Source organism: Panthera leo, chromosome A3, assembly GCF_018350215.1.
Source record: "Panthera leo isolate Ple1 chromosome A3, P.leo_Ple1_pat1.1, whole genome shotgun sequence".
Classification (NCBI taxonomy): domain Eukaryota; kingdom Metazoa; phylum Chordata; class Mammalia; order Carnivora; family Felidae; genus Panthera; species Panthera leo.
This window is the reverse complement of record NC_056681.1, coordinates 78,333,611-78,477,789: the sequence shown is the minus strand read 5'-3', so window position 1 is coordinate 78,477,789 and position 144,179 is coordinate 78,333,611. Positions and strand designations below refer to the sequence as shown.

At 44.2% G+C, this 144,179-nt stretch overlaps 1 protein-coding gene across 10 annotated transcripts; it reads left to right on the top strand.

Moving 5' to 3' along the window:
• Window positions 1–24,144: 24,144 nt before the first annotated feature.
• Window positions 24,145–125,302, top strand: BCL11A (BAF chromatin remodeling complex subunit BCL11A). 10 transcript variants are annotated; one of them, XM_042932337.1, is made up of 5 exons: window positions 24,145–24,157; window positions 24,650–24,831; window positions 31,782–32,111; window positions 109,264–109,365; window positions 114,915–119,356. In XM_042932337.1, the coding sequence occupies exons 2-5, from the start codon at window positions 24,777–24,779 to the stop codon at window positions 116,933–116,935; spliced, it is 2,508 nt and encodes an 835-aa protein (XP_042788271.1). In that variant the 5' UTR covers window positions 24,145–24,157; window positions 24,650–24,776; the 3' UTR covers window positions 116,936–119,356. The 10 variants fall into 10 exon arrangements, with proteins under 10 accessions (XP_042788271.1, XP_042788279.1, XP_042788274.1 ...); XM_042932345.1 differs by lacking the exon at window positions 24,145–24,157 and adding an exon at window positions 124,793–125,302 and having other exon boundaries at window positions 24,399–24,831; window positions 114,915–115,057; XM_042932340.1 differs by lacking the exon at window positions 24,145–24,157 and adding an exon at window positions 124,793–125,302 and having other exon boundaries at window positions 24,399–24,831; window positions 114,915–116,657.
• Window positions 125,303–144,179: the final 18,877 nt, after the last annotated feature.

Here is a 144,179-nt window from a genome sequence, read left to right as displayed (position 1 = left end):
GTGCACAGGTGAAAACTGGCAATGTTCTGTTCTTTTGGGTACATAAATGAATGTTGACTTCAAAGTCCTGACAGTTCTTTTATTAGCAAATATTAATTTCAACTGAAAAAAAACCCCAGAAGACCTTCCTGGAACAGCATGTCTAAATAGACATTGAGATAATTTTAAAAACACCTATTGGTATGTAAAGCAACCTTCCTCATGAAAAGAAGTCCCTGCACAAGTGGCAGAAGCCAGTTTACACAGCTAAATATTTTGATTATTTAATTTATTGCCACTATTTTACAAAATGTAAAAAAGCCATTGAATTGCAATTTTGTTCCCATTCCTGGCCAGCTTTGTGATTCTATTTTATGAGAATGCTGCTTTTGGAAAGAGATGAGGAATGAGAGAGCAAATGGCTTTCTGTAGAGAGAGGTGAGTCCTCTTGGCTACTTAGGCTTCTGTTGATACAGGACTGGTAGAGGTGAGTTAGGGTCCTAGTGTCCTAGACTCGGTCGCTGGGTGTTCATCAGAAGGCATTGTGAAATAGCGGTGGTCCTCTGCTTCTGTCCTGCCTGTGGCGATTCTGCAGATAGTTCTCTGACTCCTTCATGGACAGTATTAGATGGGAGGCATGTGGGCAGGGAGAGGGGGATGGCTCTCTCTCTGTTTCCTCCGCTCACTGATGCCAAAGATTGGGACAAGTTGTTCTAATGGCACTCAGAAGGCAGAAATCAGCGCTTTTAAAACTGAAGGTGAATCAGAAGGCCTATTTCTGCCTCAAGTGTTTCTGTTCAACCATTTAAAACAACCAAAATTAACTTATGAACACACCCATTCTTTGCACAAATAATAGTGGGAGGTAGACCAAATCAGTGTGCAAAAGAGAAACCCCCCCGGAAAGTTTGTTTCCAGTGTATATGTTTTCAAATGATCAAAATTCAGGTTATTATGGTGTTTGAAAGAATTCACCTGCAGGATCAGACCCCAACATTTCAAGCTTAGCTTTGAGCAAATTTTTATGACTGGCTTAGAGACCTTTGAAAAATACACTTAATTATAACAAGGCAGCATTGTGCAAACATGCTAGGGTGATGTTTACACTACTCCATTCTTATCAGTTAGAAGAAACACAACAAAAAATATTAAAGAGCAAATAAGCCAAAATCAATGTGAGAAGAGATGAAAGTATACTTAATTGAAAAAGAGAGTATATGTGAAAATACTGTAAAAATTGTAAAGTATCACCACACATAAGGTAATATCCTATTATAATTATCTCTAAGCCTTAAGAGAGAGCACAGTGTCGGCACAATGTGTTTCCTCGTGTGCTGGGGCTGTCTGCTGTTTTGTGTATTTATGTATTTAAGCTGCAAGGGCAGTGAGCCATTTTAAACCCCTTTGTAAACCAGTTTGGACCTTCGTTTTATGCTGTGCCTTCTCAAAGGACTTTCTTGAAACCTGTAAGCGTGTCAGATGCCCCTCATGAGAATTCTGGATGGGAAAGCCCAAACGGAACCATGAGTGGTTCTAACGAAATATTCCTTTTTAGGGATATGTAGCATGTCTTGAGATGAGAGGGTCAATTTGAAAAGCATTATGAAGATTTACTAAAGGTGCATTATGTCTGATGTCATTCAACACCCTCCCTCACCCCCAGGCCAGTTTATTTGATTTCCTCTGTAGAGGTCACCTACAGAGGTACAGTGCTAACCCTTAACCATAGCACACCCAACATCCTGAAGCCAAAGCTGAAGATGCAAAATTCAAATGCCCCGGAAGACTCAGGTTTTCAAAATATTTGCTTGTAGTTCCAACTCTGGTTGGAACAGAACCCAACCAAGGGCCTCTGAACTGACACCCTAGGGATTCCAGGGGCTCCCCCCTCCGGCACAGAGCTGCTGGTATGTTCTTATAAACACAAATGAAAAGAAATCTCTTTGGTGTCTAATCTAACAGCATCTGAAACCAAGTTTTCTTTTGCATGAATAAATTGAGGGGTAAAAACTTTGGAAAAAACCTACTTCCTCCCAAATCAGAAAAACAGACATGAAACAGATTTCTTCTATTCTTCATTGCCTAGGACCCTGACATTTTTAATTGGCTAGCAGAAAGTTATTTAAATATAATGGGCAGGGCAAAACAAATACATAATTTGATGGTCTGTTAGCAGCTCCTTTTACTTATCACATGCAGAAGAACACTTTCTAATTTTCCCTTTGATTGTAACTAGAAATCTAGTTTATTAAGCAGAAACATAGATTATTAATAAATAAACCACTTGATGCCTGTAAAGCACTTTGAGGGTGAAAAACCCCTACTGAATGGCAAATATTATTATTTTTATTGCAAGCTAACGGGAGGAAACTAAGCTAATGAATGCTTACAGAGCCCAGAAGTAGTCATCACACGTAAATTGCCACATACTGTAAACTATTAAACTTGTTTCTTAGATAGAGATGCATTTAGATTTTAAGTTGATACTTTTAAATTTTTGCCAAGGATGAAAAGCAACCCTTATGGGCCTGTAACTTAAATAAGAATAACTCAAGGGATTAATCAGTTTTCACATTTAAACAGAAATTGCCTAAAACATATAACACTTTTGAAAGTACAGCTAGCAGAAAAAGAAAAAAGAAAAGACCACGGTTAATTTTCTGAGTTAAATTGTTACCGAGGGATATAGCTTTTTATAAGTATCACTTCTTTTGAATAATATCATATCCATACACCAACCTGCATTAAAATAATACCCTAAACAGATAAAGTGAAACCTGATGTTTTAGGGTTCAGGCTCAATGGTTTCTCATGCTATACTCTTTTGCATTTGGCCTTGACACTATGGTATATATGATATGTAAGATGAATGAAATCTTTTACTATCTGATATTTGAAGTAGGGAACCATATAAAAATAATACCAAGTCACAACGGAATAGTTCAAAATGGAATTATGGATGTAAGTCTGATTTTCCTCTTAGCATTTTTCAAAAGTCAGATCATAATTATTCACTTTTGATGTTAGTGAAAGTGGACATACTGTATGTTTTAATGTATTATGTTAAATTTGCTAATACATACACAAATATGTGTTTACATAAATGGAATCCACACTTTCTGCTCATTCTTCTTGACAGTAGATTTAATTTAAACCAAAACACATAATTTAACAGAGAAACCGATAATAATTGTAAAGTTTCCAATAGAAACGACTTTGTTTAAATCTCATATAAATATATATTTTGGCTAAATCCTGCAGGAGAAATCCATATGGGTTACTTGAGATTTTCCTCACTGAAAATGTCAAAGCAAGTCTTCATTCTCAAGAGAACTAGGTTCTGATCTGGGATCACAGCGAAGGTGCGCTGAAAGGAAAGCATTTAAAGACAATTTTCTTGTCTCTCCCCCACCTCCACACACACACACACATTCCAGGCATTTTAAAAATGACACCATTATGCTCCATGTCCAGGACTGGAAAACAAAGTCTCCTCCTGTTTGACAAGATTCAGCCTGCAGTGATTTTAGCAGCCAAGATACAAGATTTTTAAATTAGGGCCTTCAGAATGGAATATTAGCAGACCCATATTAAAACAATGCTGGCAGCCCTTATGATGAGACAGGGTAATTTTCTAATTAGCAGAAGGCTATTTGAAATGCAGCATGGTGTCCCATTTTTCATACTGTTATTTTCTACTGGGTAGAGCTAGAGAAGTAAAACAAAAGCCACAAAACCTCACAGTCAAAGTTCTATAAATTGGTCTCTCCAGCCCTGTAAAGACAGAATCTAATTTTAAAGGGTTTTTAATTCACAGAACTTAGCTTTGCTGCACTAGGAGTGTTGCGCTACTCGGAGCACCATCCAAACAGTTAACAGATCACAATAGCTACTCATCGGTTGTTTGATTTTATGGTTTAAAAAGACCATAATATAATATAATATAATATAATATAATATAATGGCCTGTCTTATTCATCCTTGTTACCTTATTATCTGTGTTTGGGTTCATTTTTTTTAAGAGGGTTTAGCAAAGGGTTGTGTGTACAGTGAACGCCAAATAAATATGATTGGGTGGTTAGAAGGCTTAGATACGTTCCGGCATTTATTCTTCAGAGGTGGAAAAGAAGGGTTTCCTCCATGAGTTTGGGTCGTACTTTTTGGCAAACTGGGTCAGGGGAAGGAGTGAGGGTTGGAGGTAAAAACTTTCGGGACTCACACGGGAAAAGGCAAATTAGATTCTTGACATTAAGATTTCAAATATAGAAGCATTCAAAGAACAGATTTTTATATGTGAAGATTTCGAAAGTCAGTCATCCTGTGCATGTAAATAGAAATCACTGTGGAGAGCATCATCTTCAATTATGAAGGAGAAAGCAACGGTAATGTTCCATCCAAGTTGTGTCATTTGCATATGGACCTCTTCTGCAGATTGGCGAACAGGAAAATAGGTTCAATGGCAGAGAACAACTTGCTTCAAGCCATCCTCCAAATTGCCTCCAGGTTTTATTTTTCCAAAGAACATGTCACCCCCACCCTTCTCAAAAGCCTTAAATGGTTTTCCACTGCTTATAGAATTTGCTCAAGATTGTGAAGCCTGACATTCGAGGCCCCTCCCAAACTTGCCCCAGCATCTCTTTCCGGACATCTTGCTGCCATGCCAGTCTATGCTGTAGCTACACCAGGTGAACTGCAGCCCCAAACTCATCACCCCTGTTGGCTCAGGCCAATGCTTCCACTCTGAATTCTCTCCCTGCGTCTTCCCACCAACCAAAGCCTTACTCATCCTTCCTCAGCAGCTGAGAAATCCCCTGCTTTGGGGTGTTTCCTTGATCTCTTCTTTATTTCCTATCCTCAGCCTGACTGGTTTTGTAGCCAGATGGGTGTAAATTTCTCCCCCAGACTATGAACCACTTGAGGACATGGGGACATGAAACTTTTTTTTTCTTAACTTGTCTTCAGCCCCCTCCACACCTGGTACAGGAGCCTGGGTGTGGTAGACAAAACACCTGGTATTCCATTGACCCTAAAGAAGGGGCCTGCCTACTTCACATTATACACAGCATTCGATATTCTATACATTAGAGAGATCAGTTATGAATTAAAAGCAAAACAAAACAAAAGCAACAGCTGCTGTATTCCGGGAATCACACTTGAAGCAGAGAGAGAGAGAAAGAGAGAGAGACAGAGACAGAGACAGAGAGAGAGAGATTGAGAAAGCAGCTGATGTTTAGGGTTCTCTGGAGCCATTTCTTCGTTCCCTTCTACCTCATTCCAACGTGATGAAAGCAACTTCCACATCCTTCCCAGGGCCCAGGGATTCATGGCCTGGCTTTTACCTGCATTGAAACTGGACAGTTTTGGCCCACTCTCCCCTCTTCCTGGCACAGCCTGATAAATGCAGACACACCTTATAAAGTTTTGGCTTTTTGATCATGGTGCAAATGTTTCTCTACATTTGGGGGCACTTCCCCTCCCACCCCCTGCCCCAGAACAGTCAAGGTTTAAAAAAGAAAACACAAAGGAAAGAAAAAAATATATTGTTCTATGATTAACTGAATAGAATTGGAAGTCTTTATTTTTAGGGTGATTAAAAATCAATGTGCTTCTCTGTCATGTCTGAGACTGGGATATGGTTTAAAGAGCAGTATGTTCAACTCTGTATCAGATCTCCTGTTCCAACTCCTTGCCCTGATGATTCCTGCTTGTCTTGTTCCTTGCCTGAATGCCAACAACTTGGTCCATCCTAGATGATTTTTCACTGTTGGTGCTGGTGGAATCGTAAATTCCATTGGCTCCTGTTTGCTGGGCCATCAACGATTTTCAATAGCCTCAGATGGCAGATGTCTCTACCTGCTTTGTTTCCCACAAGTAATCAGCTAAATTGTTTATCATACTTGTTTGCGTGTCTATCTCTACTCAATGGGTTATGCTTTTTCCTCTGGGTCTGGGTTCATGGAATTAAAAAAAAAATTCTCTGTACCCTCAGAGGATACTGTCAGTGTTCTCACGGGTCTCTGACATGGTTGACATCTCTGACCACGGTGGGGTCACTGACTGCACTGCACGTTGCAGTCTACCATATCCACCCAGGGGCTTGCTTAGAATCTCCTAGATAGGGCTAAACAGATTTTCACAATATGCAGGAAAAGCATAGATGTAGAACCTGCATCTTCTGATAGAACATATGTAAGTAATTAAGAAAAAAAATAATTGCACGTTTGAGAAGGTGGACTCACCAAGCAGTTGTTGAACTATAAAAATGCATTAAGTGTAGTCAGTTTCTTTTTTTAATTATTCAGGAATGTTGTTTATGTTATCATGAAAAAAAGAGGTGAGAAAATATATTCGGCAATTTTTGGTTTTCCCCCATTTGAGCAGATGGCGATTTGTAGTTCAAAATTTGTAACTCAAATTATTTCACATTTTTATTAATCAGTACAATATGTTTTTAAAACAACAAACTGCACTTAGAAATATCAGTGTAAGTTCCCCAATTTGCCTAGTTCCAACAGAGAGCAGTTTAAGAATTTGAGATTTTGTTAGCAATATTGGGAAACAGGACATTCTAGTTCAGTATTTCAATTGTAATTATTTGTATTCCAGTGTTCAGAGTATCTCATATGGGGGAGGGGGCAGTTGAAAATAGTACAGAAAATTGCAATGGGGAGCTGTAAAAAGCTGGGAGAATCTGTTTCAAGATGTTTGCTGTTTTGGTAGAACAAAAAGTGCATTTTGTTAGAGACAAATATTTTTGTGATAAAAAAACATTTTATGTGAAGTGTAGATTGGACTTTTAATATAAAAAAGAAATGTTAAGCCATTCTATTTTAGGAAGGTTTGCCATCTTAGAATGAAAGCTGTTAGAACCGCATAGATTGGAATGTTCTCACAACTGTTGTCATCCTATGTTCCTCTGCAAACCTGTTAAATTACATGAGTGTAGGAATAAGGGATCTTTTTTATTATTATTAATTGACACTCATTTTTAGCTGGCATGTGCTGGCAGGTCTTTCCAGACAAACCTCAGACCGTATAAGACAGAGCTTCAATCTGAAAGTTTGGGAGTATTCTAAAGCTCTGTAATATGGAAGCTAGGAAGTGTAATATTAAAGTGATAAACATCTTATATTCAGTGTAATTCACAGTTTCTTTCATTCTTTTTACTATCTATAGATCTAAATCAAAACAAATTCCATAAAAGAGGGGGTTATTTTCAAGCACATTTTCCTTCAGAGAGCTCTTGAATATTTTATCATATCTATTTCTATACATATGCTATACATTTCTAGATCCCTGTTGAACAAAATCCAAGGTGATGATTAAAAAAAAAAAACTATGACATTAGAATTCCCAGGAGACATAAAGTTAGCCTTTGTAAATGAAATAAACTTTTGTTTGGGCAATTAAGGAATACACAGGGATATTAAGTCAAAGAACAATATGTCTGAACTATTAAATTGTGTTTTTTTTCCAGGAGGTTATTAAAAATGTATTTCAAATTACCAGAGTGGCAGGAAAAAATAAAAAATAACAACTTAAAACGGTTACATTTTCCTTTGCTGTTGAGAAGGCATATTGGATTTCATACGATTTGATTTCCAAGTACAATATTTCCAAATATCCACTTTAGGACGCGGTGAGAGGTTCACCCCCCACATTCCCAACAGTGAGACCTTTTGAGCTGTCACTGCAGCGAACTGTGAATGGGTGGGCACTTCAACTGTCATCTGGCAATGGGAATATATGGATTTTCTGGGCGTCCCTGGAATTGTGCAGAATCCCGGGATTTAGACAAGCTCTTCACAAGGTCAGACAAAAAACCAGACCCGGATCACGGTGCCGCCCAGCATCAAATGGGGCAGGAAGTATAAGCTTATGATGTGAGGAGGGAATCTGTGGTGTCTGAACAGCGTCTGCGTCCTCAAATGGTTAATTCCCCCAGGCTGTCATATTGCATAAACAGATCCTCCTTTAATAAAATTAATTAGGTTCTGAGCTTTATAGGGTGATGCCCACTGACCCTTTACATGCCTATTGTTCCCAGATCCAAGCGAAAGAAAAAACAGAGGCTGCCCAGTCGACAAGAGAGAGTCCCAAGTTGAAAGATTAGAAATCTCAAGTAGGAGCTGCGAGAGGGGGTGGAGGAAGCTAGGTAATGTTTGCTTCTGCACCGAACTTAAAAAAACAAAACAAAACAACGCAAAACCCAGCGTTGTGATGGGGTTTTGTTAATTTCGCTTTTTTGCAAGCGCCACGAAATTCAGGCTGTGTTGAGCTCCTGAGAAACATCCAGAGTCATTGCAGATTGCCGGGATGCGCAGCTTTAGTTCAAAAAAGACCCGAGGCATAGGGGCAGGGTTAGGTGGAGGGCACCACAGGATCTGCAAAAGAAAAGCAGTAACCTGCAAACCCACTTAGATTCCCACTACATCCCTCCCTTTTCTTCTGGCTACCCCCCAGCGCTATCCCGGGCATTTCACCGCACAAGTTGCTTCTGATATTCTTTTAAGTTTGCTAAGGGAACTCCTCGAGGGTGGGAGCGGGCGCTGGGATGGGGAAAGGTGAAATGAGGACCGTGGTCTTTTCTTTTCTTCTTCATCACAAGGGGCTTGAGGTCCCCGTCCTGAGGATCAAGTGAGCGCATCCCGGGCGCCTGTGGTCGAAGAAAATCTGAGGCACGACAGCAAACACTGCCCGATGTTGTTAGAAAAAAAAATTTTTTTTTTTTTAAGGGAGGGAAAACAATCGCCGTCGACCGGATGTTTCCAATTACAAGGGAGCCAGAGAACAGAAAGTGTTTGGGGGAGGTGGGGGTGGGGGGACGTTTAGAGAGGATGGGCCAATATTTGGAGAGGATGGGGGAGGGTTGGAGGTGAGAAGAGACGCAGCGGGGTAAAATCCAAGCAATGAGGCTTCTGCGAGAAGAAGAGGAAAATAGGAAAATGAAGCAGAACTAGAAAAATGACAAAGTGTTGAGTGCTGATTTATTGCAGAAGCCTCTGGTCATTTCCATATATTGAAATGCGCCCAAGCGGCCAGTCAGTCAATTTCTTTTGAGCTGCTGCCGCCGCTGCCCACGGGCTGCCCACGTGACTCCCCCTCAGTCAGCCTCTTTACCACCCAGCCCCTGAAACAGACAGAAGAAGAGGAAAGAAAGAGAGTGTGAGGCAGAGGAAGCATCTGTGTACTGTAGTGGGTGATTTGAGAAGGAGCCATTTGGGTGGGTTTGGGGAAAGGAGGAATGTGGCCTGGGGAGGGGAGAGGTAGGTTTCAAGCTCCATTCAGGTGTTACATCCAGTGACTTCTCTGTTTGGCATCTTTCCATCTCTCTCTCTCTCTCTCTTTACTCTCCTCTTTTTTCCTCAGTCTCTTCTTTTCCTCTTTATGTCTACCCTCTTAAGCAGTTAAAGGGGACAGAATACACCGATAGAAAAAAAATCTATCTACAAATACATAATGGGGATGGGTGTGGGTGGGGATGTAGGATATTCAAGTCAGATTTGATTTTGGTGTCTTTGATACTGTCCGTTGCTTTCGTAGATTTTCCTTAAGGAAAGGCGTGCACGCGCGCGCGCGTGCGCGCGTGTGTATACACACACACGCACATACACACACGCACATACACACACAAATCCTAGATAAAAGCCAGTGAGTTGTTAAAAATGAATTTGCAGCATTAGAGCTGTTAGCATCATTCAGCAAGCAGCAAGCTTGATAATTTCCAGGTGTTGGGGAACGCCGTTGTCCGGGAGCTCTTACAGAGCTTATAAATCCCTGTTGGGAGGGAGAAAAAAAATCTTTAGAGGTGAATGAAATATCAAATCACAAGACTCCTATGTAGATTTATGATTGCATAAGAAGCTTGATCATTTCCATATACTGAAATGTGCTGTCCTCCTGAGCCTGCCCAGCCCTTCCAGGAGACGAGGCGCTCCGTTCTGCCTTGATCAATGTTGACTATGAAGCAAGAAAGGAAGGGGGGGTGGTGGAAAGCAGGCTGGCACCAGATGGAGCGGGGTCTCGGGAAAGGTCAAGGTTAGCCCAGGCTGCTATTGAGTCGGTAGCAGCCTCACAGATAGATCTCTGCCTCGAAGGCACCCACTGGGGCTTCTCAAAATCAAATCTAATAGAAAAGGCAGTCACAGAATGAAATCGCTTCATCTGAATGCTAAAATTGTTATTAGGCTACATTAGAGAGATATCAGGCACGTGGTTACCAAAAAAGGGAGCATGCCTAGCAGTTTGTGTCTGAAAGAAAAGCTATGAATATGTTGATAACATCAGTAATGGGCAAGTAGAAGAGATGGTTATCTTTTTTTTTTTTTTTTTTTTTTTGGTCTGAAGACCAGATTAACATATTAAATGAACATTTTCCCCCCCTCTTTTCTGCAGAACTGCCTTATATTTTGAATTGCTTGGAATTCTTCTTTGGGAGGGGAGTTGTGAAAAAAAGTCATTCAATCCAGAAATAGGTGATCCTTACTGACCAAGAAGTTTGACTCACTTAAGGAATTTTGTTAGCATCTTTCACCAGGTGTGTGCCTTTGGAAATTTATTCCTCAGGCATTACATCAGGGGTTGACACTACCATGGAAATAAGTCTTTCTGGCTTTGGACCACTGGAAATCTGTCAGAGGCCTTCCTCCTCTCCCACTTCTTCCTCACCCTCTTTTTCTGTTTGTATTCTTTTTAGAGACAGAACTGCTTCTGGAGAAAATTTCATCTCCCAGGCAAACCCAGCCTAGGAGAGCGCTTGAGACCAGACACACATAGCCTGTTAGGGTAGCCGCACTAGCATTTTTCAGTCTCTCCCCCCAATTATCATAATGAAACCCACATTAGCTGTTTTTAACCTACAGCACAGCCATATCTTAAAGAAGGATTTAGTCTTGTAAAATAAATGTGGGCTACACTAGATTAAACACGATGACTGCACTCCAAGGGTTAATAAATTTAGAATTAACAGATCATCCCAGCTTGATACAGCTACTATAGATGATTTAATATGCAGCCTAAGTAGGTTGACAGTCAGCTCACAGATGCAGATAAGATCAAACAGTCTCTTGATTCAATAGATTGAATGGTTGTACTGAGTGTCTAGAAGGTGAGTGACAGAACATATATGGCAGGGGTTCTGGTAAAGAGGAGCTTCGATTCCCAACTGCTGTTTTGTGCACTGGTTTTCTTTCTTTCTTTCTTTCTTTCTTTCTTTCTTTCTTTCTTTCTTTCTTTCTTTCTTTTTTCTTTCTTTCTTTCTTTCACAGTTAACCTGTAGCAATAAAACCCAGAGCAGGGAACAGGGGTTTAAAAATTCTCCTCCTCATATAGAATAATGGGAGCTTGTTTAAGTTTTGAGTAAAGAAAAGATGGATACCTTTAATATCAAGATCTATTTCTAATTAGTTCTGCCTGGTAACTAATATCCACTGGTTCCTGTCCTTCTCTCTCCTTACAGGCTCTCAGGTCAGGGCTCCACAGACAGGATGCAAGATTCCTGGATGATGCAGATAAAGGCAGGCTCATTGCTAAAATTATATAGGTAATTTCCTCAGCCCTCTACTGTGCTCTAGCTGTGAAGATCTGAATATGGAAATGAAGTGCAAAGCTAAGGTGAAATTCAAACTCTAGTACATAGCCACTGCAAGATGTTTACACTAGGAGAGAGCTTCCCTGTCTGAAATTGGTGGTAAAAAATAGCAAAACTGGGGGGGGGTGGGGGGCTGGGGAAGCTTGGGGAGTGTCCAACAGAAAAAGTTACGAGTATCTGTGCATCAAGGCTTGCCTTGGTGGCTCTATCTAGAGTTTCTAATACCTAACTGAGCTTTTTTTTTTCCAGTTTAATTTCCTTTATGTATTCTGACTGTACTATTTAAACAAGACAAAAACAGTTTTAAAAGAAGTGTGTGTGACCTGATGTGATAGACAAGTTTATAACAGTTTTATGATTTGATCAAGAGCAAGGGCTTCTCCTAAACCCATTATATTCTGTCATGTGAATATATATTCAGGCAATTTAAAAATGCATATTATGTATTCAATAGACCGGCACAGGTCTGAATTGTATCATGTTATTTTGTTCTATCCGCCCCCCCTCAAGTCTTAATATGAAAATCTCTAATAGAGTGACTATAGAGCTACGGCAATCAGTTTTCCAATGTTCCTAACTTGGTTGTTTCATTTATTTATTTTATTTCATTTTATTTTTGAATATCAAAATGTCCAGTCCACCACTATGAGGTAATGGCCCACAAGTTTTTCTTCAATAAATAAAGCCATTTGAAACTGAATAATAGCTCTACACACAGTTAACACCTTAACTTTTCCCTCTCTACTCAAATGTCCTGGTGGGTAGCATGATATTCTTCTAATTCAGAATTTATTATCATTAGGTAACCTCTAGAAAATTCTTAAAATACTTCATTCTTTTAAAAATGCGGTTTCAGGTCTTGGTGTGTTTTGTTTGTTTGTTTGTTTTGTTTTTTGGGTTGTTTTTTTTTTTTTTTTTTGAGAAAACCTATTTTGTTGTAACCTGCATATTTAAAGGTTTTGAGATAAAATCAGATCTTCCCATTTTAGGCCAGGGAAAGTGTTTAAAGTGTATTTGTGATGGGCAGAAGGAACTCTGAACGTGGGAATGGCTGTTTCTGGAGCAGGGATGGTAGGCATTTATTTCACATATTAACCAAATGCCTCCGAATTTTATTTTCCCTTTCTTGGACAACCTGTGATTGCAGCAGGGGGCACTACCAACATACGAATTACTTGGAAGTAGGGAACTCCAGCTCTCCTGTTTCCCCGACTACTTAGAGGCATAGCCACTGAAAACAGTTATCTCTCAGAAATTTGCATATTTATGGTGCCTCCTGCAGGTTCCTGTGATTGCTTTACAGTCAGGAAAGGTAACAGAAAAATATATATCCTCCTTTAAAACATGAAAAAGGATCATATAGGAACAGTGACTCTAATAGGAGACTAATCCTTGCAAAGCCTGTAGCATGAAATTTGTTTCTGGAACATTTTTGTTTTGGTTTTGTTTTAGGATTTGAAGGGAATATTTTGGAAGTTATTGGACGAAGTCCCTGATTCCTTGAAAATAGATATAGGAAAATACTTAACATCTTGAGAAAAAAATTAGCATAGACTTACTTATTCATTGAATGAATACCTCTAAAGAACAGAAAATTCCTTACAGACACAGAAAAGCCACCCAATAGATCATTTAAAAGCCTGGTTCCATGGCATATCTATTTTTTTAGTCCTAGTCATAAGCAACGAACAAATGTGCAGCACAGCTTTGGATATAAAAGTTAATTAGGTCTCAGAAGAGAATAGTTTCATTTTTATTGGCTCTGAGTTCCAAGGATACCTTTGATACACCTTTTCTTTCAGCCCTTTTTGACCTTCTTTGTGGAAACTGTACATGGGCCACTCAGGCGTGTTTCGTTCTGGATGCCAGATTTCGGTGACTCCGCTCACCTCTGAAAAGCACTGCACCAATGTGAGCAACACAACTGAAATTACACCCAGAAAAATCTAATGTTATGTTCACCTCAGGACCAAGATGCAGTTCACGTGATCTTTTATTAGGGGTTTTAGTTCAGGAAGAGATTTCCTGCACTCCTCAGCTGGCAATACCTGAACACAGGAATATGGAGGCTGAGACTTTAATTCTGAGTTGTTCAGTTTCCATGTATCTTCATCAGGGCCTCATCCTTATTTTATCATGAGTGTATTCTGCTTAATTTCCTTCCCTCTTAAAAGGCCAGTGTACAGGGCTCCTAAACCATTTCTGCAGTCCTTAGCAAACCTCCTTCGTGATGGCAGAACTCCACCATCCACAGCCTCCTCTGTAGCCCGTCTTTTCCTATGGAAGTGCCTATCAAAATCTAGGGGATGAAAATAATTTTTCCTGCAATTAGACTTTACATAATAAAGACACCATGTAGTAAAAATAATATGTGCTATCAATAATACGTGGTGACATAAATGTCCAAACTGTGAGAAGGATTCTCTTATCACACATTAGTCACCACAGCAGTACGTCTACTTATGTACTACCTTTCAGTGCCACATTAGGCGATATATCTGTTTGTTATTCTGGGTAGGGAAATTCTCATTAAAATAATTACCGCCATCATCTTATTATTTCAGTGCAAGTGTATCCACAATGTTTAAGCATTTGGTATTATGCTGAAAAAAATATAGATCTCAGGATTCATATTTATTTACTTGCTGCTGGTCAATCCCTTGTCTCTAAAAAATGAAGAAAAGCTACCACCTGAAAATCATGGTTCTTTTGCCCCTCTCGGCTCCCACAGTGGAAAGTGTCTTCCTTCTACAATGTTTAAAAATTGGAAGTAATGAATCACAACTTCTTAGTGTTGTCAGAAGTGTATTCACTTTGAACGTTTCTATGAATGAGATATCATGTCAGTCTTACTGAGGGTAAACTAGCTGAAAACACAAGCCTGGACTCAGCTTAAAAGTGTTCTCTTTGTCACGTTAATTTTAAAGAAATTGAAACACTTCAATGTGAAGACCAGTGGAAATAAAACAATCCAGCTTGGAATTCTAAAGACGTTAGTAAAACTGAAGTTATACCAATTTTTTAAAAAAGTAGTTCCTCTTTGGTTTGCAGCTGCTTTTCAGTTTGATTTATTTATGCTAAAATAAAAGAAAAAATTGAAACTTGCAAGTTCCCATGAAGAAGAGTTGACTTCCTGTAAAACATATGCTTTAAAATGAGCATATTTTAAAGGTTCTAGAATCTTCAAATCAACACATGCAAAAGAGCTATAATCTTTAGCAAACTCATTTATGGGCTTAATATCCAAATAATTAATATTCAAATAACTAATAATATATATGCTTTCCCCCCTCGTGCTCAGAGTCCGAGAGGGAGTTTATTTTGAAAATCCACTAATCTTGTGTTTTCTCCTACTAATTAAGCTTGGAGTTCAAGATTCAATATGTCGAGGAGAGGGCCATGATTCTTTTTCCATCTTCTGTTAAGAGCACATGCTGATATTTCCCTTGCTCCCTGAGCAAGGCCACAGAAATCACTGTTTGTAAGAAGTAGTAGGGCGGATGCCAGTATAAGTCTCTATGAGCCTTGCCTCCTTCAAATAAGAACCAGCTAGAACAGGTCTTGATATTTGAAGAAGGTAGTATTTGAGAATCAGGCTCCAGAATTAATCTTTCAGAGTTACTCTGTGTTATAATGCACTTGGATTTGAGCTGTTAGAATATTTTATTGCATTTCAAAATCTGAGAACTGAGAATGATAAAGAAGACATTTGAATTTATGGTAGATGAGATTTTGAAGTTCCTGAAAATCTAAGCAGTCTACTTTGTAAGTCTTTGTTCCTGGACCAGACATTTTCCTAACGTCCTACTCTGTGCTAAGGGCTGGAGGGTGGGGGGAGAGGGGGAATGATGAAAATGACAGAAGTTCTGCCCTCTAAGCACTGAGTCAGGTAGTGGTGGTGGTTTTTATGACATAAGTTATTAAATGAAATATACACAGAGAGACATGCAATTGTTTCCACCTGATACAAATGGGCTCGCGGTTTATAATGTGTCAGATAGTAGTGCAAATGGCCTGTACTTCTTAACTATTTAATAAGTGAAATAATATGATTTTCCACTGTATGCATACTTATTAGTGAGCAGACACAAATACTTGAATCTTTTTCTTCTGCAGCAGCAACTGAAAGTGCATCTGTGGAATTCACTCCTTGGTTCAACAAATGTATTAAATGTCCACTATGCATTAAGGAAGTGAAATAGCATCATTTTAAAAAGGCTACATTCACAAATGCATGCTAGAAATAGTCTATAATATTGCCTACAAAACCAATGTAGTACAGAAAACTCATTTCTCAAAAGTAACTATTTAATAACATCATAAAACTGAAAACAATAGATTATCACAGATGTTCATGACCAAACCTTATTATTTACCATTCTTATTTATGGGAAACCAAGTTTCTTTTTCTAGAAAGTAAAAATTCTTGTGTCAGAAGTGACCAGAGCAGTGTTCCCCGAAACCAGGTCCTTGCTAAAGGCTTAGAATTATTCAAATCAGAAATGTGAAGCCAGGGCTATACAAAGCAAGGATAATAGTGTGCATCAGGATGGCTCTGGCACGTGTGACTTGTGAACTTTATGCGATATGCTTGTGCCTGTGGACATGCATCCTAGTGCCTTAAAAATAAAAGCCATCTAAGAGCAGGAATCATGTCTCATGACTGCTCAGTGCGGTGCTCCATAAACAAAGAAAGAATAACAATTCTTGGGACCAGATTCTTCCTTTTATAGGAACCTGGAGGTTTAGATAACTGACCTTGTGCAAAGGATTTGTTTTAAGAGAAAGAGAGAGAAAGCAGGCAAACTGTGTACAAGCAGGAATGGGAGACTAGAGAGATTTGTTTATCCTCCACCAAGCTGCCAAAGAAAGATGAAATAAGAATAGGCATTTTCTACCAGAAAGTTCCCTTTGCTGAATTTGGCAGCAAAAACAAATACTTATGATTAACTATCAGAAGAAGAAGGTGTCTTCATTTCTGGAAAAAGGACCAGAATAGTCCCAGCTATTTGGTGATCTCTGGGAATGGTTGGCACACATCCGGAGAGGTCGTGGGGCTAGGCGTTTGTGGGGTTTATGAGAGATTGGCAGAAAAGGAACTTGAGCCTGGTGACATGTCTTGATGACTACTTCTCTTTTGTCACCCAACTAATGCCAGAGAAGACCACGTAAAACTATTGTGAAGTGAGAATTGTCAAGGCCACAATGGTATATGATGGGCTGGTTTGGTGATCTGATTTCCGTAAGAGAGAACAGAGAAAATGAACTGCTGCTCTTCTTCTGGAAGAGAAAAGGTTTCTAAATGGAGATATGGTGGCTGCACAGTGCTTCGTGGGTCTTCCTGTATGAAGTCAGTGATCTTCCTGTCTCCAACAACACCCAGCCATGGCCACATCTTGGTATGTGTGTGGGAAGGGCACAGGGGAGCATGCATTTGAAAACTCCACTTGAACTCATCTACCACCTGTTTTTTATGGAATGGCAAAAACAAGAAGAATTGGAGAAGCAAGGGTTTGAGCTTTCCACCTTCATCTTTCATCCTGTTTTTCCTGCCCTCTCATGGACATATTCACCCCTATATCCCACTCCTGTGTTTATCACTACCATCTCAACCCCCCTAACCTCCACCCCACTACCATTGCCTCTGTTACCGCCACCGTCCTTGTTTTCCTTATCAGCCACATCCTCACCAACAAACATTAATTACATATTATATTGGTGGCATATCAGGTTAATAAAACATATTGCAAAACTCTGGTCCATTAGATAATCCAAGGTACATTCTTCATCTATCTGTGAACAACGTCAGGCAGAGGAATATTTAGTGATTTGTGTGTATGTAGTCCTTGGGTAGTTCAATGCTGACTGTACCACGCTTACTGTGACTTTCTGAGCAAACCAAGCGATAGCAGGAAGACTACAACTTTCTGAAATAAGATGTTAATACCTCTTTTATTTTTTACCACAGAGTAGATAGACTAGGTAAAGATAGAGGTGCTTTATTTCTTTTTGGTAAATTTATACTTTTTATCAGAATGTGACTTAGAAATATACATCTGTGTATGTATATGAGGCTGCAACATTCCTTGACATATAGTCTGAATTTTGTTTCTTTCCATTTCTCTCTTCCTCCCTCCCCCTCTCTCTTTGTATGCATATTCTAGGATAATAAAATAATAAAAACTTATTAGAACAACAAAGACTACTTGTCCAAATAAAGGACTAACTACCTATAAAATTTCCTTTTAGATAGTGAACTCATAGCTAGAAGTTGGCAATAAGACCGTCTGAAACCACTAAAAATCATTTCTGTGATGTTCTGTAAGGAAGACAGGGAGGATAAGAGGAAAGGAGTGGGGATGGGGGGAAGGAAGGGGAGGGAAGAGAGAGAGAGAGAGAGAGAGAGAGAGTTTGTTCTCCAAAAGCTTTCTCAGCTGAGTTATTCTGTCTTTTATAAAACAACTTCACATCTGGACTGATAAGTTGAATTCCACCCAGTGCCATTTAAATAGCCCAAGTTATAAACCTCTTAAACTTGAGGTTTATAATAGAAACACTGACAGACCCTTAACTATAGTGCCTCTATAGTAATGAAAGCACAACTATTTCATTATAGCAGTGTCTGGCAGGGCCGCTATAATTAAGAGTCTGTCAGCGTTTCCATTATAAACCCAAATTTTAAGAGGTTTTTAACTCACATTGTTTTAAATCACATTGGGCTGAAACTTGCTGTACAAAATGTCAGACCAGATGTGGCGTGTGTGTGTGTGTGTGTGTGTGTGTGTGTGTGTGTGTGCGTGTGTGTGTGTGTGTGTGTGTGTGTGTGATATGTTGCTTTTCCTCTTATTTACCCCTCCCCCTGCCAAAAGAAGCCAATAGGTGAAGCTTGTTTTTGTGATTGGGTGTGAAAAACATGTACTGAAAAAAATTATTCCCTTGTTAAAAGCAGAAGATTCAGAGGGTGGCAGAGAATTAAGTTTGAGATACTTTTAATTTTTGGTCGTTTTGATTGTATTTTTTTCCTTTAGAAGTGCTCTCATTTGGGAAACCGGATATGTTCATATCCAAAAAGCAATGTTAAAAAGTGAATCTTTTGATATTGGATTCCTGACATTCGTTTATTTGGAAGATATCTGATAATGTAGGCGGCTGGAGATGATGGGAATATCTTGCGTTAGTACTCTTAATTTTTCGGTTGCTCTAACATTTGGGATAATCTTTTTGAACTCACCATCTTTGGTGGGAATCACGTTTAGGCTAAAATTAGCTCTTACAATAGGGTTGCCTGATGAAAGCCTTACTGGTCTCTGGGGGAAACTAGTAGAATTTGAATGGTTATGTTGGTTTCATTTACGTGGTAATAGGATTTATTCACTTATTCGCTCAAAAACCATTAATGGAGCATCTACTGTGCACTGGGTACTGAAATACTGTGTATTCACATACTGTGGAACTAGTATGCTTCCATTGCAGTACATTGGACTGGCTTTATTGCCCAACACCTATGTGTCTTCGATGCCAACGTTTGGGAGCTAAACTGAGTATTTTACCTAGCAGTGTTCTAACCAGAACTTGTTGTCTTCCAAAGGGTTTCTTGCTTAAATGGTGAGACTGCTTCCCCCTACCCATACATTATTGACTCAGCACACAGCAACCCAGTCTGGAGGCAAGTATAGACTTATTTAGAGCAGATTCAGCCTTTTCCTTCTTTTCTTCCCTTTCTCCATTCCTTCATTAGTCCCTCTTTCCCCTCTTCTTTCTTCCTTCCTTCCTTCCTTTTTCTTTCTTTCTCTCTCTTTCTTTTTTTCTTTCTTTCTTTCTTTCTTTCTTTCTTTCTTTCTTTCTTTCTTTCTTTTTCTTTTTTTGGACAGAAACATACAGGTATATGAAGTAGCCTGCCTGCCAGCCAGCTAAAGGCCCAGGGAGCCTCTGGAGAAATACCAGACTAACTGCTCCCCCAGGAACCTCCCTGGGGAATGTTTGCTTTTGCATAAGGTATAGACACAGTCCTGGGGTGGGGTGGGGGGCCTCCTTAGGTCCTAGGCTCTGGATCACACTGGCAGTAGAGGAGGAAGAAATGTTATAGGGAGGTGGGGGCTGAGGGAGGCTGGGGAGAGGAGGGATCAGTGGTCCTTCTTCTCACCTTTCAATTTAGGGGGCCCACTTAAGGCCCACCCTCTTTCTCACACACAACTCCCTTCATTTTTTTAAAATTAATTTTTCCTTTGTCTTAAGGACACCCTAGCACTCCCACCCTCAAGAACCCCAAATGTAAAACCTATGCCAAATATTGAATCTAAGCCCAAGTTTTATTTTTATGAAGATGACTGCCCATTCTCTATTTTCTGAATGGCTATTAGGCCAAAAAAAAAAAAAAAAGAAAAGAAAAGAAAAGAAAGAAAGAAAGAAAGAAAAGAAAAAAGAAAAAAAAAGAAAAGAAAAGGAAGAAAGAAAGAAAAAAAAGAAAAAAGTAAGATCAAAAGCAAGGTGGAACTGATTGTAACAATTTTTTAACCATTCATTCAGTCATTCATTTATTTATCTTTAAGCCTGTAAAGGTGTTTCCCCCTAAAGGCAGAGAGTGAATATTTTATTTTAATCTTGTAGTTTCCAATGAGACAGACCTTTTAACCCTTCATTCTCCAGCTCAGCCCGAGTTCCCCGCGCCAGGCGATCCTCGGCACGAGGGCTGGGACTGTATTAAGTCTCTCTCTTGGAGCTGTTTGTTGACCACATTCACGTTCTGAGCCCTGAAGCTAAAAGCACTTTACACCATAAAATAAAAGCACTGTCTTTTTTTCTAAAAGGTTACGTCTGGAGGCCACGCGGCTCATACTTCATACCGAAAACTACTGAAAGGACTATGAAATCCTCTATGATTTACACTCTCTCACTGCATTAGGGTATAGATCTACTCGACTCTAAAAATACGGTGGGTTTCTAACCGACGTGAATATATGTGCATTATTTCAGAAAGTCTGTTAGAAAACTTGTCAACACATTATAAAGCATAAACCAGGACTTGGCTATTAAGTACGGAGATCAGAGGCAGAATATATACTGCAGGAAGTCCTGGGGAGTCTCCTCCGCGGGCAAGATAAAAAGGGGGAGGAGGGGAGAGGAGGGGTCGTCTGTTGCCCTGGAGTTTACATTCAGTGTCGTCACCAAAGGTTTGGGAAAGAGCTCACGGAGCATAATTAGCAAAGATTCCACAGCTCCAAATGAAGTTAACTGAACGGCCAGAAAATAATTTTAACGTTGTCATAATTTATTACTTTCTTAAAGCCACTTTGGTAAAGGTAAATATACTTATTGTGTATCCAAGTGTGCGCGTTTAAAGTGAACTTTCACCCCTCTACAAAACCACCTGCATCATTAATCAATACTTATGTAATATTTTTAAACCTCTTAAAACAACACATTTTTCTTTCTTTAAACACGCATACAAACCCTTCCCCACCCCACCCCCCACTTTTGGGCTCTTTAGCGAGTATCCAACAACAAAGAGGGAGGGGGCATCACTCGTAGGGGGGAGCACAAGGGACCAGCAGTGGGGGTGCGCGACGAGGAGGGATCAAATGCCAATACACAGCCCAGGTTTTCTGGACTGGGTGAAATCAGGCTGGGGGAGGGGCGGGAGCGGAGGGCAGTTCCTATTTCACTCTGGGCATTTTATGATGGTGGAATTAAATATATGTTAATGGTGGAAACGTCGCTGCTTACCTCTCCACTGGCACCCAGAGAAAGCAGCTGCAAAACTGGGTTTTTAATGTATGTTTTAAGATGTGGTTTCGGAAGGAACCCCCTGGAATCTGAAACAAGTGCAATAACATAGCAGACCCACTTGTAACTAAGTGCTTAATTTCCTATGATTTTTTTAAAAAAGAAAATCAATAAAATGTTGCCAGTTATTTATTGGAAATAACCACAGATAGCGGCCCTGATGGGGTGCCGGTTTTAGAGAGCACACAATGGTGTAATGAATTGTAATTCAGAAGACTGTTAAATGTGAACCACAGAACCTTTCAGAGGTAATAAAGTCATTACTTTTTACACTACAGCCAACCCTGAAAAGCTTTATACACACCATTATATATAAATCATACATATATATTTCCACAACACACATTCGCCCATTTATATACCTTCTCTATATATAGACTTTCATGGATGGATGGATGGATGGGGGAAATATTTAAATGTGAAAACTCGGTTCCGAAAGAATCTGACTCACTATTGTTACCTGATGAGGCTTTTATCTTATTTATTTATTTTTCAAAGACCTCCCAGTTGCACTTTCTTCTTCCCTCTCTTCGCCTTCCCTCCAACCATTCATTTCTACGCACCCCATGTCTCTTGCAATGACACTCTTTTGGTCGCTCTAAAGCTAGTTTAAAAAGATTAAAAAAAAAAAAAAAAAAAAGACAGTAGTGGGAGATGCCGACCTGCTCTGAAGAACTCATGAAAAAGGGGAAATGGTGTAACGCACACACTACAGAGCTTTACTGCAAGTGAATCTTCCTGCTTCTTAAACAGGATTTGAATGCCTCCCCCCTACCCCTAAGCTGGAGGGGAACAATAACAACAAAACACATTTACGCAAACCCCGTTCAGCACACATCTCTCCTAATGTTGAACATCAAACCCTCCCTTTCTTCCTTAGTGGGGCCCGAAGCTTCCCCGAGCCAGGCAAGCCAGTCATTTTCCAATAGGTTTGAAACTTTACTAAGACAACACGAGAATAAACAGCCGTTTGCCTGCGCGGCAGGGAGGTGGGTGCGCGCTTGCAAGCCGGGGGCTTTAGCTTAAAACAATAAAGCCCCCAGCCGGGTGGGTGAATTTACAGAAACAACGTCTCTTAGACTGAGGAGGGGGAAAGAGAAAACGCGAGGGGTTGTGGAGCCGCTGGGAGGAGAGGGAAGGAAGGCTCCTTGCTCTGCAGACACACACTCACACACGTCCACCTGCAGCTCCGAGTCTCGCGGGCCACAGCGACCCGCCTCCACCCTACACCCCCCACGCCTTCCTTGGACTTGAGTCCATTTGCTTCTCCCACCCCCCTCCCCCCCCAGCCCCCCCTGCCCTTCCGGATTTGGAATCGCAGCTCTGGCTCCTCGGCGGCGGCGGCGGCGGCGGCTGAGGCTACAGGGTGGCGCAGGCAGGCGGGGAGGCTGGGAGGCGGGAGACGCCGGGGGACTTTGCAGACACGTTTCTGAATAAACTTTCCAATCGCAGGGGGTGCTGTTGCTGTACATTTTACGTAAAACTGAAAGTATCCCACGCCAGAGTGAAGCCCGCTTTTTGACAGCGGCAGCACGCGCGCGCGCTCGCGCGCGCGCGTGTGTGTGCGCGAGAGCGCGTGTGTGCATTAAAGAGACAGGGGTTTATTTCCAACAGGTCTTCCTTAATTTCCCGGGAACGTCTGTGGAAAGGCCAGAGGGACCTGCAGACTCTAGGGTGTATGCCTTGGCTCTGGGCGCCTGAGCAGCACGGCGTTGACCCAGGGTAGTCACCCCACCACCGTGGTCTCCCCGCTGCTCCTGCGAACCAGTGGCTGTCTCTCCAATCCCCATTTTCTTCCCCCGGGTAACAGCACAGGAATAGTTGTGTCCTGCCTGTAAGAAACATTTTTCTTTCCATTCCTCTATGCTCTAGCAGTTGCTCTGGAGTGGGAGGGGGTGTGTCCATCCCTGGGACCCGGCTCGAGGACCTCCCGCGGCGCCGGGAGCACGTTCCCAGGGACTGGAACTCTCGGGACTGCCCATGCTTTGTCCTCTGGCCCGCGGCCGCTCGGTGAGGTGGACGCCTCGGCGCCTTCCTCGCCCCGGGCCCCGGTACTCCCCTCTGGGGACTGGAACGTCCCCGAGTCTGGCTCCTCGTTCTTTACTCCTTGGCCTCTGTCTCCGCCACCCTGGGGGGCCTAGACTCCGTGCTTCCAGTTGGCAATCACTTGCCAGGGTGCTCAGATCCCAGCACCCCACCCCACCCCCCCCGCTCGGCCTTAGGGGTGCCCTCTGGCCGGGGCCTCTTCCCTCGCCCTTGCTCCCTCTCTCCAGGCTACCCCGGCCGCGGGAGGCCCCAGAGCTGCCTTTCCGGACCCGTAACCCTCCAAACTTGGGCTGGACTCCGTTTTGCCGCGCGGTCCCTCCCGCCTCCCCTCGCCGGCTGAGGAGCTGTAACTTGGAGGCTCAGCTCTCAACTTCGGGTGATTTTTCTTTGCTATCTTCTCCTCAGGCAAAGTTTCCCGAGCGCAGCCGCGGGCTCAGGGCTTTCACTACGGCCCCGGGCATCCGCACGCGGAGAGCGAGCGCGGCCGTGGCGCGGCGGTGAGGGGAAGTGGGTGTGCGCACGGAGGAGGGTGTCCGGGAGCAACTCTACCTGGCTTCCCTCCGCCCGCGCTTCCCCGGACCCGAGCTGCAGTCTTGCTGTACACTCTTGGCTTTTTTTTTTTTTTTTTAAGTAATCTTTCATTTTAGGGTCCGCGTCCGGGGGGGAGCAGGGCGCACGTCTTGCTCCCCCCCACCCCCCCCGCCACCCCTTTCTTCTCTCCCGGCCACGCTGCCGCCACGGCGCTGGCTGCGGCCACTGGTGAGCCTGCGGCCCCAGCGCCCCCTCCCCTCCGCCCGCCCCTCCCCCGGGGGCCGCGTCTGGCGTCTGCGGAGCCCCCCGCCCCGCACCTCCCCCGCCCCGCACTGGCCATTGGCTTGTCCTGGTCTCTTTTTCATGTCCAGCCCCTGATGTGTGTCCATTGGTGTGAGCTTCCCCTTCCCTCCTCCCCTTCTCTCCTGCTCGCCCTGCCCATGTTTTGTGTGTCTCTGTCCATCCAGACTCCTGACGTTCAAGTTCGCAGGGACGTCACGTCCGCACTTGAACTTGCAGCTCAGGGGGGCTTTTGCCATTTTTTTCATCTCTCTCTCTCTCTCTCTCTCTCTCTCTCCCCCTCTATCTCTCTCTCCTCTCTCTCTCTCTCTCTCTTTTTTTTTTTTTTGCTTAAAAAAAAAAAGCCATGACGGCTCTCCCACAATTCATCTTCCCTGCGCCATCTTTGTATTATTTCTAATTTATTTTGGATGTCAAAAGGCACTGATGAAGATATTTTCTCTGGAGTCTCCTTCTTTCTAACCCGGCTCTCCCGATGTGAACCGAGCCGTCGTCCGCCCGCCGCCGCCGCCGCCGCCGCCGCCGCCCGCCCGCCCCGCAGCCCACCATGTCTCGCCGTAAGCAAGGCAAACCCCAGCACTTAAGCAAACGGGAATTCTCGCGTAAGTAACCCAATAATAGTAATAATAATTATTAATAATCACGAGAGCGCGCAGGACGAGAAGTAAGAGCGAGGGGGAGAGAGGGGTGTGTGCATGCATTTTTTAATTTTTTCACGAGATGAACCTCCGAGAGTCGGGAGAAAAGAGCTTAAAGGGAGAAAAAACAAACAAACAAACAAAAAACAAACCTCATCCTATCCCGAACCACAGGCGTACGTACACTTTTGGGATAGCACGCACCTTTTATTTTTATTTAATTTACAAAAATTTGACTCCTCCTCTTTCATGCTTTCCGCTGCTTTATTTCGCTTTTAGAAAAGGAACGCAATGATTTCCCCTCCAATTTTGCAAAATAATGAACAATGCTATGGATGCGAACAACTCTCTTGCAAACCTAGGGGAGGGAACTGGAGGGGAAAAGGGGGGGTTGCTTCCACTCACCGAAGGAAGGAAAACGGGGCGGGAGGAGGGAGCCCAAGCCAAAAAAACAATTCCCAGGGAAAAAAGAGGTGAGAATGGCCCTCGGACAGCGGCGCGCTCACGGTCAAGTGTGCACTAGGAAGAAAGTAGTCATCTCCACAATAGTGAGAAAGTGGGATTGTGGGAGGGGGCCCCCCGGCGCTCTGGAGTCTGCAGAGTGTGGAGAGGGGCCGCGGCGCCTGGGAGAGCCTGGCGACCGCGAAGGACCAGAGCCTCCGCCGGCGCTGCCGCCTTTTGTTCCGGCCCGAGGTGGGTGTTTGTCCCGCTGCCTTTTGTGCCGGCTCCTCGCGCTTGCCCTTCCGCGCCGCCGCCGCCGAAGGGCAGGAGCAAGGGCCCGGGGCGAGCGGGAGATGGAGGGAGGGCGCTCGGGCCGCCGTCGCCTGGGTTCCCGCTGCCCGCCCCTCCCAGCCGAACCTCAAGTGGCGGCGAGAAGACGTGAAAAATAAAATAAAATAAAAAATAAAAATAAAACAAGGCAAGAGGATGTAAAAATTTTCTTGCCCCAAAACAGAAGCCGAACGCTCGGCCAGCCGTTTTCTGCAACGCTCTCCTCTTTGACTCCCCCACCCCCCCTGCAAAAATCTCAATCTCTATTAGAGGAGGAAAAATACAATTACCCCCTTCCCCAAAACCTCTTTAGTTGCAAACTTAGAGCGCCGGCGGCATGGAGAGGGAGCGAGGAACTCCCTCCTCTTACTATTTTTTGGAAGATTTTCAAAAAAAGTGGAAGTGGATTTTGATTGGGAAAAATCTCGTGTCTGAATGTTTACAAGCACCGCGTGTGCGGGAGCCTCCTGCCAACAAACAGACAGAGGACCGAGCGCGGCGCGGCAGCCCGGGAGCGGGCGGCGGCGGCGGCCGGGCCTCGCCGGGGCCTCGCCGGGCCTCGCCGCGCCCCCGCCCTGCCCAGGATCGCCCACCCCGCGCCAGCCGCCTGCCCGCCGGCACAGCGGCAGGCCGTGCCGCGACTCCGCGCCAGCCGGGTCCACAGTCCATTTTCGCCCCCAGCACAATACCCAGACCTCCTCCCAGCCCACCAGACTTCGAAATCGGCTGGGGAGAAACTCAGCTTTGCGAAGCATTTTTATTTTGTAAAGCAACTGAAAAAGCGCGTCTGTTTCCCCCTCCCCCACCCCCACCCCCCGACATTCTTGTCCACCGCGCCGGACCTTGGGGAGGTCACCACGTGCTTTCCTTGACCCCCTCCCACCCGGTCTGGCCACTATCCCCCGCCTCCCGAGCCTTGCCAGGCCAGGTGGGGGGTGAATTGGGAGGGGTGGGGGTGCGGTGGGGAGGTGAGCAAGGGAGCAGTATGTGCGACTGTGTGTTTTGGGAGTGCTGGATCCTGGTACTCCTTGCACCCCACCTTTGAGTTTCTGCCCTCTAACCCGGGTCTGGCTCGGTCGGGGGTCGGTGGGGGGGGGGCGGTGGTCCTTTTGAATCTTTATGAGGTGGTGGGTGGGTTACTGTGTCCTGGCTAACCGAGTGCGTCTGGGAAGGCGGGCGGTGGGCACTTAGGAAAGTTTGGCAGCAAGGGAAAGAAAGGCGTGAGAGGGCCCACATCCCTTCCCCTCCTCATTCGTGACCCTTATTTTAAATTTTGATGTAATTTTAAAACACCGTCTATACCCAGTTCTGTATTTATTAAAGGGTTGGGGGGGTGCGCATAAGGAGTTGAATTTTTCACTGGGCTCTGGAACTTGTCACACACTTCGGAAGCTCCCCCCGCCCCGGCACGTTGCGGGGCCCTCCCTCTCCCCACCCCCGCGGATCCCTCCCTCGCCGCTCTCCCCCGCCCCCCACTCCCCCGGCCGCGCCGGATGCGGAGCAGACGCGGCGTGCGGCGGTGTGAAGTTACAGCCCGGCCAGGTACCGGCGGGAAGGAAGGGCAGTGTTCGCAGGACTCGGGAAAGCCGGAACCTTCTTCGGAAGGATGCAGTGGGGGCTCAAAGGACGGACTGAGGCGTGCAGTCCAGGCTGCTCCCCTATCCCCCACCCACCCCGGGTCCACCTCGGGACGTTCCAGGCTGGGTGGGTTTAGCTGGCCTCTATCCCTGTCTCAGTGCGGGCTTTGGGTTAAGGGAGTAGTATGGAGGGGTTTCAAGGGCCAGTTCTTTCTCATTTTCTGGGTGCGCAGAGGGGGCGGGAGCCATTCCGGTGTTCAGGACCCCCCCTCCCCCCCAATCCTCCGCTTCTTAGGCTGAATGAGCCATTCGGTCGCTAGGAGGCAGAACAAGATCAAGAAAGCTCAGCGAACTTGAACCTGTACCAGAGCCTCCCCCACTCCCTGCTTTGCGTTTCTCGGCCGGGGAGGGACGAGCTTTGCGAGGGTGGGGGTGGGGGAAACGGACGGTTAGGCAGAATTCCCTTTCTCCCCCCATCACCCCTTATGTCTTTGTTCTTCATTTTGACTTTAAAAATGCTTCTGGCCGGGGCTGCGGAGAAGCGCTCGGGAGCGCGGACGACAATCCCGTGCGCCGGGCGCGGAGTGGGGTGCAGTTTTCGCTTTCTTTCGGGGCGGGCATTTTTGGTAGGGGGAAAAGGGGGGTACGCACTCTCCGCCTTCGAGGCAAGGCCAAAGGGCGGGATCCAGCAAGTTTGCACTTGGTCTTCGGGTTCACTTCTTCCACCCCCACACCCCAGCGCAAAGCACGGACAACGGCGGCTACGTTGGGCTTGCACAGCGGCTCTACAGCCCGACCCCTGGCTCCCCCGCCTCCCGCAGCTCTCGCCTCGGAGCCCGAAATCACAACAATAGTAATAGTTATCATCATAATGATGCGGGCTAGCAGCGTCATTAATAATGAATAACCGCAGCCGCCGCGGCGCTGCGCACACTCGTGCCCGGAATTGCGGGGGAAACGCATTTGCAGAGATCCCCCAAAGTAAAAAGTGTGAGCCTGGGGACACAGAATGAATTTCAGGGCCCGCGCTTGAGGTGTGTGTGAGGATACCGAGACTGCACCAGGTTAACCAACCGAGTTTTCCCAGCCTCACTTCCCATTTCTCCAACTGGCGGGGCCAGGGAACGGTTGTCACCTTGAGGCCGGGCTGGACCGCAGGTGGAGGCGGCAGTCGGGGCCCCTGGCTGCCCGTTGCCTCCCGGCCTGGCCCGGGCCCCACGGCCCGGCAGTCGCCGCTGCACGTGTTTGCAGCAAGCGCGGCCGGAGGCTGCAGCCAGCGAGCTGCTCGCTTTGTGCCTGAGTCCCGGCGCCCAACTTCACTTTCTGCAAAGCCCGCCCCCACCGGGCCCCGGGCCCCGGGCCTCTAGCCTTAGCCTTCGCTTTTGTTTCTTTGCTTTTCCTCTCTGCGTTTCTGACTCGGTTTGCTTCCTTACCCTGTTAAGACAATCAAAAGGAAGGACTTGGAAAGCAAAGTTGAAGGCATAGCTCCTTTTCCCCTCCCCCTCCCCCAACAGCCTTCCTTTCCCTCGCTTCTTCCCTACATTTCTTCTTGAGCTTTTTTTTTTCTTCTTTAAATTTATTCCTTTGCAACTGCAGAGAGGAAGGAGATCTCAGTCAGCCGCTGGGGCATTGAGACGTTCCAGTCTGTCTTGCTGTTTGAACGCAGAAGCATTTTATTTTCTATTTTTCTCCTCTTGTAGAGAATTCGTGGCTAATTATTATGATTATTTGCCCACTCCCTTCCACTTCAATCCTGGACTCCCCGCTTTGTAGCGGGAGGTTTAGGCCGGAGCTTAGAAACGTTGGTATTGTGGGGGCGAAGGAGGATGGAGTTGAATTGAGGGAGGGGGTAAAATGGCTGAGGTTAGGAATGTTTTTAGGGAAAGAGGAATTTGCATTAAAATACAGAGAAATTAACAGATGCCCAGAAAGGAAATGTTGATTACCACTGAGAAAAGATGTCAATGCAAATCAGTAGACTACACCAAGAGAATTGTATTTTCATATTTTCTTTGTGCCCCACTTCGTCTTATTTTTAATAATATAGCAGCAATAATAAACACGTTTTGGTATTTCTCTGAACATTACTAGCCAAATGTTTTGCAAGAAGCCCGATGTTAGACGTATTTCATACATTAGGATATAATTCTTGTTAATTAGCAATAATTTACGTTAAGAGCATAGAAAATGTTGAGGTTACAGGTTTTATATCTGTACATTTGATCATCTTGTTATTTTCAAGAACTTTGCCTCCTATAAAATTAATTAGGTGAAATGTGGAGGTGTAATCAGCAACCTCTGAATTACCACTTCATTTCCTGGTTTTGATTGTAAATCAGTTCAGTCACTACATTTAGAAGACTTTAACCAAGTCTGTTTTGTACCGCATTACCTTTAACTATTTGCTACCTAGGAGAATATTTCCTTTTGCTCCTAAATAATATTTCCACTTTCAGAATATGTCAGGCCTTGGGGATAAAAAAACAAACAAACAAAAAAACGAATCTTAATGGTGGAGTTTAAAAAATGTTTTTTGGTTTTTTTTTTTTTTTTTTTTGCAAAGGTTCTACGTAGTACTAACTTTAATGAAACAAAATATTATTCCTGAATCTTTCTTTAATCTGTAACCCTCAGAACTTGGTTAATGCTGAACAACAACAAAAAGCCACATTTGTCAATGTATACTTAAAAATCCTTAATTCAAGTAGCAGGGATCTTGGAGAATGACTTCCCTATTCAGTGCCTCACTTGGTCAAAATGAAAGCAAATGTAGAAGAAAAATGACACAGAGGCATAATGCAAAAGCACTTCCATTTGTGTCATTTTATTTGAAAAGCATGCATGTGTTTTTTGTATTTATCTTTTGGTCAGTATGTTGGGCAAAGAAACATAAGTGCTTACCTTGCTGTCTTTATTAGTGGGAATATAACCTTCATATTCCTGTGGTGACCTTATGTTAAATTAGGAGGAGTACCAGAGGCTAGAAATTATGACATGTCCTACTTGAGCACAGGTGCAGCTAGGCAGGGCTCTCTCAATATTATTTCACCCAGCACATCTGGGAGTTACTCCAGATCTTCCCCCTCAATATTCAGCCTGGGTAGGGTTGAAATAAATTTAACCTGAGTTCACTGGATTTTTGCACTTTATCAAAATCGGTTCCAATATTCTACACTCAAATTAAAATCTATTTTTTGATTCTCTGTGGCTTTAAGTTCATTAAATGTGAAATTGGCAGCTTGCTAAAGAAGGTCAGACTGATTAACTGTTTAAGACTTGTACATTTTCTGCTTCAGTTTTATTAACTGGCAGCATCCTGGATGTGTTTTGTATTTTGTGATTTTTTTTTTTTTTGATAGGGTAAGCATACAGTTTCAGGAGCAGATACTTACCAACTCTTTTTTCCCCTTTGGAAGGTTAAAAAATCATAGAAGCTATTCAAATGAGACGCTAGAGTATTTTGGTGCAAAGTTAAAAAAAAAAAGGAAACGGGAATGAAAGACATATCTACCTTGTTATACCATCCGCTGGTGATTATGTGTGTAGAAATAGTCCCATAATGAAGCGTTTTGGAGCTCATTCAGAAAATTAGTCAACTTTGACAACATTAGGCGAAGTATTTCAAGTCTAAAGAAAGGACTTCTCAGCCTTGTTCTGAGATGTGGCATTTGCTTGACCATTCTGATTTTTATGTGATGGGAGCCACCAAGTGCAAACATGTTTAGAATATTTTAGGCATTCCTTTCTTCAGAATGAAAAAATGACTAATTGGCTTATTTTCTTAAGTACTCAAAAGTATCCCATTTAGCTAATGTGTCTGGGAAGAATTGCCAGTGAATTTGGTATTTCTTTGATTTTGTGGCACTACTGAGAGTGAGATCAGAAAGGTTTTTGGCAGTATGAATTATGCTACGTTATGATTATTATTTAGATCCGTTTCACAGGTGAATGCAGTCGTTTGCTTATTATGGCGGTGTAAATGTGGCACATTTTGTGTGTGATATAGTAGCTTTCTAATTTACAAAGCTAAGTCTCTGTATACTTCGAAGTATATACACTGACACAAAGGGTGTGTGTGTTTATTTACCTCTTCTTTTATTCTTTGGCACAACAGACAACTTTGTAGGAAAAAAGAAAGAAATTTGGTTTCAATCCATGTTTTTACCAGTTTTGGGGGTAGTTATTATTTAAGCTTTCTTTATGTCACCTGTGTTAACTATTTACTTAACAGTCAACATTGTTTCTAAACTCGAAAAACAGACAGAATTTATAGTGTGTGTGTGTGTGTGTGTGTGTGTGTGTGTGTGTGTGTGGTTTCTCAGGAGTTATGCGAGTCAGATAGTTTTCCTTAAATATATGATGATTTGCCTCATTGATAAATTTGCTTTCTTGTTGATAACCTCCATATCCTTACATGTTTTAGGTGCTCACATTTTCTGGGTATTATATGAAGGAGGCTAGAAACACTTTATATAATGTGGTGGGATGGGGTGGGGTTGAGAATGTATTTCCCCTTTCTCTCTCTTTGGTGCTCTAATAATTGTGCTTTTGTTTCTCCAACCACAGCCGAACCTCTTGAAGCCATTCTTACAGATGATGAACCAGACCACGGCCCTTTGGGAGCTCCAGAAGGGGACCATGACCTCCTCACGTGTGGGCAGTGCCAGATGAACTTCCCATTGGGGGACATTCTTATTTTTATCGAGCACAAACGGAAACAATGCAATGGCAGCCTCTGCTTAGAAAAAGCTGTGGATAAGCCACCTTCCCCTTCACCAATCGAGATGAAAAAAGCATCCAATCCCGTGGAGGTTGGCATCCAGGTCACGCCAGAGGATGACGATTGTTTATCAACGTCATCTAGAGGAATTTGCCCCAAACAGGAACACATAGCAGGTAAATGAGAAGCAAGGAGAAAAGCTGTTTGCATGTTTTCTTTTCATTTTCAGAGGTGCTGTAGCCAAGCACTCAGGAGTGGTGAAGAGCTTTCTGTATTTCTCCATGTGACTGTCCATGACAGCCCTGTAACGTTAAAACAATCATTCCTATTGCTTACGTCCAGAACACAAAAAAAATAAATATTTTCCACTTCACTGAGTCAGATATAGGTGGAATAGGTACACACACCTGATACCCTGTCTCTGGATCTGTTGATGCTGAATTTCTTTCCTTTTTTTCTCCCCTTCTCATTTTTAAGTGTTGAACCTTAGTATACCTGGCCCTGTTTCCAATGTCCATTTCCAGCCATGGTGACAAGTCAGAGGCGAAGTGGCCATACAGGCATTTTGTAGTTTGGCCAATGACCTGTTTGAGTCAGAATACCTGGTCAGACCTCCCTAGGGGTGCTGTTAGTTCTCAAGGCTTCTGCGAAGGAGGGTGGGCTGACAGGGCGTTTGGGACTGGGTAGAAAGAGTTAACTGAGCTTCAGGGCTCGCCTTGGATCCATATTGGCTGTCAGCCCGTATGGGGCTGTAATTAAACACAGCCCCGTGGTGGGATGACACCGTGACCTTGACTTTAAGATGCCATTTTCGACTGGCCAGGCCAGAGTAGAGAGGGCAGTTGCTGAAGCGCACAGACATGCTTACTCGAAAAGTTTAAGGGCATGTTGGAAATTTCAAAAGGTTGGTTTGACAGGAACGGCTGCTCCCTGCAGCCTGCCTCCTCAGCTAAATGATAAATGCTTCTCTGTGCTCTCTCTTGTCTCTGATGTGGTTTTGACAGATGTATCTTGATTTTGTTTGTGGTTTACACAACCACATGTCACCCTTACAAATGTCCAGTCCAGACTTCCACTGTTTCAGCTATAACACAATGTAAAAATTCTCTTGGAAAAATACATACACATATTCAACAGCTCTCCTTCCTTTGGTTAATTTTAGCAGAGAGGTAGTTAGGTGTGTGGGTTTCTCAGCAGCTCATGGGAAAAGGAATTAACGGCTAGCAGAGGGACTTAAATCCTTACCCTAAGTGATAAGCAGCAACATTATATAGTGACCCTTAAGACATTTTTTTGTGAAACCAGAGTGATTTAACACACAAGACAAAGTGAATGCAGAGTCTATGGTGACAAAAATGCTAAGCCTGCTGGTGGTTCCCTTTCTTCTATTTCCCCCTGCCCCCTCCCCCAAAACGCAGAAGGTTTATTCAGTTTTAGGAAAGATAGTGCGTATAATCAATTGATTCACTGGAACTTGTCTTTCTGACCTCGTTTGACCACAAAGTTGAACTGTAGTAGGTCAGTGGTCCAGAGGGAATTAAATGTCGTATTATTTCTTCTTCCCGCCCCCTCTGGAATTTGATCATTAAAATCAAACGTGGCATTTTCTTTCTTTCTTCCTTTTTTTTCCCCCATGCTTCCTGCAATAACACTCAGATACTTTTCCTTTAGTGAAAAGAGAAATCTGTACCAGGGAAGCTGCATTTACAAAATATTTTTCTAGAATTCACCGCATTTAGCTTATGTGACATGTAGGTTAACATTTTATCCCCCCCACCACACACACAAGTAGGCAATGGCAGTGACCATTTCCATGTGCTGTCTTGTGACTGGAAGGAAAATGTAAGGCATGATTAATGAAGCAAGAGCAAGCGGAAGGGGATTTGTCGTCTTCGGAGATCCAAAGCCTTTCTAAATCACCAAATATGGAGTAACACTTGCGTGATGTAACATCGTATTTACATATCGGGCCGCTCGTTTAAAAGACAAAACACAGTGTCTGTCAAGCAGGAATTAAAACCACACTTCTTACTGAGGTCCCAAATAGGTTATTCACTCTCGGATTAACCAGCTCCAAAATTCTGTGCTTCTGTACTTAGAAGAGGAATCTAAAAGCTGGGGGTGGGGGGGAAGGCACTATAGTGATAGCTTTTTACTATTATAGTTGTGAATGTACATAGAGAAAGAAAAGATATTTTCCTTACCTTCTGGTTGTCATAAAGGTTTTTTGTTTCTAAGACCCAGTATAATAGCAGAGCCCAGAGAAGCACCCCCTCCCTGCCCTGCCAAAAACAAAACACAAAAGAAAGAAAAAAGAAAAGAAAGCAAATTTAAAAGATGTTTTAGAAGGCTAATACTAAATAATTTCACTGAGATGAAAAGCGTTATAAGGTATCTAAGATATTCAATGGGTGCACAAATGTAGCAACCCAGGTGAGGTAAACCTTTCATGCACAAATAATTACAAAGCCTTGATTCATTTCATTGTGTTTAATCACCTGTTCCCACCCTGGAATTGGCTGGACATAAATAGCGTGGTCACATCTCAAAGCGAGATGTCAGTAACTAGAATCATGACTTCTCATAATTCACAGTAATGAATTAAGAGTTTCCTATGGTGAAATTAACATTCTACCATCGCACATAAATTAAGATGCCCTGGCCCTCAGGTGTCTCTGAAGGGAAGTTCTGGAAGACGGCTGTGCACACTACCAGCCCATTTCTCTCAAGCACGCCTTTACAATTCCAAGTCTGCTTTTCTTTTTATGGCAAGGAAGGAAACAAAAAGAATAATCATCCAGTAGATATTTGAATTGTGTCACAAAAAGAAAGGAGAAGCAATGCTCCATATTAGTAGAGAGATCTATTGATGAATCTCTAGAAGAATATGTTTGGCAACCACATAAAAGGTAGTCATTTAAGTGCACTGTGTAGGAAAGGCTTTATTAAAGTGATGTAAGTTGGATTTGAGCTCCCTGTGTGTTCTGTGCCATTTTATAGGCAGGAAGCAGGAATAAAACAGTGACAGATTTTCTTGAGATAAATAAAGCTTAGCATTGGGGCCTTTCAAATAGGAGAATAAGGTAGCGTTCTTTAAGTCTTCAGTAAAGTGATCTGCATTTTGACTGGACATAGGCCGCCCGAAGAGGAGTGTGTTTTGGAAAGGGTGATTCTTTTTACCTGGCGTATAGATGGCTACGAGCTTCAGCACTTCACCCATGTACATGTGTGTGTTGTTCAGGTTGCTTTTTTCATTTCATTCACATATTCAAAATACTGTGTGGCTGTGATCCAGTGAAACCATTGACATAGTACTAATTTAACTGGAAATGAGCAGGTCATATTGTGTGGGGCCCAGTTCATCTATTTCTATGTCAGATACTCACCATCAGATGTCAGCAGCCTGTGACTGGCAGTCAGGGCTTTTAACAGGGCTGTTGCTGTGTTTTGTAGTCTCATCTTTTATGATGGGGGAAATACTCATCAGAGATTAGTGAATGTGAAACTGCTGTTCACTTACAGAAAAGGCCAAAAATATTATCCCACAATGTCAGATTTGAGATTTTGGCTTATGACACATGGAAATCTTTAAATTAGGGTTGGGCTGTCGTGAAGTTAGCTTTTTAAGAGAATGGGGGAGAATAGGACCAGTCTTATCAAATGTACTCAGATATACTACTATTGATATATAATATTTTTTCTCCTTAAAATCATGAACATAGACGTCTATATCAGGATATTTAAAAATGAATTTGCTTAGGCAATATACTTCGTAACTAGATAAAAATATATTAGACAGTTACTCTAATGGAGGGGGAAATACTAATTCAAAAACAAACATGTCAGCATGTTACTTAAAGGTAAATCAAGTATAATATACTTAACGCTTTTCGGAACTTAGCAAAGCAACTTGCCTTTTCTTTTTGTACCCATTCTAATTCTTTCCTAACTCAGCATGAATTGGGGATGTATTTGTGTACTTCATGGTATAATTGTAAATGAGACTATAAATTATAGTATCCTAATATGACTACTTATTTTTAATTTCTCTTTATTTGTGTGATTCTGAATAAAAACCACTGACTTCTGAAGTGAATTTTTAGCATGGCAGCTGAAAAAGAAAACAACAAACAAACAAACAAAACCCCAATATACTGGTGAACATTTTATTTACCTTCAGTATGCAGAGAATAGAGAATACTGTTTCCTTATATATATCTAGGATTTTCACTGGGAGCCTGTGTTTGTGAGGCCACTACCCAAAGTCTCATGTTCATGAGTCTGGGAGTCCTATATACAAGCTGTATTTGTAAATAAGACCAAGAAAGGTTGTGAACTGGCAGCTTGGATGTTTTGTCAAAGTACAATGTCAGAGAAACTCTCTCTAAGACAAATTGTAAATAGAACTGTCACAGTGATTGCATGATTGAGCCACAGAAGTGTCTTACAATTGTTGGCATTGTCAGAGGACTTTTGAAAGCTTAATTAAACACAGTGGCCCGCATGGCTGCTAAATTTACTTCGGAAAGCCAAAAAGGAAAAAAAAAAGTCTAAAATGTGGAAGATTCCCAAAGATCTCAAAGTTCTTCAGACATTACCCTTCCGGTGACACAGAAAAGATGCATTGTGCATTTTCCTAGTTGTCTTTTATAAATAATAGTTTTGAGAATAGGGCCACGTGATATGAAGATCATCCTGTGTGTGATGTGGAGATTGTGTTAGTTTTTCTGTCTCCTGCTGTTACAGACAGTTAATGTAAAAATGGCCTTTTATTGGAAACACAAATATGTATTCACTTCAAGAACAGGAGCAGAGGGGGAAAGTTTCCCTCCCATTCTCTGTGTTCATTCTGTGAGATCTTAAAAAAAACAGTGCTGTAATTTCTTAAATCACTCCATCCTTGTATTGCAAGTTGTGCCTTTTACGTTAAAGGATCTGAAATCTGTTTTGCACACCTTTCTCCTCGTGCATGTGGCATTTAATTGTGGAGCTGCCCATGGGCTGGAAAATGCAACTGGGTGTAGAAACGTGCAGGCAATGTCAGGACAGCGAACCTTAAGCTCAGGGAAGAGGAGAGTTGGATGCATATTAATGGCACATTTTCAAGTCCTGGAAAATCATTAATTTCACACCACAGCCCCCATGTAGTTTGGCTAATGTGGGAGGACTAAATTGGAGCATATAACTAACGTGCAAATCCTAGGGAAGCATTTTTCACAATTTTGTGATTTCTTAAGTGAAAGTGTTTAATAAAGGAGAATGGATGAATGGTGGCTTTTCAACACTAGTCAGTGAGAAAGGAAGAAAGTTTGGCTTTCCTTGGGGGAAAACATGAAATTGAACCAAAGTAGCACAGCTAGGGAGATGCACCGAGATCACGGCATTCAGTGTTAATTTAATGGACTTTGGTTGGTCTGTTCACACCCTTTACTGCACAAAGGAATCATTTGACAAAATTTACCCCTAGCCCAAGTCTGTTTTTACATACCGTAGTACCAGCTTTATGCAGTAAAAAGCACTTAGCATCATCAAACTGGACCCAGCCTGGCACCTTGCCACTTTTTTAGCAAGAGATTTAATCACCAAGGATCTTTAGTACCTTTCTGCTTGTTCAGATTTCATTTGGGTCATGGTTATGTCAGCAGTGTTGTTATTACAAGGATTAAAAAAGAAAAAAGATTTTAACTTAGTGCCCATTTTTAACATTGTCTCAAATCAAGCAGGTTTTTATTTTATGTGTCAATTTGGAGGACATTAATAAAGTTCATAAATATGTTCAGACTATATAATTTAATGGATAATAACCAGTATTGTTATTTGTAATACAAATAGAAAATTGGCCATTGTATCCCTCCCTCCTCTGTCCTTTCCTCCTCCCCTGGTAAATAAGCATCCTTAAACTGCTTCTCTCCTTTACTTCCAGGGTATAGAGGCTCTGGCCAATATCAGTAAATTTACCTTTGTAATTTGCCATGTAGTTTTTACAACAATGACCTAATTAATTTGAGCACGAACCATATTATTGCTACTAGAGTCATTTTCTGTCACAAACTTAATTTCCAGGAAATGTAACCTGACGAATAAGAATGCTTTAGCTCTCCTAGAATGCTTTAGGTCTCCTAGAGACCAAAGGCAGATTTAAAATAATAATAATAATAATAATAATAATAATAATAATAATAATAAATGCCAGCATTATTAAAGCCAGTATGCTTGATGCCAAACTCACTTTGAAGCCAGTAAACATCAGACTGTATTTCTAATCAGTTTTAGAATGTAACGTATTCCATATTGGGTTCACTGGAATCTGCCTTTCTGCTTTTTACTGGCCAGCTGCACTCCCTATGCATTTTTAAAACATTTCAGCAAAGGCTTTTGCTGTTCTTAGCAGGGTTAGTAACTTGGGGTCTATTTCTGAGCTCATTCGTCATTCTGCGATGGCATTGAGTTAGGTTGGCAAGGGAAGGATTTGAAGCATGGGGGGTGGTGAGGTCACTTCTGACCCCAGCAGGGAATAGGTGAGCTTCATTTGCCTTTACAATAGACGCACAGTTACTGCACCTTGGAGGAGCTCTCAGGTGCCGCTCAGATGGGCGCATGTAAATGCCCTGTCAGATGCGGAGCCGGAATATTAATGCCTCTTCCACCACCGCACCATAATAAAGCTGTACACAGCAAGCTTAATATGCAGCTAGTCTGGGGAATTGTGTAAACTTAGGTAGCCCAGTGTGAAAGACAGCGATGTAAAAATGCTCGATATGCTACAGTTTCCATTCTTGTTCTCCTTTGATCTATGGCAAAATGAAAACATCATCCTTTCCTCCTCTTGGAGTTGTCTCCCCAACTCTGCCACCTCCCAATCCACCACCAGAATTTTTTGCATGTGTGGTATGGAGAAATGCGACATAATTTGTTTCGTATGGTTAATTACAGGCGTTTGAATATTTAAAATTTTAAATAGCCGCTGTTCCAGCTTTTCCTGTTAAAAGTATGTGATTTGAACAAAGGGAATACAGTGTAAATATTTGTGGTGATTTGCAACACCCCTCTTTCCCCATTAAACACACACACACACACACACACACACACGTGCACACACACACACACGTGCACACACACACACAGACATTCAGTTTAGATGTAGTGCTGACTTAAAAGGCTTCTGTACCTTCATTTGTACTTAAAAAAAAAATCAACTCTCAACTGGAACTCCATTAAAACATTTTGCCATTATTTTTGAGTCCACTGTTGCTTGAGGTTTTAAAGAGGATTTTTATAATGTGTTCATTTAACAGAATCAACAGCTGTCAGAACCAGTTGTGGTAAATCCACAAAACGTACAAAGAAAATACACACGTTTCCTGAAACAAAACACTTGGAAAAACAAGCTGCCAAGAACTGGCGAATGAGAAGTCTGCAGACAGGGAGCCGGAGTGTTTCATCTCTTGGTTCACCCTGGAGACTGATGTGAGCGGATCTGATGCAATGCCCTGGAAGGTTTACCTGACCAGGTGCCTGCTTTGAGGCAATGCACCGGGCAGGAGGGCTGGACGGGGCTGCGAGTTGCTCCCTATTCTGCCCTCCTTTTTTCTTTTTGATCTCTCCACATAGATAAAATACCAAGTTCATAGAGTGCTACACAACAAATTATATCCACTAAAGGTGAGATGATCAGATTTAAACTTCCTGTAAAAGAAGCAAGAAGGCGCCCAACACACACTTTTCCAGATAGGGTTGGCAGCGTGTTATGCAGAATTGAATCGGCCCCGCCAGGAAATTCCCAGTGGGACCCTGGAGCAGGCATGTTGATGAAGGGGATACCTGGGGACCTCTGGTCACTCACAATGAGTTTCTGTTTGTATCTTCACTCTTGTTAGCCTTGGCGATGAACAATTACACCTACAATTTGATCTTAGTTTTAGATACAGGTGAGTCCGCTGATTAAAAACTCCCATTAAAATGAAGAATGGAATAATTGTGAAGCCCACGAAGGTGCTTTCAAAACAAACACAGGTGCTGTTGTGTCCCCCTCCCCCCCCCACAATGCTCTCTGGTTTCTGTTTTCTTTTTGAATTTTCTAAAAAAAAAACCAAAAAAACCAAATAACACAAGGAAGCCCCATGCTAACCATCAGGGCATTTAAATTTATATTCATCAGTTGTTCATTTTCTTGATATGTAATGATGTATAAAAAAAGCTGCAAAGAAATCACATCTGTTAATTTTTGGAGAAATAAGGTGTAGCTTGGGTTCTTCTTAACTTAGCTGGAGTACAAGGCTCTACATGCCACGTCTGATCTCTTACGTTTTAAATATGGAGTTTCTCTTTTTGGGCCAAAAAAAAAAAAAAAAAAAACAAACCTGAAGCATTTCCCTTTACCGACTCAGGGGATACCGTGATTTCATGATTTATTTACATTTAGGGGGCAGCTCACAATGAGCCATTTACTGCTCATCTTAGCCCTCTCCTCCACAAGTCTTCGAGTTCACAGTTAAAACAATACATTAACCAATGTTAAATTTTAAATCTCATGAGTTTCTCTCTCCTACTCCATCCCATCCTAAGATTTAAAAAAAAAACAACACAACAACACAACTATTCTTTTACATTTAAAAGTGAACATTGGCTACTGAAGAATGATTTAAAGACTGAGAAAATTTTTAATAATAAATCGTAACCTTCTCATGTTATGTTTTTGTTATGTTAAGGGGAAAAAATCAATAAGGAAAAATTTAATTCTGATAAAGATACTCTTGGATCTTTGAAAACAACTGCTGTCCTTTTAACTAAAACATTTGAGCAGCTTCAAAGACTATGTATTTCTTCTGATCTTGGAGCTGTGTGACTGGTAGCAAGAAAGAAAAAAAAATCTTATTCTACATACAAGTGGATTGCTTAACAAGTCTGCACAGACACGTACTTGTTTGTACAATAGAGATAAAAATTCCTGTATAAAAATAATTCAGCTGCTGACAGCAGGCATTGTTGTTGGACCTGTCTTTTGTGCCTGTCCCAGCTCTGGGCCCCCTCTCCCCCTCTATCTGCTTGGGACAGCTTGCTGCCTATAGACTCCTGACCAGAAGTTAATTGCTATACATTAAATATATAGGTATTGTATCTAAAGAGGAATATCTTGAGCCTTCCTATATGCATTCCACTCTACTTTCTGATGTGATTGCAGTACCGCCAGCAAGAGGGTGGCAGGCAAACGCTCTAATAGGGAAAATGACTTGAAGGCAGTTAAGGGAAATTTGGCCTTCAGGTCCCATTTGCTCTGCAGTGTAGCATCAGTTTCTAAACTTTTGTTTTTAATCTAATTCTGATTTACTCTGTCACATCCCATATCAACCCTCATTGAACTCTACTCATGTAGAGTAACATTAGTGTCAAAGGGAATTGGTCAGGACTGTGGACCTGTGGCTCATACAGATGGTTGTGGATGTGAGTTACACACAGCTCTGCGTTGTTTTCTTTCTAATAAACGTCAAAATGGGGCACATTTCTGAGCACGGGCCGTGGATAAGAGAGCCAAGGAATGAGGGATAGTACCTGGATTTTTTTTTTTACCCCCTTCTCCCTTCTCTTTCCCACTCCCTTGGGATACCTGCATTTCAGGTAGTAAGATCGACTTTAGGAAAACGTCTGAGGCTGGGGGTTGTGGGGTGGGGATGGGGGGAGAGTGGCAGAAAGAAGTTACTCGCATATTTTCAGTACGGGTTCAAACACAGTCACCAAAGCAGAGTCTTCTGGGTCCAGGAGCGGAGCAGTATGCACGGGCACGTGGGCTTTTCAGAGCTGTTTGTTCCCAGTCAGACTTGTACGCCAGCCGAGCTGGGACTTAACATGGGCTTTTCCCGGGGCTGGGTGTATGGGATGGGGCCCTAGGAGGCATTCACTGGGAATTCTCTCACAAGAATTTCTTAAATACCATGAGGTGAATAAGGTGTGAGTTAGCATTCAAGGTGTGAGATAGATTCTCCTCCATACTTGTCACTGGGAAGCATGAGAATCCAAATTCCCACTAGGCTCTGTAGTAACTCGGGTGGGGGGGGGGTGGCGGTGGGTGGACATCACAACTTTCTGAATGTCAGCTGATGTCTGCATGACCTGTTCCTCCTGAATTAAATGCTGCCAGTGCAGGATCGGAGGGGGGGACCCCCAGGAAGAGAACTCCCCAATGACAGGCTTTTCACTCCCCAGAAGTAAAGCAGATCTCACTCCCCTGCCTCATATCCTCTCCTTTCTTGTTCTTTCCCTTTTGGAAGCAGAAACTTCTAAAATGAATGCCACTCCAAGGCGACGAAAAAGCTGTTTTTATACCACAGTGGATGTTTACACAGGAGACTCAACTTGAGGGGAAAAAGGCTTTTTGGGAGGGTGGTGGGACTCGTGTTAATCTGTTTTGTTGGAGGACTGTGCAGTATATTGCCTGTGAGCAACTCTGGGCTGTTTTTGATAAATTACCATGTTTAGAGATAGGTTTGGCTCTTAAGGGCTTAGTTTTATGAACAAAGTCCGTAACGATGTTTGCATCCTCTGTTTGTCTCTTAGCCCCCTTTGGCTTCACTAGAAGCTCAATGTTTAGTTTAAGCTCAGTCTGGAAGATATAACAATTTTGCATTAAAAAAATGAGGAAATCATAGGAAGAAAAACCCTTTGCTTTTTGGATGAATCTTACTGATAATTTGCTAAAGCTCATTTGAATTTTAAGCACTTCTTTAATCTTCAAAGGCTAAATTGCTTTATGAATATGCATGGTGTGGGCAGACTTCAGTTCATTACCTAGTTGTAAATTCTAATGACCATTAGGTCCTTCCAGTAATTGCGAATTGTTTTGCATTTTTGATTGGCCTATTAACATGTACATTCGGTGCACATCAGGCTGGCCTGTCAGCCTGCTGAAGGAGAAAAAAAAGGTGAAAATTGTTTATAGCACCAAGATTCTTAGATTTTCAATCTTGCAAAATTGATGATGTAAAAAAATTAAAGCAGTGTTTTTTCTTCTCAAGATTGAAAGTTCACCAAGAGATTTGACATATTTAATTTACATGATGACTTTGCACTCCTTCATTAATGCAATTTGCATATGAAGCTGTTGTTAATCACTTTTGATCATGTTTTGTGTATTAGCTGCCTCAGTGGCTCTCCTCCTCGGATGCCCCAGTAGAAAGGAGCAAAATGATGCATCTTCTTGCCAAGTTTCCTTTAGTGAATTGAGGAATTAGAAGTCTAACCTTGAGTAATTACATATGTTTTATCCGTTTTCTTTTAACGTTAAGTACAGTTTGTGGAAGTGTTGGCTGGAAGTCGTTCTCATTTGGGGAGAAGGCTGTAAAATTTAAGTGTGTGATTGAGGCACATCCCGATCTGTACAGAAATATGCACTGCCTGTCCCTGTTCCCCCCACGAAAATTGTCGGGCAGTTGCATTGTTAAGCGGCTTGGTGGCCGGGAGACTTGAATTTTCCAGCGTATTAAGACATCAGGCTTCTCCTTTGGAAGAGAGAGGGCTACAAAGTACAGACCTGTGCTACAATGCTTTGGGTTTCTTCTTTAAATATGTGCCTAGCACCTCTGCGTCTTGGGCCTGGGCTTGGCTGACTTATTTACCTTTGAGCTCGAGGAAGTCTTCCTGTGGCCTCGTCCAGCTTCTGTTCTCAGCTGCTCGGTCTGTGTCCTCCCCTAGTCACGAAAGTCAGTCATGGTCTCTGGGCCCCTGGGTGCCTCCCTCAAGGTACACAAGTGCCCTGGTTGTGAAAACAAGGTGCTAACCTAACGGTTTCCGATTTTTGAGAGCCTGTGATTTTGGTATTTGCCTTTGCTGTTGAATAGCCTGTGCTGTATTATTGATGCTCATCTTTGGTCTATGAGTTTATCACTGGTTAACAAGCAGACTCAGAACACTGAAACTGATATTCTGATTAAAAGGAATGTTTAATGAAAGAAAATAAATTGTGATGGAAAATGAACAGTGTGTAAGAAACGTAACTACAATTTTAACCTCCGAGGGACCCTAGCACTGCCCTACCGTGACTTCCATCCATACCATGCTAAAAGCATGCTTCAGTTCAAAGTTGTTAATATTCAGCTGGGAAACAGTATCCAGAACACAAATAAATTATTAAGTGCATGAACTTTTTAGGCAGTAAGATGAACTGATGGGGTCCATCTGTGAGATCCAGGGGCTTTTTATTTGTGTGTGTCGAGCGATTCTGCCCTCTCCGACTTCACAGCCTTTGGTCTCCGGCCAACTGCATGCATAATTGATTCCACACGCACTATCATTTTCTTGATGTAATTGCTTTACTAAGATATGATGAAATCTAATGGATAATTTGCTATTTGAAAATGGGCAAAAAAATGTTCATACTTTTTATTGGGGGGAGGGCAAGAGAGAAGGGGGAATTCGGATGACCTGGTATTTAAGAATACAAAACAAAACGAAACCGGCAAAACGAACTTAGGCACTCTGCTTCAGTCACGTTGGTTTGGGTAGGAAGGTCTTTGTGACATATGGAAGCCAGTGTGTAAATCTCTTTCTATCTCATATCACCCTCCTTCATTCCTTCTTTCTCTGTCTCTCCCCCAAACTTTACAAGCAAGGGATCCTAACAAGGTAAAAAGTAAACAATTTAGTCATCACAAGCCTTATTATTCAGTCTATCCAGGAGTTTTGCCATGTCGGTTTATTTAACTTCCAGGAATGTAAACACTGACACAGCCCTAGAAGCAGCAAGAAAGATTACAGTATTAGAGTTAAAAACCGTGAGCATGGAGGAGCTGTGCTTTATACTCAGCTATAATAACACTTTACATTGAAACATAGTGTTAAGTCAAAACCGACTGGAAACTTGTGCTTATATGGAGTACAAATTTCATTCTAATAGATTGGCATAATCTCATGTACCCAGAGTAGATTGTTATATAATGGAGAAAACTGTATAAATGTCAAGTACACAAATAATTCTACAGGAAGTAAATGAGAAGTATTAGAATTTCTTAAATCACCATTAAATTTTGTTGGTGGGACAGTCTCATTGGGTGCCTCAAAATCATGTGTGGCTTTGCATAAGTCTTTTAAAAATGTATTTTGAGGGGATTTACGGACATTGAAACATTGTTTTAATCCAAACCAGTTCATGCTTTAAATGTACCTTAAAAAAATTGTACTGTTTTTTTTTCAAAGTACTTAAAGGGAATGGAAGGGTAGTAAGCATATAAAGTGAATCCATCTCACTGTGGCAAACTGTTTTTCAAGTAAAGTCATAATAATGAACAACACATGATCTGAAATTTGATCAGCAAACATGTACTTATGCCAAGGAATTTTCTTTCTTTCTTTCTTTCTTTCTTTCTTTCTTTCTTTCTTTCTTTTTCTTTCTTTCTTTCCTTCTTTCTTTTCTTCCCTTTCCTCCCTTCCCTTCTTCCTTCCTTCCTTCCTTCCTTCCTTCCTTCCTTCCTTCCTTCCTTCCACCATTCACATACCAAGGTTCTGTAAATCAGTAAAGTAGGGGGAGATCATATCTTAATACACGTAATGTACAGAATGGCATAGCTAAGCTGTCTTTTGGAAGAAACATTAAATTCACCACCACTAACAACAACAAAAAAACCTTTTTACAAAACTGGAAATGACAGAATAGTTTTAAAAAAGAAAAAAAAAAACCCACCCTACCTTCTGATGCTCAAAACTTCAAACTATTAATAGACCACCAGTGAGATAGACTGTCTTTGTGCCTTGAAATGCAAAATGAGGGAAATAATTAGCAGAGGAACAAAATTCTCAAAATTTGAAGAACTTCTGTGATTACTGGGGGTACAGTGAAAAGAAAATGCAAATTTCTTCCTGATCTTAATTAGATTCGATTGTGCGGTGGGTGTGTTGGATTTGGGGGGAGAGGCGGGGGCAGAGAGCGGGGGAGGCTGTGGTGGGGGTTGAGGCGAGGGGCTGTGTGATGTGGAGACAGGTTAACAGGGGCCTGGTGGTGTGGCAGGAGGAAAGGTGGCTTCCGACGCTCGTGCAGTAAACCAGTAAACGGTGTGCTGATGGGGCTAGAATCCTGAGCCCTTAATTTAGCTGGGCTCATTTCCCTTGGGTCTAGGGGATTCATTGGAGGGGAGGGGTGGGTACTGAAATAACAGCTAGGCTGCCTTAGGAAGGGGAAGCAGCCTGTGGGTTACTTTCCCCGACCACAAGGGAAAGCTGTGTGAGACGTTATGGGCTCTGCCTTGGGCTCTGTGGCCATCACTCAGCCTCTTAACGGGGCATCTGCACAGAACCCCCAACACCAGAGCACCCCTGACCGGCCGCCCTCCAAACGCACTCTTTAGAGTCCACTGGTGGTGGTTGGCCAGAGTCCCGCCAAAGTATGTGCAGCAAGTTTCACTGGCTGGATTTCCCCTTGCGTGAAATAATAAAAGCCCTGGCCAAGGCTTATGAATCTATTTTTGTTTCATTAATATTATTTATTATGTATTTTATTAATATTTTTAGGAGGGACTGTGCTCTCATTTGACCATTTGTAGTTATAATTAATACATTCCGTACTGGTTGTAAAAAGTGTATTTGCATTTAATTGCAAGTCAGGCTAAATTAATGGATATGATTTGAAACAAAACTCACTTAAAATATTCTTGCAGGGAGCAAAAGAAGGGACAGTCCTTGCATTAAATTTGTTTCTGGGTGTCTGTGGTAAGAGGCTTGAAAGGATTGTGTGGGTCTAACAGGAATCGGGTGTGTGTGTCCGAGAGACAGGGGGGCCACGCAAGGGGGAGGAGTAAAACCTGGGCAGGGGGAGGGGCAGCCGGGAGCTCCCATCTTTTCTTTAATTTCTGAGGTTACCAGGAGGGGCTTAAGCAAAGTGGTCAAGTCCATCTGCTCCAGGGAAGGTGGTAAAGAAAGGAGGTTAGTGGCAAGAGGGAAGAAGCACAAAGGGAAAATTGTACATTGGGAACGTTGCTCTCGCGGCCGTGGTGTAGACAGACTGGTTTAACAGACAGAATGATAGATTGTTTTGTCAAGGGTCCCAGGGTGTGCCCTGAACTTGAAGCACTTTGTTTATCTTGAATAGAAAGGGAAAAGAACAGACATAATCGATGTCTAGTTTTTAGGAGCTCGAAAGAGGTAGGAGAACAGAGAGGAGTCGGGGAGGTGGGGGGAGGTGCAGCCCTTGGTTGTGGCTGTCCATTAACAGATGAACTTGGCCGAGGGCCAAGCTTTAGATGAGAGCATGTCAGGGCCCCAGTGCAGCCAAGCCTTTTCAGTGTTTTTTTTTTTTTTTCCTTCCTTTTTCTTTCTTTCTTTCTTTCTTTCTTTCTTTCTTTCTTTCTTTCTTTCTTAAAAAAAAAAAAAAAAAGAAAGAAAGAAAATACCTGCTGACTGTACATCAAATGCTCCCAGGTCTTTGGCTAAAGGCAAGAAAAAAAAAAAAAAAGACACAGCTCAATTTTTTCCCCTCTGAACCAGTTGAGGCCAGTCTTTTGGCTACACACACAGGTTCTATCATCTTTCCTGGCTTGCCATTGGGAAAAGAAGAGTTGTGATAACGCCAGTAACCCGAGGGCCTGGGACAGGAAGGGTTCGGTGTGTTCAAGAGACCAGCGTGTGTGAGCGCGTGCGCTGCGGCTAACGTGTGTGCGGAGCTGGGGCGGGGCGTGTGGGCCGGCGTACAGGTAGGAAGTCGGTGCCAACTAATTCCTTTTATTTTTAAATTTTTTCTAATGTGTATTTATTTTTGACAGACAGAGACAGAGAGTGAGTGGGGGAGGGGTAGAGAGAGGGAGACACCATATCCGTAGGAGGCTCCAGGCTCTGAACTGTCAGCACGGAGCTTGATTGGGGGCTGGAACTCACCAGAAGGGAGATCTGGGCCTGAGCCAGAGTCCTTCGCTTAACCGACTGACTGAGCCACTCAGGCGTCCCCAGTCTCCTGCGTACCCACCACCCCCACACCCGCCGCGCCCCGACCTTTTTTTTTTTTTTTTTTTTAAAGAAGTTAAACTCCTTGCTGGGAAAGACCTGTGAACTAGTCTGTTGGTGGCTGGGAAAGAAAATAACACCCAAGCAAGACCCAGGAAAGGCCAGGGATGGGGGAAAAAAGCGCCCCCATCGGAAGCACAGCACTTGCCGTGAAGGGCTGGTGGCAAACCCATGCGTCTGGGGCTTGTTTTATTCTCAATTATCGTATCTCTTTGGTCTGTTTCTGTGTTTTTTAGTTTATTATGACATTATGCATTCACTTATGAGTGTTGGCAAGCAAGAGTCATCAGCCCAATAACTTCCTGACATTTTTAGCTCTTTTAATGTGCAATCTTTGCCCTCCTGCCACAAGTGGCAAGGTAATTGAATTTCCCTGTTACTTACTGGCGGGAGGCATGTTCTGGTTCCCACCAGAGGAGCTGCTGGCACTAAAGCTGGGTTCATAGAATTTTGCCTAGGGGATACGGGGCCTTCCGAGTGGTTTGGGGGCCTGTCCGAAATGCAGTCCACACAAGAATAGATGTGTTTTTCCATCACAGACTTGAAAAGCCCCCAGGGTGAACGGCCATATAAAATAGGATAAAATCGTGTTTACTTCCCCAGGCTGAAGCCTCAGCAGGGAGATGGGCTTTTCTTCTCCTTCTCCTGTAGCAAATAGAAACTGGGAAACTTTGGAGGCCTCTGGGCTCATCTCACAGATAACCCCAAACATTCAACAAAGCCCTTAGATGCTTTTTTCACTCCCACCTATGTGTCTTTGTAACCTGCAGGCTGAAAGAGGGGAAATAAGCCCTTAAAAATACATTTATCTCCTTTCATCTCCTTTTCCCCCCATCTTCAGCCTCTGTGAGTACATGAACTAAAATGGTGAAGAAGCGCTGCCATTTCTAGGTGTGTGAGCTTGGGCAGATTTCTTCATCCTCTAAGCTTCCATTTCCTCATCTGTAACATGGGGGGAGCCGCAGGACCCACCACACTGGGGACCCCGTTAGCATTGCAGGAAAACACTTGCCTGGTACCAGGTAAGCACTTGAGAAAAGCCAGTTACTATTATGATTCTGACTCATGGCTGAGCACTTTTTCTCCTATAAGAACTGATAAGAACTGGGGTCTCAACCTAGTTCCTCACAGTGTGGGGGTAGCAGGTTGGGAAGAGAGGTGAGCCGGGCAGGGAGAGTTCTAATGGGCTCAGAGCCTCTTTCTGCCTCAGGGTGGGCTCCTGTGGGAACCTGTGGGAAAGGGGCTGTTGGGTGGAAACAGCTGAGAGTAGCCCTTGTGGGACTGGTGAGGGGGGGGCGATTGGAGGGGCTTCTCCCCACTGGCAGCTCCCTCAGTGCTTGGCCTCTCTCCCTACAGAGAGGGATGGCGTGTGCTGCATTGCCAAGGGAGGGTACCTGGGTATGTGACATAGTCACTCTGGGTTCCAGTTCCTGCTTCACCACTGACTGGCTGGGAGCGTTCAGGCAAAATGTTTAACCTCTGGGAAATGGAGATAACCCAGGGCACCTCCCTTATATAGGGTCCATGCAACGAGTAAATGAGAGAAAGCACATACATTACTTGCCACCCAGGACACACTGGCAGAGTTGCCGTTGCTATACTATGTATCTGACGCCTTGTTATTCCATCCACAGAAGCCCCAGAAAGGAGATCTTATTAGCCCCATTTGGTAGATGAGGAAATTGGGGCTAACCAAGGGCTAGATAACTTCCCTGAGGGTTCACAGTTATGAAGGGTTTAATCCTTTGGCTTCTAGTCATCATCCTCTGTCACCTCCTCAAAATATTTGCAGCTTTCCGTAGTGGAGCTGGGCACCAGTTGGGTGGGAAGCGCTGGTGTTGGACGGCTGGCCCTCCTGTGGGTTCTGTGGTCAAGTTTTTTAGTCTTCTGGGAAAGAGAAGAATGTTCTCATCCAGTTCCTGGGCGGCTGTCCTGGGCGTATTGGCGGAGCCTTGGAGCTGTTGGAAAGAGTTGTAATGTGAGGAATTCTGCTTTGCAAGTAGTCACTTCTCCATCTGTCCAGAGTAAGCCAGAAATGGGGCGAGGGTCCTGTGAAGAACAGGAAGAAGGTTTCCTATTTGTGTGTGACTTGGTTAGGAGATGGCAGTAGGCTGACCAAGAAACCAAGCTAGGACTTTTAAGGGCTGGTGAACCCCCTGGCTTTCAGCATTTCTGTTCTCTTGTCTCTCTGACGTTCGCTTCACTGACCACACCTTAAAGGGGGGAGGGGGATAATCAGAATTATACTCTGAGGGGGAGAGTGTGGGAGTGTGTGTGTGTGAATATGTGTATGTAGGGAGTGCTGGGGGGGTAATAATCTGCTTCTATGAGGTTTTCATTTCTAGCTGAGCAAGTGCTGTGGTAAGGCAAGTCTGGAAAGCATGCTAGGGGACCTGAGAAAATTTTTGAATGGAAACTACAGTCAACAACTCCATATGATCCACATGTGGCTTTCCCTGAGGCAAGTTTTCAAGTGCATGGTGGCCTCCCCCAGTCACTCCGCAGGCTGCTCTGACACCATTAATATTTGCTGAAGCAAGACCTGAGGTTCATTGCAGAGGGATTACATAATGTATTCCGAAACCAAATGTCAGGGTTTTCCTTTAATTACCCATCCTTTTGAATTGGCTGGGCCACCATCAACCACCATTTATATAGTTTCAGAGTCCATTGGGTAGTTTGGAGGTGCCTACTGTGTGCAGAGGTCCCATGGGGGAACTGAAGAGTTGGGCTTCAGCAGTGACAAGGGTTGGCTGGGAGTTCTGCTCACCTGGTATGCTCTTCTATTCTGTTTGAACTGAGGGAAGTTGTTCAACCGAGGGGTTGTCATCGGCATGGATTCAGGCCGTCTTCTGAGTTGGGGGTAGGGATGGAGGTGGCTGCTGAGAATACATGTGGGTAAAGAACTCCGAGCCTTAAGTTTCAATTCTCATGCTGCCCTGGGACTACTGGATCCTTGCTTCCTTGCCCCTTGCCTTTTCCCCTGGTTCTCCACATTGTCTCTACCTGCCCCAGGTTCAGGACCGTAGTGGTATTCCTGATCACCCCAAAAGAGAAGTTCTGAATTTTGTTCCTGGGACTCCTAGATTGAAAAGCAGAAACGATAAAAGGAGTACCATTGCTTTAGAGGTCCTATTTTTCCCCTCTAGTTTTCTCCCCATTCTCTTGAAAATCAGGCCAGCTCTCTGATGGTGGCCTTTCATTTCGTTTTCTTTTTTGGTTCTGCCTTCATTAAGGTAAGCATGAATTTAATGCCCCAAGAGGCAGGCCGGCGACCCTTCAGGCCAAGTGCCTGGATGTGGCAACGCTATAATAAATATTGAATGGTGAGAGCAATGGAAATTTAACAAAGCCATAACTGAGGAGACCGCAGAGGGGCAGCGGACTGGTTAAGAGGCTGTCGGATGAGCTGGGTAGTATTTCTACTTCAACCTGATTGAAATGTCGACTAAAAATCAATGCTGTTGACTAGTGATAATTTACAACGTTCCCGGTGCTAAGTAGTTCCCCGCTTAAGAATGCGTTGGCTGGGCAGAGATTAGTGCAGGGAGTTGTGTGTGTCACAATGAATCAGACGCATTATAGGTCAGCCCTTTATTTGTTTCATCATGACTTTTACACAGTTGTCATGTAATTTATGGCTGCTTTCACGTTGTCAAACATTTTCATTGCATCTTCTTCTTTAACACACTCCTGACACCGACGCGCTGTCTTGGAAGGCTTGGTATTATTTCATAATCCGAGAGGAGGCCTATAAACCATCAAATTACACTATCTTCAGGCTAATCTAAATGCGCTGCAGATTAAAATCAGAGCTCATTTGTCCCTGATGCAAATTATTAAGTTCTAATTATAAATATCCATTTAATTACCCCATACATTTTTATTTTGCGGACGCTTTTGAGCACTGCTGTCTGCTGGGGGGGGGGGGGGGAGGGGAGAGATGCATAGGAGACAATCTGCAGTAATTAATGTACACGTCCCAAATGTAAAGGATAAACATATGCTGCTTTGTTTGGTGTATTTATTGATTGATTAGATGTATAGAGACTTTGGCATGGGCACAATCCAAAGTTGAAATCTTTTTAAAAGTGAAAACTATTGAAAAATCTTTTGGGGAAGAAAAAACGAAATAGAGCCAACCAAGAGCTTTCTGCTAGAATACATCATCCTAAACTATGGGATTTTACCAAATTCTGAATTTGAATCAATCTAGATTTTGTAGAAGTTAAGGGTGAGAGAAATCCTAACTGTTTTGCACCTAGAATATGAAATTGTTATAGAAAAAACTGTAACGTTAAAAAAAAAAAAGTCATCCTTCTTTCCATCCCTGTTGCCATTTTCTGCTAGGAAATAACATTATCTGCCTGTAATAGGATGACAGTCCATTTGAGAGCATTATGATAAACTATTTTTGATTACCAAACAATAAAGTAAAAGAAGAAGAGAGATAAAATAAAAATTTGTAAAGGCCTTATAACTAGATGCTTACCCTTCCATGAAGGCAGTGGGGAAATTACCAAAACAGGTTTGAGGGAGTAAGGATTGAGGTCTTTTGGGATTTTTCATTTTTCTAGAGCTAAATTTTGACTTAAAAAATTATTTATTTTTGAGAGAGAGAGAGAGAGAGAGAGAGAGCATACACATGAGAGTGGGGGAGGGGCAGAGAGAGAGGGAGACAGAGGATCCAAAGTGGGCTTGAACTCACGACCCATGAGATCCTGGCCTGAGCTGAAGTCGGACGCTTAACCAACTGAGCCATCCAGGCATCCCACCAAATTTTGACTTTTAATGATAATGGAAAGACACTGGTCTGGGAACCAGTATGCCTGGATTCTAACTCTGAACTGTGAAACTTTGGGTTCCCTTCCCCCTTCATTGGGTTCCTTTCATTGTAGTTTCCTTGTCTGTAGAATGAGTAGTTTGGAACTGGTGGGCCTCTAAGCCCCTGTCCTGTACTAGCATCCTCTAAACACCATAGGCAGATTCCCTGCTTCCTCTTCTAGCAGCTCTTTTTGGAATCTAGTTGGTGAAGGGGGCTCGCCTGCAGATAGGGCAGAATATTTTCTTTATTTGCCTCAAAGATAGGAGCTATGGTGGAGATTAAGTCTTGGGCTCGTGATCCCTTCACAGAAAGCTTAAGAGTAACTTTCAAATTGCTGGAAGCAAAATTGAAGCCTGGTATAATGGAATGGTGATAATTCACAGAAGTTTCCAGCCTTACAAGATTTCTCTGTCTTTTAATTGTTGCAAGCTGTTTTTTTTTTTTTTTTTTTTTTTTTTTTTTTTTTTTTTTTTTTTTTTTTAATATAAACTCTAAGGAGTGTAATGTGTATTTTCTCCAAGCTTGCTTTTTTGGGCAACTGTAGCTGTGTCAAAATAGAAATACGTTTGACAAAGAAATCAGTTGAATTTAAACAACCAGGTATTTTAAATTCAATTAACCGACTGAATTCAGTGATATTTTGCTTCTTCCTCCCCCAAAAGCTGGTTTCTCTGTATGGACATAGCCTACATATGCTGAGTTCTTGGAGTTACAAATTCTTGCTTGTTAAAGGCATCCGATGCAACATGTTTAGAAGAACTCTCCCTCTGTTAGTGTTGAAGACAGCATAAATTGAGGGAAAATGTTCTTTTTTTATTCATCATGTAGGTAAAAGCATATGGCCTGTTCTGGGACATGTGATCTTTGCAATCCATTTTCTAAACTTGGTGTTTACCACTGACTTTTAGCACGGATGTTTCTGTTTTCCAACTGTCCAGCAAATACCATTTATGCATGGCATTAAATTAGGTATAGAATGATGTTTTCAGAAGCATGCTGATAAACAACATTCAGACTTACCCTTTGGATAATGATTATTTAAAACTTTCTTTTATTATCCCACATGCTAAGAATAAGGGGGAAATGAACCAGTTGTGAAATAACGTGTAGGACACAGGCACTCTTGAGATCTATAGCTTCAATAAAAAAGCAATTTATTTAAATTACTGCCTCTTTAATTTATAATGTTTTGGGGATTTTTATTAGGAGTGCTCTATTAGGGCATTGATAATCAGCTGTTTCAAATTTTGCATACTCTTCTGTCTCAGGCAGAAAAACAAAATAAAACCAAATGCTAAAAAAAACAAACAGGGAAAAGGAAAAAGTTTAGCCCTGACTCAACCCAAAGGAAGATAATGGGCAGACTGAGTGAATGGTGGCCACCCAGAAGCATTACTTTCCCCCCTTCGGTTATTACCTGAAGAGAAAGCACGATAGCATTCACATGCCAAAGAGATAGGCGACAAAATATGTATTCAGATATGATGTTTAGGATTTCATAGCCCGATAGTCTCTCTTCTCCCCCTGCTCTGCATTGTATTGTGCAAATGTATCAGTGGTGTATTGTTAATGTGTGATAGGATGCTACTGCTAGGACAGTCTGGGCTCACTAATGGGGTCAGCTGTGTCACAATGTGATATATGGATTATGTTTACCATGGCATATTTTGTTTGTGAGCTGGGCTGTGAGATGGGAGCAGATGATAAATGAAGATACCTACAGTTTTCACACTAGGTCCTGTGGTCCCAAGTCTCCAAAACAATCAAGCACTGCTGATAATGGAGAGGTATTTGTGGGGACATAATTGACTTCAAAGTTTTAGATCTCTGGCTGAAGTTTAGGATGTGATAGTCCATTAAGTTAATGTCTTTACTTAAAGCTCCTATTTGACTTAAATAAATTATTTAGGGTTTATTGCCAGCACCTTGGTAAACTCATGAAGCTTCAGGCTAGTTAAATAACTTTCCAGTGGCTTTTCTGTGCCTTCACGATTCATTTGCTTGGGCTCCTTCCTGTGTGTTTATATGACTTCTAAATTTCTTTCTCAAGTTTCAGTGGCAACGAATGATTTTTCTTACTGGTGAGGTACACCTATAAAAGACTTTTCTCTTTTGGAAAAAAAACCCCAAATACAGTGAAACTATCATCATAAGATATCCCCCCCCACACACACACACATGCTTATATGTATGTACCATACATATGTGCATATATACATACACACATATAATGTGTGTGTGTGTAAATATATCTAGTGCTTGTATACATAGTGTGTGTGTGTGAATATATATTTGCGTACTCTCTCTGTCTCTATACATAGAGAGAGATTGAAAGAGAGTAGGAAGATCTTCAGATTTACCATGATTCCATTAAGTTAATATAAAAGTTTTAAAAAGTCATCCATATGAATACTTCTTTTCATCAAATTCTGACTTAGGCAAATCCGTTTCACACTGTTTGTCTCTGAGGGTCTGCTGTTCACATAGCCCTGGATTGAGGGGCAGAGTTTCAAGTTTAGGGACAACAGTTTCAAGCTGAAATCATGGATGGCAGCCTGCACCCTTGGCCTTCACTGAGTTTAGGAGGCTAGTCTTTCTCTTGGTGGCAGTAACACTTGTTGCCTTGAAGTCCTCTTCTTCACAGTTCTGCCGCAAGTATATTTCCTGACCCGCCTCTGCATCTGGTTAAATGGACTTCAGTAATCTGTGCAGTTACTTCTTACTTATTTTATATCCTGAAAGATATTAAGTCCAACAAGCTTTTACCCACTGAGTCTACAGAGAAAACGGCCAGGCAATTTTTGTTTCAATCTCCGTGTCTCTCTGGAGCACTAGTTCCAGAGGCTGATCAATAGGTTTTATTGTAGACCTCACTGCCTCTAAAAGCATTGTGACCTTATCCTGTCTAAAAATAGTATTTGCTCTTGCCTGCAGAACCTTGACCTGTGAAAACCCATTTGGAACATAACTGACATATCTAGTCAGCTGTATATCCAAGACATGCTCTGTGAATGAATTCTGTGCAGAACTGTCCGGGAGAACACTTTCTTTGAAGAAAAATAAATACCAGTTCTGAACACTGGGAGTGTACCTGCTTGCCTAGAGAGGTGATGGGCCACACAGTGGGGAGTGAGGAAGACTCAGGAACTAGGGAGCTGTTGAGAGGGGTGAGAACCTTCACAGAGGACTCTCAGAGGGTGCATCTGGTCCCCAATAGGGCAGGGGACTGCAAAGGAACAGGAGGAGTGTGAGCTGAAGTGCCAGGTGGCTTTGAACAAGGTTTGTGACCCTTTTTATAGAGAGTGATTCCCTGAATGCTTTCCTCGGCACCTTTTGTCTTGAACCACGGTAGAAGGGATCCTCCAAAGCAGGACCTAGATGCAAAGAAGTATTTCGGAGTTTAAAGTAACTCCCCTATTTAATGATAAGGAATTATTTTCACTTTAATTTTTTTGGGTGTGATAATGGTTTTGTGGTTAAAAAAGAGGTCTTTATCTTTTAAAAATACATACTGAAGTATTTGGTGATGAAATGATAGGATGTCTGGAATCAATGTAAATAATCCAGTGGGTAGGGTTGGCAATAGGGTTATAGATAAAACAAGTTTGGCCATGAGTTGCTAGTGATTGAAGTCGAATGACGCACACTTGGGAGATGATTTATACCGTTCTCTGTACGTCTGTATGTATGTGAGATCTTCCTGAAAATAAAGGTGCTGCCTGACTGGTCAAGAGCAAAATGGCCTTGCCCAATGGATGTTGTTTCTTCACTAAGGATTCAGCTCAGAGGTAGTGATGGAGGCAGGTATCCTTTAGGGAAGAAAGTGCTTGTGAGCTCAAGTCTTGTATCTGGAAAGTTCATCGTTAAGGGGATCCTCTTAGAGTCTTTGCTGTGCACCGTGCTTCATTCTTCTGGAAGCAAAGGACTGCCCAAATTTGTTTTGGCACGTGAAGAGGAGTTGGAGCTGGAGTTGAATTGAATTCTGGCACCAGTGCCTCCTTTCTTGGTGGGTGTTGGGAAGAGCAGGTGGGAAGTGCCCACTTACCTGGTAGTGTCGAGGAAGATAAGGCTCTTGGGCCTTCCTGTGGCCATCAAGCTCTGGCTATTTGAGAAAGATGGTTTGCCTGAGAGGAGGCTGGCCGTGCTCTAAGGGAGAAGGGGACCGAAGCCCAGTGGAGAGAGTGCTGAGGCACAGCCTCTGGAAGATGGGAGGGCGCAGGGCAATGGTGGAACCGCTGTTCAGGGGCATTTGTTCTGTTTAGCAAAAGCCAGGGCTGTCTCAGCTCAGCTTGAAAGCGAGGTCACTGGTGGGCTTCGTGCGGCTAGACACACATTAGAGCCGGGGTGGGCCCGGTCTCTGGCGCGTCTGCCGCCTGGAAGCTGAGAGCAGCCTCACAGAGCCATTCTCAGACACAGGCCCCTCTGCTTTCACAAAATGTCTGCTCCTGCTCACTTCATGCAGAGGCTATTATTAGCAAGTGTCACTCGGTTATCTGAGAGTGGCGCTTTTAGCTGCCATCGAAGTGCCTGACACTTGGGTTTACAGCAGATTAAATTAAATTTTAGGCTGGTTTGGCTTCACTGGCAGTAGACAATAGGACCAGCTGTTGTAGAAATGTAACCTGGCACCCTCAAGAAACTATGTGAGTGCGCAGGCGCTCAACAAATGCACCTGTGGGAGTTCTGAGCATGCAGGTGGCTCTTGGGCAATTAAGGACCTGACAAGCCACCATTGTGGGAATGGGGAGAGGGCCATTGTCTGGGGTTGACCACCGGCTACACCTCCATTTCCTCTTCTCCGCATTTCATCCCTTCCCAAAAAACTGTTTGTTCAGACAGATTGTTTCTCCATCTTGGTTTCATTGTGCTTGTTGACAGAAGGGAGTGTATGAAGCTGGAATAATCTTTCTGCTGTTTGCACATCCATGTCACTGTTTTTCTGCAAAGGGGTTAAGTTTGCATGAAAACACCAATGGGAACCAACGGAAGGGTGTAGGTGATTTTGGGCTCATTCCAACATGGTGACCGAGTTGACGTGATGGCTGGTATAGGCAGAAAGTCTGGCTGCTCCCCTGGCTTGCCTTATACCTCAGACTCCTGTAGGTCCAGCAGGTTGCGGGGAAGTCTTCTCTTCCAGAGGCAAATGTCTTTGCTTTCCTTGGCACTTGGTGTGCTTGTGCCTGTGAATTTGGGACCTTTGTGCTTCTACTATTGAGTCAGAGCAAAATCGTGTACGTCAACATCACTTACTTAAGATTCTTCAGAAAACTGTGTGGATAATTTCTCCTTATAAACAGAACACAAATGTGTACGTTGTTGCACCGAAGGGCGATGCTCTTTATTTTTATAATCTGGATTTTAAAAAATTCTGCAGCACTCGATTTCCTCAGACTCCAGAATTTATACTCACTGATTAGAAATGCATTATGCAAATAATTCAGTTTACATATCCAAATACTGTTTTGCATCATTCACACCTCATGTCTTGAAAAAAAAAGTGAAATTTTCCTCAAAATAAACAAAACCTGCAGAAGAGTTTATTGTACGGGTGAAAATTAGAGAGGCACCCATTTGCCTGGGAACTTTGGAGGTAGATTCTAATACTTGTGCATACGTAATCTTGCAAAGTTTTTTTTTTTCCTTCTTTTTTGGCTTCTATGCATAGGACGTGCCGTTCAAGGTATATGATGTTATCTTTGGCTTCCTGAATTTTTCAATGTTCAGAAAAAAGAAGCAGTGGCTACATCAGATCCATATTTGTGCATATGTACATACAGCCATAAGTGAAAAGTTAAGTGGAGGAAATTGAAGGAGATACAAAAATTGCTTACCAGTGACATGGTTTTGCTGCTAGAGAAAGGGGAAAGGAGGGAGATGAAAACTTTTGATAACTCTTGTCAAGAGAGAGTTAACTAAGCATAGCCATGAATGCTTCAGTTCCAGATTGGCAAATGGCAAGGCCCTGCAAAAGTATCTCTGCTTTCAGTGGGTTTTTATTGTCATTGGAGTAATTCAGGGGAATACAGGATGTGACCTTGAGGCCTTGTCTTTAGAAGCACATTCCCAATGCCCACGTGAATGTCTAAACCAGTGGCTTTGACCTCATGTGTCAGAACAGAATTGGCGTCAGAAATCTGCCCAGGATTCCAGTGGTTCCAGCCTCACTCTCTGGGGCGGTTAACCTACTGCTGTTGCAAAGCCTGTCAGATTTCAGGAGGAATTTCCCTCAGAAGGAAGGAAGGATGGCAGGAAGGGAAGCAGGCAGGCGGGAGGGGACCTTGCCTTTTCTCTGTGGTCTGAGTGCCGTCATCTTTCTCAAACGATGCTCCACACCCATCTCCCCTAACAGGTTACAGACACATTTTTGGCACCGCATAAAGTAAGCGTTCCAACATGTTTTTAATCTTTAACTTTCACGTCGTTAAAAGTCTGATGTACTGACTTTCAGCTGCCTGCAGATAGTTCAGGGCACAGCACCTGACAGGTGTAATGTTTTGTTTTATGTCTCTCAATATGGAGGTTATAGAATCAAAAACTCTGCGAAATGCTTTAAAGATGTTGATATCCGTATGCCAAACTCTCATGGTCCTTAGGTTCTTTCTTGCCCCACTTTCACACCTACATTTTTTTTTGTAGCCTGTATTTGAAAGGGGCTCTTGGTGTACGTGGGAGACAAGAAATTTCTTGGTTTCGTGTTATCTACCAGAGGGTCAGGACTGAGAAATCCCACTTCTCCTCATTTTTTCTCAAGGGTTGAGAGATATGTCCTGTAGCTCTTTCAAAGAACGAACTCTCCTTTTGTTGTGGGTCATAGGGAGACAGATTTGGTGGTACTGTGGCTGCGGGTCTGAACTCAAATGATGGAAGGCCAGGGACAAGTAACCCCGTGAGCTACCGCCGTGAACAACCGCATCCTGATCTTTGCCCATCAAGCAGCGGCATGTTGATGGGTCCGTCCAGCTTGACTGGAGCATGAATAGTAACTGCTGGGTCCTCGGCATGCCCCATGGCACCTCCTTTTACATTCTGGTTCTGGAGGGACTTTTAAAGGAACTTGGTAATGATAAGTGGGCTCTTAAAATCTCCTCAGCGTTCTCTGATGGGTTTCTGTGTCGTCTCTCACCCGCCCCTGGTGGGTGGTGATTCTCAGATTGAGTGTGATGCTTCTCGCCTTGTCCCCCTCCCCCCCCACCCCATGTCTGTGTGTGTGAGAAACTGACATTCTCATGTGCGATGGCCTCCCATGTGCTGTTTCTGGCTGGCCCCACCTCCTAGTCTCCACTTGAGTAAGCATACTGAAATTCAGGTGAATCAGGATGTCGTTTTACAGGAATAATCTGGAGTCTACTCTAACGCAGACACTTTACAACATAAATTACAACATAAATTTTATTAATACTAAGTAATAACAAAATTATTGGGACTCACTTCATGCTGGGCTGCAGCACACCCATGTGGAAGTAAAGGTCTGATCCACTGCCTTCCTTATACAGTTGGGGAGCTCGGTGGACCTTGATGGAGGGAACCAGACAAGAGTTGAGGCCCAGGCTTTTTGGAGGAAGTCTGGAGAGAGAAAACCTAGGCCTAATTTTGCTTTTTCACATTAAGATAGCTAATATTTTTAAAGTGTTTTTTAAAAAATGCCTCCCTTTCCCTAAAATTGAGTCTTAGGGCAAAAGCTCTTGTTCCTTGCTGACCAGAGTATCTGAGCAATCAGAGAATAAAGTACAGGTTTTTGAGTCTAATTTCCTTCATGAAAGAGGGAAGTAAATATTTACTGAGCATCTTCTTTGTAGACATAGAGTCATGAAGTCCTAGCATCTACCCTCTCATTATACAGACGAAGAAGGTTGAGGCTGAGGAGGGGCGATGATGGGCCTGAGGCCACTCACTAGGCAGTGATAGAATTGGCACAGAGCCCAGGCCTCACACCCTCACCCTGGCTCGCTCTACCAACTCATACAGCCTCTCCTCACCCAGCAGGACCCAGGGTGACCCTCCTGTGCTTCTGCCGAGAGACTCGTGCTGCTTCTGGTGCTTTTATGTGTGATGGCTAGAATGCTTTCCAGAACTGGAGCTTTGCTGAGAAAGACTCCAGAGAACGGTCCTGTGCTTTGCCCTTTCCTCACGGCCTCCTTCTTTCCCTGCCCTGTTTTGGGCAGGCTTGCCTTCCATGTTTCCTGATGGGGCTCACACAGTGTGGTAGTTCTGAGGTTTGCACAGTGTGCAAATGGGGCAGCTTGGCATTTTTATCCAGATCACTGGACATGGGGTGGGAGGGTGGAACTAGGGTGGTGGGGGAACCTGTACCTTGTCAGTGTTAGACGGGTCTCGAGAATTGACCAGCTCAACCTCTTCCTCCTCCACATGTGTTCTATTTTTAAAGACATCTCTCAATAGCAGGAAATCCTTCCTTTTGTCTACCTTAAATCTCTTATGCTTCAGTTTAAACCCATTTCCTCTTCATTCCAAAGAAGACAGAGTATCTCATCACCAGCTTTGGGCTGAAACCCCTCATGTTTTACAGTTCTTTGCTCTGTTCCTTGCCACTTCTCCTTCCTGAATATTCCTGAATAACCTCTGTTACCTGAACTTGAATTCATGGATCTGTTGTCTTTTAACCCATTTATCATTTTTGTACTTCTCTTTTAGAACCTCCTGGTTCTAACCTTCCTGGATCTTTTACTCAAACACTGGTCTGATTACTGTGCAGTGCACTGGCCAGATATTTTAGTGTTTTCCACATTCCTTACTCTGAGACCTGCACTCCGGTATCTCGCTTACTTTTTAAAAAAGAGCGAGCATTCATGTTCAGCCTGGTGTCCAGGAGGAGTTCTAGATCTTCTTCAGCCATCTTTGAGTGCAGTTAAACTTTCACTCCCAACTGTATTGAAGCCACATCTCTCCTTTTCCAGACTCTCCTCTCTGTCCTTGTCCATACTGAACTTAGTTCTCCCCTGGTGTCCCAAGCCCTGTGGCCACCTCTCTGCTTCACCTGGTGACAGGGGGTTATGATCCTGCCTCTTGGCTCCTCTCCCAGTGACAACTTCATGGAGGCTGAGAAATACAGTGAGTGGCCTTTCTTGCCTCACTTACTGCTGGTGAGAGAGCTGTTCATAACTTTCCGCTGACATCTGGAGAACGTAGGCTTTGGGGAGCAGAGCCCAGATTCCCTGGGAGCCAGCAAAGCCAAGTCTTTTTTGAGTTTCCAGCACAATCCGTGTTACAGTAATAGGAATTGGTCATTGTGTTTAATAGTAAAACAAAACCTAAGTGCACACGAAAAGCACATCCCTTCTGTGTGCTGGGGTGAGGAGAGGTGACAGCGAGTGTGTAGGATGATATGAAAAGCATTACGGGCATGGGAAAGCATTTCAGAGCACACAAACATGGCATGAGTAATGGCAGGCTTATAGCCACGAGGCTAGATTTTCAGCCCTGCCTCCCTTTTATGTACCCTAGTTCAATCTGGACGTATATGGAGTGGTGAGAAGAGGGGTCGCCTGCCCTTCAGACTACAGGGCATTTGTAGTACAGGACCGTTTCGTGGGTGTAGGCCTGGCAGAGCCCAGAGAACAGCCTCTGTCTGGATCTTTCTCGGACTGACTTGTTCACTTCCCGCTCTGCCTAGCCCAGAGGTGATTCGGTAATCCCCACGGTATGACCTCACAGTGGGTTAAGTGGCTTGGGAACTTTAGCCTTCAGTCTCAAGTCAGGAGCACAAATAAGGAAGCTGGGAAGTTGAGTGATCAAGAGTCGGTCGGCAAGTCCTGCATCCATTTCAGACCCTGCTCCCAGGTGCCCCTCTCTTCACCGCCACATTCTCCTTGCCTGAAAGCACTGGGCTGTGCTTCGAGGAATAAAGAGGTAGCCTGGTCCCACACACATGCCGAGTGCTTGCTGCTGTGTTTGCCTTTCCCTGAGCTGGGTGGCTCCAAGGCCACTTCCCCAGCTAACTAAGAATGTGTGAGTGGGGACCCAGCAAAGGCCTGACCCCCATCAGGAAGTGGCTGCAGCCCCTCTGCTCCCTTTGGTGGAGGTATCGCCCTGGGATTAGTGAGAGGGCATCGGTAGTATTCATATGGCCTCCTGGGGGTTGGTATTTTCTACTGCCAAAACCATAACCGTTTCAAAGGCAGGGATCGGGTTTTATTTTTTGTATTTTCATGTCTCATATAATGCTGGTCTATAGGTGGCGTTTAGTTCGTACTTTGTTCTGGCTGATTAATTGAAAATTGAAAGGCCAGCATTTCGATTGGATTCCTTGGCTCCCTGTTGAGGAAAGGTGCAGAGGCTAGATGAGTTTACCTTCTTCTTTCTCTCTGTGGACAAGCTGAGAAGGGGTTGGGATGGGTACGATGCCTTCGCGGCCTTCACCTGCAGGCGCATTTTCTCTTGAGGGAGCAACGAGCTCTTTGTAGCTCTGCCCCTTCTTACCTGGACTTCGGTGTGGGGGAGGCTCCTCAGGGCTGGGCCAACCCTGAGGAGGGCAGCTAGGGCTACCCTGGGAGTGTGTGTAGCTGGGAGCATAGCCTGTGTTCAGAAGGGAGTGAGTCCTGCTTTTCTTCTGGTAGCTCTGGCTGGTGCTGGGTTGGGTTTAAATGGTGATACTCTTTCTTTCTTTTTGTGTATGTGTATGCAAGACCTTTGATATTTGAGTAGGGAAATCCTCTCTAATGCATGGAATTCACAGACTCTGGCAGTGTTACCCTTTTCAGTGTGTTGTGAAGAGAGTCATCCAGACCAACTAGATTTATTTGTACAACTTTGATTTCTTTCATAAGAAAAAATTCCAATTTATGTTTATGTTTAGATGGCCTGTTCTCTGAGTCTCAGGGCTGTCCAGAAGTGGACTGCTCAGCAGGGCCAGGCTCAGCACCACTGTCCCATCAGTGGCCAGGGTGCCTGTGACCTCTCATGGTACTGGAGGTGGTCCAGCATGAGAGCACTCCTCTTGAGAACCTTCGGGAGCACTGCTGGCTGGAAGTGCTCTTGGGGAAGTCTAGGAGGAAATGGCTTGTGTGGCCAGGAGTCCCTGTGCTCTGCCTCTGCCCACCTGCCTGCCTGTCTTTCTCAGGCCAGGCTGCCTTCCTAACTCTCTTCTCCCCACCCACCCTCCTCGCCTCCTGCTCCTTCCCCTCCCCTGATCTTTCTTTGGGCATTTAGGAGAATTCAAGATAGTGGATCTAGAATCCAAGTCTTCACCACAGGCCAGAAATCTTTTCCATAAAGGTGCCTGTCTGTGGAAGGCATTGAGTCTCTGGCCTGTTGAGATAATGGGTCTCCTGCTCATTGAACTCCAAGGTGTTTATAACACAGGACCCCTTTGTCAGTGTTGACCCAGCTGTGCTCTCTTCTAAAGCTGGGTCTTACTTCTGTTTCCCAGATACTGGTATGATGGGATTATTAGTTGTGGCAGGAGGCTTTTTCTTTTTGTTTTCCTCCGCAGTGGCCAGGGATGAGTTGGTTCCATCGTGGATGGGAGCAGGCAGCCAGCCCTTAGAGGGAGGTGGGATCTAGAAGGGAGAAGGCAGGATAGGGAAGGTCCTGGCAGAAATTGAAGGTAAGCTCCAACAAGAGAGAAGAAGCAGGAGTTCTTGCTAGAGACAGAGCCAGCACCCATCTCTGGTGAAGGTGCCCCTATGGGTGCTTGGCCTTAGGGCACCTGGACTGTGGCTTCTTCAGTGTAGCCTCAAGGGGGGCATGGAAGCAGCATGTCCCTTACCACCTGGCCTTGAACGCTCCTGGGGACTGAGCCCAGGGGGGCAGGAACTCCATTTAGTGCCACCCCTAGCATGAAATTCCTTGTCCCACATTCCACCATCTTGTCGTGGTGTCGACTGCATAGACTGGGGACTGGAGCATGATAGGGGGTGCCTCAAACCTAATTAGCTTGTGAGTCCCTTACTCTTGTCATCCTCCTTCCAGGGGAGAGCGTTTCAAAGTGTTGTGTTGGGTGGGAAAGACAAATTCACCACCCCTCAAGGCTTGGAGGCCCGTGGAGTTTGGTGCTGGTGGGGCAGGTCCTCGCTATCCCTGAAACTCTTCTTAAAAGGTGACTGTCCGGTGGGCCGCCCATACGTTGCCTCTCTCAGGGGTAACTAGAGGTGGTGGTGTGGTCAGATATGACTTGTGAGCTGTGCCCTGAGGTGTCTGTTTTTGGGTAAAATTCATCTCTGCGGTGGCTAAGTGGTAAAACGCCTTCCTCCTGTGTCATCCGAAAGGACATCATGTGGGTGGGCAATGTGGTCAAGTGTACTCCTTCACTTTAGATGTGTGTTGCAGTAAAACCTGCCTGTTCTCCTACCCCTCCTTCAAGGTGACTCATAGTTGAGAAGCTGAAAGAAAATAAGCCATCTTCACCAGACTGTGAACCTCTCCAGGCACTGAACCAATCTCAAGTGATGGGGATGCCCTGATGCCTACCTCACTGAAGCCTCTTAAATTAGATAAACAACATGGAGTTCTTCAGGGCTTTTGTTTTCACAGGGCCAAAGAATTAGAGCTGAGGGGAGAGGCAGATACCATCTAATCTCATTTTGTAATTCAACATGTGTTTATTGAACACTTGCTCTGTGCCCAGCACTGTATCAGGTGCTAGACCTGCAGAGGTGAGCAAGACTAGGCAAGTTTCCTCTCGTGAAGGGTTCTCATTTGGAAGATGACTGTGTGTGTAGGCATGGGGGACAAATTCTGTCTGCCTGAGGGTCAGACACAGACATGCAGCCCAAAAATGGAAAGCCCGCAGGCCAGGAGAGGACAAGGGACTGGTCCGGGCCACCTAACTACTTAGCACAGCTTAGCCACCATCCAGATTAGGTTTTCCTGAGTCCCCAACCCATACTTTTTCTAGCACGTCAAGGGGCTGCCTTTGGCTACTCAACATTTATAGGCGGGGATCTAGGTGCCTCTGAATTGCCCCCTTTAAAGCACCCTGCGTAAGTAGGCTTCCTCTTCTCACAGCTCCCCAGGAAAGGTTGAGCATAAAGCTTGCTTTGCAGCTCCCACTTCAAGTGTTTCTTAGCCTTCCAAGTTGTCTGGATAAAGTTGTGGCCCCAGGTCGCTGCACACATATTCATTTGTAAGTCCCTGAGACACTTGTGTATCCTGGGAAGACTTACTGTATCTTTGGCCCAGTTAGTACTAAGCACTGAGCCATATCCTTTCTAAGGCATTTGAATGCCTGTCCCAGTTACTGGCAGGCCAGCTTGGTGAGTTGGGGGCAGTGAGTGAAGCACCTCATATTCTTATTTATTTGTTTGTTTTGAAAGAAAATTCTCACTCCCTTTACCGTTCTTCCTGTTCTTTTGCCTCCATGGAAACAAAGTGCACAAAGCTTGGAAGAGAATTAGTGACACTCCTCCCCACCAGTGTCTTATATTACGAGCTTCTTCTGTGCCTACTGCATTTTCAACTTATTACAGCTTTTCTGTGGCTTGGAAAATTCGTTGACTGAGTGATGATTGTTTTCATGAAACAGTGCAACTTGTAAAGCAATGGTTGTCATTAATAGTGCAGTTATGTAGAGAGTAGCTCTTTAAGCCTTCAGTTTCAAATCAGATTAGCGCTCTGTTAACTTAAAATAGCCCCAAAAAAGAAGAAAGAAGAAAAAAAGAACTGTCGGAAATCAGAGGGAAATATTAGCATTATGAAACATGTTAACAAGTGGCCATTAGCACTTTATGTCTGCATGAATAGCATCTTTAAGTGTTTTATTGGTAACAGAATGGAGTGGAGTCACATAGAATGGCATTACTTTTCAAATTGGCAAGTTCTTTTAATTCAGACTTCTCCTTGTTATTGCCTACTGGGGAGCATTTATTCACCTGTCAAAATGTACACCAGGGTGGGAAAAGGTACTTTAGCTGTTCTGGCTGATCCCGGGCTCTCAGGTGTAAGGGATTTGTCCCTTTACCATGCCTCCCCCCACTCCAGCAACCCTCCCCACCAGCAGGAGGGTGAGTCAGAAAGCGCAAAAGGTGATGAGTGATGCTATGGAGGAAGTGGTCCAGTGCTATGTAAGTATGTGGCCATATGCATCTCAGTGTGCCCAGGCAAGTGGCTGGCTGCCACGAGGTGTGTGTGCGGATCACTGAGCTGGGGGCGCTCAGAAGAGCTGCTGGTGGTGGGCTCTTAGCTTCTCCTTCCGGAGGCTCCTTCTAAGCCTTAGGGAAAAGACTCCACTTTGGCCTTGACTGGCCTCTCTCAAGAGCCCCCTCTTCCCCATTCTGTTCCCTTTCCCAAACCAGCTGGACCCCTCTATTGTTATAATGCAAAATGCTGTTCCCTCTGAGCCTCAGGGCCTGTGGGGAAAATGGAATTTGGCAGAAACTCAAACTCCAAAGCCCAAGTGACCCCAGGTCTGGCTGCCTGATGGTTTTATAGATATGGCGTTGAGTGGCCTCCTGGCAGTTAGGGATTCTGGAGGTTCCCTCCTTCATTTTTCAACACATTTTTTTGCAAACTTGCCATGTGCCAGGAACTGTTCTTGGTGTTGAGCGCATAGCAATGATCAAAGCATTCAAAAATCCCTGACCTTGGGGTGCCCCCATTTTAGTTGGGGAGACAGATAGTAAATGAATACAAATGTGAATTATATAGTGTGTCAGAATGTGATCAAACTGCTTTGGAGGAAAGTAAGGCGGGGATGAGGGATGGGGAATGTGTGGTGGGCACACTTTAAATAGGATGGTTAGGGATGGCCCCACCGAGAAGAAAGGCTCCAAGGAATGAGACAATCGGCCATGTGGATTTCTGGGGGAAGAGAGTTCCGAGCCAAACAAATAACAAATGCAAAGACCTTGTGCATAGTCTGCCTGGTTGTTGGAGGAGGAGCAAGGGGCCCTTGCGGTCTGAGTGGAAGGTGTAAAGGAGGTGGGTGGGAGCTGAAGTCCAAGGGACAAGAGACCAGTGCCTTGTTGGCCATTGTGAGGAGTTTGGCTTTGACTCCAAGGGAGATGGAAGCCACTGGAGGAGTGGCATCATGTGGCTTAGGTTTCTAGAAGGTCACTTTGGCTGCCTTTTGAGACTTGTGTAGGGGGAGGTGAGGCAAAAGCATTCAGGAGGCTGTTGCCCAAATCCTGGCCATATGATGGCAGTTTGGGCCATGGGGATGGGCATGTGAGAGGGGGCTGGATTCTGGACACATTTTGAAGGTGAAACTAACAGGATTCACTGACAGATTGGACGTGGGGTGTGAGGGTTAGAGGAGTCAAGGTGGACCCTAAGATGTTTGGCTTGGTGACTGGAAGGATGGAATTGCTGTTTACTGGGATAGGGGAGGCACTGGGAGGTGTCTGAGAGGATGGAGGTGCTTGGTCCAAACTGTGGGGCTCCCCTTCCTCTTCCACTTAGGGCCACAGGTGGCTGTTAGACTGTCGTGCTCAGGAAGCGTTGGGAGGGAAGGGAGTGTGGCCCTCATGGGGCAGTTGGGAGACCTCCAGTAGATCGCTTGTAGCTGAGATGACTTAGGCCAAGCTCTGACTTGTAGTTGTTTAGAAAAGGTGCTTTTTTTGAACTGTTTTATTCAGTTTCTTTCTCTATTGTTCATTAGCTACCAGAGACAACTTGATCTTTTGACTCAGAAATATGTGCTTGGTGTCTTGCATTTCTTTCCTGAAGCTTGTTTTCTCAGAGCTCAGGTCAATCACCAGGGGCTGCTGGTGAACCATGGCATTTGGAAATGGGTATATAAGCTGCATCTTTCCCTGGACTTCACCCTCTCCAGGTGCTGGAGGATTATCAGCACCTCTAAAGAGTCCTTTTCTGAAGATGTCTCCGTGGCTCTGCTGTGCCCAGATCTGCCATTCCGCCCTGGGTTTGGAATTTCTTATGGAAATCTGTTGTCCTCCTTTCCATAGGTCCTCCTCCTCCCTTTCCCCATTCCTGGAAAGAAGTTGGCTGGCAGATAGAGTGTTTTTCCTTGAAAGGAGAGAGGAGAGCCCTCTAATGGAAAAGTAAAATAATTCTTGGAATTCTTATTACACCCAAGCTAGCCAAAGCTGAGACCAAGTAAATTATTTGGAGGTAATTTGCAAGGGCCTGAATCAAACAAATTGCTTTCTTGCACTGACCTCAGCTTGATTCTTTAGAGCAAAAGCTGGCAACGTTAAGAGTTCGGTGAGAAACAAGAGAGAACGTTTTTTTCTGAGTCACTTTTGTGTTGAGGGCATCTTCTAGGCTTTAGGGCTCAGAGGTGAACATCTTTTTCCAGCAATAGGTTCCTTATCATAGGTGGTGCTCCTTTGCCCTCAAGTATCAAAAGGCCTCAAGTAGCAGCATTTTGAGCAATGAATTTAACATCTATCAAGTTAGCCTTAGTTTTCTCTTTATCTCTTCCAAGGTGCTGGCTTTGCTACATGTAGCACAAATCATTCTGGAATACTAGGTAGCTCAAGGGAGAACCCACAGAAGAGTCTAGTCTGCCAACTTAAAGGTCCAGCCTGTTGTCAGAGAGGCTCTAGGGGAAATCCAAAGGTCTCCAGCCTTTCCCATGGTCCTAGATATGGAAGCACCAGCCTCTTCCTGAATCAAGTGGAGATGGGTTCCTGACATCCCCTCCTCATAGCTATGCCCCTTCTTGACCAGTTTGCTTGAAGTGCTTGAGATCCTTTCCCTACCGAATATATCCTTCCCATCCTGGAGGAAAACAATGTCCCCTTTAGAAAGGGAAAAGTGCAACACAGTTCCACATTCGCTGTTCCATAAACTTACAACTGCATTCCTTTACAAATGTGTCTTGGGGATGTTTGTCTTGCAGCCACTGGTAACTGCCTCGTTTTTGACAATGTCAGACTCAGTGGCTAGGCTGCCCTGTTGGCCCCTTTTGCTACTGCAGGGAGAATGGCCTGAGGCATAATTCTGTGTCCCCCAAGAAGCTTCTCTCTGGCTTCTCTTTCGCATCAAGCCTTGTCTGCCACATTCTCAAACAAGTGTGGCTGAGTTTGAGTTTCATCCTATTTTTTATTTATGTAATTTTTGGTAGTCGTTGTTTGGATGGGGGGTTGGTAGATGACCCTAGGGGTAGTTAGCATGTTAGGTTGGCTCTTTGAGATGAATAACTACTTAGCTGTTGCTCAACTACTTTTGTTTGTGAAATAAAGGGCAGCAAGCACCACGACCTGAGAGAATCTTAGGTTTATTGTGATTTCTTTTTTGTGTTTGTATATGCCCTGCTCAGTTAGGGTATTACCCGTAACCCCATAGGAACTAACACCGAAGGCCATATGATTTTATTTGATTTTAAAGCTTTAGAAATCTGCGTGTGTAATATGTCTTTTGCGATTTTTTTTTTGTTCTTTTGCTTTAGAAAGTGTAATAATAATCCATAATAATTATCCCATAGTATGCTGTCCTTTGTTACAGGAGCACTGGATTAGTGTGAAAACGTGTCCTGTATACAGTTTCAACAGCTTGATTTTGCTTCTTCCTTCCCCCTTCCACCCCCCCTCCCTTTTCTGTCTTGTGCTATTTGGAAGACAATTTCCACATTTCTGCCATATGTCTTAGAAAAGCTAAGGACTAAGAGGCAGTAGCAGACTTAGGACAGCGAGCTAGTTCAGGTGGGGAGGCAGCCCTGTATAGCAGAGACTGTTATGCAGACAGAGAGCTTTTCAAACAGCTGCATTTGGAAATATTGCTTCCCCTTCCCTGCCCTCTTTCTTGAGAGACTCCCAAACATCTGAAAATGCAAAAGCACTTCACCAGGTTTTAACTTTTCTGGCTCAAACAGAAGCAGCTTCAAATCAACAAGAGCATAGCAGTCTTTGTATATTTTGTAGACATTTTTTGAGCTTCTTAAGCAAAACAGGCCCTCTCTTTTCTTCCTTTCTTTGCATCCTCCTTTCTTTCCCTTCCTTTCTGCCTTTCTACTTTCCCTTCCCTTCCCTCCCTCCCTTCTCTCCTCTCCTCTCCTCTCCTCTCCTCTCCTCTCCTCTCCTCTCCTCTCCTCTCCTTTTTCTTGGTGCCTTGTTTTGCATTCTGCTGAACTGGAAGAGTGTTTAATCCTTGGCCTCCTGTCTGTTGAGATATTATGTTTTTTTAATAGTGCTTGTTTATGACTAAGGTCAAAGACAGTATTTCAGAACAAAAATTAGAGTTAGTTCATAATTGAGTACATATGTATGTAACTGTTTATTTTTATAGTTTGCTAATTTATTTTTAAACCGCTCAGTTATGCCAACATGTTTATTGCTCTGTTCATCACATGCCTTACCAGTCAGGGTGTTAAAAGGCACATGCTTTTCAATAGTTTGGATCCCAAGTTAAATTAGATAATGCTATCAGGTAGCAATTTAATTACATTAATTGAATGTTTAGGCGGAAAGGTAGTTTTGCAGAGGCTATAATGAAATAACATTTATAAGTACCCATGTATAAATCTCAGCATTATAGACATGATTTGAGGTTGCTGACAGAAAAATGGATATATATCGGACGTTTAGGAGGAAACGTGAGGGGGCTCTATCAGCGGTGGTGAATGCTGCCTTCGCAATTTCGGAGGCTGCTGGGCACGGCCATTTCCTTCGTTTCCTTCGTGAGCTGCCTTTATCATTAGTCTTCTGAGCAGAGACACACAAAGGCACTTGGGTGTGTTTGTATAGCCAGGGCTTTCCTGGGAGGCAGCATGCCGGCTTGGGCTGGCTCACTGAGCCTGAAAAGACAAGACACAGTCTAGTGAGGTCTTTGTCACCTTGGAGGGTCGAGGCTTGGCACATTTGGCTTTATCTCTGTGGCACTCCCAGCCGGCTCCGTCCGGGATCTGAGGAAGGCTGTCTGAGGGTTCCAGGGGATTTTAACAGACTAGAATGGAAGCCACTGACAGAGAGAGCCCTGGGGCATGAGATGTGGCAAGTCAGCCCACAGCTCTTGCCCGTGAGGGTGGCTTCCTATGATGCAAAGGGAGTTAATTAAATGAGGGGGCCAGAGCCCCAGTCCGTGGTCAGCTGCCTTCCCTCCATGCCCTTGGACAGAATGGGAGCGTTGGCATTTGGGTAATATGACAAGCTGTTTGGGGGCCCAGGTGTCCCCTCCCACCTCTCTGATTTCGTGTGGTAGATGTCAAATGGTGGCTAGCAAAAAGGGATTTTGAGGTGTGCTAACAACAGATTCTTTGCCTCTGAGTAATTCATTGTCCTCTGACACCATCTGCTTTTACCCCAGCTGCAGAGACTAGTGTGGTGGCCCGTATGCCCCGCAGCACCCTTTGTGGGTTATATTTACCGAATGCCACCCTGCCTCCCTCACAGTGTCTGGCAGATAAATCAGGTGGGCCTGGCATTGCTCCCGGGTGTTCTCTGGATGTGAACTTTCTCTGCTCACCGTTGTTTTGGGGGACACCGGCCCCCTCCCTCAGGTGGAATTGTTCCTGGCCGTATCTGTAGCCTGCCCTTCCCCTTGGGAGGCAGCCACGAATGACTTCATCTAAAATTAAAGACCCAGATGGAGGATTACCCTCCTCATCACAGACTGGCCATGTTGGGGCCTTGCCTCTGGGAGGGAGGGGTGGATGGGACAGGTTGTAGTTTCAAAATACTCTTGCTTTGGTGGCCGGAAGGTCTCAGTCCACTGAAAGAGAGCTGAGGGAGCTGGGAGGAAGGGTGGGCAGGTGTGCCTTTGAGGAGAAGGAGGCCTGCTGGTTGGGACAAGAAGGTAAAGGAGGGTTGATCTGGCCCCCAAGGGAAGGACAGAAAAGCTCTCATTCCTGGTTGCAGATGCGGTGTTTGTCCAGCTGAAAGCAGCCCCACTTGGTTGACTACCCGATGAGTGATTTTCCCCAAGTTGACAGCTGCTCCAACACATTTCACCTGCAAGTCCTGACAAAGTGGTGTGCTCTTTTGGGGCTGTTATTACTGCAGTAGGCATTTGGAAGAATCTGGAAGAATGGGGTTCCAAGGGATGACCTTGAAGCAGTTTCTGAGTATCTGTTCCTTCCCTTCTTGCCAACCCTGTAGCTTTTTTGTTTGATTTATGAAAAACCGGACCCATCCCTTTTAAACATCCACTGTGCTATTAATAATGTGAATAGAAATTAAATCACAGTATGTTTTTATGGTTCTGGAAAAGCCCTTTGAGGAGCATTGTCAGATATGAGCCTAACCTCATGAGTAACCTTGTGAAGAGGCAGGAGAGGTGGTATGTGAAGCCCAGAGAGGTTAAAGAGCATGTCTGATCTCACACAGCTACAGGATGGACTCAGGGTTCAGACCCAGGCGTCCCCCCTCCCGGCTCTCCATCCGTTCCACAGCCCGCCCACAGGGCAGACGGTCGGGGCTTGCAGAAGGCTGCTCTTTAGTGGAAGATCTGTTGGAACAGTTGGGAGCAGGGACGTCAGTGGGAGTGCTCACTGCTCGGGGAGGCAGGTGATGGGAATTAGTATGATATTTGAGGGTTTGCAGGGGCAGAAATGTGCCTGACATTCAGCCTTTCTATATACTTTCAAGAATTTATTGCCATAGCCCCTAAGCACCAGGGGAAATGTTAACTTGGAGGAGCTTCTCAGCAAATACCTCTGGTACAGTTCCTGGTGAGCAGCAGTACCTGTTTCTTGGGCTCACACCTGCCTCTCTGCAATGGCGAGAGAAGGCTCTGAAGAGGAGGGTTTGGGGAAGATAGACATGAACCTGGTCTTTTTAGCAGACTTGGTCTTCCATTTGCATTTTCTATTGACTTGACTTTTCCTGGGTTCCAGGATGCTGAGCTCCCGTTGCAAGGAGAACATTAGTGTAAATATGAAAACCACAGGTAGTTAGAGGTTGACTTGTTTGTTTTATTGTACTTTCCTCTTTGGGAAAGTGGGCTGGCAAGGTGGAAGGTTCAAGTGTGTGTAATACTCTGGCATTCAGATCGGTGGCCTCGTCTCCCTTTGCAGTGGGTGGCTGGGTTGGGTGAACCCTGAAGCAACTTAGGAAGGGAAGGGTGGGCCAGACAAATCTCTGGAAGGCTGTGTGCGTTCATCATCACTCCTGCATGTGTGCCAGCCGGTAGCTGTGCGTGATGTCGGGGAAGCTGCTGTGCGGTGTGAGCCCTGGGTCCTGTTTGCTTGTGTGAAGGTTCAGTGGGCATGTCTGTCTTGTCCTGCTAAGCAAGTGTAAGTCAAAAAGGAGACCGGAGCCCTGTGGTACAGGGGTGGTGTAGGCTGAATGATGCTTTTTCAGAGTTTTAGAATGTGCCACCTAAAGCCGTGAATGCTTCCAGTAGGCAGTGGCAAATGTGGGGTTTTGGTCTGGTTGGGCCTTTCATTCAGTGTCTTTCATTTCCTTCCTTCTTTCCTCTCTGCTTTCTTCTTCTTTAAAAAAAAAATTTTTTTTTTTTAATGTTTATTTACTTTTGAGAGAGACGGAGACAGAATGCGAGTGGATTAGGGGCAGAAAGAGAGGGAGACACAGATCTGAAGCAGGATCCAGGCTCCTAGCTGTCAGCACAGAGCCCGACGCGGGGCTCGAACTCACGAGCTGTTGAGATCATGACCTGAGCTGAAGTCAGCCACTCAACTGACTTGAGTCACTCAGATGCCTTGTCTTCTTCTTTCTTTTTTATATCGATAAACAGTTGATAATCAATATTCAGAAGGTTTAGATAAATGCAAATTATTGTTTAATTTAAAAAACTTTGCAAAAAGAGGGGCACCTGGGTGGCTCAGTCAGTTAAGCGTCTGACTTTGGCTCGGGTCATGATCTCACAGCCGTGTGTCAGGTTCTGTGCTGACAGCGCGGAGCCTGGAGCCTGCTTGTGATTCTGTGTCTCCCTCTCTCTCTGCCCCTTCCCCATTTGCATTCTGTCTCCGTCTCTCTCAAAAATAAATAAACATTAAAAAAAATGTTTAAAAACGTTGCAAAAAGAATTAAACTCTGATGAAAGATCCGGAATACTGTCCCTCTCAGTGGGTGTTGGGTTTGTATCTTATCTCCCAGATCTTCTGGCAGGATAAATGAGTCCTTACAAAATGTCAGTTTTCCCCAGCAGAGCCACCTGGGTGTTTGATGAAGTTTTTCAGAGCTAGGTCGGAATTCCTGGGTGTGGAAACCAACCATAAACCCTGAAAAGCCACTGGTGTGGGAGCTTGGATGGCAAGCAGGCCTGAGCGCCACACATTCCTTTCCCACCTTGGGCAGTGCATGAGAAGTCTAACCAGTAGACAGGAGGCTTTTGCCCTGTCCTGGGAACAGACGGAGGAGAAGGTATACAGGAAGTTGTTAATGGCACTTAAAGGAAGCAAGAGCTGGCTGTCTCCAAGGAGAAGTCTGGGCCCTCGAATGGCTGCCCAGGCTGGGGTGGATGGTGAGAGTCAGAATCCCTGGAGGATTGGGGTTCCTTTGCAGCTGCCCCCCTTTTCTCTCTTGGTTCTCCTTGTTGAACTTCAGTCTGTGCTTCCATTTGCATGGAGACTGCTGAGACTTCAGAATGGGGCCAACGTGCTGAGGGTGCTGCGGCCCCTCCCAAACCTAGTTTGGAGGAGGTGGCCCCCACCCCTGAGGCAAATGCAGTGAGTAGATCTGGGTCTGCTCCCTTCCCTACAGATACCTTCATGACTAGCTTTGATCCTTATTTAAACACATTCCATGCATATTAACATGACAGACACATTGGTTTTGCTCCAAGCAAGTAGCAGGCTTCCCTAGATGGGCCCGGGGCCCTTAAAGACAGGTGGGTTTGGAAGAGAGTAAGCAACAGGTCTCACTGTTCTGAGAACCCCGGACGGACTAGTGTTCTCTCTGTCTTTCTCACCCTGCCTCCCCCTGCACACCAACCCCCCTCCCCCCGTACCCCCCAGCTCATTTTACCCATGAGAAACTTGACTCTCTTAGAGATTAAGTGCCTCCTCCTGGTCACATAGCTTCTTAGTGACAGGACTAGAATTTATGTCCTTTGGTTGTCAGTTGAATGCTTTTTCTGCTCTACTATATTACCATGAGCAGAGCCAAATTTTTTTAAATCGGTGTTTCCTAAACGCCTATTTTAATATAAGAAAGCACGGGATTGGATGTGAATAATATTTTTTGATGTAGGTGGAGGATAAGGGGAGGAAGCTGACTGGGGACAATTCCAGAGCAATACCTGAGATCTGGGAGTTGTGTGTACAAAGTGTGTGATGGCCAAGCATGAATATGTGCTAGCAGGAACCCACTGTGCTACTCTTCTGAATTCCACGAAGAAGTTATTCTGTCTGTAATTTTATTAGGCTGAGACTTTTTCCAGTGGTTTATTTTTCCGTTTGCTCACAGTCCATAGAGGAGAGCCAGGGAGGGAAGCCAGTGCGCTTGCACTATTTACCGACGCCCTGACTTTGGAACTCAGCAGATCTGCTGTGTGTTGCTTTGTTGCACCGACTTTCACAGATCAGGACAATAATAGACTGTAAGCACATCAGCGCACTTGGATGGACCTGATAGCTGATTGTTGCCTTGATAAATATCTATACAAATATTTATATGATTCTGATAGTCTTGAGTTGTGTTGTTACAACATGCAAAGCTGTCAGGTTTCCAGGACCTCTGGTGGTAAAGCTTCTCTGTGGAGCGAGGCTTATTTTTGATCTGGCCTTTCCTCCCTAAAACCCTGGTAGCCTGAGATCTCACCTAGTGAGTGCAACACGAGTTTGTGGAAAGAAACGTGACATTACCCCCTTCCATCATTCACTGGTAAAATAACCAGAAGGGGCCATTCTGGGATGCAGAGAGGCTGGTGTAACATCTCAGAGTTCTGTCTTCCTGCTCCCTTGCTTAAACTTTCAGGTGCGAGGAGCCCGTTGCTGGAATTAAGGAAGCAATATAATATTTTGGAAGGCCTTTAGCTCTGGCCACCCAGGTGAGCACCTGAAAAAGAACTTATAGACCATTTGGAAGTGACTAATTCTATTACAAAAGCATCCATTTCCCTGAAGTATCCATGGCTTCTTGGGACACTTGAATGTCTGTTTACAGATCATTGAGGATTAGAGCCGCTAGACTGTGAGCTCTTTGAGGGCAAAAAAGGCAGCTATTTTCCTTTTGTTCTCCCTACCATTGACAACACATGTGTGGAACAAATGAATGAAATTGGCTGCCCTTCGCTCTCAAGCAGAATGAATGTAGCATTTTCAGAACAATGATGTGAGTAAGTACAAAACTGGATAGTTCCTGACACTTTTCCAGAAACAGGTCTAGGTTTGGAAGTCGTGTACCAAAGGCATCTTGTATGGGAGAGGCTTACGGGGTGGCTGGAGACCCCTACTGTTGATTGAGTCAGCTGTGATTGGGCCAAGCAGTCCAGGTTTTCCCCGTGGCTCACACAAGGATGTCGAGCCCCAGAAGTGCTCATGAGCCCCCTCTGCTAGGTTATCAAGCTCCAGAAGTTCCTGAGCTCCAGACACTGTTTTTTTTCTAGGTAATTTCACCATAAACATCTTTGCCTAGACATCATTGTTGCTGCAAGCATTTTTGCTGCAATAACTAATTGGCCCTAAGGCAACTTTGCCATAAAAGGTAAAACAAAACAAAACAAAACAAAACTGGTTGACAGTTTGGTTTCATTTCTCCATTGAGACAGTCCTCACATTTTTACATGATATGAATCTTAGCTCTCATAATGGTCTATATGGTGGCACAGAGTTTTGAACCCACATTTCCCATAGAACTTTGGAATGTCATCAACAGACAAGTGACAATATGCCAAGAACAAACAGCAGTGTAGAAGGCTTTCACAATGCAATACAAAGCCCAGTTATACATAAGCATCCTACTATTTGGATACTGATGCCTCTCTTAGTGAAGGAAGAAATTTTAGCAAGAAAAGAAAAAGATGGGATGGTACATGAGATGAATCAACAAGCAAAAATATGTATAATGCTATGAATGAAAGCAATTGAAGAGAAATGTTTAGGTACAACCCACAAAATAAAATCAGTTACTTGCACAGTATTGCCGTGAATCAACACTATACATTTTGAATGTATTCAACTATTTTGTACATTGCAATAAAGTCTTTTTAATTTTATTATTCATTTTCATGTTTCATTATGTCCTTCTAAATGAATGTCCCTTTTTTATTTTTTGTGATTTTGTCTCTTATGGCAAGATCTGCCTTACGGCCAATTAGCTATGGGGTGAAAATGTTTGCTAGCATGGGGCTTATGGTGAGAATACGCCGCAACCCCAGGAGGCTGGCAGTAGTGTTGTCATGCACATTTTACCGATGGAGAGACTGAGGCTCAGGGACCTAAAAGAGCTGCTCTGGATTACACAGCCAGGAAGTGATTGGAGGTGATGATTCTGGAGCCTTCATCTACCTAGTTCTGGGATCCTGAGTGCTCACCCTGCCCCGCACCCCCCCACCCCGGGAGCTTGAACCCACGTGCCCCACTCTGAGCTCCAGGTTGACGTTCCAGGCCCAGCAGCCTTACACCTCTATAGGTGGCGTCACCAGCCTGCCTCTGGACTTGGTCCTGGGGGTGGGGAGTACTGGGGTACCCTTGGTCCTTCCTGCTGTTCCTACATCCTTCACAGGGCCTCCCTTTCCTTCTTTTCCTACCACAGAGACTGGCTGCCTGGCTCTTGGGTAGGCTGCCTGTTCCGATGTGCACTCCTGCCAGGGATTAGTGCCCTGGCCAGGCCGCGGCTGCTCCCCCACCCTGCTCTGAAGGCATGTCTGTCAGCCCACAGGGGTGCGGTTCACAGGCCAGAAGTCGGAGGCACTCTGCCTGAAGGAACTGGTCCCAGGGAGCCTCATCTGCCCTCCTCCTCCTCCTCCTCCTCCTCCCTGCCCTGGCTGGACTTGGGAGTTTGACTGTCAGGGTCACCTCTCCCACACCAGTCCCTCTGCCTCCCAGGGGTACCCCCAGACCTTCCCCGGCCTCTGGGTTTTCCATCCTGGGGAGAGAAGCAGGACTGTGGGAGTCCCAGCCCTCAGTGCCCTGGGTATAGCCCTGACATGCAATCGCTCTGGCAAGCAGCCTCAGGCAGGCCTGGGCAGAGGGCCGAAAGGAGAAGGAGCAAGGGGAGCCGCAGCAGACCAGAGAAGAGACAAAAGCCAGCTCAAGCGCAAACTGCCTGGCAGTGGGGTGGGTGCCCTGGCTGGAGGGCTGGCCCGGGCTGGCCTGCCCTGGGAGGAGTCAGGTTGGCGCCTGCTCTCTCTGAGTCTCAGGCCTGCTGGCTGCCGGCCAGCTGCTGGAGCCGTGTGTGGGCGGCCGACACAGGGTCTTGGAGTCTTGAAGGTTAGGGGTTGGGAAGAGGCGGAGAGAGAGAACTGAGATGGCAGAACTGAGATACGTCCCCTTCCCCACCACACGCTGGGGCCCAGGTGTGGGCCCAGAGCTGTTTCACAGCAGCTACCCCCTTTGAAGTGGAGCGGTTTTCCTTACTACAGTCCCTGCTTTGGTCTTGGGGATCTCACAGTCCCTGGGGTTCACTGACACCTGTGAGTAGGTGCAGAGTGGTTAGCAAATGATGTCTTGAGAAGGCCACACTTTGAAGGAGTTTGCGCTCTAAAGCCAGGTATATCTGAGCTCGTTCAGCCGCTGGTGGGGTGGCCTGAAACAAGTTGATCAACTCTGTTCAGCCTCAGGCTTCCTTATCTGTAAAATGGGGATAATTAGCTTTCCTGTCCGCTGGGAAGAAATGTTCCGCTTGAGTCTCTCCGAGGTGTTAAAGAATGTGTGTCTTCCCCTGCGGGTAGTGTTCTGGAAGGCACAAGGCATGGCAGTCTTTTGACTTCAGCTTCAGCACTGGAGGGCACTGTCCGCTGACCATGTGCTGCGTGGCATCTGGCTGGAGTTCCCCCTCCTCCCTCAGACTCTGTGACCAGACACTGTCTCTAGGTCGTTGGTTTGGGCCCACAGATGGGAGAGGGTGATGGCAGCCCCGGGAAACTGAGTCCCAGGGGACAGGCCACAGGGTCATCTCCCAGAAAAGGCAAAGATAAATGGGTTTGTTGCTATGGTGTTCTTCCCTTTCAGTGCCCATTTTTGGAGAGAGTTGAAGGAAGGGAAAATGGGGAAGAGACGCTGCTCCTGCCTCACGCCCCTCACCCTACCTGCTTCCTGTTCTATTAGAGAAATGTAGTTTCTGCATGAGTTGGACAATCATCTGAGTTTGATCAAGGTTTATTGATATTGATATATGTGTAAGATACATATGTATTAGTACATAAATTTGAGAGGACTCCCTTAGCAACAAAGTTGCTCTTCAGAGGCTCTTCAGAGAATCAGCAGCCTGGACAACAATAGGGTGGGCCCGGCACAACCTCGGCCCTAGAGATGACCTCTGCAGCGCGCTGGCTTCTGGCCTCCTTGTCCCCATCAGCCTGCGCCCCTCTCTTTCCTGTTCATACACATAGGGGAATAGATGGATAGGTCAGATTGCCTCTGCTCATTTCTCTTTAGCATACTCAACCTATTTGCTATAAAAATTCAAAAACATGCAGGTGTCAGAGGCGGCTATGTTATGAATGTCCCAGGCCACTTCTAGGAAGGGAAGGAGGTAGAGGGGAGCCCAGTGCTTTGTGGTGCCTTCCCGCTATCAGGATGGTGCAATGCTTCAGGCTGTCCCTGCCCATGTCCTCAGTGCACACCCTGCAACCTGGTAGGGACCCCTGTGTCCAGCCCAGCCTGGGTGTGCATCTTGCGTGCTTGGTCGGCACTGATAGGGGGTCGCCGTGGGGAGGAGATCTCCTTGGAGCACACTGCCACATGTCCTGTGAGCTGTCCCTGAGGCTGTGCCCAGTGTCCAGGGTCTCTTCTTCCAGGGCCCTGCTGGTTATCACTGTGGGCATTATCTCCACTCACCACCTCTACACTCAGGGCTGCGGTGTCCCCTTGAAGAACCACACACCCATCTACCCAGGGGCCCTTCTTGCTTAGAATCTGACTCAACTCCCCTCACCCTCTCCTTCAAGGACTTCTGACTCACCCCGGCCTTTCTCTGAGCAATGTCTTTTCCCAAAGGACCAGACCTGACTCTCTAGGGTTGCTCTGTGGGTCCCAGTCCCTCACCTCTTTGGGCTTGTCAGGTTTTGTGTACAGCAATCTACAATGCCCAAACCTTTGTGGGTTCTCATGATGGCCCTCAGCTGATGCAGTAGTTTCATTAGGACTGTGCACAGGACCCTTTTGAGCATTTTCTAGCAGATGATTGTCCCATCATCAGCAAAGGGACAAATGGAACAAAAGATGTCATGGGGTCCTCTGGGACGGTTGGCCATCCTGGACTTTTAATTCAGAGTTGGCACTCCAGCAATGGCCCAGGCCCCTGATGGATGGTGGGAGAGAGAAGGTGTGAGGAGAGAGGTTTGTACGAGAGGGGAGAGATGGACTCAGCAGTGTGGTGAAGGTAAGGGGGTAACACATGGAAAGGGGGAGTAGAAGACTGGTCTGGAAGGCCTTCAAAGGAAGTAAAGTTTGTTAAATTGCTCCTTAAGCTGCAAAGAGCCATTCAGGGCAAGCTATCAACATCATCAGCAGCAGCAGCTTCAGCATCATTATCATCATCATGGTCATTATCATTACCATGCCGAGGAGGTAGGTGGTAACTGACCAAGTCTCTAGCTGATGCCTGATTTTAGAGGCCACGTATTTGTTTACTTGGAACATTCCAATTCAATTCAAGAGCTGGCATTTGAGTCTCGATGTCCAAACTCTCTGATATTCCCTTGACTTACTAAATTGAGGGCTAGTTTCTAGGGTTTGACTTGAAGATAGTTTTAATATCCTTGAATACCAGTTGTCTATAGTGTGAAAAATCTGAATGTATATAACAGAGCAGTAAAAAGGTGATACTTCATTTTACGAAAGTTTTTTTTTTTTTTTTTTCAATTTACAAAAAGGATCCACAGTGGTGTTCCTTTCCAGGGCAATGTTTCTCTAGCTGAGTAAGTGTTTACAGGTCATTAACTATTCCATGGAAGGACTTTGGTAGGGAAAAGGAAGGCTGCAAGGAAATTGACTCATAGGTCTAGCTTAGAGATGATGATTCAAGAGAATTAGAATCTGTTGGCCAACAGGTGTCTGCAGAGCAGATAGATGTGCGTGCCGTATTGGGAGAGAAGTAGGGAGCATGCTTCCTTCCCTCTGAGAACTTAGAGTCCCTTTGGAAGCAAAGACTTCTGGTGAAGTAACTATAGAGACACTATGATGAAGACAGAAATTAAGTGCTAAGTTGTGTTCACTCACCTCTTAATCACTGTTGATAGGAAAATGGGCCATGCTTTCCAAAAATTCCGTTTACATACTGCTTTTCAGGACTCCTGCTATTGCATACAGTGAGGGAGGTTTGAGGAAGGACTTGGCCTAGGACTCCTCCTGGGAGCATGGAGAGAGCTCACGATGGAATGCAGAAGGTTGGCCGTCCTGGACTTTTAATTCAGAGTTGGCACTCTAGCAATGGCCCAGGCCCCTGATGGATGGTGGGAGAGAGAAGGTGTGAGGAGAGAGGTTTGTACGAGAGGGGAGAGATGGACTCAGCAGGCTCTTCCAGAAGTGGTAGCTGGCTCAGATCTGTGTCTCGAACTGGTGGCAAAGTGGAAGGGGGCCGTTCTCTTTCTCTCTTCCTATTCTTCCTGCTGCTACCCTGAGCTCACTTTGGCTGTGTGTGCAGTGTGGACCAGGGGACAACAGCAGATTTCTCATCAGATGGTCAGCAACAGCTCTGTCTCTGCCTGGGAAATGGTTTCCAAAAGCTCCTGGTTGTGGCCTGGACACCTGCCTCACAGGGCTAGCCTTCGGGATAGTCCACTTTCGCCCTTTCCCCCATCTGTGGCAGCCTGCACCACCTTGCTGGGCAAGGCATTCTGTAAATGGGTTTATTGGACCTCCACTGTAGAGGTCATAATTTGTTTCTCCGGCTTCCAGGGACCTTCCTTGGTCCTAGTATTCTGGGATTTCATGAGCAAGTGCATGTTCCCCAAGTATTCCCTCACATACACATACTGTTCATTCATTCCCCACCCCCCACTGTGTGGTCCTCAAAGCCTTCATCATCAATCAGGTTTTCACAACAGAGGGTGGCCCTGGCCTCCTTCTCTAGTTTGCTCCTCACTTTTCTATCAGTCTTTCTTGGATCTGTAGTGTGTTTCTTAGGTATTTAAAAAAAATATTCTAAGAAGAATGAAAACGTCTTTGTAATGTGGAGACTCTCAGATAAGTGGCAGTACCGCTTAGAGCCTGGAGCGTGCAGTGTGCCACCTCTGCCCCAGGCTCCCACAGTGGCATGGGCTTTGGGGCGAAGGGAGAGTACTGAATTGCCCATTCCTGAGCAGGAAGGGAATTGGAGTTTGCCAAGCATCTTTTATGTAGATGTGCCAGTTGAAGTTCCCTTTTGAACATTTTGACCTTCAGGGAAGTCCCAGACTCTCAAACCACAGGGGGCCGCATCAGGCACGTAATGTCTGCTCCCCAACCTGGAAGACAACCTGACTGCTTCCACTAGCTGAACCAGACTCATTTCTAGGGGGTTCTGCTTTGAGGTACTGATGGATGAGCCACTGCTATGAGAAGAAAGGAAGCTAGGCAGGACTTGGAGGTTAACTAGAGTGATGTGGCTGAAAAGAGATACACAGCTGGTGTGTCCCAGGTGCATAAGTAAGAACAGGTAGTTGATGTCAGTGCAGAGACCCAGCATCGGCCAGAAAAGAGATATGGCATCCACTCTTAGAAAGTACACGCTGTAAGAATTGGTCTGGTGCAAACTAACAGTTGCTTTTATCAAAGGCCCCAAGGAAGGGTTTGGCCTCTAATTGGGGTGGGGGTGAGGGTGGGGCGGAAGAGGAGGGTTAGATCTCCTGGTTTGTGGCTGTTTGCTCAGGTGGCCTCTTCGGGAAGACTCTCTTGGTGGTGGAAAGTTAGGTTTTATTTCTCAGTGGGAATAAAATGATTTGTATGCATTGCCAGGTGGACTAGATCATCCGTCCCAAAATTATAAAGGAGGTGAAGGCCGCCTTGTCTGTATCCTCCCCACTTTGTCACTGTCCATTCAGTTTTCATCTGTCTGTCTGTCCATCCATCTGTCATATACAGGCACCTATCAGGTTCCAGCTCCTCTGCATTCTCAAATGACCCTGCTCACCAGCTTTACATGGTTTCTTCTGTTCTCTCCCTCCCTCATCCTTTTCTATTACTCTTGGGAAAGGGGCTGATGACCTCATTTCTGCTGAGGTGTAACTAATAAATACCAGGAGGTATGTGTTTTCTTTCACAGGGCACTTACTCTGTTGTAAGTACTTTCCAAATATTAACTCATTTTCTTTTCATAGAAACTCTATGAAGCACATACCATTATTATTCCCATTTTTCAGATGAGTCAATTTTTTATTCTAGCTGAAGAAATGAAGTGTGGTGGTACACCACTATGAGCCAGGAATTATTTGTCATCACAGAACCAGCATCCATCTTCCCAAGTCTGGCTTTGGCTTTGCCAATGGAGGTTAGGTAGTTGGAATGAACACTTCTCCTTTTTGATATTTCATCTCAGCTAGGGCCGTTTTTACTCTCCTCTTGCGTATCTCTGCAAATGTGGCATGAGAGTTGTAAGACCTTAAGGAATTAGAGATCATTTATTCCAACCTCCTTGTTTACAGTGGGGTGATTGGGTTTCTAGAGAGGTGATGAGGCCAGGCATGGTCACCTGGCTGGGTGGTGGCAATGCATAGATGAGGAGCCAGGACTCCCAGCTCCCGGCCCCGTGTCTTCCACTATCCCATACTACTCTGTCACCACCACTGTCTCCCCACCTCACACTTCCTTAGTCTATTTAGCTAAAGGATCTATTGCCCCGGGAATAAGGATTTGCTTGGGTGTCTTAAGTAACTCAGGTAAGGGTCACTCATGGGGCTTCATTTTCTCTTTCTCAGTTTATTGCCAGGAGCAGTCTTTGTTCTATTTTCTTCAGCTTCTTCTTCTTGAGTTGTTGTCTATTTAAGATGGCTTCCCCCTCTTGTCCACTTCCCCCCTACTCCCATGTCTTCCCCTAATCTGCTTCTGCCACTGCCTGGGGCCATGCGGTTCCTGTTGTGAGGCTCTAGCTCCTTCATGGATCTTTCTGCTTCCCGTTCACCCATTGTCCCCCAGCCCTGGTCTGTTACAGCTGATGGGTGTGGGGGAGGGGCGAAGAGGGTGCATCTTCATTTCCTCCTCTGGCTTTCTGTTGTCCACAGCACTGGGCAGCAGCTGTTTCCCCCTGGGCTGTTGTCTGAGAGAGGCCTTGATGTTGTCTTTCTTCCCAGGACCTTTTGGCAAGGTATAAGTTATCTCCAGAACCATTGGCTGCTGTTCAACTATACAGTTAATGGGGGAGGTCAACCACCTCCTTCTCTAACCTAGTGGGGGGCTCTTAGGCCACTCAACACCACATTTAATTGCTGCCCCTGACTCAGAAGGGGCCTCTGAAGTTTTGAGGTCTCTATCACTTCCTTAGGGTAATGGAGAGGTTTCTGCTTGGAATAAGGTGACATTTGGTAATTGAGCCAAACAGATGGCTGGGATACAGGCTTTGGAGCTGAAGTCCCAGGGGAATGGGGTAAAGGTGGGGCTGGCTGCAGGGTGATAAAATGGGGGCTCCCTGGACTTTCAAATTCCAAACCTTATCTCTGTTCTCAAAACCTGAGTTGCCCTAGGTATTTACCTAAGAGAAATGGAAACATGCATTCATATAAGCACATACACATAAATGTTCATTGTAGCGTTGTTCATAATAGTCAAAAGTGGTAACAGCCCAAATGTCCATTGGTAGGTGAATGGATAAATTGTAGTACAGCCATACAATGGAATACTCAGGTATAAGAATGACCTACTAATACATTTCAACAACATGAAGCAGTCTCCACATTATTCTGCTCAATGAAAGAAATTAAATACAAAAGGTGATATACTGTTGATTCCATTTATATGAAATTCTAGAAAAATCAAAATTATAGTGACAAGAAGTAGATCAATGATTAATAAGGGTCAGAATTAGGGGAGGGGATTAAGGGGAAGGAGGAAACATTTCAGAGTGATGGGAATGTTCTCTATCTTGATTTTGGTGGAGGTTATACAACTGTATACAATGAGCAAAATTCATTCAACTGTACACTTAAAATGAGTGACTTTTGTTGTATGTAAATTATGCCTCAATAAAGATAAAAAATAAAAACTCCATTTGAGTTGGACCAGCATGGAAGGCTGTCTGTCTATCTCTAGCCTTTAACTGTTTGCGTCTTCTCAGGACTCCAGCTGTCTTTGAGGGGGGCACCAAAGTACATTTCATGGAAATTATAATGCTCTTTGGATTCTGGGGAGATTTCCTAGGAATTGATAATGAGTGGGAGAGAGGCAGAGGCAGATGGAGATGGTGTTACCCACCATGAGCAGAGCATGTGTACTTGGGTGAGAAATGCATGAGCACTTGTGAGTGTGTGAGGAAAGGAGTAAGTAAAGGGTGGGTATTTGTTGCATGGAATTCCATTGGGCTTTAATAAATAAAAAGAGGAGAGGGTGTCCAAGTCAGTCTTATTCATTGATAGATCTTCTCCTTGGGTAGAGATGCTAACTGTGTAATTGTCTGGGGAATTCTTGTAAAGTGAGAGTTTTTATTTGTTTTTGATATCCATCTTTCTCTCCAAATTTGTCTCTCATGCAGAGTTTCCAAGGTAGCATAAATGTGATATCTGAACTTATTTATTGGCAGACTTGTATGGAGTGTGTTTTCTGAACCCAGCTTGGTGCTAAGGCTGCATAGATTTGGGTCCTTAACATGGAATACCTCCGTGCACACATACTGTTGGGCCCTACCTGGCCACGTGGCCTGACTCTGGGTCTTGGCTGTTAGGATAGAGGGAGGATGCCCAGGGTACTTTGATACGAACAGCCTGCCCAGCCTGGAGAATTATGGGCAACGTTACAAATAATAGTTACATTAGTTGCTACCTTAGTTTTTTGCCTGGCCTCCCCTCTACTACACCCATGGCTAAAGGAAGCCAAGAATGTCCGTGCTTGCTGTTCTCTGGCATCAAGATGAAGTCCTTTTTAGTGCTGGATTTAAAATAATATTAAAAGTATGTTTTTGGAACTTAGCTTTTTGCATGCAGGATGTGCGTCTGCTGAGCCTTACTTCTTTGCAGATGACCATGGTTAAAATACAGCTGGAGAGTGGGGTGCCTAGCTGGCTCAGTCGGTAGAGCATGTAACTCTTGATTTCGGGTCATGGGTTTGAGCCCCACGTTGGGGGTAGAGTTTACTTAAAAAACAACAACAACAAAACACGGCTAGAGCGTTGTACAACCTTAAAGTTGGTTTTCACATTGCGAAGATGTTATTTTTTGCTAACTCTGACAGCCAGGCTCAGGTTGACCTGGCACATGCTCTGGTTGGCACACATACTTCACTTCTGCTCTTCTCCAGGGTGTGGGGTGGCTGTTTAAAGAGGGTGGATATTAATGCTAATCTTTGTGTAGCATAACGTGTTACTGCAGCTTGCCTTTTTTATCTGGAAGTTCAAGCAGATATCAGAAGGGAACTGTTTGTGGGCACAGAGATGGTTAAAATTACCATTATGGCCAGAAATGATATTTGGAAAAATAACTTCCCTTTTAAGAAGGTAAATCAATTATTTAACCATTATTTTTTGAATTCCTAGGATATATGTTTATCAGATATCACAGGCTATCCTGGGTACTTTGAAATAAAACTAAAAGAAGTAGAGAATAGTGTCCCTGTACTTAAGAAGCACTTTGGGGAGACATGGAGTTAAGTAGAATCGTAGGTAAGCAGCAATATAAGGACTGGACATGAGGCCAGGGTGGTGCAGGAAATGAGTGTTCCATGAGGCTGAAGAAGGAAGAGATTGATTTTTATGCTGGGGTGATTAGTAGACCTTTAGCTGGGCCTTGAAACATGAGCAGGACTCCAGGAAGTCAGAGAGGAAGAAGAAAAGCCAGAAAGGAAATGAGAATGGAGAGGATTTTTACTTGAGCAGAGTATTTTCACTGGTGGAAGAGAGGGAACCAAGCCTAGAATAGAAATGTGAGGCTGGATTATGGAGCTTTGAATGGTAGCTTAAGGAGCTGGACCATATCCTGTTGACCATGGGAGACTATTGAATTGTTATGAGCAGAGGGTGAAGGCAGCATTCTAGGAGACATGAATTAGGGGTTCTGTCCAGAGGTGGGGTGGGCAGGTTGTTGGAATTCTTTCTGTAATGTTCTTCATCCTGAGTTCTCCTATGTTGATATATATGTTCTAGAGCATGGAGCTGGTTGACTGTAGGGTTTCCTTTCACAAGCAGAGTAGAACCAAACATTGTAGGATACTAGCGAATGGGTCTGTTCTTAATGTAGAGGAACTTTGAGGTCTTGGAAAGTTTTCATTGAGCCCACATTATGGCTAGGGACTTGACAGGAATAAAGTTTAGAAGCAAAAGCCCATCAGGTTCCATATTGTTCTCTTGTCCCTCTCCTCCAGACCATCCATTTTGGGGAATTATTATTATTCAGGGCATGGAGAATTTTTCATGGTGGCATTTATCATTTAGATGTGAGGAAGCAAGGTAGGCACCAAAATCCATATCCTTGAACTCTCTTTAATAGCATCTTCCTACTTTGGGTGTTAGTAAGCTAGCCTGAATTTAATGAACTTTTTTGGATAGAGTAAGAGGAAAATTGAGAAAAAGGGTAGTAGATAGGCATTTGGAAAGGAAAGAAGGTCTGTGGGCTCAGGAGATTAGCCAGGGAAGCACAGAAAGTCCAACTTGGAAAAAGCAGAAACCCCAGTGAGCCCAGAATATTCTGTAGGAAAACTAGCCTCTGTTCAGATTTGAGATGGTCAGAACATCTCTTCAGCCTCCTTCATGGTACTTCTTCCTGGAGGCAAAATTTTCTTTTGAGACAAGCGTTAGTCAAACAAGCATTTTTTGTTTGTGGTTGATCCCTTGGCATGCAGCATGGCTCCTTGTCCTAGACAATGAGGAAATCATTTTAATGGCGGCCAGGGCAGCTGTGCGTTTCACTGCAGAGGAATAACAGCTTCTAGGAGAGTTTGGTGGCTTTGGGGAAAAACTCACAGTGGCAGAAGTTAATTGGAAAGTAGAGTAGAACTGACTTCCAAAGGCTGGTATTATGTGGATTTGGATGTGCTGTGGGCAAAACGACATAAAGGAAATGGAATGAGAAATAGTGTAAGTGACTGGCAAGGACCCTATTGGCTGGTAGACTAGTGTTGACCGCTCCCCCAATGTGAATTTAGTGAGGTGTTTCTACTTTATCTTCCCCAAACTCTCGGAAGCAACAGTGTTATTGGGGTCTGAGACATCCTTCAGAAACTTCTTGGCCACCTATTGTTTATAACCAACAGCAATTTTTTCTTCTTCTTTCTTTGAAGATAAATTCATTTTGGGTGGTAGTGACTTCAGGCTGTTTTTGAATCTTTGGCTATGGTTTGAAATTCTTTTATTTTTTATTTTTTATTTTTTTTTAATTTTTACATCAACCAAAGCTAGAAAGTTTTACTGAATCCCCTTGCAGTATAATAAGTGTTTCCTTTCATTGGGGAAGCAAACTATTTACAGCCCTAACAGGGTTTACAATGAATTGTATAAGTGATACTGACTTCTGTGTCAGCAAAAAATGAAACAAAAACTGATCATAGATGACATTACCTAAATGACAGTACCTACGTGTGTCCTTTCTTTCACATCTGCTGTAATCCTGTTATGGCATTGTCCTATTACCCCAAGTACTGTCATCTTTAAATGCTGTCAGATTGTAACTGGATTGCCAAGGACAGAGGAGGGGAATCAGAGAGAACACAATGGCATTTCCCAACACACCACAGAGATGGCTCTTTCCTATCCCATAGGTTGAATTCTTGGAGAAATTGTTTAGTTAAAATGATGACTCAGATGTCTTTTACAAGCTTTGATGAAATAGCCAGATTCACTCGTCATGTTCCTAGAAGGAAAGAAAGAAACATTCTCTTTTAACAGCTAATGAGGCACACTCACTCTTCAAGGGGAATGTTAATGTTTCTGCATAACGAGAACTCCTTATAAGTATTATTATTGTGTTTTCAAAACCAGGTCAAAAGTAATAACAAAGAGAGGGCTCTATCTAAGAATTTAAAATCCAATCGTTTCTTATCATGTTTTCCCAGACTTGGGTAGGAGACTCCATTTCAGAGATGGGAAACTGAGTCATAAGACATTGAGAGGCAGATGTTACTGGACAGCTGGAGTTGGGAACATTTGTGTTTTGGGTTTGTGCCACGTGTCCCTGTTCTTCCTTATATATTTAGACCAGATTCTTATCCATAAAACGTTCATAAATTTCCGGTACTCACCTTTCTGCAGTGTCCATAGGTAAATGGGTTGATGGGAAGTTGAGTGCATTGAAATTAAGCCTCTTGCTTTTTGCATGCTATTGCTCATAAATAAGGGAGTGAGAAATGGTTACCCAAGCACCCTTATTCAGGCTAGCTTGGCTGCCAGAGAATAGGGCTAAATTTAAGGGGACCAGCTAACACTTCTTTCTCATGCCTCTTTGTTTTTTTGTTCTTTATTATTATTACTTTTTGCTTTGGATTTTATTACAGTATAATGTAGTCTTTCCTTAATCTGATTCTGTATTCATTTTTTAATATATAATGTTGATTAGTATGTTCTATTATTTATAGCCCTCCAGAAGGATCCCAGGGGAAGATAATCTCCATTTGAGGAGATGACTTCCCAATTTCCATACAGATGATGAAACAGTAACTGCCCACTCCATGGCCTCCCTCCCAAGTCTTCTTCTTACACTCTCGGTGTATGGTGTGTGGGCCGCAGACACCCGAAAGCCTGACTGGAGGTGCAGCATGGGATGTGCTGACATTAACGCTAAAGGACTGGCTAATTGACTTGCAAAATATAGGTTAGGGAGTTTTATGGGATATCAAATTATCTTACTCTTTCTCTGATTAAAGACAAAATATTATATTAAGTAGATCATTACATGGGTAAAAGGTTAGGCCTTCACACACTTAGAGGTGCGGCGCTGGCTTCCCCCACCGCTGCCATGTGGCAGAGGCCTGTGGCAAGTAGCGGACGGATGGCAGGGAGACTCACTGCTCACAGAAATGTGAAACATCCGAATAGAGACGTTAGATTTATAGGAGGGGCGTTTGCCTTAGCTTTGAATGTCCTGAGTCTTTTTGATTCTGATAGAATAGACTCTCAAAATTAAATATTAATTTGTTCTGATTCCATTTCTGTTAGCAGGGAAAAGTGCGAAGACATGAAAGAGAGAGTGAGTGGTGGCCAGAGCAGTGGCCACATTTCAGAGATGGGTCACTCTTCCCAGTCTGCCCACGAGTGGCGTTCACGGGGCATTGAGTGGACACATTCTGTCAAGGGACGCGATCACTCTGTGACTGTCACGCCACAATGCCTTGGTCAACCGTCTAATGTTATAAAATTCTTCCTGAAAGAAATTTCAGTCCTAATCCTGATGTTGAGTTGGAAGCTCCATGCGTCTGATAATAATCTGCCAACTAATCCATCATGCCTCTCATTTCTGTGCATTATTTATTTCAAAACCTGGGCCTGTGGTTTGTAGAAAGGGACAATTTCAAGGCTTTGCCAGTCAGATGTATTGCAAATGGGTAAATCTTTAGAAATTATCTCTTAAAGTGTGTGTGTGTGTGTGTGTGTGTGTGCGCGCGCGCGTGTGCGCATGTGTAGAGTAAGTGTAGGTTTCTTGAATGTCTTACTTCAGTACTTAACTACATATGTGTGTGTAAAGCACAGCATTTGCCACCCTGTCTCTCTTGCTGTGTGAGAAGCCGTGGTTGCCAGGGTGGGCCAGTAGAGCTGTGGTTGGTGTCTTGATTTGATGGGTGGGGGAGAGAACAAATCACAAGTTTTTCCCTGGAAATGAGCCAAGGTCCACCTGCAGAGCAGTGACCCTGAAAGCCCAAGCACCAGCCTCCCCAGGATGTCTTGACCTTCAGCAGCCTTCTTGTCAAACCACTTCAGAATGGAGAACAGCTTGCCTCTGTGCTGTACTGTTGATCTGCTGATAGACAGGAGTGTTAGAAACTTGGGGTAGATATGGAATTAGATCCCTAAGTACACTAAACAGATTTTGTGTGTTGCTGGGGGTGGCAGGAGCAAAAGGTTGGAGAAAGAAAGTAGAGGACACAATAAAATATGCAGTCTTACTCTCTAGCCTTCCTGGGATGTATCAGTATCTGTTTCTGAGAGAAGACAAAGCCATCTGTTGGGGAGATGGAGTTTGTCCGGAAGACCTGGAATTGCTGTGTGACCTTAGGGAAACACTTGCCTTCTCTGGGTTGAGCTCAGCCCTTGGTTCACCAGGGGCAGTGCTGGTATTTATAGACCATGTTTGACAGTCCCGAGTGAAAGGCAACTGCACTTCTCACCTCAGAATAGCAAGCCTTTCTTATATCTAGGTTGCTAGGACAGCTTCCTAGGAGCTTGGTGATGTTGGATGAAGGGTTTTTCTTCTGAAATGAGTTGATTGGTTTTTGCCACTTTCCACGTTATTTTCTGGGTCTAGGTGTTTTCTTATTTTTTCCACACAGGCAGTGTCTAACGGAATACAGAGTCTGCCGTGGCTCACACGATCCTGTTTTGTCAGTTAGCTTTAAAGGCCCTGAGGGTTTTCCTGGGACTGGTGTCTGGAAGCCAATGGCCAAAGTGACAACAACAGGATGTGGGTGGGGGCGTGGGCCCCGTTGGGGTTAGAGGCCCGCTGCATCTATTGGGGATGCTGTTCTTAGGAATCTTGCTGGGGTTGCCTTGCCCCACCCTGCCTGGTTGCTTTGACATTATCTAATTCTGGGTTTGTGTGAATTCATCAGTCTAGCCTATGGCATCCCACCCCATCCCATTCCGTTGCATTTCATAAGCTAGGAACTGCAGGGCCAGGCTTCTGTTACCCTTAGCTGCCTGTGTTTGTCTGCAGGACCTCAAGGAAGAACTGGGTCTTCTTAGGGAATTGGGCCCAGTGTCAAACTTGGAGTCAACGTGGGAACCATGGCAGCAAGGGATATTGTTCTTCCAGGGCTGTCCCTTGTTCTTGGTGGGGGTGTGCAAATAGTTTTTATGTATCCTATTTTGATTTAGATAGTGGTTTCTTTTTTGGCCAAGTCTTAGGCAAGTGCCACAGAGCATTCCTTCTTGGCCTAAACTTGATGAAATTTAGATGCATTTGATGAAATAAACACAAATTTACACACACATGGTCATGGACTCATCACCCATCCCCTTATCCACCCCAGCACAAACCCCAAAATGAACTATTCCTAAGTGAGAATTCCCGGAATTTTGAGGTCTTCCATTGGAATGGTGATAGGGGCAGAAAACCTTAGCCCCATATGCATTTTTGCCTGAGTTGCTAACCTTTCCTTACTTCTTCCTCCTTTTCTCCTCCTCCTTCCAGTTCCCCCTTTCCTTAAGAAAAAACAAGTGAGCCATGCTGGAAGTACAGGCTTGACCTCCACCTCACCAGGTGCAGCTGCTGACCAGTGCAAAAAATAGGAAATATTTTTTTAAAAGAAGGTTTGGGGGTGGCGGGGGTAGTTTCTGTTCCACAATCACTGCTGTTTCAATAAAAAGCAACCTGGTTTATTTGTAAAACCTACTTCCCTTTCTGTGAATGTGACCGTTTTCAATAGCAGAGGACCCTGATGTGTGTGTGTGGTGGGGGTAATGGGAGGGAAGGTGACAGAAGGGAGATGCTAGAAAGAGGATGGAAGGAAGAGAGACGAGAGGTTGCAAGGAGAAGGAAAAGGGGAAGAGAGAAGGCAAGGAGGGAGGCAGGAAAGGGGATTGAAATTTGAGCTATTTTTAGCTGAATGTGCATGCAGATTTCCTCAGGCTTGTTGGCTGTGGGGAAACACTGTGTGGGGACAGTCACCTTGTGTGTAACTTCCTGCATAGCGGCCATGGTGACTAAATTTTCTGACACTGTCAGAGTTTGGACAACCCTGCCAGCTCTTGGAAGGACAGCCCAACAACTGTCACAGGCAAAGCATCAAAAGCGTGAGCTGTCAATAGTGACCTGCATTTGCAGAAAATCTGAGGGCTTTCTAATTAACGGAGGAGCTCTAAATTAGAGTAAAGCTGTTCGACAAGCCCCCTCAGATGCGGGAAGTGTCACGGTGCAGATAATCATTACATCTAACAAGCTTCTGATTTTTAACAGAAGCTACGAGGTGAACTCGCTTATAATGGTTCAGTTTCAAGGGGGGAAAAATGCCACCCCCTCTCCAAAAAGGAAGCGGGAAAGAAAGAAGGGAAGAAAGAACAAGAAGGAAAGAAAATGGGAAGGGGGGGAATGAAAAGAGTCTCATGCGGGTACTTTGGGCAAATGCTCAGATCTCATCCCTGAATTCTTGCCTTTGTTGCTAGCTGAGGCATTCAGATACATCTTCTGTTTTAGTTTTTCCTTACTGTAATCTGTGTCTGCTAATATGCCAGCTCGTTCAGTTGAGGTTTCCCAGAGACAAGCGTCTTCTGTGAGTTATTTCTGACCATCGCGCATTCCATGGGGTCTGAATTGTTGAAAGCAGTGCCCCAAAACTAAACAACTTGAACATTACAATCAAAACACATGATACAGACAACAACTGATTAGGGTTCTACCTTGGATGGAGAAACAGACTAGGGGCTGAAGGGGACTGCAGCTGGACCTGGGGACTTGCCTCAGATCACTTGGGGTTCATTTGAGCTCAGGCCTCCTGATCCTGTCCAGTGCTCTTTGCACAGGGCAGGGGGATTTGAATTCCAGTTTGAGGAATTGATTTAAACCAGCTTTGAGAGGCCTGAATGGAGCTGATCCTTTGTGTGCCTTCCTTTGGGGGTGCTTCCCTCGCAAGACCCTTTCTCTACCATGGGATACACATTAGAGGAGGAGAGGGCCGTAAACCTTGATGGTTGGCTCCCAGTTGTTCAGGAAGTGCTGCGTTAGGAGCAACACTTCTTTTGCTTGTGTGGCTCCCCCCAAACCACCCACACTATCCTTGCAATTATTCATGGGCAATAAAATAATGTAAATCACACTGCCTGATTCTTCTCAAACAGCTTACAAAGTAATCACAGGCTGAGGTGCAGGTTTTCTTGCAGAGTCTTTATCAGTAAATCAGATTTTGAGCCTTTATCAGCAAAAGTTAGATTTAAACATCATTCCTGTAATGTTTGAAAGAAAGATTTGTTTCGGTGGGGACTCTGCCAATCAGTGATCTTCCAGCTTGACTCTGCTATCAATTATTGCTGCAATTATTTGTCTAGTTGGATATTTAAAATGTCATCAGAAAGAGATGATTACATATTCCAGAAAGCAAGGCACTGTATAATCAGATGAACTGAATCCTGTTAAATGTAGTGTGGGACCAACCTGTCCTTCAAAGTATGATTGTTGAGCTACCACCAGAGCAGCCGCCTTCTGCCTGGTTTTCAGGAAGCTGATCTTAACCTTGGGATGCAGTGCGCTGCTGGGGTCGGGTGATACTCAATTATGGGAAACTTTCCAAGTCCGAAAATGGAATTGCTCCTTCAGATACACGAGAAGTGCATTTTGGTTATCTCATTCAGTTCATCTGCAAATCTATAAATAAGAAGTCCCTCTATTCTTCTTGCTTCCTGTGGATTTAAATGCCAAATCCTGATTTGTGGCAACGTTGTCACATGCCCCTTTTCCCACTCTCTATGCCTGGTGCCCAGGATCTAAGCAGTGGCAGTAGAAATTACAACTGTTTGGAAGCCAAGAAAAAGCTCCATTTCTCACTTTTCTCCAATTCCGGATATTCTCGGCCCTGCTCCATCTATCAGCCTTCTCCCCGCACACCTCCTCCACTGCACACCCTCCTTCTGTCCGCTCCACCAACAGGAAACAAATGCAGCTTCAAATTTATTTTTTATTTTATTTTATTTTTTGATGGAGGAAGAGAGAACACAACCTGAACAAACAGCAACAACAACAAAAGCTCCAACCAAACTAAACTCTAGACAGAATGGTCCCAAATGTCCCAAATGTATAGAGATTCCTCCTTAATAGTCTGACCCTGTTCCTGGGCACCAGGGGTGCCCTGATGAGTAGGATTTTCTGTCTGAAAGCGACAGCCGAGCCTTCAGCTGGGAAACATTAGTTCATCCCCATTCTTAGACCTGACTCTAGGTTGCAGAGGTGTTCTCTGTGTCTAGGTGGGTTTCATGAGCTAGAGAATATGGTGGGCTGGCTGTCAGGGCTTTTCCCAATTCACTTCCTACTGTGCAGGCTGAGCTGTTATGATTCCATGACACCTTGGTGGTCAAAAGACTCTCCCACCCGAACATAAAATGCCCTGGGGGGTTTCTTAAGAAATTAATCTCATCTGCGAAAACAGAAAAAGCACCTTTTAAGACATTGGAGCCTTGGGTTGTGTGCGCTTGTGGGAGAGAGAACAAGATGTAGGGGGTGGAACTCAGGAAGAAAAATGACTTTAAAAAAGTCACAACCCATTGAAATGGAGAAAAAGCACTGCCCCTGCTGTGATCACTCATAGCCAGGAGCTGGCAGTGGACAGTCCTGTCATCTTTGTCCCTTCTCCTCCTTCACTGGCTATGCTCTTTACCTGGGTTTCCCTGCCAGGCCCTGTAGCTTGTGGCCTGGGTGGCCTCAGTTCCAGCCCGAGGTGACAGAGGTCAGCTGACCACACTGCCCTTTTGTGGTGGGGGTGGGGGTGGGGGGAGCAGATACTGCTTTGACCCTTGAAAGTGGGTTATCTGCTTGTGGTGGGTGAGGTGTAGTATATTAAAACCACACAACAAAGGTGTGAAGGGCCTGGTTTAGCTCTTGAATGATGGAGAGAGGGCCTAGGTTCTAAATGTTTTTACCGTTCTTGGGATTCCTGTTCTATGTTTGTTTTTAGGGGGTATGTTTTTCTCTTCATGCCATCCAGCATGTCCCAAGCAGAGGTGGGGGCCTGGGCTTGGGCATGGGGATCTGGGTACGAAGGGAATTTCTGCGGGGTTGTCTCCTAAGCCCATGGCCATGGTTTTACACTCCACGGCCCTTGCCAGTCCCTTGGCTGGGAAGCCTGGGCCCCATAGAACACAGGCAGGGCTTTGCCTTCTTTGTTTCCTGGGCCTCCGCTGGGCTGTGCCGGGAGATGGTGCAACTTGGGTGATAGGGTCTGGGTGGCTGCAGGTGTTTTCCTGCATCTGAGGCAGGGAGGCATCCGAGACCAGCCAGCCTTCAATGCATCTTCCATGGCTAGCTTCCTAGCCTTGTTTAATCCCTTTTAGTGGAGCAAAACCAAGGGTTCTAAATAGAATTATTTGAACTGAAGAACTTCACACTGTTCTTTCTCTTGGGGCAGAAAGATAGGGGTGTAGGTGGGGGATGAGAATAGAGGGAAGTGTGGGAGATTACTAAAAAAAAAAATTTAGAGAGGGAAAGGAAAGGGACCCAGATTAGGTAATTGGGGCCAATTCACCAGAAGACTTCAGAAAAGTTGACATCGATTGTAACTCTTCTAACTGTGTAATTACACAGCATTTGGAAGGTGAATTATTAACCCGATTGTCCATAACAACCATTGAGTAAATATACAATTACAGATTGCCAAAATTGTACAGTGAACCGATGGGCCAGCAGCCACTTTCAAGGGGCTGTAATCATCTCGTGGGTCAAGGCTGACCTGGAGGTTCCTTGGTTAATGAATCATTTACTGGAGAGACCTCAACAGCCTCAGGAAGAGAAGGTTCCCTTGGTCACTGCTGGCTCCATGGCAGCTCCTTCCAGCCAGGTCGTTGGGAATAAAGAGCTCTCGAACATGGGAAAGTCCACTGAACAGCGCTCAATTTCTGAGTGCTTATTGAGGGACTTTTCTTTGCCCAGAATGGTGTCGGATCATGAGAGGTGGGCAATGCCATCTTGGTTCTCAGAACCCTGGGGTTTGGTTGAGGAACCAGTGCCGGTGGGTACGCGATGATCTCACGGAGCCCTGGGCCTGAGAGAAGTGTAGTGTAGAGCTGAAGACATAAGAATGGCGTATCCTTTGCATTCCCTTCCATTGTCTAACCAGGGGCCTTTGCGCCCCCAGCTCCGTGAGCCTCAGTGCCCCCAGCCCTAGGTGAAGGGGGGCAGTAATCCCAGTGGGGCCTCCTCCCGGGGAAGTCCACAGCCCTCTCACACTGAGGAGCCAGCCTGTGTCAGCCAAGAGCCTCAGGCCATAAATGCAAAGTATGGTTGAACAAAAGCCGCTTTTGAGTGAGAAAGCTGAGTGGAGTTGTCCCAACCTGTCAACTTCAGATTTCTTTCCTCCTCCCCATAAATCAAAAAACGGTTGGTGGAAGGGAGGGACAGAAGCGTTTCATTTTCAGATTTTGTAAGAAAATAAAATCAAATCAAAAGAACCTGTCCCACGCTGATACCTTACATGCCAGGTTTGAGCCTGAGGCAAATTTTTGTGGCCATGTAATAAGCCTCTTTAAAATGGTGACAGACCCTTGACTCTTTGCCTTGAATTACACTGATAAAAGACATTTTATTGCGTTAGAGCTGGGGCAGGAGTACAGGACGGTTCTTGCCTGGTCGGCCTCTTTGAAACCGTGTCAGCCCTGCTGTCCACACTCCCCACCTCCTGACAGGGTTTGAGCACCATGGCGGCAGAGATCTGTGGGCCTGTGACAGAGGGGGCTTTCTGCCCAGCAGTGGAAAGTTGAGGCTCTGGACGTAAAAGGATTTCAGCCTGAGGGGCTTGTTAGGGAGAGGGGAGTGTGTCCGTTCTTAGTAGACATGAGAGATCTTGACATTGGTGGTTCCAGGTCATTCTCATGGTTGGGACTGCATGGAAATAGAGCATGGCTGGGAAGGCTAACCCTCTCAGACCTATATTTCCTAGGCAGTCTTAGAGAGATTCCAAAGGCAAAATGATTCTGAAGTGGAGGGTCCCTTTATCCCCCTCTTGATCCCTATGGAATAAGGATACGGGGATTGTGGCCCCTTGGCCCAGGGAGGCCAGGCGTCCACAAGCTGAGCTCCCAAGTGAACCTGCCCACTGGGTAGAAAGGAGTTGAGATGGTGCGTTCTTGGTTTGAAGGGCTCAGAGGTGTCTGATAACTTTGGGTGCTACCTCTGCTGAATCAACAGAATTAGTAAACCCAAGAACAGCCAGCAACACCCACTCTGTGGCTGGATTGGGAACTCTTGAATGAGTGCAGATGATACATGTGGGCATCTCTTTTTTATTCAGGAAATTCTTTCCAGGTTGGTCAGTGGTATAAATGAAAGATTAGAAATTGGGTAAAAAGCCAGGAAAGTAACTATAAAGCCAAGAAAATAGGCCTCAGATAAATAGGCTGTGTCTGCCTCGCCTTCGTTCTGTGGAACTCTGTCAGAGAGGTTAGGGCTGAGGCTACAGCTGGGCCGCTCTGTGCCCAGAAGGAGGGAAGGTGCTGAGGGACTGGGGAGACAGTAGCAGAAGTCGGAAGAGCTTGTGGGCGGGCAGAGGCCTGTTTCTGAAAGGACTGGCTGCCTTGGGATGAGGCCTGGCCTCACAGGACCAGAACCCTTGATTCAATCTCACCTCAGGCGAGAGGGCAGCCTAGTTTTGTTCCCGAAGAAATGTCAGAGCCTGACCTGCTAGACCATTTTTTTTTTCTTTTTCGTTTGTAGAGCTTTGAAGTCTTAAATTAGTTCTCACAATTTCCGAGCACTTCTGTATTAACCATAGGACATAACAGGTTTTCATTCTGGAGAATGGCCAATTCTGGTTCTAAGGATCCCTTGCCCAAGATTGTCGCAGTGCGTTTGGCCTGCCGAGTCTGCCTTCCCCACTGCCTCAGATGCACACACACACCACTTTATAGTCCCAGGAAGGCAAGTGATTGCCTGTGAATGGCATAAAGACTTGTGTCTAGGGGCGCCTGGGTGGCTCAGTTGGTTGAGTGTCCGACTTCGGCTCAGGTCATGATCTCACTGTTCATGAGTTTGAGCCCTGCATCGGGCTCTGTGCTGACAGCTGGGAGCCTGGAGCCTGCTTCAGATTCTGTGTCTCCCTCTCCCTCTGTCCTTTCCTGGCTCATACTGTCTCTCTCTGCCTCTCAAAATATGAATAAATGCTAAAAAAAAAAAAAAAAAAAAAAAAAGACTTGTGTCTAGACAACACACTCTGCCTTGGCTCACCTTGAGGGTTCCTGAAGTGAGTGGTGATGAGGGCCATACTTAGTGCCCAGGAAGGTAGACTGGACTCTGACTCCCAGCCCTGCCTTCACGACCTGCAACAGGATGCTTTTGACATCTACTGTGTCCTCGCTGGGGAGGTGAGGATAACACCTTCCCTCATCCGCAGGACCACTGTGGGGCCAGAATGTGAGGAGGATGCTTTGGGAAGAGGAGGAACATCTCCAGAGAGGCCAGGATATACTTCCTTAAGAAGGGGCCGGGTTTGGAGGCCTGACACAGCCTTCCTGGGGCTGCCTGTTCTTTGGGGCCCTTTTCCCTTGAATGGTTGCACAGATCAGTTTTGGAAGATAAGACCAGAAGACTCTCCAGCTCCCTGGGTGGTCAACCATGCCTCTCCCCTCCCTTGTCTCTCCAGCAGCACCTCTGCCCCACCCTGCAACACCCAAGAACACCTGAAAACGTCAGGGATCTCCTTATAAGTGCCAAGCTTGGGTTTGCTTAAATTTATTCTGGTATTTGCTTGAGACTCATGAAATGGTGGTATAGAGGCATAAATTACATTTGTCATGAGTTGACACCGATGAAAAGGTTCGGGGTGGCCTCTTCAGAGTAATTTGGGAGTTGCGTGTTCTGTTGGCTTTGATAGACCAGTCCTCTGCTCTGGCTGGTGTCATCAGAATTAAATGTTTGCTAAGCAAATGGTCAGTCTCATTGGATCCATCTTCATACCCCAGATGCCTTTTCCTCCCCTCAGGCATCTAATGCTTAAGCCAGGAGAAACTCAAGTGCATGATTTTCAAGGCTTTCCGGGTGTCTGGGACTATGATTTTCCACCCTTTTCTTCATTTCTCCTGTGGGTAGGGGGGCGTGAGTGGTATCTGTGAATATATTTGCGTGAGGCTGGACAGTTGGGGTGGCGGAAACAAACTCAGAACAGCTTCTTTTTATCTGCCCCCTTCTAACCACAAAGGTATTGCAGTTGAGCCCCACCTTAAGAAAGCCCCAAAACGCACGAAATCTCATCAATGGCAACTGATAAATTAGAGGGTGATTTTTCACATTACAGAAAGATTGTTAACTTTTCAAAAGGTTTCGCCACAGGGTTCCTTTAAATAGTGAGCTCCCCCACTGAATTTAAAGTGTTTGTTTACAGATCATTAACTACTTGACAGAGAGGTTGGGGAGGGGGTGGAGGAAGAAGCACTTAAAAGGTAAAATGTTAGAAGCCCTGCCAATTTTCGATAGGCCTGGAAGGGTGATGAAACATCTCTGAAATGATGTTGGTTAGCAAATGTGATTCAGTTTACAGAAACTCACTTTACACATGGCTTTCCAGGAACCTTTCAAGTTGGATGAGGGCAGGGATCACAGGACACCGGGGCCTTGCCACCCTGGTTTGAGGTGGTCTGGAGAGGACTCTGGCTTTCCTTAGAGCCCCGTGGGTGCCAGGCTCTGGCATGAGGCCTAGCTTTGCCACTGGCCTTCTGGCACAGGCAGCAGAGACCTTTTCCCTTGACATTTAGCCTGAGTTTGTGGAAACTTTCTTCCTGGTCCTCTGTGACCTTCAGTCTCTTTGGCTCTGGACCCGCCTTGGTTTCCTCCTTGAAGCTCAGACAGGTGAGATTTGTGAGATTGTGCCCCAGGAAGTTGAAATCCACCACCAGGGCCTACTTTCTGAGTCTAAGAATTAGCCTGGCAGCTGGACCCAGCCCACACTGGCCTGGAGGTTCATCCTAGTCCCTGCAAGGTCACTGGGGCACAGGCCCATCCTGGCCGGCTTTTAAGATGGCCCCTACCAGGTCTCTTAACTGCATCCCAAACTCCTGTTCCATATCTGGTCTCAAGGAGACTTTGACTGGCATGGGAAACAGGAGGGAGAAGTCATCATGCATCTGATCTAGTCTTCTCTTTTTAAGGATGAGAAAACTTAGGGTCAGAAAGGGGAAGGGATTTACTCAAGGTCATGCACAGCTGGTGCGTGGCAGAGTTGGGACTGAAGAATCTGGATTCCTGACTTTGTGCCAGCAGCCTCTCCGAAGGAGCGAGTCCCTGACATCCTAAAGGAAAAGAGTCTGGAGAGTGAGGGTCAGTGGTGTTCATAGGGGAATGCATGGGGCATGGGCATCGTTCCCAAATTCTCCCAAATTCTACCTGAGAAAGACCCCAGGTAGAGGCACACATGCATGTGTGTGCAGGTGCACGCATGCACCTGCACACACACACACACACACACACACACACACACACACACACACTCGTATACTCACACATATACTCTCACAGTCACGCACACCCCACCACGCACAAACAAAATCCTCACATTAGGACTCAGAGGAGGGGTGAGGGTAGCCCCGCCTTACCCATGGCTTTGAAGAGAAGAAAGGGGGGAAATTTGGAGGGAAGGTCAAGTTGATGACTGAAGAGACAAAGCAGTGTAGGAAAATCTCCACATTTCTTGCACAGTCATTTGTTGAGAATGTGTCAGCAAGTACAAGCCCATCTGAAACTGGCAATGATACATCTGAAATAGATTATTTAAGCCAGGGAGGCAATATTGCAAAGAAGAATGTGGCTATCAACACTTGTTTGTCTGACTCAGAGGAATAAAACACACTGAATCCTGCTTCAGCAGACCACCCACCATTCATCAGGGCGCAAAAATGGAGGTGGGGGAGAAGCAAAACAGGACGGATGAACTTGCATAAAGAGTTTCTCAAGCATCCGCATGGCTATGTCCCTTATTTTAAGAAAATGTGATATTTGAAAATAGGAACTTATGAAAGCTGAGGACTTCACAGACGTCCTCAGAGGGTTTATTTAGACGAACACATCCTCTGTTGTCAACTAAAGGAATCGGTGTACGATATTTTGATTTAAATGTAACTACCTGTTGGGTCCCATTTGCTATGTGCACACCTTGGCCTTTGCTCCTCTGAGCATCTGTACCTGCTTTTGCTTTTGTCTGGAAAGTCCTTCCTCTTGGCTTTCCAGGTGCAGTTCATAAGTTACCTCTTCCTGAAAGCCGCTCTCCTGCCTTTCAAGTGGAAGTAATTTCTCTTCCTTTGAATTTTCATAGCGGCTTATCTGTGCCTCTCGCATGACACACTTTCTGCATTGGAGGAGAGCGATTTCTGTCCAGGCCTTCTCTTCTCTGCCTCGTTGAGGGCTTTACTGGCAAGTCTGTCTGGGTTTTCTTTGTGTTACCCCCAGATGCTGGCCCATTGCTCTGGGCATTACAGGCCCTCAGTAAATAGTTGTTGAATCAACACATGAAAGAGTGAATGAATGGCATTAACCTGAATAACACATTTTGCATAGTGAGGTACACAGTTAAAGAAAGAAAAAAAATCTGTCCTAAGACAATTTGTCTTTATAGAGTTGCCCTTCCAGTCTCCTTGATTAGTTCCACCATTATAAGGCAAAAGCTTAAAGTGTAATAAAAATTTATCTAATTCACAATCAAGTGAAAATACTTTGGGCCCAGAGCCAAAGAATATTATTGGAGCGCACTTTTTTCAACACCCTAAATTTAACCAGCTGGAATTCTTTTTTTTAAAGTACCATCCTATTCAACCTTTTTGAAATGAAGGATTTGCCTTTTAGTGGGAAATCTGCATTTCAACACAAAGATGGAACACAATGTCTTTGGTTTAGTTATTCTTCAGAAAACTAAGCTCTCTCTCTCTCTCTCTCCCTTTTTGAATTACATGCTTTGCTTAAGTTAAAGACACAGATTGCAGAAAATTTTGTTTAGGCCTGACAGATTGGTGGCTTGCATTTTTTGCATTTTTATAGATAAAGGGGCATGAAAGGTGTCATCTCTCCTCCCTTTACAGAGTGAATTTCTAGGAGAAGAACTCAAAAGGTGAAATTAGTTTTTAGATAATCAAGGTTATGAGAGAATAGAATTGGTCAAAAAAGAAAAAGAATTTTTAAATGAGTGATTGATGAAATTAGAGTCACCGACGAAGGATTAAGGAATATAGAGATCATGAGCAAATTTCAGCAAAGAAGTTTTGTTAAGTGTGATAGCTCCAGAATTCTTGCTTGCTTTCATCTGTACAAGATACACTTTTTAATTTTTTTTTTTAACGTTTATTTTCTTTTTGAGACAGAGAGAGACAGAGCGTGAACGGGGGAGGGTCAGAGAGAGAGGGAGACACAGAATCTGAAACAGGCTCCAGGCTCTGAGCTGTCAGCACAGAGTCCGACGTGGGGCTCGAACTCACGGACCGCGAGATCATGACCTGAGCCGAAGTCGGACGCTTAACCAACTGAGCCACCCAGGCATCCCAAGATACACTTTTTTTTTTTTTTTTTTTAAACATTTTTAATTTTTTTTAACGTTTTATTTATTTTTGAGACGGAGAGACAGAGCATGAACGGGGGAGGGTCAGAGAGAGGGAGACACAGAATCCGAAGCAGGCTCCAGGCTCTGAGCCATCAGCCCAGAGCCCGACGCGGGGCTCGAACTCACGGACCGCGAGATCGTGACCTGAGCCGAAGTTGGCCGCTTAACCGACTGAGCCACCCAGGCGCCCCGCCAAGATACACTTTTTAAAGAGCATCATAATTTGGTAAAACCATAGCTAGTAAAAAAAAAAAAAAAAAAAAAAAAAAGATGGAAAAAAATGCTAATTTAAATGCTCATTTCTAGAACAAAAGGCAATGCAATTTTGACAATATCAGAAGGTTAATTAAGAAGTCTGTTAGCAATGATAAAGCTGGCACATTTTCAGTTTAGACTGACATGACTCAAGACATAGGCACAGCTAATGTTTGCTCTATAATACTTTGTTAAGACACAGAATCAGAGAGAGAGGCGCTGGTATCTATTGTAAAGGGAGGGATAAGAGCTAGAAGGGCATTTGGTGGACTTGCTTTCCGGTTAAAGAAGCCTGTATCCCAGACTAGCTGCACTCGTTATTTTTGTGATTTGGATCCAATAATAGTGATAAAATTGGAATTGGTTCATTCAGGAAACTGTACAAACTTTCAGGATGTGTTTTAAGTGTAGTCTGTAAGTTGGCTACTGCCTGGGGAAGAGGGGATTTGAGGATCTTGGAGCTGGAAAAGAGTGTCAGGGTCCTTTATTTTGGCCTATATCACCAATATAGAGATCCTTCCCCATTACGGTGGGTTATCAGTCATTCTTTTCTTGAAGACCCAGAGTGAATGGGAGGTTATGGCTTTCCAGGGTGACCTGTTCCACTTGGGGACAGTTGTACTCCTTTTGTGCCCTATCTAACTGGAAAAACAGGGAAGTCTTCTAAAAACATATGTTTAAGAAAGGAAATATATATACACCTATATACATTTCAGGAAACATCAAACACCTATATGTCTGTGTTCTCCTCTAGAGAGGCCTGGGGATTTAATACCTGAAAAAAGTTGGGCGCCCAGAACAGTCTCTAAGTGTGTTGGAAATGATGCTTTGTGCTTAGCTGTTTCGGCACATGTGTAGATCAGCAGTATTACTTGTCGATGAGAAAGACTCTAATGTGGCTGCATTACATACCCAGTGATTAATTTCAGAAACAAACAGCATGTCAATAATAAAGGAGTCTTTGAGATGTTCTTGAGGAAGCCTAAGACTTGACTCAAGGACCTTAAATTCCAGGGACATCCCACCCGGCTTAGAGAGCTCTGCATCAAAAGTCGGTACCCCACTGTACATAGAAATGTAGAGTGACTAATATATAACCTTAAATCAAAACCATTCCTGATTTACTGCAGGTTTTTAATGAGACCTGAAAAAATAAGATTCATTCTTTTTCATTCAGGCGTCAGGAAACATTGCAACCTAATAATGCATAAGGCATTTCTGAGGAGATGCCCAAGTGGAGATGCTGGATCTAGAGAGACCTTTATGAAACAGAACAGGTTGAAACACCTTTCACCAGAAGAGCACAGGCATTTGAAAAGACTGATCCAGAAGAGGGCAACACATCACATTTGTGAGCCCAGACAGGGAAACAGAGTCCAGGTTTACCCCACCCATGCAGTGCGCCACAGCTGCTTCCTCAAACATTTCAGCTTTTATGAAAGGGGTGAGGACACCATCTGTCTGACATAAACTGGTTTGGATGTTGTCTAGTGCAAAGAGCGCCCTGTACTTGATAGAAAGCCTGGGTCTGTTCCCTGCCCTGTCAGTGAGGGAGGTTGGAATTCCACATGAAGGGATTCTTAGGGATGTCCTGGGCTTGCTCTGTTTTGGACAGTTCTCGTCCTGAAAGAGGTGAATCTCAGAAGGGACAAAAGTCTCATAGCCAATCTGGCTCTCTGCCAGCGGAACATGCTTCCAGCTTCCGTGCCTCCTCTTACCCCAAGACAGCATTGTCTTAAACTGGGCTGTGTCCTCAAACCACCTGGGGGACTTGCTAAACATAGATTGCTGCATGTCTCCCACCTCCAGGGTTTTATTCAGTAAGTCCGAGAATTTGTGTTTCCAACAAGGTCCGAGAATTTGTGTTTCCAACAAGCTCCGAGCCATGCTGATGTGCTGTGCTGATGCTGGGCCTGAGGCTGCCCTAAGAGAACCACCCAGGAAACAAAAGAGAGCAGAACTAGATTTCCCACTTTCCAGCCAGCTACCTGAGCCCACCACTCCCTGGGGGAAAGGGAGAGAAAAGGCCCTCAAAGGGGTGGGGGGGGGGGGCGGTGGGTAGGCAGGCAGGTAGAGCTGCTCCTTGAGTGTCATGCTTCAAAGCATTAATTGTGAGACTTTGCCTAAAACATGATGAAATCACTGAAAGCATCATCGCAAGAAGTTAAACCCTAGGGAGGCTATTAACAACTTAGCATTTCCAGTTCCTGTGGGAATGTTGACAACTTACCAAGGAGAATGTGTGCAGAGGCTGCAGAATCAGTTGGGGCTCCCCATTGCCTGTGCTTTGACAGTCTTCCTGGAGGAAGAGAAATTCAAGTATGAGTCTCTCAGAAAGACAATGTCAATAGCTTGTTAAGCTGATAGGAAGGGGTGTGTCCCTCTTCAGCCGGCCAAATTCTGCAGGGGAAGCAGAGGTAGAGGGTGAAAACAGTGGAGGGGGGGGAGGGGGGAGAGCCAAGAGGGTCAGGAAGTAGGTCAGGTGGTGTTGTTTTCCAATTTTGAAACCAAGTCAGTTCATTTGGACCCTTTGAAAGGCCCACTCAACACCCCTGGGTTGGACTCCCTCCCGAGAGGTTGCAATGAGAGAAGTTGTTTCTCCTAATGGGTCAATGAGTGCCTGTTAACTGGCACTCCTTGGGCAGGAACCAGGGGGAGGAGATAGATGGATCTCCCAGGAAAGAGCACTGGTGGGATGCAGGAGAGTAATTCTGATCTTCACTTTGTGGTTAACTATCAACATAGCTTGTGGGCTAGTCACTTAATTTCACAAGCCCTCAGTTTCTCCATGTGTAAAATGAAGGCGTAGACCTGATGATCTTGTTCGTTTTTCACAATTCAAAAACCAAAAACAGGTCATGGTACCAGATACCCAGATAGTCTCCTCGAAGAGCCCTTGCTTTGCTATGTGGCCTGGCCCACTTCCCCACAGGGCCCCTGGAAACTCAGCTTGTTCAGGGCCCCTGGAAACTCAGCCATGTGTAGACATGGTTACCAACCAGACATAAATGCAAGTGGTCAGGCCTGGGTTAGGTTAACATTCCTCTCATTTCTTGCTGGAGGCCTATCAAGGCAACTCAGCTTCTCCTCTCAGACTAAATGGCAGGGAATTTAAAATCAGACTGTCCCTGTGCAGGTGTCCAAGTATTTCTGCGTTGTCGCATTTCTGCTAGGGTTACGGAGTTACCTCAGTTGTGTGGGTCTCTAAGAAAAGGATCTCAGTCTTGGTGACAAACCAACTTCTGAAATGGCTAAGACGAGAACAAGTGCAAAAATGGATTCTCAGGTTTCTTGTTGAAAAACACAATGACTAAATCTGTAGTTAATTTTGCCCTATACTCTCAATACCCTGTATAATATACACAGTCAACTGAAGACGTGCCTGTTTTTTAAGTCCAGTCTTTGCACTTTTGCTGGTTCATTTTGTGTCATTAATTCTGTTTGGGGCTGGAGAGAATGACATGCCTGTGTAGATGGACTCAGGCTAGGCAAGGCATCCACAGCAGCCTCCCTTTGCAGGCCTGGTAACAACATAGCTTAACAACAGAGCATAAGAGCTTCCATGAGCAATATGCCATTGTTACCCACCATGCTTCTCATGAAAGGAAACCTTGTGCTGACTGCCCTGGCTGTTCTTGGCAATGTGAATCTATATAAGGAGAACAGGATGTATTTTACACTTGGGACCTGCTATCCTAGAGTATAACAACAACACTTTTAAGTGCTCTTAATATTAAGCTAATGGAAAACATACTCTGTTTACTCACCATCAAAGTCTGTTTTTCTTCTCTCCCTCCTCCCCCAATCATCACAAACTCCAGGCCTCTAGAACACGCTGAGTATCTCCTGCTCCATCTATCCTACCCTCTGTCTCAAGGTTGACCTCTACATGCTTGGTTAGCTCAAGGTGGACTTGAAAAAACTAGGAATTTACCACACAAACCATATAATCCCCAGGTTGCACAAACCAAACATTTCCTTTTTCACCAAAGTCTCAGAGCTAGAAATGCTTGATTTATTGCTAGTATTATGTTTATTAGTGTGAGAAGTCATTTCTCCTCACCAGAGTGCAACAAAATGCAGTAGAAGGGAGAAGGTGGGCCACTTTTTCTGGGTGCTGCTATTATCAGAACGCTGGTCTACCCTTGTTATTTAATAGTGGGATTCCTCACCCTGAAGATGGGGACTTGGCCAAAGTTATCGTAACCCCAGAAGTCTAGTATTTATTCTCCACTACTTTGTGTTGTAAGAAGCCATGTCTATATGGGGTATTTTGCTGATGGGATTCAAGAGTGTGGCCCAACCAAGTCCCGAATGTCTAAGATTTCCCTGTCTTTGGAGGTGCAATCTGAAGTACATATTGTTTTTTGCTTGGGCGTGTCAAGTAAAGTAAATGTATGCATGTAAACCAGCCTTGCAGATAAATCCCTCCATTTTACCAGTCTACCCCATAATATTGCCAATTTCCCCCTTGCTATTTACATATCTCTTATTATAAGACAATAAACAATAACAATCAAGCAAATGAACCAAAGACTCCCCCACCCCCGCCAAAAACAAACCCCTTCTGTTTTGTTGAAAAAGACTAAAATCAAAAACAAAACAAAATTGTGGAAATAACTTCATCACAGTTTTTTTGGGTTTTGTTTTGTTTTTTTTATCTTTATTTTTTGATATAGGCCTTGAGCCTGTTAACTATCTGCAAGGCTGTTGTAATGATGTTAATCTGTTTTAATGGAATTGAAATGTGATATCCTGTGGTTTACGATGCACATTGTTTATAGCTTTGGTGCTTGATTTTGGGTTTCTTTCACAGATAAACTTCTGCACTGGAGGGGCCTCTCCTCCCCTCGTTCTGCACATGGAGCTCTAATCCCCACGCCCGGGATGAGTGCAGAATATACCCCGCAGGGTATTTGTAAGTTGAGCATTATTTCTTCTACAAATGTCCATGTGTATAGAGATGAGAGTTTCTGGAAATCACCCTTACTTTTTAAGTACTGAAAGGAGTTACTTCCAAAATAGATTGGCATCCACATATGTATTATTCCATTACTCACTTGGCACCCTCTCCCTGCTCCACTCAACCCCCTCCTCTTTTTCCCTCCCCTTTTTTGTGTCATTCCCATGGAGCTGACAGTAGCTCATCCCTGTGGGTCTCCTCCCCAGGGTCTTACCTGGCTCCACAGCTGGTGACCATAGATCTCTGTGTGTCCAGGGCCCATTTTATTGCTGGACATTCACTTCCATGGCCTCATTTAGGACTTTGAGTTTATTCCATGGCATACCTGTTAGCAGAGGCCAGAATCAAAAGAGGTCAGTTTAGAGTTACTCTACAGTTATTCTCATGCATGTTATAGATGCATTTACATGTGTATTTAAACATAGTATATTTGTATATATACATGGCGCATTATATATGTGCACACACAGAACGATTTCTACGTGTTTTTCTCCTAGTTTTAGAGAAAAATGCACAGCATTGTTGCTTAAATTCAAAGATACCACTACCACCGCCATCACCACCATTAACACCATCCGCTTATGTGTGCAAACCGACTTTTATCTTTTTGTGAAATTCAGATTTATATGTTTATGAAAATGTTTTTGAAAGATGTTGTTCTAGAAGGTAATACAGTTTGCTTTTCTGTGTAGTAATAAATGATATGAGTCATGCATGGCTAAAAAGTTGGGTGGGGGTAGGGGTCGATTCTGCCCCAAACACAAAAAAGCAGGTTCAAGGAAAAAAAAAAAAAAGAAGTGTGACACCTACCTCATTTTTATTTAAGGAATTAATTTTTATTTTGAAAGTCAGTGAAAGGTTACCTGTTGTGGAAAGAAGAAAAGAAAGAACATAAAAAAGAGCATAATGGTGGGGAGTTCAGCCATACAGGGGACCTGGTTTTAGATGGGAGAGATAAAGTATACCCAGCCACCTTGTGAATGGTGTCTGCCTGCAGGGCAGGGCATGCGCCCTGAGACCAAATTTGAAGCCAGTTGTTTATTTTGTTAACTCCTAGGTAATCCTAGGTAACAAAGAGTTATTGTGTGAATTTCACAAGTCCTCAAGTCCTGAGGGCTGGGCGGTGCAGGGGTTAAAAGCACCTCTTCTGCCATCCCCTCCCCAACACGAAGCTGGGCCTAAGCCTGGGTTAGGTCACCGATTGCAGAGTTTAGGGGGTTGGACTCACGGTTTCGAGTCCCTACATGCTGGCTGGGTGGGGAGAGCTCTCCTCCTTTTGCTGGGGGTGCCTGGGGCCCCACACTGGGCTGTGGGAACAGAGCCACCCCCTTGGAGGGAAGGGATGAGAAGGGAGTAGGGCAGCAGAGAGGAGGGTGGAGCTGAGTGGCCGAGGGCTGCTGGCCTGGGAATCAGTTCAAGGTCTCTCCCTCTTCCGCTGACCCTCCTGAGGGCAGGGGTGGGAAACTAGGAGCCTGCTACAGAATCCATGTCTTCTCCCCCTCTTCCTGCAAAGGGAGGGTACCTAGTTTGCTGGTGCCCATGCTGGCAGGACCAGTTTAGGAGTGACCAGACAAGGTATGTGGAAATGGGTTGTGGAGTTCCAGAAAGCATTCAGCAGAGCTGACCCCCAGGCCACTCAACTGCCTTAAGCAGCTGCCCTTGGCTTTCAGAGCACTGAGCACTTAGCACTTCCCTGTGGCATCCCTGCTGGTGGACCACAGTCATGGGCCTTAAAATGGCCCCTCCTGCCACCCTGTAGCCAGGACCTCCCTCCCTTTGGCCTGAGGCCTGGATTCTAGATTCTGGATTCCAGCCTTCTTCTGGAAGCCTTTCTGGGTGTACAACCTGGTCAGTCATCATGCTAGGTAACTAACCAAGCCTGGGAGTAATGAAAACTCACATTCACCTTGGACCTGGTAGTTTACAAATGGCTTTTATACACGTCTGTCATTTGAACCTCACAATTCTGTAAGGTACTGTTTTTATGCTCATTTTACAGATAGGAAACCTAAGGCTCAAAGAAATTAAGTGTCTCAGAGCCCATAAGCTGGCAAATAGTAGAGCCAGGCCTCTGGTGTCAGACTTCCTTGTTTTTCTCAATCCTGAGGCTTAGATCACATGACTCTTTAGCATTGGCGACAAACTAAAAATGGGGTTATTCCTTCCCATACAACAAAATGAAATAAAATAAAAGCTGGTAGGTGAACTAATGGCTGATTTTAACTATTTGATGCCTGGAGTTCCTATGCTTGGGGCCAGGACTCAGTTTATTGCTCTAAATCAAAACAATCCCCGTGAATGCCCAATGAGGCTCTCAAATTGAGAAGTTGATTTTCGTCAGAGTAAATGAAGAATATTATTATATTTTACACGTCAATAAATCAATGTAGCCCTAATTTTGCCACGCAGGAAATCAATTCTGGTCTTTCTAAACCATCAAAGATGTTATGAACAAAGTAATTTCACAAATTATGGCAAGTAACACATTTATTGATGACTGCAGTTTAGGAATTGAGAATCTGTGCGCACTGTAATATAATATGGTGCACTGGCATGAGCTGAGTGAAATACAGATTATATGGTGAAACTGTAATGCATCATTTGCTATTAGTGGACTGGTAATAATTACCAGTTTCAAAGCAGCTCTTTTGATGTAATCTTTAGTCTCAATCGTAACAGCCCTTCTCATTGACATTATGATTACACTAGCTGCCCTCATGATCTAGAATATCTAGTTGATAGGAATACTAAAATGCGATAGTGAAAACTGTATGTTGTATGCTCATTATAAGATAAAATGCTATCTTCTCTGACCTGATGTCTGAGAGGGGAGGGTAACAGCACAGTGTGAACATAGTGTAATACTATCACATCACTGGCTCTGAAAACAAAATTTTAGGAAGTTCAGAGCAGCAAAATAAAATGGACTTTGCTTGTTTAAGCCTTTTGGAAAGGATACAGGTGAGACCCTTGATGCAGGGCTGTGCACATTTTGGCACTGATCCGTAGCCGTGGTCAGAGTGCATACAAAACCAGATTGCTAATTATGGGTCCAGTCCTGGGATTCAGTAGGATATCATAAGCGAAAATATGATTTTAAGGCATTTGGAGTGATGAAAGTGTTAAGGACTTGTTTCAGCTGACAAATCTTCTCTTTACTTATCCAATCCGGATTGTCAGGCTAAATGTATGATAATAACACAGAGTCCTAGAGAGGCAAAGGAGAAAGCCACAGAGGGTCATGTTAGTTGGAACCAGATAGGTTTTTTTCCTGCCTATTTAGAACCCAAGTCATTGTTCAACAACAACAAAAAATTTATGAAAATACTCTCAATGATGCTTTTTATTTCCCTTTGAAGAAAGGAGGCAAACAAAAATAGGCAGATAATGTGATACTAATGTCAGCGTTTTCTTTCAAAATCTTTCTGCCTTTTTTTTTTTTCCCCTCCCTCCACATTAGGCAAATGTTGGAAACCTAATTTTGGTATCTTATCATCTAATCTTGTTAAAGAGATTTACCCAGGAGTGGGATATATTGAGTGAGATTATAAATGCATTGTAAAGTAAATCACAAGGTCAGGGCAGGGAGTCCATTATTCAGACAAGTGCTCTGAGCAAGGCTGGCTTGTTTGGGAATGCAAGTGTTGGGGCTCCTGAGAAGACCCTGCCAGCTTTTCTTTCTGACTTGCTAAATGGAGGAATCGTCGTAATTGATTAATTCCTCATTCCCACTCTTTAGCTCCATGGTGGATTTTTTTTTTTTTTTTTGCTTTTAAAAAAGTTACTGACAAATACTAGCTGGGGCCTTAAGCGACTCCTCTAGTCCCCCCTTTTAAATTTTTTTTAACGTTTATTTATTTTTGGGACAGAGAGAGACAGAGCACGAACGGGGGAGGGGCAGAGAGAGAGGGAGACACAGAATTGGAAGCAGGCTCCAGGCTCTGAGCCATCAGCCCAGAGCCTGACGCGGGGCTCGAACTCACAGACCGCGAGATCGTGACCTGAGCTGAAGTCGGATGCTTAACCGACTGAGCCACCCAGGCGCCCCTAGTCCCCCCTTTTAAAAGACTGGCTAAAGTTTATTTCTCATTTGTACTTTATGCACTGGCTTTTTGAGAATCCCTGGGAAGTTCATCTATTTTTTCTCAACCTTGTCCTTTGGCCACCAATATTTGGGCCCTTTTTAATGTTGTAGTTGACTGGTAAACTGTTAGTTAGTCCCTTGGTGTGTATATATATATATTTTTTTAAATTTAGCTATCTCCAAAAATGAATGATCGTGAAGTCAAGCTGGCCCCCTCTTTGCCAAAGTGGCATTTACCACTCTCGGGTTCTTTTCAGTGAGAGAGAAATAATGTGACTTAAGCAGGGCCCCTCTCCAGACGGCTTGGCTACTGGCCAAAGAGTTGACTAGCTGAACTGTATCTTTCTGTTTCTTTCTCAACTGGAGCTGAGGCTCAGCCGAGGGCGCAGGATGTTGTATAATTTGGTTCTCGTTGTTAGCCTCTCAAAATAATGAGGAGGAGGATAGTGTAGCATTTCTCAGCCTGCTGCCCGTCATGGTGCTGGCTGCTTTAACTGTTCTTAAACTAGGATGCTGTGTCTGCTTAAGTTGGCACCAGCCGCTCCTCCTAACTTCTCCAGACTTGCATTTGTTTGACTGGGGGAACAACTCCTAAAGATTTGATACGGCCTGTTGGTTAAATCCGAATTAAATTTCTCTTTTGAGATTTTTTGCAACATCCCTTGAGATAAAAATGGGAGTCCCCATAGGGTGTTGTGGAACCAGGATTGGGACTCACTGATCCTCACACAAGGCTGGGATGTGAGAATGTTGCTAGTCTCTCTTCCTTGGAATTATTTTAGGAGTACCTTCCCATTTTTAACAATATCAACAATTAGTGTGTTTCAGGCTAAGATTAAAAGCATCTCCAGGGCCATAGAGAATTGTAACGAGTTGACCTTCTCTTTTTTGATATCCCTATGAAATGATTGCCTATTTAGAAAGTTCACCTGCCACCCAGGGGAGAATAGAACGATGGGATTTAGGAAGCAGAAAAGTTTCCCTTAGGTCACCTTGTCCAAGGCCCTCATGTAACAAATGAGGAAACAGAGGCACAGAGATGAAATAGCTTGCCCCAAACCACAGCTGGTGACAGATTGGAGAGTTCAGAAGAGGTTTGCTGAGGTTCCTTAGAATGTAGGGATCCTCATTCTCAAGCTTGAATTGGTGCAGATTTTTCTGCTTTGGAGATTGGATTTAAAATTCTTAGAACAGAATGAAATGGCAGAAAGACCGATTCGACAAATATTTATTGGGCACCAGCCACCAGATGAACCAGGCACCAATTCTAGGCACAGGGAATATTATAGATCAGTGAGGGCTTAGGCCTGTGGGGTGGAGGGCTGGGGGCAGGGAAAGCTGGAGGTGAACCATAAATAAGCAATTGCTAACGTCCTCCTCCGCGATTAAACATTGATGTTGGTGTTGTATTATTTTGCAGGTAAAGATGAGCCCAGCAGCTACACATGTACAACTTGCAAACAGCCATTCACCAGTGCATGGTTTCTCTTGCAACACGCACAGAACACTCATGGATTAAGAATCTACTTAGAAAGCGAACACGGAAGTCCCCTGACCCCGCGGGTTGGTATCCCTTCAGGACTAGGTGCAGAATGTCCTTCCCAGCCACCTCTCCATGGGATTCATATTGCAGACAATAACCCCTTTAACCTGCTAAGAATACCAGGATCAGTATCGAGAGAGGCTTCCGGCCTGGCAGAAGGGCGCTTTCCACCCACTCCCCCCCTGTTTAGTCCACCACCGAGACATCACTTGGACCCCCACCGCATAGAGCGCCTGGGGGCGGAAGAGATGGCCCTGGCCACCCATCACCCGAGTGCCTTTGACAGGGTGCTGCGGTTGAATCCAATGGCTATGGAGCCTCCCGCCATGGATTTCTCTAGGAGACTTAGAGAGCTGGCAGGGAACACGTCTAGCCCACCGCTGTCCCCAGGCCGGCCCAGCCCTATGCAAAGGTTACTGCAACCATTCCAGCCAGGTAGCAAGCCACCCTTCCTGGCGACGCCCCCCCTCCCTCCTCTGCAATCCGCCCCTCCTCCCTCCCAGCCCCCGGTCAAGTCCAAGTCATGCGAGTTCTGCGGCAAGACGTTCAAATTTCAGAGCAACCTCGTGGTGCACCGGCGCAGCCACACGGGCGAGAAGCCCTACAAGTGCAACCTGTGCGACCACGCGTGCACGCAGGCCAGCAAGCTGAAGCGCCACATGAAGACGCACATGCACAAGTCATCCCCCATGACGGTCAAGTCCGACGACGGCCTCTCCACCGCCAGCTCCCCGGAACCCGGCACCAGCGACCTGGTGGGCAGCGCCAGCAGCGCGCTCAAGTCTGTGGTGGCCAAGTTCAAGAGCGAGAACGACCCCAACCTGATCCCGGAGAATGGGGACGAGGAGGAAGAGGAGGACGACGAGGAAGAGGAAGAAGAGGAGGAAGAGGAGGAGGAGGAGCTGACGGAGAGCGAGAGGGTGGACTACGGCTTCGGGCTGAGCCTGGAGGCGGCGCGCCACCACGAGAACAGCTCGCGGGGCGCGGTGGTGGGCGTGGGCGACGAGGGCCGCGCCCTGCCTGATGTCATGCAGGGCATGGTGCTCAGCTCCATGCAGCACTTCAGCGAGGCCTTCCACCAGGTCCTGGGCGAGAAACACAAGCGCGGCCACCTGGCCGAGGCCGAGGGCCACAGGGACACTTGCGACGAAGACTCGGTGGCCGGCGAGTCGGACCGCATAGACGATGGCACTGTTAACGGCCGCGGCTGCTCCCCGGGCGAGTCGGCCTCGGGGGGCCTGTCCAAAAAGCTGCTGCTGGGCAGCCCCAGCTCGCTGAGCCCCTTCTCCAAGCGCATCAAGCTCGAGAAGGAGTTCGACTTGCCCCCGGCCGCGATGCCCAACACGGAGAACGTGTACTCGCAGTGGCTCGCTGGCTACGCGGCCTCCAGGCAGCTCAAAGATCCCTTCCTTAGCTTCGGAGACTCCAGACAATCGCCTTTCGCCTCCTCATCGGAGCACTCCTCGGAGAACGGGAGCTTGCGCTTCTCCACGCCGCCCGGGGAGCTGGACGGAGGGATCTCGGGGCGCAGCGGCACGGGAAGTGGAGGGAGCACGCCCCATATTAGTGGTCCGGGCCCGGGCAGGCCCAGCTCAAAAGAGGGCAGACGCAGCGACACTTGTGAGTACTGTGGGAAAGTCTTCAAGAACTGTAGCAATCTCACTGTCCACAGGAGAAGCCACACGGGCGAAAGGCCTTATAAATGCGAGCTGTGCAACTATGCCTGTGCCCAGAGTAGCAAGCTCACCAGGCACATGAAAACGCATGGCCAGGTGGGGAAGGACGTTTACAAATGTGAAATTTGTAAGATGCCTTTTAGCGTGTACAGTACCCTGGAGAAACACATGAAAAAATGGCACAGTGATCGAGTGTTGAATAATGATATAAAAACTGAATAGAGGTATATTAATACCCCTCCCTCACTCCCACCTGACACCTCCTTTTTTCACCACCCCCCCCTTCCCCATCGCCCTCCAGCCCCACTCCCTGTAGGATTTTTTTCTAGTCCCATGTGATTAAACAAACAAACAAACAGAAGTAACGGAAGCTAAGAATATGAGAGTGCTTGTCACCAGCACACCTGTTTTTTTTTTTCTTTTTCTTTTTTTCTTTTTCTTTTTTTCCTTTATGTTCTCACCGTTTGAATGCATGATCTGTATGGGGCAATACTATTGCATTTTACGCAAACTTTGAGCCTTTCTCTTGTGCAATAATTTACATGTTGTGTATGTTTTTTTTTTTTAAACTTAGACAGCATGTATGGTATGTTATGGCTATTTTAAATTGTCCCCGATTCGTTGCTGAGCAAACATGTTGCTGTTTCCAGTTCCGTTCTGAGAGAAAAAGAGAGAGAGAGAGAAAAAGACCATGCTGCATACATTCTGTAATACATATCATGTACAGTTTTATTTTATAACGTGAGGAGGAAAAACAGTCTTTGGGTTAACCCTCTAAAGACAGAATAGATAGCACTGAAAGAAAATCTCTATGAGCTAAATGTCTGTCTCTAGAGGGTTAAATGTATCAATTGGAGAGGAAAAAAAAGGCCTTGAATTGACAAATTTTAACAGAAAAACAAAACAAGTTTATTCTATCATTTGGTTTTAAAATATGAGTGCCTTGGATCTATTAAAACCACGTTGATGGTTCTTTCTACTTGTTATAAACTTGTAGCTTAATTCAGCATTGGGTGAGGTAAGAAATCTTAGGACCTAGCATATAATTCTATATTGTATTTCTCACAACAATGGCTACCTAAAAATATGACCCACTATGTCCTAGTTAATCATCATTTTCCCTTTAGTTTAATCTTAAAAGCAAAACTGATTATACCAGTATAAACGCTATTTTGCTCCTGGTGAGAGCTTAAAAGAAATGGGCTGTTTTGCCCAAAGTTTTATTTTTTTTTTTTAAATGATGATTAAATTGAATGTGCAACGTGCAAAAGCCCCAGAATACAATTAAATACATTAGTAAGGAATTCATTTTATGAAGATAACTTAAATAATGTCTGTTCAAAAAATTCTGGCACCAAAAGAAATAGATCCAGATCTACTTGGTTGTCAAAGGGACAATCAAATGATAAACTTTAAGACCTCGTAGACCATATTAAAAAGAAGAGACTGACAATAAGGTTTGGCAGGAGGGTAACAGAGGAAGAAAATACCTGATCTTTTAGCACAACGTGGTACTATTTGCCATTTTAAACTAGAACAGGTGTATAAGCTAATACTGATACAATGATGATTAACTATGAATTCTTAAGACTTGTGTTTAAATGTGACATTCTTAAAAAAGAAGAGAAAGAATTTTAAGAGTAGCAGTATATATGTCTGTGCTCCCTAAAAGTTGTACTTCATTTCTTTTCCATACACTGTGTGCTATTTGTGTTAACATGGAAGAGGATTCATTGTTTTTATTTTATTTTTTTAATTTTTTCTTTTTTATTAAGCTAGCATCTGCCCCAGTTGGTGTTCAAATAGCACTTGACTCTGCCTGTAATATCTGTATCTTTTCTCTAATCAGAGATACAGAGGTTGAGTATAAAATAAACCTGCTCAGATAGGACAATTAAGTGCACTGTACAATTTTCCCAGTTTACAGGTCTATACTTAAGGGAAAAGTTGCAAGAATGCTGAAAAAAAAAAATTGAACACAATCTCATTGATGAGCATTTTTAAAAAAAAAAAACTAAAAAAAAAAAAAAACTTTGCCAGCCATTTACTTGACTAATGAGCTTACTTACTCGGACTCAACATTGCAAGCGCTGTGAATGGAAAACAGAATACACTTAACATAGAAATGAATGATTGCTTTCGCTTCTACAGTGCAAGGATTTTTTTGTACAAAACTTTTTTAAATATAAATGTTAAGAAAAAAAATTTTTTTAAAAAACACTTCATTATGTTTAGGGGGGAACTGCATTTTAGGGTTCCATTGTCTTGGTGGTGTTACAAGACTTGTTATCCATTTAAAAATGGTAGTGGAAATTCTATGCCTTGGATACACACCGCTCTTCAGGTTGTAAAAAAAAAAAAAAAACATACATTGGGGAAAGGTTTAAGATTATATAGTACTTAAATATAGGAAAATGCACACTCATGTTGATTCCTATGCTAAAACACATTTATGGTCTTTTTTCTGTATTTCTAGAATGGTATTTGAATTAAATGTTCATCTAGTGTTAGGCACTATAGTATTTATATTGAAGCTTGTATTTTTAATTGTTGCTTGTTCTCTTAAAAGGTATCAATGTACCTTTTTTGGTAGTGGAAAAAAAAAAAAAAGACAGGCTGCCACAGTATATTTTTTTAATTTGGCAGGATAATATAGTGCAAATTATTTGTATGCTTCAAAAAAAAAAAAAAAGAGAGACAAAAAAGTGTGACATTGTACAGATGAGAAGCCATATAATGGCGGTTTGGGGGAGCCTGCTAGAATGTCACACGGATGGCTGTCATAGGGGTTGTACATATCCTTTTTCGTTCCTTTTTCCTGCTGCCATACTGTATGCAGTACTGCAAGCTAATAACGTTGGTTTGTTATGTAGTGTGCTTTTTGTCCCTTTCCTTCTATCACCCTACATTCCAGCATCTTACCTTCATATGCAGTAAAAGAAAGAAAGAAAAAAAAGGAAAAAAAAAACAAAAACAATGTTTTGCAGTTTTTTTCATTGCCAAAAACTAAATGGTGCTTTATATTTAGATTGGAAAGAATTTCATATGCAAAGCATATTAAAGAGAAAGCCCGCTTTAGTCAATACTTTTTTGTAAATGGCAATGCAGAATATTTTGTTATTGGCCTTTTCTATTCCTGTAATGAAAGCTGTTTGTCGTAACTTGAAATTTTATCTTTTACTATGGGAGTCACTATTTATTATTGCTTATGTGCCCTGTTCAAAACAGAGGCACTTAATTTGATCTTTTATTTTTCTTTGTTTTTATTTTTTTTTTATTTGGATGACCAAAGGTCATTACAACCTGGCTTTTTATTGTATTTGTTTCTGGTCTTTGTTAAGTTCTATTGGAAAAACCACTGTCTGTGTTTTTTTGGCAGTTGTCTGCATTAACCTGTTCATACACCCATTTTGTCCCTTTATTGAAAAAAATAAAAAAAATTAAAGTACACAATGTAAGCTTCTTGTGTCCTCATTTGACACACTCTGTAAATTACTTTCAAGAAAATAACAGGTTTTAAGAGAAGGCCAGTCAGTCTTTTTCAGGATTATTTCTATGGGCATTTTGATGCGTGCATTATACCCTAAAGGAACATAAAGTGCTTACTATATTAAAATAGACATATCTCAAAACATGGAAATAGTTTTTAGATTTTATAGTTCTAGAATAATTTTCAAGAAATGGAAAGTGTTTTCAGTCTGATGTTAAAAACTTTCCCTTCATGTCTTAACAATAATCCATCCAGATATAAATGAAAAATTGACTGGTAATAGCATCTTAAACTTTTATTTCCTTTGGATTTTTTGCTGTTCTTGTTGTCTGAAAGTTCTTTTCTATTCTCCCTCCCCTGCCCTATCTTAGAACATAGTGTAAAAAAAGATTTTTTAAAAAGTTAGCTCTTTCATTTCCATATGAGTCTTTCTTCATACCAAAAATAACATCACCCTCCCCCCCATAAATATCCAGAAACAAAGGCATCATGTTAACGAGAGAAAGAGAGAGAGAGAGAGAGAGAGAGAGAGAGAGAGAAGTAACCAGTAGTTCAGCCAGATGTGGCAAATCTGTGGAATCAGCCACTGATTTCCTGAGATCTATGGTGGTTTGCCTTGTGATCCTGTGATCTTAGGGACCAGAGATGGGACAGATCTTTTAGAACTTTTTATAGTGTTTTCCTGACTGGTAGCATATGAGAGGGGGGGAATATGCTTCAGTGATCTTTTGCCCAACCAACAGATTTATGAAATGAAACATAGCCTTTGAAAAGCAAGTTAGGTCCATTATAAAAACCCCTCCTTAGAAATCTGTGTTGTCAGTTTTACAAATACTGCATGCTGCAGCATCTATTTGCTTTATTAAAACACATACTTCTGTGATACTGTCTCCCTGTTCCCAGTGTAGATGAATGGATACAACGTTGTTCTTCTTTTTGTAAAAACCAAAACAAAAGCCGTTCTGTTGTCTTCTTGTGGTAGCATTTTCGTTGCTCAGTTCTTATGCCCTGGTGCCTGTGAGGTGGCCTTTTCATGTAATGCCTTTTATCTGAGACAGGAATAGTTTTATCCTTCTAAAATACACAGAAAGTAGGTGTATTTTTTTTAAAGCCAGTTTGGGTGGGAAGCAGAGAGTGGAGGCAGAGAGGAATCCCGTGAGAGAAGATTTGGGGTTGGGTACAGGGGCTGGGATCAGATGGATATATCTTGCAGAACTTGATAATTGGCAGTGACCTGAGAGGAGATATTTGTGTTTTGAATTAGGTTACTTCACAACTGAATCCAGAATGCTATTCAAGATAGAAATATTCTCCAGTGCCATGCCAGTTTGCGATGTGGTGACTTCTGCTCCACCGTATTAAATGTCCATAAAACCACTGTGTGTCCCTATTACTCTTTTATTAGGAGCTATGAGTGCAGCTGTGCAAGTTTTATATACAGTGTTCATTTTAATTTTTCAATATATGATGCTCTTAGCATAATTAGGTTTTGCATCCTGACAGACAGAATTAATGGTAGATACTGTATACTTACTTGTATGTTCAAATTTCTTAAATCAAATGGGGAATGGGGAGGGGTGCAAACATGTGGTGATAAATCACAGATTATGTTTGATTTACATGGTCCCAAAGTTAAATAAATTTATCGGGAGACACGTTCTTCAGGGTACTCAGTCTCCTGGCTTATTGAAGCCCTCTTATAAAATATGATTTCTGAAGCTGAGTGAACAATACGAGCATGAAAATCTAGGCAATAAAAATATAACTTATAACTGACATCTGTATCTGGAACCCCCGAATTAAAAAATCTTAATGCAAAATAACAAAAAACATTTCCAACAGAGGATGAATTCGAGATTTTTTTTAAATGAGGAAATGCTAAGGATATTAACAGTTTTCAGAATTCTCAAGTTTATGCGACACCCAGATGTGTTGATGCAATGTGCTTTACCCACCTGAACTCTTAACGCGTCAATGTTCCTTTTTATCTTCATTTTGAGAACAGCTTCATAATAAACAGGAGTACAGCAAATACTATTTCTCACAGATTTTAACTTAGAAACCCTCCCAGTGCGTGGGCTCTCCCCATCCTGAGACCATTTCCTATCTTCTCTTTGTTTAGGACCCTACAAAAGGACCGAAGCCAAATCATTGCAAAGGTGGCTAAGAAGTGGGGTGAACACTTGTTTCTTCATTTGTACCAGCCATGGCAGGAAGTGTGGAGTAGTTGAGTTTTTCCCAGGGCATTCTGTGCTAGAACTGTTTATTTAAATACCATTTTTGTGTGTGTAATAAGTCCATACTGTATACGTTCATAATGCTGGAAGTGAGGATTTGAAAGGCAGTGGCAGTGGGAGTTAGATATCGTTTCATTTGGAGAAATAAGGAAATGAGGAGGTTTATTCACAGACACTAAAAGTTTGTTCAAAGGTGCTGGGATATTTCAGGCTTTCCTGAAAAGGAGTTGTGGAGCCTCAGGCCCCATCCTGTCCTGCTTCGAACACTGTACTCTCAGAGTGAGAGGGAGGAAATACGGTGTTTTCTTTCTTTCTTTCTTTCTTTCTTTCTTTCTTTCTTTCTTTCTTTCTACCTCTTTCCCCTGCTCCGCGTGTGCACACACTAACATGAGTTCTTAGGACTGTGTTGTAGTCGTGTTCTCTTCATTAAGATTCTGTTACTCCATCGTCCCTGGGCCTAGTGTGTTCAAGAATGTACCCATCCCATTCTCTTTTCTTTTTCAGACAACTTCCCATTTAAAAAAAAAAAAAAAAAGAGAGAAAGAAACGAAAGAAATGTGGGAATTTTGCCAGTGTGAGGATGGGATTGGCAGTGTTCTTTAAACCTGCTTGGAAAAATATTTTTTAAAAGACCGTTAACTTTTAACAGGCACGAGGCACTTAGCAAATTTTCCTAAGTGTCTCCTAAGGCCCTGCCGCTTTCCCAATTAAAACTAAATGAACCCATGTTTAGAGCAATGGACATCAGAACACACAGCCAGAATTGGGATTCTGGACGTTTATTCCAGGGCTGCTCTAGCTACAAATTGTAGACATGGGTTGTTGGGTGTGCACTTTTCCTTGCTGTCATCTTGTTATCCCATTAGCCCTCTGTTTCATTGAGTAAAACACATGGCCAGTGAATCAGCCTTTAGGGGGGATGGGTCTGTTTCTCTCTCTCTCTCTATTTCCCAGTGTCATCTGTGGTCATGGGAAGCGATTAATTCCTCCCTTCCAAAAGGGGAAAGGAGATCAGTACAGTTCACCTGGGTCATTTGTACTCAAGATCCTAAACTCGCCTGAACAATTCCAACGGTTGATCCAAATACTGTTTTTCCTTTCTGTAAAGTGGCAAAGACTACTTAAAGGGAGCATATATATTAGGTCCTTGTGATTCAGCAGAAAGGGCAAATTAAGCGATTTCCCCAAAGTCTCTCCTCTAACGCAGGACACCCCCCTCCCCCCCCCCCCCAAACCCACAGGGGGCTGTGCTTCTCAATAACGTAGAGCGTGGTACATGCCCAGGCCGTATCTTGTCAGTAGAGCTTTCAATACTGGTAGCAGGTCTGACAAAGGGGTTCGATGGGGGTATCAGCCAGAGGGGCCTCCACGACAGTGGCAGGGCTGGACTGGGAACGGGGTTCCCCAGAGCCCACCTGGACACAGGAGGCCCCTCAGCCCTGGTCTCCACTGCGCAGGGGGCATTCGAGAGAGCAGCTGAGCTCCAGACCCTGGGCCTCCTGCGGCGCCAAGTCGGGGGAGAGGAGGCCCCAGGCCCCTGCTTCGGGTCGCCATGGCAACGAGCCCTGGAATGCCACAGTGGTAGCCCTCTTCCTCGGCACATCCGGACTCCCAGTTCTGCTGCTTCAAGTCAATGTAACACAGCAAAGGGAGGAACCCCGGAGGAGAATAACCACTCCCTTCTTCCCTTCACCATTGCCTTCCCCCTTTACCAAAAAGAAAAAAAAAAAAAAAAAAAAGAAAAGAAAAGAAAAGAAAACTGCATGTTTGAAAGAAACTACAGGCAGTTTTTGGTGCAATTTGGGAGCAACTATTTTGGGTTCTGGTTTCCTCTTCAGGGATGTGTTCGCCTCTTGTAAATCGTTGGCTGCTTTGACGTTGAACTTGATGACATTTCATGTTTTCGTTGTGCTGCTTTTACATCAATTTTGAGTTTTTGTTTCTTTATAATTTTATTATTATTTTAAGGAAATGTCCCCCTTCCCTCCTCCCTCCCCTGTTCTCCTCAACCAAAGGACTGTTTCCTACTCAGTTTTCTCAGTCATAAGGGAAAGTGTTTCCTTCCAGGTGTGTCCCAAGTTTATTAGGACTACCATACGATTGGGATCGGGTAGCGGGTCTGGGTCCTCTGTGGGGAAGGCAGGGAGGGAGGCATGGGAAAGGTACTCAGGGGGCAGAGATTTGGGGGGAGGGGATAGAGTTTGAAATCATGTTTAAAGATGCCAGTGGCTCAACCTGTGGTTGATTTAAGTTATAATTTTAAAGAGCTAGTTAGAGAACAGAAAATCACTGGGCCGAGTCACACCTGTACTTTTTTTTTTTCCCCTTCCTCTGTCTCCAACCTCCTTCTAGGTTCTTCACACACCCCCATTCGGCGTAGTACCCAGAGAGCTCAAGATGTGTGGCAGTTTTCGGATGGAAGCTCGAGAGCCCTTAAGTTCTGAGAAAATTTGAAGTCCCCAGGGGCGGGGTGGACGCGTGCTGCCCAGCCGACATCTGCGTGGCCTGTCATCCTGCTAGTTTGTGATGTTTTCCGACAGTAGCCTCCAAGAAGCCGTTGTGCGAAGACAGAGTCCTGCAGAGTCCTTCCTGCCCAGGCCTGCAGTGCCATTTTATTTATATTTTTTAAAAAAAAGTAAAAGCAAAAAAACAGACCCACATTGGAACGGTGAATCAGTCCCATATAGAGGGCCCATGGACCATCGCTGTCCTGAGTGACGTCCTGGCCCTTTTGAAACCAGCCAACCTAATTACCTGTATTGTGGAATCGAGCATGAGTCCCCCAACCCCTTGTTTCTATACATTCTATGTTGTCTTTTAAAAAGTGTGCTTAACATTGACACAATAAATGTTGGAGCTTTAGGTGGTGTTTGCTTGTTCTTTAATTATTGATGCTTATAAGACAATGCAGCTGCTTATGACTTTGTATTTCTGTACCCGTTTCCTGCAGACATCCATGGGGTGGGTAGGAGGAACAGATTTGAGGAATGGGTAGGAGGTGTAGGAGGGGAAGGAGGTTACTGCTTATCAGATGGCATAAATTTTCAAGGAGAATCAACATGCAAAACCTGGGAATAAATCATAGCAATATCATAATTAATGTAGTAGTAGTGCTGCTGTTTATTAATGCTGAAGTGTGGTTTTCCTAACTGTCTGACTTATAATTTGCATACCATTAAATAATGCATAATATGGCACGCTGAATTCTGTTTTTCAAATATATGCTTTTGGTGGCTACCATGCAGGATTTGAATTTGTCTTTTAATTTAGCTCAAGAAAGATAACGTCACTGGGTTAGTGGTAAATCCCAAAGAAGGTGATAAATGTCAGTAGCGGCTTATTAAATATTCCAATTTTAGGTTCCCAAACCTTTGGCAAATATATCTTAATACAGACAAACAAACACACATAAAACTTCTTTATTACTTACATTAACTAACACCAGGAAATTTGGGGCAGATTTTATAAGGGGGAAAATTGTAGGAGGAAAGAGGTTCACATCAGAACACACGATTATAATCGTGACGTCCATTGCTTGGAAATTAGTGACACGAATAAGTTAGGTCTACAAACAGGTGATAAAAATCCCTTCTGGTCCAGTTAATTTGCAAAGAACTTTTCTCAATTTGGTGTTTCCTATTGCCTGGAGAACCAGAAGAGAGCTAGAAACAATATAGCATATTAAAATAGGTTTATAAATAATAGAACTCAGACACCTGTGTATTATAGATTTACATATTGGCTGTGAACGTAAGTGAGGAAAATCTTACCCACTCACCACCCTCTGGCTAGATTGCCTAGCCTCATGAGAAGATAGCAAGATAATTGGCATCTGGATTCTTTCCTGCTTATTCATCATAAATAATGACTTCTTACAGTACTCTATTGCCTTATACTTTATATAGTGCTTTCATGTACCTTATTTCATCTGATCCTCGTTGGGACAGACCTCACAACTTGCACTCTGTGGGTGAGAAGATCGAGGCCAGGACAATCAGGGAGGAGAGGAGGGAAGCCAGGTGTTCTGGTGTCTAGTCCAGAACTGATTTCACTGAACTCTATAACTTATCAAAGAGCGTGTCTCTCCCTGTGTTAGCACACAAGCCATAGATGTTCATGAACATACCCAAGTATGGCTTACACACACACACACACACACACACACACATCAAGGATGTCCATAGGTAAGGGCACACAAAGTTGTCTCTTTCTACCAACAGCTGTGTGCACTGCAGGAGGGGCTGGGAACAAGGGTCCCTCCTTGCCATCTCTCCCTGGTGTCTTTTCCACGACACATAAATAACCCTGATTGACTAGGTGGCCTTGATGAGTTTTTGAGAGTTCCTCCCACCTAGGTGAGATGGGACTTCCAGACAAGCTTCATTTCATGGAGCAACACTCTCCCTGCCCTATGCTCTGCCTTTGTGTTGCTGAAACCTGAGACCAATAGGGGTTCTGTGACAGCATCCTCCCTGAATGTGCTAAGCTCCTTGCTGATACCTAGAAAAAGTGACACCTTCAAAAGGGACACCCGACTGACACAGAACTATCAGGTGTTTTTTTGGACAACTAGGCCTTAGGAACTGCAGTTGGTGTTCACTACACTCTCATTTCTGGTCTATGTTTTTACCTCTGCCTCTTACTTCTTCTCAGAGTCAGAAAGCCACTGGGTAATTGCAAGTTACTGGATAATTGTAAATAACTGGACCCATTGTAAATAAATGGATATTTCTGGGAGTGGGATTTTTGTTTTTTTGAGGGGGTGGGGGAGGAGTGAGGGAGTGGGTACAGGGTATCATTCCTTCCTCCCCCTTTTGGAAAAGCAAGATGCTTCACTAAAAAAAGAAAAGACCGTCTCTTTCTCCCCTATCTTTTTTAGCTGAAAGAGAATAAGAGTTCATTTATGAGATTCATTATGAAATGACCGTGTTGTGCTAGTGCTAGAACTTTTGAAAACCCACACAGGATTGATGATTTGGGAAGACATCTCCCTGTGTGATATGTCAAGGTCGTGGTTATCCGTGAATGGTGGAAGCCGAAGAAAGGACTGACAAATCTGATCGGGGTCCTCACTGTGCCCTCTCCTGAGAGTGAAACTTCAAACTGCAGAGAGATTAATTGGTTGCCCAGCATGTACTGAGCACGGATTAGAGGACACAGTCTCGGGTGCTCGGGAGGATGGGGACCAAATACGGGACATTGTGCTTACCCTCCCAAGCCTGGTCTATAAACATTAATTCTGTGGTCTGTCCAGACTGTCACACTGAACAAAAAGGTCTGGTTCGACTTCTGAGTCCGTGATGGCAAGACTTAGCTCCCACGACAGCACCCAGGCTTTTGAATACTGGCAGTGTTGGAGAAATAAATGATCGTATCAAAAACTGGTGGTAGTTCAAAGAAATTAAACTAAAGGTAGTTTAATTTAGGCAAGGAGAGCAAACGTGGTTTCTACTGAGGTCTCACTGAGTGCCCCGCACTTGGCCAGAATGTTTCCTGGGCACTTTTGCTTAGAGTTTTCAATAATATTTGTATCAGAGTCAAGTCTTGCAAAAGGTGAGGGATGTCTTTCAAGTTTTGTGTGCACTGACATGATTTTCCTTTTTTTGAGGCCTGGTTGAGATTAGTATTGAAGAAGATGATTATTAACATTAACATACTTTTCCTCTGTGTTAATGTTTATTCTATCAAGAATTCTTATTTTACAAATCAATGTCTCTAGGAAGTAGTGGTAGAGAGGATCAGAATTGAAGTATTTTGTAGGCTGTTGTTTCTCTTTTCCCATGCCATACAGCTATGGCTCCTTTTGGGATATAGTGTGAGGAAACAGATTTGAGGAATTTGCATACTGGCTGTAAAGTCAATATGAGGTTCAACTGGAAGTTACAAGCCCGCCTTCCTTCTCCAGGGATCCATCCTGTCTGAGTTCCTAACCAACAGGGAAACAATAGTGCTATTTCTTTTCTCAGAGTCTCTAGCAGAGACCGTACTCTTCAGTTCGCACTTAGATTAAGATGACGAACTTCACACATTCCAGAAAAATCCAGAAACATAATTGTTTTCCTTCCTGTCTTACTGTAATTAAGATACTTCCTTGTCAAATCACATTACCTTTCCCCTGATTTTTATTTTTAAAAAATGCTCCCAGAAAATACCTAAGGTTTATAGAACACTTTTATACACATGGTAGAATCAATTTTCCTAGAGATTCTAGAAAGGTAAGCCAACAGACTAAAGCTGAAAGGAACCACTGCAATCATTCATTTTACAGATCAGAGCAAGAGAGTCACAAAGATTAAATGATGGCTCTAAGATCACACAGCTTGGGGAAAAATAATAATAAATAATAATAAATAAAAAAAAAAAAAACCCGAGAGCCAAGCTCCAAACCACACAGTTAGTAGCTGAGTCAGAATTGGAACTCAAGTCTCCAGCACCTTTGGAAAGGAATTCAAGCGGCCAGTCTCTCCCTTGTGACCTACTAAATTCAGAAGCAAGAGTGGCAGAAAAGTGTGCATTACAGAAGGTTTTAAGAATAAAATCGAAAGCTTGTTTTGGTGCCAGTCCTAGTGGGGAGCATGTGAGCATGTCCCATATTTCAAGGGTTTCTAAGCAGCATCCCGATGGCAGAGAACATTTAGGTCACTACCTGGAAGCCTTCCTTCTTCATTTCACCCCTCCGATGGTAGAAATAAACTTAGGGACCAAGAATTGCTGCAAGACAGCTTTTAAAGTTAAAAGGGCATAAAAAAGAGCTACTCATCAAACCAAATTCATCTCAAATGACTTAAATAGATTTCACAATCTGTTCCATTCTCTAGACAGGATTTAAGAGAAACACCCACTTAATTTGAATTTCAAGTCCGCATCACATCCTGTTAGAGAATCCAACTAGCCAATAGCATGACCTGAATCTTGTTACTGGGGATATTTAATTTTGAGTTCAAAGGTGGTGAAATAGCAATGAACTACAGGGAGGGTTGACCGAGATGGTTTACAACTCTGGGTTGTGAGGACTGATCACCTTCCTATGCTATTGAGGCCGTACATTCTTTTTCCGTAAAGATGAAATCTTACTCCCCGCTTTGATCAGGGGCTCCTGACTCTGTTAGAGATGTACAAGTCCTGCCTCACCCTTTTATTAGATCTGCCGTGTTCAGCTCTTCTGCCGCCATTTCTTTTCTTGCCAGCCACCCTTTGATTCACGTTCACTTCTTTGAATGGACATGGGTTGACTTTGAATGTCTCTGGGCCTGATCCGGCTGCAGTCGTGTGCAGCAGCTGTTTAGAGCCCGCACGGACAAAGTCACCCCTGAAACAGGAGCAGGATGGCGGGAGGTCTCACAGAGCAACAGCAAATCAAATATCCCTGTTGAGGATGGTCTGAGATGAAGTAATTTGCCTGGTTTTGTTTCCCCCTGGCGATAGTTCCCTGAATTTCCTGAAATGGCGCTGCCAACAGGCAACTTCTGCTGCCTTCACCGTCCCTTTCTGCGCCTGTGTCTTGGCTGACTTGTCCTCTCTCCTCAGACACATAGAAAGCCTGCTGAGACGTCTGAGGTGATTAGCTTCCACTGGGCTCTAAGATTTGCAGAGTTGCTCTGCCCTATTTCAGAGTGCCCGATTTTTCACCTGTTGCTTACCTCACCACATGAAGGGGAAAAACCAAAATGCAAATACTCCTTCTCAGAAATTCACTCAAAGCTCAGAACTCTGAACATGAGAGATTTCCCTTTACAGCGATCCCCTTTGTGTGGATTTGCCTGTAGCCACTACGCCTTATTTGTGGAGTTCTTTTTATTTTTCAGCTTCTTTGAGAGTACATTTTCTTCTCCCTCTGATGGGATGATGTACTGAGGATGGACTCCTGGGGGTTATAGTGCAGGCCAGCAAATGGTGCCAGTCTCTGAGTCGGCATCTCTGGGCTGTGATCTCAGCTTTATCTTTGCTGTGTTCACCCACCTGGTGTCCCCTCTGTCTGCACTTGACGTTTTACAAAGCCCATTCCTCCCTCTGAAAAAGGAAGGGCACACCCTGCCTCCTACCTCCTACTACCCAGCAGCTCGCACCGGTTAGTTTTATGAACCACCCAAATGCTCTAGACTCCATGTAAGAATGGGTCTTGAAGACTATGGGCAAGTGGGGTTGTGGTCCATCTTAAAGGCAGGCTTTTCTTTGCTTTTGGTTAGTAAGGCCATTTTCTTTATAACTTTATGGCACAGATTAAGAAAAAAAGCTGAAGCAATTTTTGTTTGGAATCTAAAGCTGTCATCATCTTTCAAAAATGTGAGCATTTTTGAAATGGTTATATTTGCAGTGCTCAGGGTGCGTTTTATCACTTGGGTACCCCTGAAGGTTGGAGGTCTCTCTCTACCCCTTGCCCTGCTAATGGATAGCAATGGAGGGCCTTGTGTACCTACTGAAGGTTGCAAGGCACCACACATCTGTTGCCTGAAGATAGAGAGCCAGGACGTCTGAAATATGATCTCTATTGAACACCAAACCCATCTCAGCTGGCAGACTGTTGGGAGCTGGAGAAAGCGCAAAATAGAGGTTAAAATAAAAACAATAAGGGGTGCCCGGATGGCTCAGTTGGTTGTCTGACTCTTGTTTTCAGCTCATGTCATGATCTCACGGTTTGTGAGATTGAGCCCTGAGTCAGGCTCCTCGCTGATAGCATGGAGCCAGCTTTGGATTCTCTCTTTCCCTCTCTCCCTGCTCCTCCCCTGCACTGGCTCATGTGCTGTCTCTCTTTCTCTCAAATAAATAAACTTTAAAATAAATCATCATAATAATATTAGCTAATGCTTATTCAGAATTTACTATGTTCTAGGCATAGTGATAAGAGCTTTCTATGCCCATTCTTATTTCTTCTTCATAACCATCTTGTGGAGTAGCTGCTATCATTATTCCTGTTTTATCAAAGCCTAGAGAGACTAAGTGACATGTCCACGGTTGAACTACTGGCACTGCCATGATATGACTCTAGAATCCTCACTCTTAACCTCTACATATTGACTTCCAGGTTCTGTCTCATTCTAGAATTTTGTCATCATATATAATGCCAACGTGGAGGGTCCCCTATGAAAAAACAATGACAACAGTGCAGCGTTAATTAAACTGATTAGAAAGCATACTCAAAGGGGCCATGCCTTTAGGGTTTTGGTCTTGTTAACTCTTGAGCAAGGTTGGGGCGTGCATTTTTGTCTGTCTTTGGCGTTGGGAGAACTGGTTTGATTTTGTGAGGCATATCTGAGAAATTTACTCATGCATCTTCTCCATCTGCAGTAAGACTCGTTCATTTGTTCAGTCAACAAATATTTATTAGGTCCCTGCTATATGCAACCTACTGAGCTTAGTGCTGAGGAAAGGAGGCAAAGAGGTAAAGGACACAGTTACTGCCCGTCAGAAATTGCCACCAGTGGAGAATTAAATTAATTAGAATCCTACTGAATAACTAGTTAAGCTGACGTGGTGAGAACAGTGGGCCTTTTTAAATGCTAATATATAATTCACTTTGCCAAGGTAGACAGCAGGCCAGGGGCTTCAGCACTCCCAAATGAATGGGAATGTTATTCTTTATACCTTATCAGTAAGACATACTTAAAAGTTGTTTTCCTTTTCTTTTTTTTAAAGTTTATTTATTTATTTTGAGAGAGAGACAGAGTAGGGAAGAGGCAGAGAGAGAGAGAGAACCCCAGAGAGAGAGAGAGAGAGAGAGAGAGACAGCACAGACTCTGTACTGTCAGCATGGAGCCAGTCACGGGGCTTGAACCCATAAACTATGAGATCATGACCTGAGCTGAAATCGAGAGTCAGACACTTAAGCGACTGAGCCACCCAGGTGTCCCTTAAAAGTTGTTTTTCAAATGGTGGGGATGATTATACATTGATGTTTCCTCATGTATTTGGTCCAGTCCTTCTTATAAATAATAACAGCAGAAAATTTAGAATGAGAGTAGCAACGGAAACACAGTTTCTTGTCCTGTAAATCAGAGATAAGTGATACCTATATCCTACATATCCTGTGGGTATATCCTATATAAGGGATAAGTCCATGCATATCCACCCTCTGAGTTGACCTGTGACTGATTACCTGCTGCTAATTCATTCTAAATGAAACACGACGAAGAAATCTTTACTTCTGCTATGTGCTGTCTGATGATCTCTTTTGGAATGTCAGTATAAGCCAAGTTTGTTTTCCCCACCTACAGTGTGCAAGGTGGTGTTCTAGGCACTGTGGGCAACTATAAAGAAGTATAGGGGCACCTGGGTGGCTCAGTTGGTTGAGTGTCCAACTTTGGCTCAGGTCATGATCTCACAGTTCGTGGGTTCGAGCTCAGAGCCTGGAGCCTGCTTTGGATTCTGAGTCTCCCTCTCTCTCTGCTCCTCCCCCACACTCTCTCTCTGTCTCTCTCTCAAAAATAAATAAATGTAAAAAAAAAAACAACAATAAAAAAAAGAAGTATAAGACCCAACCTCTGCTCTCAAAGGGATTATAGTTAGTCCTATTAGGAGGATAAAATTATAAACATAAAAGCAGGTAATTAACAATGAAAGGGTGCCATATGAGTAATTCAGAAGTGAGAGATACAAACTATAGGAATATGAAGGAAGAAGATTTCTCTGGGGCCCACAGAGATATTGGGCTTTTCGTTGGTCATCAAAGGCAGGCTGGGACTTAAACCATAACGAGAAAGGATGAGGGCAAACCAGTTCAAGGCAGTGCTGTGGTATCTGGAGGGCAGTGGCTAGATCAGTGTGGCAGAAGAAAGTTTGTTTATGAAAATAATGGGAGCTAAGGTTAGAAACTAATTTGGAGCCAATTATGGAGGCTCTTTAATGATAGGCAAAGGGCACAATAAAAATTGTGTCCAGAGAAAAGTTTTAGGAAGAGTATAGTAGAGTATGGAATGGATTGAAGGGGAACTCAGAGCTGACCAAGAGGCCAACAGGAGGCTGATCCTTGAGGGTGTTAGCAATTTCCTGGAGGGAGGGCTCTGCCATGAGTATAGTATTTGGGTCAAGCTATGTAGTCATCTTCACAGTATTCAAGCACACAATGACGCCTTTATTCAATGGTATATCTAAATTCCCCATTTGCCTTGATCTAGATCCACCCCAGACTGACTATGGAAGCCAACAAAAGATCTTCCTTATGTGTTGATTGTTGTTAGAAGTCCACACAATGAAGAGCCTAAAGATAAAGACCTTGAGCCTGAACAGTTCCTAGAGAGGAACTGTTTTTAGAGTATAAAGGGAAAATGCCATATCTCAACAGGCATTTAACAATTTAGCAACGTCTCAAGCACAATGATAAACTCAACTGTAAAAAACAGAAGACTACAGGAGTTTTGGAGTTCAGCAGGCTCCAAGGATTTCCTTTTTTTTTTTTTTTTTTTTTAATGTTTATTTATTTTTGAGAGATAGAGGCAGAGTGTGAGCGGAGGAAGGGCAGAGGGAGAATGAGACACAGTCCGAAGCAGGTCCAGGCTCTGAACTGTCAGCACAGAGCCCGAAGCAGGGCTCACACTCACAAGCTGTGAGATCATGACCTGAACTGAAGTCAGACGCTTAACTGACTGAGCCACCCAGGCGCCCCAAAGGATTTCCTTTTTTGAGGGGGAAAGATTTAAGATTTTTAAATAATTTTTTTTCACTATTTGTAAAAGTTGAATTATGTTGTCTTTTCCTTTGCAATATGCTTATTGGTACATGCCAGATACTGTAATATGATTTTATTGTCATTGGCCACAGCATTAGATGAATTTCATAATGAAGGCATGAAGTGAAAGTAAGCAAGCATGTTTACATGGAATCAGAAATGTTCTCTGTACCAAGTAAGGCTGAGCAGGCTAGGGCTTCACTCTCTTGGGAGTTTAAATTTCAAAAAAAGAGACCTTTGTATTTTTGTATGGCAGTCATATCATCTGGTATCCCGCCACACCTCCCTTCTCCCCTGGCTACCATTCTGTTCTTCCTGGAAGCAGGATTGGTCTATGACTGTCCAGTGTCATAAATCAGGACATTTAAGGCATCCAGAGAATTCATTTTTGAAATGAATGCAAACTGGTTGCAAACTGTCCATTTCAGAAACCCTTGAGTTTCCCCCAGAGCCTCCTCCCGGCTCCTGTGACCTGTCCATAGCTATAAGCCCCAGTGCTGGCTCCACTTCTCAGGAGGATTGTCAAAGATGTAAATACAAGCTAAAGATCAGTCATGAGTGAGTGGCTGGGAGCTGCCCAAGGGGTTCAGCACATGTGGAAACATTCCCCTGAGGTGTGAAAACACTTTGACATTACAGGTATGGGTCATATTTCCCTCCCACTGAAATAGAGTATAACTGAAAAAGTTAAGTATTCCCTACAGACCTTGATGGGGGACAGGGAAGAAAGACCTCTGTGAGAGGAAGTCTGTGGAGCACAAGACAAAGCTCCCTTTTCCAGTTCAGCTCCCCCTCTCCTATGGCAGCACGGGGCTCGATTCACACTCGAGCAAAATGATAATCACTGAAAGTCGCATGTAGGAGCCCCTCCTTATCTGCAGTTTCGCTTTCCGCAGTTTTAGTTGCCCATCCGCAACCAGGGTCGGGAAGCAGGTGCTCCTGATTCAGGGTCAGAAGGTCCATAGCAGCCTTGCGCCACGTCACAACGCCTGCGCCCTTCATACGTCCCGGTGCCGATTTTACCCGGTGCCGATTTTACCACCTCACAGCCTCACAAGGAGAGAAGTACTTAGGAGGTTTTCAGGTAGAGAGATGGCATTCACATAACTTTAATACAGCGCAGGCATACCTCGGAGGTATTGTTTCGTTCCAGAGCGCCGTGATAAGGCGAATACCGCCATACAGCGCGCCAAACGAATTTTTTGGTTTCCCAGGGCATGTAAAAGTTATGTTTACACCACACTGTAGTCTAGTGTGTAGTAGCATTATTCTTTTAAAAAAGGACATGCCTTAATTAAAAAACGCTTTATCGCTAAACAATGCTAACCGTCACCGGAGCTTTCCACGAGTCCTAATCACTGGTCAGAGAGCACCGTGACGCATATAACAATAATGAAAAAATTTGAAATATTGAAAGATTACCAAAATGTGACCCCGACATGAAGTGAGCATATGCTGTTGGAAAAATGGCACTGGTAGAGGTGCTCAGCTCAGGGTTACCACAGATCTGCCATTTATAAGAAACATAGTGAAGTATAATAAAGCGAAGCACAATAAAACGAGGTATGCCTGTGTATTTTAATAATTGTTTTATTTTATTATTAGTTTTTGTCGTTAGCATCTTACCGTGTCTAATTCATAAATTAAACATTATCATAGGTATATATGTGTAGGAGAAAACATGGTATATGTAGGGTTTGGTGCTATCTGTGGTTTCAGGCATCCACTGGGGGTCTTGGAATGTATCCCCAGTGGATAAGGAGGTGTTTCACGTGATCAACCTTTACATTTTCTCCGTGAGACAGAGTTAGGTGTATGTACAGGAAGGGTGTATGTATGCACAGTTACACTTCTAACTTCTTATGTATACGCCTATTTATAACATATGCATATTCATGTCTTGTGTATGCTGCCAGTATGTACACAACCAGATAGGAAAATATGCCTCATCTGTAATGATTGTGATGATCTCAAGGACATTATTGGGCTTTGATCTTTGATATTCACCACCCCCTAGTTTCTAGAGTCTTGTCTTTAGAAACTGTATTCACTCTGCCCCCACTCTTCTCCAGGCATTAAAAGTAAAGGCTACAAAGCTGGGCTAGAGAAGGTTCATTTATCCTCTCCTGGCCTAAGGAGTCATTGTGTCTACAGAACAGATGTGGGATGGGCAGGACTGGAGTAAACCTATCCCCTCTCCTACTGGAAATCACATTTAATTTTAACCCAAGGGGCCTCTGTGTTGCAAATGGAGAGGTAATTAAGCATCCAGACTCTGAGCCTTTTGGGGTGAGAGGGCTTAGTTTTTCATATATACATCTAGTATATTTTTGAAGAGCAGAGGGTTGGGGTCAGAGAGGCATAGGAAGCCTTGAAGAGAATGGAAACAAGATGACAGGTGTTGGACGTATTGCTGTTAGGTGGCATGGAAAAATAGAACACATATTTAAAAATTAATTCCAGTTTTAAAAAGCTCAAAGAATTCTACCAGCATTCTCGGTAGTGTGACAGGGGAATGGAGAGAGCGCTCTTGGGAAGGAGAGGGGGCTGGAGTGCCCCTTCTGCTATCATTATCATCATCATCATCATCATTAAAACATATACATTATTGAAGGGGAAAAGTTCCACCTGCAGAGACCTGAAGTAAGACCTCGAAGGACAGGAGCCCTCTGTTGGTAACGACACTTGGTTGTTAACCAACACAGCCAAGGACTGAGCCCAGTGACCTAGAGGGAGATGGCTGAGGTAACCAATCCCCTGGAGTGGTCCTCTGAGGAGTATTGGTCCCATTTCAGCCACTGCCAACAATGAACATTCTACTTGCTGCTGTTCCGTGTTGATTTAGACCATCCCTTCTGGGTGTGTGGCTGTAGTAGAGCTCAGAAAATCTGAAGCAAGCGAGAGGACTTGGGATTTCCATTTAGGAATGTTGACACCTTCCTCTAGTCAAGGGACATGGAATGTGTGAGTGTGTGTGTGTGTGCATGTGCACACACATATTGGACTTGTATAAAAGATAGGGTCAGTCCTTTTCTCCACCACCCCACTCTCGTAGGACTGGTGAAAGGAAGGTGCTGTTGTACACTGCACACCCTCTCCTTCCACCACCCTCTTTTGGAACCAAGCTGAGAGAACTCTAGCATGGGCACCCTTAGTTTTTTTTTTTTTTTTTTTTTTTTTTTTTTCTTTCTTTCTTCTTTTTTTTTTTTTTTTTTGATGGGCCAAGCTTACAGTTTTCAAAGTGCTATGACAGGATGGTTGCAAAAATAAAAAGCTAGTGAAAGCTTAGTCACAATATTTCTATAGCTGGCAATCAAAAGATCATATTGCATGCAACTGGCAAAATCATCATAGGGAAATTATGCATTTTCCAGAATACCTTATTCCCTTCTGTGTATTAAACATTACTTTAATATTCTGGTGACAATGTTTTATAATTAATCTAAATGTAAGGGAATGAACACACCAGAGATTATGTCTCAGTGCAAAGAGGTGAAAAAGGCTTTTTTGCAGTGGCAGACCGGATTACTGACTCAACTCCTTTCACTTAAGAGCAGCCACGGATATCACTAAGGGCTAATATCCCGCCCCATCCTCCAGTGAATGCAAACATTCTGTACACTTTGGGGAGTAAAATCTCTTCACTCATAAGGGTGTTAATGTTAACACAGAAGAAAAGTGTTTTAAAAATTGCATTAGTTCATAGACTTACATTGAACTCATGAGGGGGAATCTAGCCCCAGAGAGATAAAAACTAAAGAGCTAAGCTATAAACCAGTATGATAACATCCTTATTATAAGATGCAAATTGAGGGACCCAATTCACTAAAACACATGTTACTGGTATTTAATTTTGCTTGTGGGAATATATCAGAAGTTGGCCTATGCCTTTTGCACAATGTACTTAAAACGAGGGCGAGTAACTTTAGCTATTAAAAAAAGTGATAAAGAAGCACAGGGCAAGCCAGGATTGAGAGATAATTGCAAGGATCTAATTTAAGTGTCAGTGTACACAGCTTTCTTCTCTGGCTTGGGCTTAGAGACGTGGCATTGGTGTGGGAAGGCAAGTGCAGCCGCATTCCTGGATGGGGAGGCTGGGGTCCTGCCATAGAGCCGCAGAATGGCAGCCCCGCTTGGCTGGCCTGGGGCCCGTGGGGACGTAGCCTGTGGGGTGGGGGCCACATGAGGCTGGCCAACGCCCAGTGGTCATCGCAGGAACTTCACTCGAGCTAGTATGTTTGGGAGCCTGTGGTTTGGAGAAGAGAAGATACACTTCCCCATGAGAAAAAGGTCAGTTCCTCTTTCCTTTGGTGGCACAAACAGCCTGCTGGGTGTGCTTGGACTTCCTGCCACCAGTTCCACCCCTGAGTAGGTGAATTATGCTTCCCTCTCTGGGTGATGGGGTGACGTGGTGAGGTTGTACCCTGTATCTCCCCAGGTGGCCATTCCTGTGGGGCTTTGCATACAAGAGAACTGTTCCCCAGCTGTCACCTCCTTTCAGAAGCCTTCCTCACATGGGGCCTCTGGGAAAGGGACCTCTCCCCTCAAGACCCATAGTGCCATCAGTGGACCACAGAGCATGGGCATCATCTGGGAACCCAGTAAAAAGCACAACCCGCAGCCCCTCCCCAGAGTGACTGAGTCATGATCTGCATTTTTTAAAAGTTTATTTTATTTATTTTGAAAGAGAGAGAGCAAATGGGGGAGGGGCAGAGAGAGAGGGATACAGAATCCCAAGCAGGCTCCAGCTGTCGGCACACAGCCTGACTCAGAGCTCAAACTCACAAATTGTGAGCTGAAATCAAGAGTCAGATGCTCAACCGACTGAGCCACCCAGGTGCCCCCATGATCTGCATTTTAACAATGTGAATTAACTTTGACAAGTGTGGCCAACCCCACCCTCTGAACTATTGCATGAACCCCTCATTTGTCATTTACCATTTAGGGCTGGCAGTGTTTGTATAATTAAGAGAGGGTTCTCCAAACATCTATTTTTTGGGCGGGGGGAGTCAAATTTTTGTGATTAGAGGGAAAAGTATCATAGTAAGCATAGGGATGCAATGGAAGTTGTCAGGGCAGAAGCTTGACACACTGTGAGATGCTACCTTAGATAACATCAAGGTCACCTTGATGTTGGTTGGGGAGGGAAGGGGTGTGTAACTCATGGGGGCATGGAGGGTCTGCTGAAGGGATACATTTGCTATGATAGTGTTCACTAAAGCCCTAGAAGAAGCTATGGACATAAGGGTGGTCTGCCACTGCCTAAGCCTTTCCAAAAATAGGTTGCCAACAACGTCCTTGAGAATGGAGTTAGGAGGACAAGGAGGAAAGGAATGGGGGAGGCGGAGAGGGGGGATGGGGCGGGGACCTCCCCCCGCCCCATCCCACCCCAGGCAACCTTAGATGATCAAACTTGCTGCCTCCAGGCAGGCTGGATCAGCCTTCAGTGATTTCAGGGGTTTCTTGGACTAACCCTGCTCCCACTAGTCTGCCAGCGAACACAATTAGGAAAATGCTTACACTGTGAAGGCCAGGTTGAAGGAATACCTAAGTGTGAGTGAGTTAAAGGATAACCAGCCAATCAATTCATAAGTCTTAACAGGAAAAGAGATGTGCCTGTCCTGGTTTTGCTAGGCTGACATGGCCAGCTCAGCTAAAACCAAGAAGGGGGCTGAGTGCAGAACATGAAGTTTGGAGACTCCATTCTTTCAGCCATGAGTAGGGCCCAGACTGAGCAAGAGAGGTGGAAGCCTCTAAGGAAGTATTCTAGTCACTCAGCTGCAAAGGCTACAGTTCAACTTTGCACTATTCAATGCAATGAATGTTTTTGTTTTTTGTTTTTAAACCAAAGTTATTTTGTGTAGAGGAGCTTGTCTCCTGAGGTTTTATTATTGGGGCATTATATTTATTTATTTGTTATTATTATTTTTAATGTTTATTTTTAATAACAGAGTTTATTTATTTTTAAGACATAGAGTGCTAGTGGGGGAGGGGCCGAGAGAGAGAATGGAAAACACAGAATACGAACAAGCTCCAGGCTCTGAGCTGTCAGCTCAGAGCCCAATGTGGAGCTTGAACTCACAAACCTTGAGGTCATGACCTGAGCCAAAGTTGGGTGCTTAACCAACTGAGCCACCCAGGCGCCCGTGGAGCATTATATTTAAATATCTTATCTCTCCATCTGCCCCTGGCCTACACTTTGTGGCTTTCCTTGGAGCAAGGACAGTACCCACACATAATTCTCTGTACAGATGCCTACATGTGGCCCTTTCTAAGGGCCAACAAGAACTTTGTGTGGTAATTTCCTCTCCCAGGATGGCCTTTACTCCTGTGTTATCACCAGGAGAGTCCACACACAGTGAGGTCTCTGGAGTGAGTAACTTGCTTATTTTTTTTCTTCCATTTTTTTAAAAGCAAAGAGGATATTTTTCATGAGGCTCTCAAAGTTCAGGTGACACCATCAGATTGATCTAAATGCTCTCAGATGGGCAGGGGATTGAGGTGGGAAGAGGATGGTATTGTTAATTAATGCTTTCAAATGTGTGGGTTAAAATGCTTATGTTTTTCCAGTGGTTCAGATCCAGGCTTAGTTTCTTGTTTGACCTTTGAGAAGCCATCTCTCCAGGTGCTTCTTTGAAAGGGAGAGTCCTAGGTGTTTGACTTCCATGTGGGATCAGAAGGAACAATTCCTGGGCACCTGAAAGAAAAATGTCCAAGTGACAGCTCTGGTTTGCTAGGGAATCAGCCCCTGATTTTTGGAGGAGACATGAGAAGTTCATGGAGGGATTTAATTCTGTTTAGATTCCCAGCCATTTTCTTGACTGCTATTCCCTGCATTTGTGCAACTATTGGCCTATACACAAGTTCACAAGCATTCTCTCATTAGATGCTTATAGCAGTACTGTAGTAATGATACAAGCAGGACAGGTGCGACTGCCTCCATTTCACTGATGGGGAAACTAAGGCTCAGAGCAGTGTGTGAGCTCTCCTGAGGTCACACAGCTAGTTAGAAGTCAACTCAGGTTCCAGGGTAGATGTGTCAGCACTGTGTGAAGATGGCATAAAATGAGATCTGTAGACCACTGTTTCTCTGACAAGTTCAAGTCCTCTGCTTTGCATTGCCCTCCTTCCAAGACAATAAGTTGGTTCAGTGCTTCTCTTGGCAAACTTTGGAAGGATCTCATTGGTGCTAGGTAGCTACTGTATGATCCAGGAATTCCAAGTATATACTCCTAGGTATATATTCAAAAGCATTAAAAGCAGGAACTTGAACAGATATCTGTACATCTGTGTTCACAACAGCGTTACTCACCGAGGCCAAAAAGTGGAAACAACCCAAGTGTCCATCAACAGATGAACTGGTAAACAAAATGTAGTATACACACACAATATAATACTATTTAGCCATTGGAAGAAATGAGATTTTGACACATGCTACAACGTAGGTGGACCTTGAAAACATTATGCTTAGTGAAATAAGCCAGTCACAGAAGGGCAACTGTTGTATGATTCCACTTATATGAGATACCCAGACAGATGACATCATTGAGACAGAAAGCAGGGGCTGGGGGCTAGAGGGAAAGTGGGAGCTGTTGTTTAATGGGCCCAGAGTTTGTGTTGGGGATGATGTACAAGTTCAGGATATGCATGGTGGTGATGGGTATACAGAATTGGGAACGTACTTGATGCCAATGAATTGTGTAATTACAAATGGTTAAAATGATAAATGCTATGTTATATAGATTTTACCCTAACTAACTACAAAAAACCCTGTTAAAAATGAAAGCAAATACACAAAACCCAAATAGAAAATGACAAGAACAAACAACAACAAAATAAACAAAAACAAAAGAGGAGGTGAGGCAAGCAAGAGAAAGCAAAGGATAAAGGATAGGTATGGGAGAGACTGGCATGGAAATGAAGAGGGAGAAAGAAAGCAATCTTGTGGGGGGACAGACGCACTCTCTGGAGCCTGGGGCTCCTGCAAACTGCCCAGCCAGTTTCAGCCAGAGTAGGGCTGATTTTCTTTTATTACATGACAGTGTGCCTGGAGCCTAGGGGCAGGATCACCTCCCTGGGGTGGGAGAAGTGTCCATTTCCAGTTTATTTATGTGTTTTATCCCAAGAGTAGGATAAACGGCTGGGAAGCTGATCTGATATTTATGTCCACTTTAAGGCTGGTGGTTGATATGAGTGCATTCCAGGTGAACTGTGCCCTCAAAGCCATTTACTTTATGGAAGGTCTCTGTTGGGGAGGACTGGGAAGAGTCATCAGATTCCATGCTTGCTGCTCCCTCTAATTATAATCTCACTTTTGAATAATTTCTGAGCACTGTGAAAGTGCAAGAAGGGGGACCCCGTCAAGTTGCTGGAACATTCCAAAGACAGGTAAGATGTTTCCTACCCCAGGTGGACTCTACTATTAGTTTGTGAAATCTGCTTTTATCATTCTAAAAGTTTCCTGTTGTCCATTCTACCCATCAAAAAAAGTTGGAAGATCTGACTTTCAAACATGTATTTGAGCTAGATCAGGGAAGACAGATTCTAATCTCACCTTGCCTGTTAATTTGTATGGTCAGTCTTTGTTTAGGATTCCCTCCCCCTCTTTTTTTTCCTCAAGCCACAAGATGATATAATCATAGCCCTTGCCTGTAGAACTCCCTGCTTGTCAAACTCTGGAGGTTCAAGTCTGTGGACAGAAAGAGGCTGGAAGGCAAGATGTGAATACTGAGATAAAACAGAATGTGGGCAAGAGTTTTGTCTGGTTGCTATTGGACTTTAAGAACTCAAAGGTCAAGAACTGGCCTCAAAAGCAAAACTTGAGAGACTTGAAGTTATATTCTGAGAACAGGGAAAGGACTCCAAGTTTTCAACTCTGTGACTTGCTTTCAGGAAGCATTCAGCATGTATTTCCTGCTGATGGAGGCAAATGACTAGAATTCATTTTTTACCAAATGATTTTGTTAGAATTCTGAGTCCTGAGCCCTCGTCAAACCTTCCCTTTTTTATCTTTTTTTTTTTTTAAAGCAATTGGTACAGATGGCTTAACTGCAAGAGAATTTAAACAGGAGAGGCTAAATCTTACAAGCTATCTGGTAAATCTGGGAGTTCTCTGAAAGAGTTCTAAAGAAATGTGAGTGTCTTGGAGGAGGACAAGGAAATGATTGTATTATTACTATTAACATAATGAGATAATCATCCCTTTGAAAAATATTTCTACCTTTGTTGAGCAGTTTTTATTTTCTCATTTTGTCCCTATTCTATCAAGGTATTGCTATTAAATCTCATTTCTCCAGTGAGGAAACTCAGGCACAGAGCAGTCTAGTGGTTCAGTGGGGGCCACAGAACTGGTTAAGAGAGTAGGCAGGGCTTAGGACCCATGCATGGTGACCCATTCTGCAGACTTTCCATGGGGTTTTTAATCTTGTCTTTTCTGGACATGCTCTCTCCTGGGTTTGGACTTATGCTAGGTCTAGGTAGCAGGGGATTGGGGATAGTGGGATAAGTGTGGGTATAGGGGATGGCTCTTGAACATGCTAACATGCTCGGCTCAGGCTGGAGCTGGTCCTAACCCTGCCATGGTGAGGTAATGGGGATTGAGGACAGACTTTTCTGGAAGGGAGGAATGTGAGTGCTGGGTTCATGATACCAATGGGTGGTTCTCAGCAATTCCGTTCAGGCCAAGAAAACAGGTGGATCCATATATGACCTGTATTCTCTGGAACACTTCTGAGCCTGGCCAGCTTCTACACTTTACCCCTATAAGGACAGCTTACTCCATCACCCTCTGAGTTCAAATGACTTCTTCTAAAGATACTGTGTTAGTCTGGATAGGAAAACCTTCAGAAGGCCCTTGTTTTAATATTCTCAGATTATCTGGGAGGAGTCATTAATCTCCTTTCCTCAGGTGGACTGGTTTGTCAGATTTTACACATCTCACTATTCCAGAAACAAAGAGTCTGACCTTGAGAAGATGAGGTATAAGAAAGTCACCTAAGACAAGATTGGAATCTACAGGGTGATGGGTGGAAGGATAGCAGCCACAGGGAGCCTATCCAGGCAGATATTTTGGAGGCC

What these genes read in the sequence shown, in the direction of transcription:
- BCL11A (XM_042932337.1), top strand. Translation starts at nt 24,777, where the DNA reads ATGTCTCGCCGTAAGCAAGGCAAACCCCAGCACTTAAGCAAACGGGAA. An exon ending in AAGCAAACGGGAATTCTCGC is followed by an intron (nt 24,832 to 31,781) that starts GTAAGTAACCCA and finishes CTCCAACCACAG; the next exon opens with CCGAACCTCTTGAAGCCATT. An exon ending in ATATACCCCGCAGGGTATTT is followed by an intron (nt 109,366 to 114,914) that starts GTAAGTTGAGCA and finishes ATTATTTTGCAG; the next exon opens with GTAAAGATGAGCCCAGCAGC.